The sequence below is a fragment of the Hyperolius riggenbachi genome, chromosome 1 (genome assembly GCF_040937935.1).
Source record: "Hyperolius riggenbachi isolate aHypRig1 chromosome 1, aHypRig1.pri, whole genome shotgun sequence".
Classification (NCBI taxonomy): Eukaryota; Metazoa; Chordata; class Amphibia; order Anura; family Hyperoliidae; genus Hyperolius; species Hyperolius riggenbachi.
In genome coordinates, this window is record NC_090646.1 from 75,806,596 (window position 1) to 75,927,171 (window position 120,576).

Genomic DNA, 120,576 nt, shown 5'->3' on the forward strand with positions numbered 1-120,576 from the left:
CAACCGCTTTAATATATAGTGTATACATAGTGTATACGGTATACGTAAAGAAATACATGGCTCCAAACTGTCCCTTTTTTGTAGGGACCGTGCCTCTTTGGGAACCAAAATCTCCCTGATCCTCTTCTTCATTTGTCCCTCTTTCAGGACTGATGATGTACAGATCTACGTAAATATATGCATTTTTCTACTGAAACGTATTTTATTGACTCAAAACTTTATTCCATTCATTTAAATTGCTATACTGTATGTCTTATTTTAAAATGTTAAAATGAAAGAAAACTAATGGTGATAGAGAGGACCAATGCGGTATGATGTGTAAAACTGCATCTTTTGCTTATGAATTGTTTGTCGAATATGTGACTAAGGGTGTGGTGGAGGTGTGGCTAGTGGTGCTTCAGGGGCATGTCTTTAAGTGTTCCTCTTTCTTAACACAAACAGTTGGTAGGTATGGTAACACATACATTAAAAGAGGAACTCCAGCCTAAACAAACATACTGTCATTAAAGAGACTCTGTAACAATTTTTTCAGCCTTTGTTCTTCTATCCTATAAGTTCCTATGCCTGTTCTAATCTGCTCTGGCTTACTGCAGTCTTTCCTAACTGCACTGTCTCTGTAATAAATCAATGTATCTTTCCTCTGCCCTGTTTGTGGGGCTAAAGCTTGATTGTGTGGAATGTGCAGGGCTGCTTGTGATTGGTAGAAGCGATACACACCCTCTGCAGGCCCCCTGCATACTCTGAATGACTCATACACTATGCTTAGCTGAGCCTATTAGAAGCTGGTTAGTTTGTTTGTAAACACTGCCTAAAACTGTTAATTACAAGCCAGGATTGCAGCAGAGAGTGGCAGAAACAGCACAGAGGGGCACAGGAGAAAATAATGAATAGAATGGTATGCTTTTTATTGTAAGAATATTAGAGTACAGATTATCTTTAAGTTACATTAGTTATGTTAATTAAAATAGATAGGTAATATAATCTCTTACCCACACTGTTTTAAAAGAACAGGCAAAAGTTTGATTTCATGGGGGCAGCCATCTTTTTGGTTGAAAGGAGGTGTCAGGGAGCATGAGACACAGTTCCAACTGTCCTGTGTCCTAATCAACTCTCCCAGTTACTAGGCAACATGAATAACAACATAGGAAATCCCATCATGCTCTGCACAGCATCAGGGAAAAAAGCCCGGGCTTTTTTTCTTTGATAGGTGGAGCTTAGCTAAAAATGCAGCTAAAAATGATGCTTTGGTAAGAAAAACAAAGTTCTGATGCTGTGAAACTGTTAAAGAAAGACCAAGCCTTTTCAGTTCTGCTGAGTAGATTTTTAGTCCGGAGGTTCACTTTAAAAGCAGAGGTTTAACAATGTAAATTGGCCACAGGTAGCAGCAGAACTGTGCTACAACAGCCCCGGCTATCACCTACGCCTTCATCTCACCCCGCTGCGCCTGTATCCAGCTCTTTCACACCATAAATCTTCAACGGTTTACGAGAGCTATATTTATGCTTGTGTGACCAATGTACTGTAAAGTAGATGTTAATATTAAACCAAAGTTTAAAGAATGTGAAGTCGCTGTAACTCTGATCATAAAGATAAGAGCAGAGACTTATATATAAGCAGAAGGGGCTGCAGAATTTCACATTCTCCCTAACACTCTCTTAGCAGGAACAGAAGATCACCCTCTCTTTACAATGTCCCTCTCCGGAACCTACGAGCTTCAGTCCCAGGAGAACTTCGAGGCGTTCATGTCAGCCTTGGGTAAGGATACATCTCCAGCTTTTATTAGCGATACAGGAGACTATACTTCTCATCAGGTGTATTTGTGGTTGCAATTGTTATGGGTGTGAAGATCGTGATGGCCATACTTGTTTTATGACACTTCCAAGATGGCCCCCCAGGCTGTGAAGGGCACAAAGCGGAGGCAAGGTAAGGGGTGTGAACATTGGGGGCCCATCAAAGTTATGCTGGGGGGCCACATGAGTTGTAGTTACACCACTGGTCAAAGCAAAAGTTTATTTTTAAAATGTACCTGTATGGGGAAAACAAAAGTGGCCAAAGGGCCAAAAGTGGCCATCTCATTAACCTCACAACGACCGCGTCACGCCAATCGGCGTGACTGCAGCGGCAGCCCCAAGAACGCCTAAAGCCAATCGGCGTCAAGTCCTGGGGCTGGCTTTTGCAGGAGATCGTGCGCGCGGATGTATGCGCATCTCCGCTTGGAAGGCTCCGCCTTCAGTCTCCCAGCGACAATCGTCGCTCAGAGACTGTTAGACGGTGAAAGATTGTACAGCTCTGCGATCTACAGCAGCGCTGTACTGGGGACAGCCGTGTGACACGGCTGTCCCTCTGGGGCACCAGAGAGCGATCGGCTCTCATAAGCTGAAGCCTATGACAGCCGATCACCATCATTGGCTGGCTAGGGGGAGGGAGGGAAAAAAAATAAAAATATATATATATATTTATAAAAAAAAAAAAAAATAACAAAAATATTTTTTAAACAATAAAATAAACACTGGGGGAGCAATCAGACCCCACCAACAGAGAGCTCTGTTGATAGGGAGAAAAGGGGGGGGGGGGGAAATCACTTGTGTGCTGAGTTGTGCGACCCTGCAGCGAGGCCTTAAAGAGACTCTGTAACAAAATGTTCAGCCTTATTTCTTCTATCCTATAAGTTCCCATACCTGTTCTAATGTGGTCTGTCTTACTGCAGCCTTTCCTAGTTGCACAGTGGCTGTATTATCTCTGTTATATGATCTAATCTTCTTTCCTGTAGCGGCTTTGTCGGGCTGAGGCACTCAGGCAGAAATGTGCTGCTCTGCTTGTGATAGGATAGAAGTTATACACACCCTCTCCAAGCCCCCTCCAGGCTCTGTATGAGTCACAGACTGAGCATCTCTCAGCCTGGTTAGCAGCCATGTTTTTTGTTTGTAAACACTGCATAAAAATGACAATTGCAAGCCAGGATTGCAGCAGAGAGTGGCAGAAACAGCACAGAGGGGCCCAGGAGAACATAATGAATAGAATGGTATGCTTTTTATTGTAAGAATTTTACAGTACAGATTCTCTTTAAAGCTGCAGTGGCCAATTACCAGAAAAATGGCCTGGTCTTTAGGGGGGTTTAAACCTGCGGTCCTCAAGTGGTTAAAGGGCACAGTAGCATGGACCCAATCGGGCTATAGTGGAAAAAGCTGAGCCCGATAGGATCCGTGCTACTGAGCATGCACAGTGTGGCCGCGCTCCCACAAAGGAGGACTGAGGAGCCTCTGGAGGATCCCTCTCCCGAGGTAAGTTTCCGATTTTTTTTTTATTTTTCATTCTCACAGGTTTACTTTAATAATATTTACTGGTAATCATATAATGGGATGCGTCTCATTCAAATTCTGTATGTCATTTCATTCTTTTTGTAACTTTGAAAGAAATTGCCCTTACTAGTCATCAGTATGATTGTGTGCTGGAGTTTATGGTTGCTTCCATCATGAGAGATATCAACAGGCACAACTAGAAATTCTGGTTCCCACCAATCACAGAGCAGCTGTATTGTCTCCATTGCAGGATTCCCTGACAGTGTGATCCAGATGATCAAAGATGTGAAGAGCGTGACGGAGATTGTGCAGGACGGCAACCACTTTGTGGTCACTGTGACCACAGGCCAAAAGGTCCAACGCAACGAATTCAACATTGGAGAGGAGACCGAGATGGATTCCTTCACTGGGGACAAAATTAAAGTAGGATGACATTTTCATATATAATGGCGCATATACACTAAAAAGTTTGTTTCATCCCTCACCCTCCCTAAGATGACTTTTCCAAGGCAACGCAGCTTAAAGTGTTACCTAAAGTAAATGGGAACTGATGGTTAAAAAAAAGCCAGATACTTATGGAGACGGAAGGCTCTGGGTCCTATAGAGCCTCCTGCTCCTCGCCCGGTGCCCTTGGTGCAGCGCTGTCCCTGGGGGCAGTATTCTACCAATTAGGTCAAATGCTCCTCGCTCAGCTGCCGAAGGAGGCTTCAGAAATTCGAGTGCTCCCAAAGACGGGCTGCTGCATACCACACATGCACCACGAGCGTTCTCTCTCATGCACAAGTGCGTAGTATGGAGCCGTCTCCATACAAATCTTTATTCATACAGGGATGTATCCCATAAAATCAGTAAAAACAACACACGAATGGCTAATGAGTCTGGACTTAGTGTTGGGCGAACAGTGTTCGCCACTGTTCGGGTTCTGCAGAACATCACCCTGTTCGGGTGATGTTCGCGTTCGGCCGAACACCTGATGGTGTTCGGCCTTTTAAGTTCGGGTTCGCCCCGAACTTCTAATGGCCGCCGAACAGGGCCGAACAGGGCCCCTGTTCGGCCGAACAGGGCCCTGTTCGGACGAATACTGCCCCCCTATGGGGTCGCAGGCATAAGGGGGGAGCATGCCCCGATCGCGGGGGGGGTCGGAAATTCCCCCCACCCCCTCCGCTAGCGCTCCCCCCTCTGCCCGCTTCCCCATTCAAAAGTTTAAGCAAAGTACCTGTAGTGGATGGCCTGGCAGTGGGCGGCACTGTGGAGTGAGGAGGAGGAGTCCGGAGAGTGACGAGTTGAGGGAGGCCGGGCAGCGGGCGTGAGGTCAGAGAAAGGGCGGAAGTACCACAAGGGTACTTCCGCTGAACCGCCCGCTGCCCGGCCTCCCTCAACTCGTCACTCTCCGGACTCCTCCTCCTCACTCCACAGTGCCGCCCACTGCCAGGCCATCCACTACAGGTACTTTGCTTAAACTTTTGAATGGGGAAGCGGGCAGAGGGGGGAGCGCTAGCGGAGGGGGTGGGGGGAATTTCCGACCCCCCCCGCGATCGGGGCATGCTCCCCCCTTATGCCTGCGACCCCATATGGCCCCCAAAAGCTGGATGTTCGGAAAGTTCGGGGTTCGGCTCGAACATGCCGAACATCTCGGCCATGTTCGGCGAACTTTCCCGAACCCGAACATCCAGGTGTTCGCCCATCACTAGTCTGGACTAAATGCAAACCAATGTATAAGTCCCTAAGATTAGATCAGCTAACCATGTTAATATTTTGAAACTAGGCGTGGCACATAGCGTGAAGTAATAAGGGTGATTGTCATTGCAATACATGTCCTGCTTTGGATACCAGGGTTGGCACCATGAGTAACACAAAATGCTTGACAATGCACCCCTATGACTTCTCATGCATTTACAAGCAGTGATGGGCAGTGAGAGGCAAATAACCGTGGATTGCATGCCAATTTAATGCAACTTATATGCACTTCAGAATTGGACCAGTCAAGTTTACTTTCTGCAGCATTTGACTGACCCAAAGAAGAATCAGCATACAATTGCATTAAATTTGCAAGCAAGCTGGAATTATTTGCATCTCATCGACTTTTTATCTGCCGCAGACCTCTGCTTATAAGGGATTTAAAATGACACAAAAAAAGGATTGAAATACATGTGAGCCTAAGAGCACACTGGGCAGTGCGGAAAACCATGCATTTTGTGCACTGGACTCAAAGCTGAACAAAGTAAAACGATTTATACATTACCTGGGGCTTCCTCCAGCCCCATCTGCTGGGATCGCTCCAACACCGCCCTCCTCCGCTGCCCGCAGCTTCGGGAACCGGGTCCTGCCACTTACGTCAGTCGGCTCCAGTCTATGCAGGAGAAGTGTGTGCTCGATGTATCACTCCAGTGGCTGCTGGAGAGATACGCAAACGGCGCACTTCTCCTGCGTAGACTGGAGCCGACTGACGTAAGTGATGGGACCCGGTACCGGCGCAGGAGAATTCTAAGTGGGAGCGATCCCAGCAGATGGGGCTGGAGGAAGCCCCAGATATGTATAAATCGTTCTGCTTTGTTCAGCTCTGGTACACTTCAATTTTTCAGTGTTTTTTTTGTATGTGTTTGCCTTTGTATTTTATCATGCATTTTTGGTACATTGGTGTTTTTTCAATATTTTCCGTTTATCAGTAGAGTGACAGTATAATATATTAAAAAAATGCATGTAAAAATTAAGTCATCTGCATCTCCATTGCATACACTGTACATTAGGTGCGTTTCTACATGAGATTTTGTTTTATGCAGCAAGTTGTGCGCTTTGAAAAACACACATTGTAAAATGTTACAAATATGCGTTTTTACATGTGGCCCATAGACTTTCATTATGTTTTCTGAACCACTAGCCTCAAAATGCTATCAGTGTGCTGGTTTATTTTATAAATTGCATGTTTTTTTTCCAGGCTACAGTAAATCTGGAGGGTGGCAAGCTAGTTGTGAATATTAAAGATGTCCATTCTGTCACAGAGCTATCTGGAGATCTTCTTATCAATGTAAGATTTCTGCAATGCGAAATGTTGCTTACAAAAGGCATTTCAAATCTGATAGGTCTGCCAGGTTTTGGACTAGTCCATCTCCACATGGGGATACTCAGGATCTCCTTATTTTTTTTGCAAAAGCTCCCTCTGGTAAGGATCTATACTACTACTACTACTACTACTACTACTGCTACTGCTACTGCTACTAGCCTACTCATTTGCACACCGTTCTGGCAGTTTTACTGCGCAACTGCCATTCAGTAAGTGCTTCTGAAAATAAAGAAACCCAGAGAATACCCCCATGAGGAGATTGACTAGTCCAAATCCTGGCAGATTTGTACTGCTTACTTTAAGCAGCAGCAACATAATAGTAGAAGAAGTAATTTATAGTGCATTTTAATCTGGGAGCAATGTACTTCTTGTACAAATGTATTTTAGATAATACATTTTTTGCAATAATGTTCCTTTAATATACATGTAAAGGGAGGGAGGCACTAGGGGAGGGAAGCGAGATGCCTTTTCACCATCAGGCGCCTGTAGGCACATACCTACAGTGCCTGATGGTAAGTCCGGCGCAAGTGTGCTAGATCCGGTTTCTCTGACGTGCCTGTGCTCACCATGCTGGTGTAGTGATGACACCACCACCACCTCCCAGGGCATAGACATCTAGATGGACATTCATCTCACTATACTCTTTCAACAGTAAACAGCCCACTCGGAGAGTATAGGGAACTGGATGGGCGGGCGTGGTGAGCGCGGGCACGTATGGAAGAGGTGATGGACAAAATGGTGTGAAGGTCATGCAGTGTGGTTTGGCAGGAGTAGGTCGAACCTTGTATTGAACATTTGTAGACACACGGGCTCAGGAATCCTCAAACACCAATGCAAACATAGGTTTGCAAAGCCGCCTCTAAGCACAGTGGCGCTTCTAGGCTCTGGCCTAGTTTGCCTGCCATGAGCTAAGTCCAACCGTGCCCCTTTCCATCTACATGCAAACACACACACGCCAATACAAGCCTCAAGAATAGTGGCCTCATGACCAATCCTTACTCTAGACAGTAATTTACATACTAAAAACTCAGTGCCATACTTGCCACACAAAAAAAACAGGTGTTCTTGAGCTTCCTAAGATTACTACTGTACTGATTCTTCAGATGATCAGCAACATTACAGTCCAACATATCATCCAAGAAAAACCTGTCTCCCAGGTCTTTATTGCCAATATACTTATCCTGCTCACCTTTATCCTACAGTAATTTCATTAATGTAATATTCACAGTTCTAGCAGAGACAGAACTGTATGATAGGAGAAGCATAACATTTTTATGATGTGATCTCAGTAACATAACAGCCATGATAAAGGAGGATGCCTGGGATGAAAGAACACAGCCAATGCCCACAGGAAAAGGCAATTGGAGCACCAGACCCTGTAAAACTCTGCATGCATGCCTCTCTGCTAAACTTTGCATAAATGCCTCTCTGCCAAACTCTGCCTACACGCCTCCCTGCCAAACTTTACATACCTCTCTGCCAAATTCTATACACACCCCTCTCTGCCAAACTGCATACAAACCTCTCAGCCAAAATCTGCATACAAAGCTCTCTTCCAAACTCTGCATACACACCTCTCTGCCAAACTCTGCATACATACCTCTCTGCCAAACTGCATACAAACCTCTCAGCCAAAATCTGCATACAAAGCTCTCTTCCAAACTCTGCATACATGCCTCTCTGCCAAACTTTTCATACGCACCTCTCAGCCAAACTCTGCATACACACCTCTCTGCAAAACTCTGCATACATGCCTCCCTGACAAACTCTGCATACATGCCTCCCTGACAAACTTTGCATACATGCCTCTCTGCCAAACTTTTCATACACGCCTCTCTGCTAAACTCTGCCTACACGCCTCTCTGCCAAACTCTGCCTACACGCCTCTCTGCCAAACTCTGCATACACACTTCTCTGCCAAACTCGGCATATATGCTTCTCTGCCAAATTCTCCATACACACCTCTTTGCCAAATTCTATACACTCCCCTCTCACCCAAACTGCATACAAACCTCTCAGCCAAACTCTGCATACAAAGCTCTCTGCCAAACTCTGCATATACACCTCTGCCAAACTCTGCATACATGCCTCCCTGACAAACTTTCCATACATACCTCTCTGCCAAACTTTGCATACATGCCTCTCTGCCAAACTTTGCATACACGCCTCTCTGATAAACTCTGCCTACACGTCTTTCTGCCAAACTCTGCATACAAAGCTCTCTGCCAAACTCTGCATACACACCTCCCTGCCAAACTTTGCATACAAATCTCTCTGCCAAACTTTGCATACAAAGCTCTCTGCCAAACTTTGCATACAAAGCTCTCTGCCAAACTCTGCCTACACGCCTCTCTGCCAAACTCTGCATACACACTTCTCTGCCAAATTCTGCATACATGCCTCTCTGCCAAACTCTGCCTACACGCCTCTCTGCCAAACTCTGCATACACACTTCTCTTCCAAACTCTGCATACACACTTCTCTTCCAAACTCTGCATATATATGCCTCTCTGCCAAATTCTGCATGCACGTCTCTCAGCCAAACTCTGCATACACATCTCTCTGCCAAACTCTGCAAAGGGGCAGAGAGGTCCTTCGAAATCACGGGGGGGGGGGGGGTCAAGAAAGCCTTCAGGGGACTATTTTGATTTGCCATCTTGGATTATAAATTATGTTATTAACTTTTGGATTGCAATAATGAATGTATGAAGCATCTCATTGGCTATAAAGAGGCAACACTGCAATGCTGTACAAAAAGATACTTTTCCAAGGGTTTCATTATCACAGTCTCATAAAAATAATGCTAGTACATGGCGTTGTTAACAAATAATATGGTAACAATATGTTTTTCTTCTTTTTTCAGACTATGACTTTCAAAGGCATTGTCTACAAGAAGATCAGCAAGAAGGTTGCATAGTTACTATTTACTGCCTATAATAAACATTCAAAAATCCTCTGGCTTTGATTCTTGGAATTTAAATGGTACTTGAAATAATGAGATAATGCGTGCCTGTGCAGCCCCAAACCTGCATAGGACTAGGCTGTGTTCCTTTTTTCTCTGTCTGTAAGACTTAGGCCTCTAAATGACTGTTTCTGTGTAGTTGGCATGACTGAGACTGCGCCATAACTCTCACTGATAACTAATTACAAACCATAAAACTTTTCTTCTGAGTACAGGGACTAGATAAAATAGGTCAATAGTTCAAGATGGAAGCTGTAAAACATTAATTACACGACTGTCCTTCAGCTAAGAAAATAAAACATTAAACTTATATTTAGAGATGTCGCGGAGAGAGAATTTTCCGACCACGAACAGCGAACTTGACCTTCCGCAGATATTCACAAACATGCAAACCCAGCGAACCGCCATAGATTTCAATGGGCAGGTGAATTTTAAAACCTACAAAGACTGTTTCTGGCCACAAAAGTAATGGAAAAGTTGTTTCAAGGGGTCTAACACCTGGACAGGGGCATGCCAGAGGGGGATCCCTGCCAAAAGTCTCACCAAAAATCATGGAGTTGACGTAAAGTCGGGTTTCCCTAAACGGCAGTAATCACATTATGCACAGCTATGGTTGTCAGTGGGCTGTGGAGTGTCTCACACAGAGAGATACAATAGTACTATCGAAATACAGTGAAATAATAATGCACTGGAGTGGTTCTGTGCCTGCAACTTAATGTAGCAACAGCAGTAGTGTGCTCACAGCTCTGGGTGTCAGTGGGCTGTGGGGTGTCACACACACACAAAAAACGCAGGAGTCCGATGTGCTAGCCCTCAGAAGGGCTGTTTCTGGTGCTTTCACAGCAAGTGAGGAACAAGAACACAGGCCTAGCTAATGCTTTCCCTACCTATCTGCAGCAAGTCTGACCCTGCTCTCACTAACAGTCAGCAGCCAGAAGAGAATGAATTCAATATGGCCACCGCAACTGCTTTTTAATAGGGGGTGGGGGGTCCAGAGGGTGGTGCTAGCTGATTGGCTGCCATATGTTCGCAGCTTGTGGAGAACGCAAGCAACGGAAATTCGCCGGGAACTGTCCTCCGGCGAACTGTTCGGGTCATCTCTACTTATATTTTTTAGCTGTTAAGCACAAAAAAAGACTGAGGGATTCTAGGAGAGTCCTGTTTAGGAGTAGGAGTATAGATACAAGTGTTTATCTCGTCAGTTTATTTTCACTGCAAGTTTAGCCGGTGTTACACTGTTCTCACCGCATCACACCACAGAAACCAGCCTTCTTATGAATAGCACCATCCCTTGCTCAGTGACATACTCCCTGCTGGGCAGGAAGTACATTAATGGGATGCCCGTCGGTCCGCGCCTACGTGCCGCATCACACCGTGCTCCCGTCGTACACTTACTGTGTCGCCCATTGACTTGCATTGCTGCATAATCAGTTGAGAAGGCACGGATCATGCATCAATGTGATGCTCACTTTGGGAATTTGGTGGTTAGGATACTTCCAGCACACCGCTTTGCACCGTGTTAAGTGGGCAAGCCTCCAAAGACTTTCATTGCTCTTGCGGCGGGCAATCCTAACGCGGGGTGACACAGGCCACAGGTGTAAAACGGGCCTTAATCTGATAGTCAGTTCAATGTTTGTTGCAGAAAACAAAATGCTGCGTACACTCGCTGGTCTGAACTCGACTCTGGCGAATGATAAAGAACTGGTAGTCACACAATCTGCTAAAGGATCTTTAGCGACCCTGACACCTGAGCACCATATGACCGCATTGTTCTTCCCGCTCCCCTGCACGCTACTCCACCCACCCCACATAGCAACAGACGCTACCTTGGAGGCTAATGACACGTCTGTACAACATCGGCTCTACTATGCAGTCTGCTGTTGGTGGAGACCTGTTCTCAGAATCATGGGTTCCTGGTTGTCATGCCAAGCCTTACTGAGTCTCTGACCCTAAGCAAATGTGTACGTCAAGCATTTGGACTTTCCAGCCTGTCATGCTTGTACTAGATCTGGCCAAGTACTAAAGCCAAAGGCCCAAATGCATTTAACTTTTTCTCCTGAGTTCCCTCTTAGGCCGGATCCACACTATAATCGCTTTTCTGAGCGCTTTGTCATTGATTAGTGCTTTCCGAGTGCTTTTTAAAAATGTCTCCCATTCACTTTCATTAAAATCATGGTAAAAATCACATAAAAATCATTGCGATCGCGTACGTGAAAAATCGCCACTATTTTTACCGCAATTTTAATAAAAGTGAATGGGAGAAACTTTTAAAAAGCGCTCAGAAAGCGCTAATCAATCACAAAGCACTCAGAAAAGCGCTTATAAGGCTTGATTCACAAAAGCGTGATAACTGATAGCACGGCCGTGCTATGCAGTTACCATGCGATGTGACGAGCGCAAAGGTTTGCGCGTGGCTTACGCCTGCGTGCTACAGAAGGTTTGCGCGAGTTTGCGCATGAACGCGCGCATGATCGCGCGCAAACCGTTGTTTAACATTGAATCAAGCCACTAGTGTGGATCCAGCCTTAGGAGAGAATTTTCGGCATATCACGTGAGGCCCTGTGGCCATGGAGACCCGACGCTGGAAGCGGAGATTAGGTGAGTGTCTCTTATCGCCAGCTCGCAACTCTGCAGGGAGGGAGGAGGATTCAAAAAGAAAGTAATGCGGTTTGTGGTCCGCAACCAACAGCCCGGGCCAAGTAAACATTGCCCAGCGCTGCTTTAGATTGTAAATTCGCAAGGGCAGGTACCTCCTCCTAGTGTTTCTTATTCCGCTGTGGTTTATCATATGAACATGTACCAGTATTGGCAGTGGTGTAGAAATAGGGGGTGCAGAGGTTGCGACTGCACGGGGGCCCTTGGGCCAGAGTAGCTCTGAGGATCCCATCATCAACCGAAGTATTAGCTCTCTATTGGTCCTATGCTCATAATAATGACTTCTATAGATACTTTGAATAGTGGTATCATTATCAAACTGTTCCCCATCCCCTTCTTGCACCTCTGACACTGTAGTTGCCATTGTCAGGTTTTGTTCCGCCATATGAATTGTTATGTAGAGTGCTAGGGGGTCCCAATGTAAAACTTGTACTGGGGCCATAGCTCCTTAGCTACGCCACTAAGTATTGGTGATGTCTCAAACCACACATCAACTATGTAGGACCTGTACAGAGTTTTGATTTTCACACGTATCTATGCTCCCCACTGCTTGTATTGCTTTGTACTGTGGCCACAGAAGATGTTGGCACTATATACATAAACAGGGCCGGGTCTCTCATGAAGCAAGGTGAAACATTTGCATCAGGCACAGAGATTTCAGGGGCAGCATTTTTGTACTGTGTGTACCTTCCTGAGGAGGAATGGAGTGGCTGAGGGTGAGCAGTTTGTGTATCACAGACTCACAGCCAGCCAGTGTACTATTGTGTTGAGCTGCAGCATGTCAGTGAGAATGAGAACATTATGGTAAATGAAGCAGAGTAAACTGTCGGGTGCTGTGCAATCATTACAATGTGGAACTGTGTTTCATGGTACAAAAGTGTCCGACAGAAGAACTCTTGGAGGATGTATCTTCTTCCATTAATACAAAACACAACAGGTTCTCAGACATCGAACTCAGAATAACTAACAACTTCAAAGAAATAGTGTACCTATAGCTGTACCTAGTTGGATGTACACGGTTTAAAAGCTCTTTTGTTTTCTAGCCTTGGACATTCATATAAAATACAACACAAACATTCCATAAATGTCATCATCATCCCTCATAAAACACAAAACCTTCACTTTTGTAAAGATCAAAACCTTCACAAAAGATCACAGGCTGAAGACTTTTTTTGTGGTTGACTCGTCTTGTTTGAGCATAAACCTCGCTACATCCACTAATGATAAACACAAACAGCCATAACATTAGAACCACTGACAGGTGAAACGAATTACACCATTGTATCAGATTATAATGCCTTACTTTCAAGAGAAACCGTAACCAAGAATTGAACTTCAACCCAATCAGTAGCTGATACCCCCTTTCCCATGAGAAATCTATTCCTTTTCTCAAACGGATCATCAGGGGGCTCTGTATGGCTGATATTGTGTTGGAACCCCTCCAACAAATGATGTCAGCGCCTCACAGCACTGAGGTACTGACATCACACTGTGGGAGCCTTGGTGCATTGTGGGAAATAACAGCTGTTTACAACTGCCAAAAAAGCAAGCAGCATCTCCTTCCAGTGACATCACTTGCCAGCAGTAAAAATGTCACCATGTGATAAATGTCAGAATGTAAATCAGGGAGAGGAAAGCTTTTACAATGGGCAAACACTGACCGAATCATTTATACGTAATTATTGTAAAAATTAAGCACTTTTTTATTACATTATTTTCACTGGAATTCCTCTTTAAAGAGAAACTGAAAATAAAACGTCAAAATAACCATACACGGGTCATACTTAGCTCCTGTGTAGTCTACTCCTCAATCTCTTTCTCCTCTCCTGCGTCCCATTTTTCCACTGTGTTCAGTGGAATTCTCCGTCCTCCATTTTAAAAATGGCCATTACCCCATAACAGCTTCCTGGTCAGCACACTGTTAAACTGTAATATCACCCACTTGAGCCATGGGGAAACATGGACATTACCTTGCACATTCAGTTGTAACTAACAGCTGCTGAAATATAACTGACAGCAACTAGTATAGTTCAGTTCTGGCAAAATCTTGCCAGAACTCGAAGGGATCGCTGTAAGAAGAAAACGGTGAGCCTCTGAGAGGAACTGATGGTGAGGTAAGTATGTAATATTCATTTGCAGCTACGTCATGTGTTTATTTTAAATACTTTTACTCGCTTCTGGTTCCCTTTAAGGGGTGGGAAAGATTGGATTGCAGGTGAATAGTCAGTTTTGAATACTTGTACAAGGAGACAAAAAGGGAAACTGAGAGCCCGCAATAGTGTAGTACGTTACTTGTGGCAAATGAAGGTATGTGGTAAGTAGTAATACTCACAAACAAAAAGAGTTACCACTCAGGCAGCCACTGTGTAGGCAAGTGGGGAGATTAGACCTGAACCCATTCAGGTATAAGAAGTTGCTCTCTGTAGACAGGAAGAAAATGGGGATAACACAGCTCCACCAAGAGTGGACTAGAATAAACACTGGTATAAAGTACAGAGGCGCCAAGACAAAAACAAAATGAGCTAAAAAAACATTTAAAAAGAGAGGTAGTGGTGGACTTACCTCCCCAATAAGTGGACACGAACCTGTTGATTTTGGTCAACAATTCTCTTTATTTATATACTCCACAATGCAATGCGTTTTGCAGACGATATCCTTCTTCATCAGGCAAAGTAACTAAAATATGCCAAGCGCCTCTGTTTTATTTTATTCTTGTACTAGTAAAAAGGCCCGCCCGTTAAAAAAACGGGCGCTAGACCAAGGCTGCTAAACCCCGGCAACGCGCATAGCGACTCGTCCCGCTCACCTGTCCCCCACCACTGTCCGAAGTATATGCACACAGGGAGATGTTGCTTGCTTGGCAGTTGGAAAAAGCTTTTATTTCCCAGAATGCAATGAGGTTCTCAGACAGCAAACTGTCAAGTTTGGAAGCAGGGACACACACACACACACACACACACACACAGAGACACACACACAGAGACACACACACACACACACACACACACACACACGCACACACACACAGAGACACACACACAGAGACACACACACAGAGACACACACACACACACACACACACACACAGAGACACACACACAGAGACACACACACACACACACACACACACGCACACACACACAGAGACACACACACACAGAGACACACACACAGAGACACACACAGAGACACACACACACACACACGCACACACACACAGAGACACACACACAGAGACACACACACACACACAGAGACACACACACACACACACCACACACACACACACACACACACACACAGAGACACACACACAGAGACACACACACAGAGACACACACACACACACACGCACACACACACAGAGACACACACACAGAGACACACACACACACGCACACACACACAGAGACACACACACAGAGACACACACACACACACACAGAGACACACACACAGAGACACAGGGGTTTTATAATATAGGATTGGTGCCTCTGTACATTATACCAGTAGTTAGTTTTGAATGTTTTGTAATTAGAAAATATGGTTAAATATGTAAGCAACCTTGACAAGGGCCATGTGTTAATGCTTGTTGTAATGCTTCTCCATGAGTTATCCTAAATATTGCTATCCCTACTGACTGGGTGTGCAGGAAAATGCATAAAAAGAACCTGAACTGGGACTTTGATAAATTCAGGGCAACAATGGAGATGAAGTTACCAGGAAGAGCGAGGAGGAAGGGAGGAGCAACCAAGTATGTCGGCAGTGAGGAGATGGCAACCAGTGACCCAATGCAACAAAAGCCAAAGGCAAAATTAAAAGATAGTGTTTATGTCTATAAATAAACTTTGCATCTAAACTCCATATTTATTTCAGGTTTACTCCATTAAAATGTTTTTGGGACATGGAAAATCCATGGCAACGACACAATGTTTGTAATAAATAAATGACACATGTAATAGAGCTTGTAACGGGTTTATTAGCATTTTTTCAATGGCCTCACAGCTCTTAGAAAACTCTGCAGAACCTGATTAGCTGCCTGAGTGGAGATGGTATTTTTAGATGACTTGCAGAAATGCAGACGCTCTTATCAGTTTAACCACCTGTGATAGCTGTCATATGAGTAAAATAAAAGTCGTGCATGAAATAGAGGAAGAAGGAAAAGTGGGTGCCGGGTGAAGCCGATATGAGTCCAAATGATAAATACCATTGTGAATCAGGTGCCAAGTGAAACCGAAAAAATCTTTCCTGTGGTAATGACTATAGTAAAACATTGGTAAATGTTATTGATATTTTACTACAGCTAAACCTAACACTACTTTCACACAGAACCCCAATGCCTAACCTTAAACCCCCCTTCATAACGCCTAACCCTAATCCCCCCTCTTGACGCCTAACCTTAAAACCCCCATTCCAAACGCCTAACCCTAAAACATCCTTTCCTGGCACCTAACACTAAAACCCCCCTTCCTGACACCTAACCCTAAAACACCCTTTCCTGATGCCTAACCCTGAAACCCCCCCTTCTTGTCACCTAACCTTAAAACACCCTTTCCTGATGCCTAACCCTGAAACCACCCTTCCTGACACCTAACCCTAAAACACCCTTTCCTGATGCCTAACCCTGAAACCCCCCTTCCTGACACCTAACCCTAAAACACCATTTCCTGATGCCTAACCCTGAAACCCCCCTTCCTGACACCTAACCCTAAAACACCCTTTCCTGATGCCTAACCCTGAAACCCCCCTTCTTGTCACCTAACCCTAAAACACCCCTTCCTGACACCTAACCGTAAAATCCCCCTTCCTGACACCTAACCCTAAAACCTCCTTCCTGACACCTTACTCTAAAACCCCCCTTCCTGACGCCTAACCCCCCCCCCCCCTTCCTGACACCTTACTCCTAAACCCCCCTTTCTGACGCCTAATCCTATAACCCCCCCTTTCTGACACCTAACCCTAAAACACCCCTTCCTGATCCCTAACCCTAACCTCCCCCCATCCTGAAACCTAAAACATCCCTTCCTAACCTCATTATTTTAAAAATGATACATTTAAAAATTATAATTTTTAAATAATTTTCAAAACTTTACCTTTCAAAACAATCATTTTAAAAAAAGAAAAATTTGAAAATACAAAAGACAAAAAATTTCAAAAACTATAACTTTCTAATTTTCAAAAACGAAAAATTTCATTAGACAGGCCCGGCACTCACAAACGTCTGCCTTGGGCTCCCAAAATCAGATGTTTGCATTAGCGCCTATGCGGCAGCCGAATCATCCATTAGCTGCAGGCATCCAAATTTCCTGCATTCAATAAGCGTACCTACTGACACTAAATAATCATCACCTAATTCGTAGTGTAATCTGAGACCTGCATTTGTCATATTCACCTACCACATTGCCTGATGAAGCAGGGTCATACCTGCGAAACGAGTTGCAAAGAACCTTGGAGTGTATTAATACCTTTTCTATATTTTAAACATTAATATGTTTTTGTGTCCCCATGTTTTAAATCTGTTATCTATTTTTACTCTTTTGGCGCCTCTGTTAACCTTGTACTATATTTGGAATCCGTTATAAAGCTGATTGCCAACCCCCTCCCCAATGTCCCCAAGTCTCATCCCTTTTTTGCTGTAATTATACCTCCCATGTTCAGCTGCTCACCTGAGTTAACACACTAGATCCAGTTTTGTTTTACAGTTAACCAGATTATAATGTCTTTAAACCCTTACAACTTCTGCAGGCTGAAAGTTAGTAGGGCAGAGGTGCAAGACAGTGCAGCAGCCGCTCCTATTATCACTGGTCTGTGAGTCCTCAGATAAAAGCAAAGTCTTTCACACTGATTTCAAATGGATTCTTAATGCAGCAGGGACAACCATACTATCAAAAGAAAAAAAAACACATATATAAGTAGATAATTACCAGTACTTGTTCATATCAGATGTATAGTACTGTCCACGTTTTTGATTTCATTGAATTTTATTTAGTAAATAAAGAGGATTCTGTTTCTGGCATTTTCCATCTTACTTCTCTCTGACTGAAGCCAATCCTGATGTCATTTCCTTCCTTGCTTTTTTTCCTCCTAGAAACTGCACTATCACAGCTAGCTTGCTTGGTAAACACATGTGAGCACAGCATAGATCAGATTTCAGCAGCGCACTGAACTGCCCTCAGCCAATCAGTGAGGAGCAGGAAGGAAGGGAGGGGTGATAACAAGCTTCCTTCTCATTGGTAATGGCAAAAAAATATAGCCAGGCTGACTGAGATAAGATTTATTACAGCAGAAACATTTCTGAATAAATTTGAATGCTTGCAATGTAGGTTAAGGCTGCAGGCTTCATAATAAATACAGAGCAGTAGGTAAATGGAATTTTATTTTGTGGTTGGCAAGACCTCTTTAATAGAAATAAGCTTCTGGGACATGCAAAATCAGTTTTTCTACAATAGTATAATTTGAATGAAAGTGAAAAAAAATGTTCAATAATGATAATGAAATTAATAATAACAGTAACACATTACTCACAGGAGGGGCGTAACTACAGGGGAACAGCCCAGAGCTGTGTGTGTGTGGGGGGGGGGGGAACTACTACTTCACTCCCTCTGTTAAAAGGGTCCATCCATCCTTCAGATCAGGTGTTCTTGTGGCTACACCGGTTATGGGTGTAAAGATTATGATGGCCACACTTGTTTTATGAGCCTGGCCCTCATGCTGTGAGGCCCCCCCCCCCCCAGCAATGCCTAACCTTAAAAGACCCCCACCGATGCCTAACCTTAACCTGTATCCCCATGCCACAATCCCGCCAATATACGGTAATTGCCGCCCACAGATGAAAAATATTAGCTTCTGCAGTTGTCTGCGAGCTGCCATCTGGCACACAAATTTCCCCCTATAGCCACAATTTGGGTGCCTATGGTGGTGTCCAAACTTCCGCTGCACCTCTGCCACTCACATTACCAACTTCTGTTACCGGGCCATGCCTGATTGCCCCACCCATCATCTGAATACAGAGAGGAGATTCCAAAAAATAATGTTTACAGCAGTGGCAGGTATACAGCATTTGTATACTTAGATTGTGGGGTTGAAAGTTACTGTATTTTTTTGGGCTATAAGACTCACTTTTTATCCCCCAAAAGGGGGGGAAAGTCACTGCGTCTTATAGTCCAAATGCAGGGAGTTCCTGACTTGTGAACACCTGCCAATAAGAACCTCCAACCCGCTGCAATATCTGGGACTCCCTGTGCTGTGCCCATGCAGAGGAGAACATGGGGAGTGAATGAAGTAGTCGACCAGAAGTAAAGATTTTCAATTCACAAAGACAATGGGCTCGATTCACAAAGCGGTGCTAACCCAGTTAGCATGCCTAAAAGACTTTAGGCATGATAACCATTGCACCATGCTGGTGAAAAGCCAGTTTAGGCATGATAAGTTTAGGTGTGATAAGTTTAGGTGTGATAAGTTTAGGCATGATAAGTTTAGATAAGTTTAGCTCGCTTGCAAAGTCCCGCACGCAAAGCAGCGCCATTAAACTTTATACGAAGTGCACCAGACTTTGCTAGCGTAAAACTTTTGATCAGCTGTGCACTGCGGTGCTAACGTAGTTGGCGCTTAAACTTATCATGCCTAAACTTATCACACCTAAACTTATCATGCCTAAACTTATCACACCTAAACTTATCACACCTAAACGTATCACGCCTAAACTGAGTTTAGGCATGATAAAGGGCTTTTCACCAGCGTGCTAACTGTTAGCACCGCTTTGTGAATCAGGCCCCATGAATATACAGCCATCACCCGGTGTAGGTATCAGGTGTAAGTATAGCTCTCAGGTATAAGTAGCTCTCAGATGCTCACAGCGATGTAGGACACACTTGGAAGTGAGTATATTTACATTGCAGCTGGGCGGTAAAGCACAACGGACAGTCAGCGTTTCGAGCGGTCTCCCGCTCTTTGTCAAGTGCAGTGGAAAAGCACACACAGGAAAAAAATCAGAGCACAAAACTACACCAGTATTGCTGAATTCAATCTATATATATAAAATCGGATGTATGTGTGTGTGTGTGTTTGTATGTGTGTGTGTGTGTGTGTATGTGCCGCGATCACGCGAAAACGGCTTGACCGATTTGAACGAAACTTGGTACACAGATCCCTTACTACCTGGGATGATATGTTCTGGGGGTCTCGCGGCCCCCCTGCACACCTGGGCGGAGCTACAAACAGCAAATCAGATTCCACCCATTCAAGTCAATGGAAAAAATGTAAAAGCCTGCCATTCTCACAGTAATCAAGCCAGAGCCCCCACACTTGGCACAGTTGGTCACTTGGTGACCGAGGTTACAAATCCAGGAAAAGTGGGCGGAGCATAAAACAGCCAATCAAATTTCAGCCGTTCATTTTAAATGGGAAAATGTAAACTGCAGCCATTCTTACACTGTTAATCGCAGGGTTCTCAAACTTGCCACACTTGGTCACTGGGTGAATGTGATTAAGATTCAAGAAAATGGGTGGAGCCTAGAACAGCCAATCAAAATTCACCTATTGATTTTCAAGGGGAATATTTAAACTGCTGCTATTCTCACTCTGTTAATGGCAGAGGCTTCAAACTTGCTACAGTGGGTCATTGGGTGATTGGGGTCAAAATTCACTAAACGGACGTGGCCACATACAGCCAATCAGATTTCCTTGGTGGATAAACTGCTTCCATTCACACATTTTTGATTCCAGGAACCTGAAAGCTCACAAACTTGGTCATTGAGTGACTGTGTGTCAAGGTTACAAAAAGTGGGTGGAGCCAAAAAAACTTTTACTGGGAAAATATAAACTGCAGCCATTCTTACACCGTTAATGGCAGGGTTCTCAAACTTTGCACAGTTGGTCATTGGGTGACAGATTAAGATTTTGGAAGGTGGGTGGAGCCTACAACAGCCAATAAAAATTCACCTTTTGATTTTCAAAGGGAATATCTCATCTGCTACCATTCTCTTATACTGGTAAAAGCAGATGCCTCAAACCTGGTAGAGTTGGTCACTGGGTGACTAGGGTCAAAATTCAGGAAGGGGGCGGAGCCACAAACAGCCAGATTAGTTTATTTTTCAATGGGAATATACAAAGTATTGATACCAAGGATTCCAAAACTGATAAACTTGATAATTGAGTGACTGTATGTCAAGGTTAGAAAAAGTGGGCGGTGCCAACAACTTCATTTTTTTACATTGCAGGGTTCCCAAACTTTACACAATTGGCCACTGGGTGACTAGGATGAATATTCAGAAATGTGGGTGGAGCCTACAACAGCCAATCAAAATGTACCTATTGATTTTCAAAGGGGAATATTCACATTGCTACCATTCTTACACTGTTAGTGGCAGAGGCCTCAAACCTGATACAGTCAGTCATTGGGTGACTGGGGTCCAAATTCACTAAAGGGGTGGAGCCACAAACAGACAATCAGATTTGTTAGATTGATTTCAGCCATTCTGTTATTGGCAGGGTTCTCAAACGTGACACAGTTGGCCACTGGGTGACTGGGACTAATATTCAGAAAAGTGGGTGGAGCCTACAGCAGCCAATCAAAATTCACCTTTTGATTTTCAAGGGGAATATTTACATTGCTGCCATTCATGCACTCTTAATGGCAGAGGCCTAACATCTGCTACAGTCAGTCACTGGGAGACTGGAGTTTAAATTCTGAAGGGAGCGGGCCAAAAACAGCCAATCAGATTTGTTTAATTTCAAAGGTAAAATGCAACTTATTGATGCCAAAGACCCCAAAGCTCATAAACTTGGTCATTAAGTGACTGTATGACAAGATTAGAAATAGTGGGCGGAGCCAAAAACAACTAACTTTGTACATGGGGAAATGTAAACTGCAGCTTTTCTTACACTGTTAATGGCAGGGTTCTCAAACTTCACACAGTTGCTCACTGGGAGACTAGGATTAATATTCGGAAAAGTAGGTGGAGCCTACAAGAGCCAATCAAAATTCACTTATCGATTTTCAAGGGGAATATTGAAACTGCAGCCATTCTTACACTGTTAATAGCAGAGGCCTCAAACCTGCTACAGTCGGTCGTTAAGTGTTTGGGGTTCAAATTCAGTAAAGAGGCGGAGCCAAAAACAGCCAGATTTCTTTGCTGGATAAACTGCTTCCATTAGCACAATTTTGATGCCGGGAACCCAAAAGCTCACAAACTTGGTCATTGAGTAGTGACTGTGTGTCAAGGTTACAAAAAGTGGGTGGAGTTAAAAACAGATTTTTCGGGGAAATTGTAAACTGCAGCCCTTCTTCACTGTTAATGGCAGGGTTCTCAATCTTAGCATAGCTGGTTACAGGGTGACTGGGATTAATATTCAGAAAAGTGGGTGGAGCCTAAAAATGCCAATCAAAAATCACGTCACTTTTCAAGGAGAATATTACAATTGCTGCCATTCTTGCACTGTTAATGGCACAAGCCTCAAACCTGGTACAGTTGGTCATTGGGTCACTGAGGTTCAAATTCAGAAAAGGGGACAGAGCCACAAACAGTGAATCAGATTTGTTTCATTTCGTGGGAAAATACAAATTATTGATGCCAAGGACCCAAAAACTCACAAACTTGGGCATTGAGTAGTGACTTTGTGTCCAGGTTACAAAAAGTGGGTGGAGCCAAAAACAAATTCACTGGGAAAGTGTAAACTGCAGCCCTTCTTACACTGTTTATTTCAGGGTTCCCAATCTTTGCCCAGATGGTCACTGAGTGACTGAGATTAATATTTAGGGAAGTGGGTGGAGCCTATAATAGCCAATCAAAATTCACCTGTTGATTTTCAAGTGGAATATTTAAATTGCTGCCATTTTTACACTGTTAATAGCAGATGCCTCAAACCTGCTACAGTTGGTCATTGGGAGACTGGGGTTCAAATGCTATAGAGGGGTGAAGCCACAAACAACCTATCTGATTTGTTTAATTTCTATGGGAATATACAAATGATTGATGCCAAGGACCCCAAAGCTCACAAACTTGGTCATTGAGTGTTTGTGTGTTAGGGTTAGAAAGTGGGCGGAGCCAACACCAGTCAAATACATACCCAGGCAACGCCGGGTCATCAGTGGGTGGAGACAAATACAAATTTCACTGGGAAAATGTAAACTGCAGCCATTCTGTTAATGGCAGGGTCTTTAAACTTTGCACAGTTGGTCACTGGGTGACTGGGATTAATATTCAGAAAAGTGGGTGGAGCCTACAAAAGTGAATCAAACTTCACCTGTTGCTTTTCAAGGGGAATATTTAATTGGTACCATTCTTGAACTGTTAATGGCACAGGCCTCAAACCTGGTACAGTTGGTTATTGGGTGACTGGGGTTCAAATTCAGAAAAGGGGGTGGAGCCACTCACACCCAATCAGATTTGTTTCATTTCAATGCAGATTATTGATACCAAAGACTGCAAAGCTCACAAACTTGGTCAGTGAGTAATTGTGTGTTAGGGTTAGAAAAATTAGGCGGAGCCAACACCAGCCAAATACATACCCGGGCAACGCCGGGCAATCAGCTAGTATGTAATATATTTATTACATGTTACCAACTGCTCATGGCCACAATTGTGGGAATACGTATTGCATGCACATAATGCAGTTCAGACTGCTGGACCATTCACTGGAACACTCAATAAAGACAACAATAGCAGCAATAACAAGCAAACTAGATTTGTATTGTAGCTGAAATTAAAAAACTTCAGTGACATATGACTCTACAATTGGCCTGAGTAAATATGAGGCACAAAAGCATATATTGGCCTCAATTCACTAAACTTTATCAAACACTTTATCAAACGTTTGGTAATTTACCTCATGGGTAAAATCTAATTTTTGAATTCACTAAGGTGTTATAGATTTATTGAATGTTTTATCGATAAAACATTCAATAAACCTATAACACCTTAGTGAATTCAAAATTAGATTTTACCCATGAGGTAAATTACCAAATGTTTGATAAAGTGTTTGATAACGCTTAGTGAATTGAGGCCATTGTCTCCTGGAACAGAATAAGGATAGTGAAATAATAAAGATCTGTAAGGCCCTCCGTGCATAAAGAACAATGGGAGTCTTTTTAAGCAATCCACTTAGACTTCACTTTGTAGATAAAGATTGGCCATACACATGCCTGACTTAAATCAGATGAGGCAGCCAATAACGATAATAACGACCGCGTCGGCCGACAATCAGGCGTGAGTATGGAAGACCACAATCCACGAGTGATGCTCCAGGCAGATCTACTCAGGCGGCAAAAAGTCTAGGGCCGGCCCTGCCCCCGGCACAGCTACACAGCGCATTGACAGCTACTAAGCTGATACAAGTTTGTGCAGCCCGGCCCATCGATGTCACTGAAGGAGACCAGGTCCTGATGACCGACGGGTGACATCCGTCAAAGGTCAACGTTGTGCGCACACCTTGTGCCGTTCTCTCCACTGGTTACCCATTACCCAGAGGATCCAGTTCAAGCTACTGACTCTAACATACAAAGCCCTCCACGAGTTGTCTCCTCCATACATCTCCTCACTAATCTCTAGATATTGTCCCTCCCGCAACCTTCGCTCCTCCCAAGAAATTCTCCTGGCCTCTAAGCTGATCACCTCCTCTCATGCTCGCATCCAGGACTTTACACGAGCATCACCCCTTATCTGGAACTCTCTTCCACAGCCTGTACGTCATGCTCCAAACCTGGACATCTTCAAACGCACTCTTAAAACACACTTTTTCAGACAAGCGTATAACATTCTATAGCCCTTATTTACTTATCTGTCACAATGTACATGGGACAAAGGGTCACTGCCTCATCCATCCTCCACCCCCTTACCTAGTGTGTCCCCCACTACCCATTAGATTGTAAGCTCGCAAGGGCAGGGTCATCCTCCTAATGTTTACTGTTTTTGTAACAATATTTGTGCTGCTTGGAACTCTGTGCTGTACATTTGTTAGTTGTATCTATGTTCCCCTTGTAGTCTTATTGTGCTTTGTAAATCGCTACGGAATATGTTGGCGCAATATAAATAAAATAATAATAATAATTTATGAATATAGCTTGTATAAATAGAGTCTGTGATCTTGTGCAACTCCCTCCAATATGTGTGTTTACTGATCAGGGGCACCTCTAGCCATTTTGCCACTCCAGGCAAGAAAACCACGGGGGTCCTGTTCAGGGGAGGACTGGGACCTTTTGGCCTGGGGGGAAAACACAAACTAGAGGCCCATTTTCACGGCAGCCCTAGCCCAAATGAAATCACACACGTGCCCCACGTGCTATATGCCGGTAGTCACGTGGGAAATACAGCAAGGACACTCGAGGGACAGCGTGACAGGTAAAGTATAAATGTACTGGCAGCGGGGGTCACATAATACATTTTGAGTTACAACAGTTGGGGTTTCTATCTCTTCCACAAATCCTGCAAGCAGCCCTTCTGGAGTCTAGGGACTGTCTGTAAGCAGCCCTTGCGGAGGCTAGGGACTGTCGAAAACTTTTCAACCTAGACAATATCTTATGTAGCTGTGCACATGCAGTTAACAATGGCGAGAGACCAGACAGATTTTTTTCCCACGGACCCTGCAGGCAAGCCTCTGCTCTGTATCATTCTGTGTATATTTACTAGCTTGCCCACCCTGCAATTGCTCTGTAATTGGGCGTTTATTTCCCTCATTCAGCCTAGTGTTTCACATTGCCTTATACAAAAACCTGAATTCACCAGGCACAGTGCCAGCTCTAAATCATTAAATGAGGCAGCCTGGGAGGAAATCTCCCCCCTTCCCCCCTGGCCAGTCCTCCCCTGGTCCTGTTTGGCAGGGGTACACAGTGAAAGAAAAAAGCAGCAAGAGAGGAGGGAGGGGGGTGGAGCACATGGGAAGCAGAGACTAAAGGCCCGTACACACGCCATACTAAAGGCAACGACGGGTCCGTCGTCACCTCCCGCTGGGCGGGCGTTCCAGCGACAGTCCGGCGTGTGTACAGTCTGTCTGTAGACTGATAAGGTTGTTTCTGAGCGATCCGCCCTGCAGACTGTACACACGCCGGACTGTCTGCTGAAAACCTGCCCAGCGGGAGGTGACGACGGACCCGTCGTTGCCTGCAGTCAGGCGTGTGTACGAGCCTTAAAACACAGCAATCAGGAGGAGGGCAGCCAGAGACACAGGAACTTTCTGCAAGTCAGCTTATGTACATAGTGCTGTAGAGTGCTGCCCTACCTCTGCTCCTGTTACTGCATGTCCCATCATTATCCTATCCTGGACAGTATGACAACTGGCTGTTCTGCACTACTGATTAATCAGCATATACTGTAAGTGACAATATATATGCTGATAATCAGAAGGATTAATCATTAATGCTGGGCAGCCAGGGTTTGTATTGTCAAGGATGCAGATAATGATGATTGCAGTAACAGGAGCAGAGGTCCCACCATCCAGATGAACTCACTTTCTCCCTGGTAATTAGCAGCAGACTGCAGACACTTCAGGTCACGGTTCATCTCTCCCTCCTACTGGCACGTGCTGCAACTGTGTCTCTACTCTGTCTCTGTCCCTCATGGCTGCTGTGCTATGTGTGTGAAGGCTTCCTGCTACCTCACACATGCCGGTCCGGTCCCTCCATCCACTTCAGTGCAGTGTGACTAGCATCTCGAGTCTTTGGGGGACACAGGGACATGGCAAAGGTCAGCCAGTGTGAGTGGCCAGCATGTCGCCCTAACTCTGCTGGCAAGTGGGCGGAATTAGAGGCGGGGCCACAGCTCACTAAACACAGTGGCCACTTATGTGAAGAGGGGATGGCCTTAGAGGTGAAGGCATGGAGCAGAGCTCTGTTTCTCCCTCTATTGGCCGGGGGAGGAGTGTATGGAGGTGGAGCGGTGATCTCCCTCATCGCTCGAGACTCTTTCCTCTTCTCTGCAAGTAAATGTGTTTACATAGCAGTGGCAGCCTGCGGGTGACCGCAGCTGCGCCTGGTGACATGCCCAGCGCCCCCCAGCGTCCGCTTGTAGTGCCTGCTGGTGACTGATAGCCTGTATAGGACAATGTAATTGGTCAAATAACTTTGCCAAGCGATGATTAGTTTAGAGCCTGATCATGGACCCTTCAGGAGTAATAATGTAAGGAAACGCGGAAAGGCCGCCGTCTCTCGAGGTGAGGCGGCTGTTTCCGCGTCCAGCATGGCGTCACAACGCGGAAAAAATGCCGCATGCCGCATAGGCAGTGCGGCGGAATCCGCATTGGTAACGGCGGAATCCGCATCAGAGGCGGCCCCCGCATTAGATACATTACACAACAGTACTGGTGTGGCTGGGACTGATAGTCCACCAAGATTCAGACTTACACGCGCGCGAGCACAGAGGCAGAGTTTAAATAGCTGTTAGAAGGGAGTCGGCTGACCAGCTGGGTCAGCTGACAAATTCCACTGCTCTCATTGGACCAGCAATTAGGGAGGTCCTGGAAAGGTCCTAGAGTATATATACTGCTGGTTGTTCACTTGCTCTTTGTCTGGCGTTGCGATCACTTATGTGGAAGCACCCAGATCCGTAGTCAGATCCGCAAGTGTGCCGGGACCAGCTGGAGCTGTAATCCTACACTTAGCTAGATTCTGTTGATAGCTAAAGTACTAGTTTGATTGTGATTATCTGTTATGACGTTTGCCTGCCTTGACTATCCTCCTGAACTCTGATCTTGTACCTCGATATTTCTGATACTCTGTTGCCGAACCCCGGCTCGTTCCTTGACTCTGCTTCTGCCTCCTGATTTTGTACCCCGATATTTCTGATACCCCGTTGCTGAACCCTGCCTGTACTTTGACTCCGCCTTTGCCTCCTGATCTTGTACTTTATCTGTCCGTGTGTGTACGACCTGGCTTGTCTGACCTCGAGAACCGACCTTACTGTTAGAGGCGGTTCCTCGCTCTGTTAAGTGACCCTTCCGCCAGAGGGTTACTTTCAGTATATCCTTCCCGCTGGCAGCCTGACTCCTCCCGCCTTGGAGAGCTCAGGTTTGCGGAAGGAATCTGTACAGTACGCCTTACTGTACTGAGGCCCTGTCCTCTAAGTGTTACTGTTACACCAAAACACTACACTCTACTCAGGTGAACAGAGGTTAGCTAGTATATCGGATTATCAGTGATACTGCAGATCACGTATAATCTGGTATACATCTGTATTCCCATTGATTCTGCAGATCACTGGTAATCAGATCCTCTCTGTGCTTCACCGATCGTTACAGAACGCCAGACCAAATACAAAATGGACGCAAACACTGATTGTCTGGGTGTACTTGCCGCTTCGGTGGACAACATCAATCAAGTACTGGGCACCCACATAACTCTTATTGATGCCCTATCAGGGTCTGTACAAACCCTCCAGACATCAGTGGATCATGTGCGATCCTCTCCTAGCTCTGACATACGTATGCCTGTCCCTGAAAGCTTTTCCGGCCACAGATCTGACTTCCGGAATTTTAGGAGCAGAGTATTGTCCTATTTTGAGTTGAGACCCCAATCTTCGGGTACTGAGACCCAGAGGGTCACGTTTATTTAAACTTTGTTGTCCGGCGACTCCCAGTCATGGGCATATAGCCTGCCCACCGGAGACAAAGCGCTTACCTCTGTAGAGGAATTCTTTAAGGCTATGGCAGTAATTTACGACGATCCAGACCTTGCCTCGACTTCTGAGCGGAAGCTCAAGTTATTGCGTCAAGGCGAAGGTCCGGTCGAAGATTACACGGCCGAGTTTAGGAGGTGGTCAGTTACGGCCAGGTGGGACACTCATGCCCTGTTAGATTGTTTCTTGTCAGGGCTGTCCGATGAGGTCTCTGACATGATGTTAAGTCAGCCCGAACCCAGAACAGTCGATGAGGCCATCTCAGCGGCCACCCGGATCGACCGCAGGCTGGGATACCAAAGGCAGACCAGGGGTAGTTCCCGTGTCAGAAGGGGGTCTTACACCACAGCCCCAGTGATTCCACCTCCTACTGTTTCGTCTTCTCCGGTCTTGCTTCCATCCGAGCCGATACAGATTGGTCGGTCAAAATTGACCCAGGTGGAGCGAAGACGGAGAATGACCGAACAGCTGTGTCTGTATTGCGCTGAAGGGGGGCATATAGTACGAAACTGCCCTAATAAGCCAGGAAACCGCTACCGCCTGGGAGTGGTAGGGGGTAACACCCTGGGCGTCCGACTTTTACCCTTAGAAGAAAAACGGTTGCTTCTTCCCTGCACCATTACGTGGGAAGATAAAACCGAGGTCACGGAAGCCTTTATCGATTCAGGCTCCGCGGCAAATTTTATGGATTTTGAGTTTGCTAAGAAATTGGGTATTCCACTCACACCTGTACAACCACCCATCCAGGTTACAGCAGTGGATGACTCTCCTCTGCAAGGGAGTCACCCACTGTCTCAGACACCAGAGGTGGGAGTCACCATAGGGGTTCTGCACTGGGAAAAATTACAATTCTTTGTGTTGCATATGTCTACTTCCACCATTATACTCGGCATGCCGTGGTTGCACCTTCATTTTCCTCACATCGATTGGGCCACCGGCCAACTAGTTTCTTGGTCAGCACGCTGCTTTCAGCAATGTTTAGGGAAGGTGACACTGGGCCAAACCAGGGTTCATGTACAAGGGGTACCTGAGCAATATTTAGAATATTCTGATGTGTTCTGTCCCAAGGCAGCAGACAAATTACCCCCACATCGCTCTTTTGATTGCCCCATTGATATCCGTTCTGGTTGTATGCCTCCTCGGGGTCATCTGTACAATTTATCTGGGCCAGAAAAGTTGGCCATGCAAGAATATATCCGTGAGAATTTGGCAAAGGGTTTCATTCGTCCGTCCCAATCGCCTGCTGGAGCAGGTTTCTTTTTCGTTAAAAAAAAAGACGGGGGCCTGCGGCCCTGTATCGATTACCGGGGACTGAATAAAATCACGGTAAAGAACCGATATCCGTTACCCCTGATAGACGATTTATTTACGCAGGTCACAGACGCCAAGATTTTCTCAAAACTGGATTTAAGGGGGGCGTACAACCTGGTACGCATAAGAAAGGGTGATGAGTGGAAAACGGCCTTTAACACGCCAGACGGGCATTACGAGTACCTAGTGATGCCCTTTGGGTTATGTAATGCCCCGGCCGTTTTCCAGGAACTCATCAACGAGGTCTTCAGACAGGTGTTGGGGAGATTCGTGCTGGTCTATCTAGATGATATACTTATTTTCTCCAACAACCTCTCTGAGCACAGAACGCATGTGAAATTTGTACTCAGCAAACTAAGACAAAACTCGTTATACGCTAAACTTGAGAAATGTATTTTCGAAGTAACGTCTGTCGCCTTTCTGGGTTACATTATTTCCACCACGGGCCTGTGTATGGATCCCGCCAAAGTCTCTGCTGTGTTAGAGTGGCCCCAACCCGTGGGGTTAAAATCTTTACAGCGGTTCTTAGGCTTTGCGAACTATTACAGAAGGTTCATAAAGGGGTATTCCACGGTCATTTCACCCCTCACCAGTCTTACAAAAAAAGGGGCAGATACTAACCACTGGACTCCAGAAGCTCTACGAGCATTCTCCACTCTGAAAGACTTGTTTTGCTCAGCACCCATTCTGAGGCACGTTGACACTTCTTACCCCTTTATTGTTGAGGTGGACACCTCAGAGGTCGGGGTAGGGGCTGTGCTGTCTCAGCGATCAGGGTTGCAGGGAAGATTACATCCCTGTGCCTATTTCTCTCGTAGGTTCTCTCCGGCAGAGAGAAACTACGATATAGGCAACAGAGAGCTCCTTGCCATTAAACTTGCCTTTGAGGAGTGGCGTCATTGGCTGGAAGGAGCAGAGCATATGATTACGGTATACACCGATCACAAAAACCTGGAATACATCGAGGGGGCTAAGAGGTGAAGTCCCCGTCAGGCTCGATGGTCGTTATTTTTTTCGAGGTTCAGGTTCCTGATTACATACACCCCGGGCAGCAAGAACGTTAAGGCAGATGCTCTGTCCAGATGCTTTGAGCCAGAGACAGCCCAGCCTCCTGCCCCAGAGTCCATTATCCCACAGAGGCTAGTGTTAGCGGCAGCTGAGACTTGGGAGGACTGGACAGAGACCCTGAGGCCTTTTCAGCAGGATGTCCCCGAAGGGAAACCTGAAGGGGTGATGTTTGTACCCCTACCCTTTCGTCTCCGCACTTTGCAGATGTTTCATTCTCACAAGAATGCGGGACACCCTGAGGCATCTAGAACTCAGGATCTAGTATCCAGGTGTGCTTGGTGGCCTTCTTTAGCAGCAGACTGCAAGGAGTTCATTAGGGAGTGTGCAGTTTGCGCTAAGAGTAAACCCTGCCGGCTGGCACCTGTGGGTACCTTGCAGCCTTTACCCACCCCGAGTGAGCCATGGACTCATTTGTCCATGGATTTTGTGGGTGAACTTCCCAAGTCAGAAGGTATGTCGGTCATTTGGGTGGTAGTCGACCGCTTCAGTAAAATGGCCCATTTCGTGCCCTTGAAAAGACTCCCCTCGGCCCAGGAATTGGCCGACTTGTTTATTACACATGTCTTCCGGCTGCACGGCATTCCAGAGAACATAGTGTCGGATCGGGGAGTCCAGTTCGTCTCTAGATTCTGGAGGGCATTCTGCCAACAAATGGGCATGAAGCTGTCATTTTCATCGGGCTACCACCCACAGACCAATGGGCAAACGGAGAGAATCAACCAGTCATTGGAGCAATTTTTGAGGTGCTACGTTGCGGAGACGCAGAGCGACTGGGTTAAATTTCTGCCCTTCGCGGAGTTCGCACGAAATAATTTGAAAAGCTCTTCCACCGGATTCTCTCCGTTCCAGGTTGTGTCTGGAAAATTGCCCAAGTTCTCACCATTTCCAGTGGCCTCCACCCCGTTTCCAGCTCTGGAGGCCTGGCAGAGGTCTTTTAAAGACATTTGGCGCAAGGTGAGAGATAGTTTACAAAAGGCGTTTTTGAGTCAGAAGGGTCAAGCTGACAAAAAACGCTCAGTGGAGTGGAGGTTCTGACCAGGGGACTTGGTCTGGGTATCCACACGTCACTTGACCATGAGACAACCTTCTGACAAACTTGGTCCCAGGTTCGTGGGTCCATTCCCGGTTGCTAGGAAGATCAACGAGGTCACATATACCGTTGATCTTCCCACCAGCATGCGGGGAGTGAGGTCCTTTCACGTATCACTTCTTAAACCCGCAGTCCAGGTGGGTCCCACTCCTCCTCCTCCTGTGTTAGTAGATGCTCAACCTGAATATGAAGTGGAAAAGATTTTAGATTCCCGCACGGTACAAAACTCGGTTCAGTACCTCGTACATTGGAAAGGGTACGGCATTGAGGAGAGACAATGGGTACCGGGTTCACGTATGCATGCAGACGAGTTAAGAAGGGAGTTTCATACCTTACATCCCGAAAAACCTGGTAGGAGTTGTCCGGAGTCCACTCCTCGGAGGGGGGGTACTGTAAGGAAACGCGGAAAGGCCGCCGTCTCTCGAGGTGAGGCGGCTGTTTCTGCGTCCAGCATGGCGTCACAACGCGGAAAAAATGCCGCATGCCGCATAGGCAGTGCGGCGGAATCCGCATTAGTAAAGGCGGAATCCGCATCAGAGGCGGCCCCCGCATTAGATACATTACACGACAGTACTGGTGTGGCTGGGACTGATAGTCCACCAAGATTCAGACTTACACGCGCGCGAGCACAGAGGCAGAGTTTAAATAGCTGTTAGAAGGGAGTCGGCTGACCAGCTGGGTCAGCTGACAAATTCCACTGCTCTCATTGGACCAGCAATTAGGGAGGTCCTGGAAAGGTCCTAGAGTATATATACTGCTGGTTGTTCACTTGCTCTTTGTCTGGCATTGCGATCACTTATGTGGAAGCACCCAGATCCGTAGTCAGATCCGCAAGTGTGCCGGGACCAGCTGGAGCTGTAATCCTACACTTAGCTAGATTCTGTTGATAGCTAAAGTACTAGTTTGATTGTGATTATCTGTTATGACGTTTGCCTGCCTTGACTATCCTCCTGAACTCTGATCTTGTACCTTGATATTTCTGATACTCTGTTGCCGAACCCCGGCTCGTTCCTTGACTCTGCTTCTGCCTCCTGATTTTGTACCCCGATATTTCTGATACCCCGTTGCTGAACCCTGCCTGTACTTTGACTCCGCCTTTGACCGCTGATCTTGTACTTTATCTGTCCGTGTGTGTACGACCTGGCTTGTCCGACCTCGAGAACCGACCTTACTGTTAGAGGCGGTTCCTCGCTCTGTTAAGTGACCCTTCCGCCAGAGGGTTACTTTCAGTATATCCTTCCCGCTGGCAGCCTGACTCCTCCCGCCTTGGAGAGCTCAGGTTTGCGGAAGGAATCTGTACAGTACGCCTTACTGTACTGAGGCCCTGTCCTCTAAGTGTTACTGTTTGTAAGGCTTGGTGGTGTATTCTCCACAGTCAGCATGCAACGCATGAGCTGGCGTGGAGGAGGTACACACACTAGCACCAGGAAACAGGCTATCCCTAGTATAGTGGAGGGGAGGACTGACTCCAATAGGAGATTGTGGCGCACAGAGCCGGTGCAGATCTGACAGCCACAAACAATGCTTTCGTTATAACGTCTCAGCGCAAAGTAGCGCTGAGCGCATAAACCAGAACTGAGGAGATCAGGACAGGTAGACAGAATGAACGCTTGCTAGCTAGCGGCTACTTAGCGACAGCAAGCGTCCAAAACCAGACAGACTGGAATGAGGCAGCCAATGCGATGCGGCGATGGCGTGCCTCACAAAGACAGGACAGGATAGTCAGAAAATAGCAGGATTAAGATAGATGAACGTAACACAGATAAATATACAATAAGTATGTTTTCCTAGCGCATTACAATTACAGCTATCAATGAAACTATTTGTAACGTCTGACTAACATATGTATATATCGGCAATGAACCGATATATGACATAAGCTGGAACACTGACTTAGACTGGAGCAATACAGGGAACAGGACTCAGAAGGATTCGCTATCTCTTCGCAGAGATGAACGCAATCCACAAACGGTAACAGAACAGGATTCAGAAGGATTCGTTATCTCTTCGCAGAGATGAACGCAATCCACAACCAGGACCAGGAACAGGATAACTAGCTCAGCACGGGTGTTCACGGTACGCGCAAACTACCAAAACGTGCTGGAAAACTGACTGACTGAACACAGGATATAAACAGTTCGTGTACGTATACATCAGCGACACTGATGTATCACGTAACACAAATACAAGGAAAATAATAAACGTGCTGGTATGCATATATATTGGCAATGAACCAATATATGATGCAAAACCAGCAAAGTATCTTTAACAAGAAACACGATCGGGGGCTAAAGCGACAGCAAGGCAGGCTTAAGCTGAAGCTATGAAAACCCAAGGAAACCCTGCAGGAAGCAGATCTTTATACTGAGGTCATCCAATGGGAGCAGACATGCAGATTCCCACACAGGTGAATGATAATCAGTCACAAGCTGACAGCAGGGAAAGACAGACAAAGCTATGCAACTTGCATGGAAATAGATCAGAACTGCCTGAGCTGCAGCACTACTACTTCCAGTAATAGCTGCTGCAGCAGCGATCATTACACTGTTACACCAAAACACTACACTCTACTCAGGTGAACAGAGGTTAGCTAGTATATCGGATTATCAGTGATACTGCAGATCACGTATAATCTGGTATACATCTGTATTCCCATTGATTCTGCAGATCACTGGTAATCAGATCCTCTCTGTGCTTCACCGATCGTTACAAATAACTTGTATAAGACGCCATGGGCCATATGCAATTTGAGGTGTTAGGAAGCTCAAAAGTTGCAAGCTTCCTATCACCTCACATCGCTCAGGATCTACTGGCAAATTCAATTGCCGGCTTCACCTGAGTGATGTCCAAGTGTGACTCCCCCAGGAGAAGCTCGTGCACTTGTTGCTTACACCCGATGCTGGCCAAAAGAGCCTTCAGGCTCCCAGCACTTATCTGATGACCGGCACTGCTGGTACGTGGACCCCGGCTGTTCGCTGCCTGCGGGACCCACCATTACCCCCTCCCCTGCCATGCTCTTCACTGTCTTCCTTGCAGCCGAGGCAAAAGCAACTCTGGAAGCCGGAGTTAGAGCTCCTAATTCTTCCACTAGGTAGACCAATGAGAATTAGAGTGGACAAATGAGGAGCCCCAGCGGAAGTTTCAAGAATGCTTTTGCTGGGGTTGCAAGGAAGACAGAAAAAAGACAGCAGCGGCGATCATGGCAGGTCCCATGTACAGCGAGCGGATAGGAGCGATGTGCCCGTAATTCAATTCACTTTTTTGTGGCTTCCCTTTCTTGTGCAGCAGTGCCCCTCCCATTCCATGTGCAGCAGTGCCCCTCCCATTCCATGTGCAGCAGTGCCCCTCCCATTCCATGTGCAGTCTCCTCTTCTATGTATATCATCCATGTACTGCAGCCCCTCTCTTCCATGGACAGCTCCTTTGAGCATCAGTTTCCCTTTTTCATGTGTTGCTCCCCATTTGCAGCCTACTCTTTCATATGTAACAAACTCTTTTTCATGTCCAGATGCCCCCTTGGGCTGAAGCCACCCAATACCTGGGCCATGGTGGCCTTTCCAGAAATCCATCCCCGTCTAAGGCCGGTTTTACATCGGGCCTCTGCATTTGTGGTCTGCCCCTGATGCATCGCACTGCAACGTACAAAATGTCAATCAAATGACCCTGCAGCAGAGGACATCAAGAAAATCATATGCATAGCACACCCCCTGCCGCATGCCCCTCACCTACTGATGTACTCCCTGTTAGACAGAAGGTACGTCAATGGGTTTACAGGGTTTTTCCCATCGTATTCTCGTCATTCCACGCATAAGCGCTGCACCGCCGCCGCACATGTTTAAAATTTCCTGCGTCGCCCATTGACTTACATTACTTTCACCTCCGCTGCATCGCAACACCATAAGTGAGGAAGGCCCCTTTGCCTTGCATTGTCGTTGTGTTACCTTGCGAGAAAACAGGGTAACGCAATGCAGGTTTGCAAGGCAAATGTAAAAGGAGCCTAAACTGGTTTATGTGTATGCAATACATAATCCCACAGTTTGGTGCCATGTAATAACTTAATACATCTTTTATTGCTCATTGAGTGCAGCAATACTGGCATAGTTTTGTGCCCTATTTTTTTCTGCAAAGTATATTTGTTCCATGGGAAACGCTTCCTTTCCACCATTTTACTTCTATACTCTATTCACCTGTTCCCCTGATAGCTATTAGAATTTGCTTTGTGTGAATCTCGGGTTTAGTTGGGCCGTAAATCTTTTTTTGTGTAACTCTGCCGGCTATGATGATTACTTCACCGCAGCCACTGATTTTTTTTTTTTTTTTTTATTACACACTTTCAAGTCTTGGCAATACCGATTCATAAAATCTTATCAGGCCCCAGCTAGTGATGTGGAGTGTAAAGGTTATGTGTATATGATTTACAATGTATAACTTATCAATGAAGTGATAGAAGCATTCGGACAGGGGATAAAACAAGCTGCAATCACACCATGTTCCCATGGTTTTTTTGAAGAACCAGTTCAGGCACAGTTGAGTCCGTGGTGGTGCCCCTTAGGCAGGTGTGTAACTAGAGGGGAGCAGCCGCTGTGATTGCAGGGAGGCCTAGAGGTGTGGGAGGCTCCCAACTACTAACCTTCCCTTTCTCTGATACTCCAGATCAGGTGATTTTGTGGCTACACGTTATGGGTGTGCAGATCCTGATGGCCACACTTGTATTATGTCCAGAGAAGGAGCCTCTCGTACTGATTGTGGAAGTGAGTTCCATAGAGAAGGGGCTGCATAGGAAAAGGCCCGAGCACCAAATGTTAAGTGTATCCTGGGAATAAACAGCTTCATCTTACTGGCAGAGCGGAGGGTGCATGGAGGGGCATAAAGTTCCAATAGATCCGCTATGTATTTGGGTTCCATGTGGTCTAGAGCCTTGAATGTCAGCAACCAGATCTTAAAATGGATTCTCCATTTTACTGGCAAGCAGTGAAGAGTTTACACTACTGAGGTGATGTGTGAGCTGTGGGGGGCATTGGCTAGGAGTCTGGCTGCAGCATTCTGTACTAGCTGTAAGGGGCGCATAACCTTATCTGTAGATCCGACGAACAGGGTGTTGCAGTAGTCCAGGCGGGAGGACACAAATGCATGAACCAGGGCAGGTAGGTCTTCAGCTGGGATAAGGTGCTGGATTTTTGCTATATTTCTCAGATGGAAGAATGAAGAATTGACGACAGCCGATATCTGCTGTCTGAGTGTTAGCTTTCCATCCAGGATAACCCCCAGGTTTCGCACAGAGTCTTTATACTGTACAGTATCTCCTCCAATTGCTACTTAAGTGGGGAGAGTTTTGGACTTTATCCATCATGTGTGGCCCACCTACCACCAACACCTCTGTTTTGTCATCAGCCTCAACCAGCTGTTGTTCATCCATTTTTGTAATTCCACTAGACAGGCATTGATGGATACTGATGGGTCTTGGGTGCCAGCCACTGCCAGGCTTGAAGGACAGATACAGTTGTGTGTCGCCTGCATAACAGTGGTATCCTATGACAGTTTCAAACTCTTGCTGCCTTTCACCTAGGCATCTGCTGGGTGCTTGCAAGCAGTGCTGATTCTAGCCTAAGTGGGGCACTGTTCAAAAATTACATGGGCCCCCCAACCCGTACTTCCCCCCCATCCCCTGGAATAAATAAAGTGCTACTTGCAAAGACCACCCCATCAAAAGCAGCATTAGTTGGTCCATGTGTTCCTTCCACCCTCAGAGCCAGCTGACAGACCCCCCCCCCCCCCCCCGGTTTCCCCTATTCCATCTTCCTCTTCTGACCCAGCAGCATGTAGGCACCTATGTAACATGCCACCGGGTCACAGAGAAAGGATACAGTAAATGTGGGCGCCCGCTATCAGCGGAAGTTTGAGGGATACAATAGGCGCCCATTGAAATAGTAGCATTGAGGCGAAATTTGGGCGACTGATAAATAGTGTGGGCACCCAAATCATCGCTCAATGTTGCGATTTCAATGGGTGCCCCCAAAATTAATTTTTGTTTTATTTTTGCAGTGGGGGCAGAGTTGTTAACTTGGAGGGGAGGGTTAAGGCTAGGAGTGGGGGGGGGGATTTAGGTTGGTTAGGCGTCCGGTAGGGTGTCTATGTGTGGGGGGGGGTGATTGGAGTAGTCCTCAGGTAGTGTGTCTGAGCGGGGGGGGGGGTGATTAGGGTTAGGTAGGGTGTTTGTGCGGGGGGGAGCTGGATTGGGTTAAGCATCAGGTAGGGTGTTTGCACAAGGGGGGGGGGGGCGGTTAAGCGTCAGGAAGGGTGTCTGTGTGGGGGGCAGGCGTCAGGTAGGGTGTTTGTGCGGGGAGCGCGGATTAGGTCAGGGGTCAGGTAGGGGCGTACGTTAAAAAGGGGCGCTGGGAAAAAAGGGCGCCGGGTTTTAAACGATAAACATGGATAACGTTTAAAAATATAATGTACTATATTTCGTTTAAAAATAATGTTTTATAAAGTTATAAATCATTAAATAATGTGCATGAAATTGGCAATTGTGAAAACGTTAATCTTCCGTTTAAAAAGTGAAACGTATAATAACGTTTAAAAAAAAATAGTAAGTAACCCTCCCTGTACCTACCCCTAACCCCTAGACCCCTGTGTTGGTGCCTAAACCTAAGACCCCCCTGGTGGTGCCTAAACCTAAGACTCCCCTGATGGTGCCTAAACCTAAGACTCCCCTGGTGGTGCCTAAACCTAAGACTCCCCTGGTGGTGCCTAAACCTAAGACTCCCCTGGTGGTGCCTAAACCTAAGACCCCCCTGTTGATGCCTAAACCTAAGACCCCCCTGGTGGTGCCTAAACCTAAGACCCCCCTGTGATAAGCATTAATAACGTGTGAAAAAAATATTGTGCTGTTTTTCGTTTAAAAATAATGTTTTAAAAAAGATTGTACTGTTTTTCGTTTAAAAATAATGTTTAAAAAATTATAAATCATAAAATAATGTGTAATCATGAGAAGCAGTTATAAAACAGTAAAAGTCTCCGGGCGCCGCTTATAAAACGTTATTTTTCTCCGGCGCCCTTTTTTCCTGTCGGGCGCCCATTAAACGATATTTATTATGGGAGTGAATGGCGGCGCCCGATTTGTCCACTTGCCTCAGGCGCCCGAATTTACTGTTCCCCAGGTAGGGTGTCTGTGCGGAGGGGGGGAGGGGTTGGGCGTCAGGGGGTTTGTGCTGGGGGGGTGGATTGGGTTAAGCGTCAGGTTGGGTGTTTGTGCGGGGGGTGGGCAGTTAGGGTTAGGCGTCTGGGAGGGTTCTGTGTAAAGGTAGGGTTAGGTTTAATAATAGTAAATATATTTTATGATCCTCCTTTACACTTTAATAGTAGAATATCGGTAAATTTATCATTATTCTAATTTTGCCTTTCCTAAGCACCCAAATTTCCAGGTGCCCTTTTATCACACCTGCCTCAGAAGAGCCACGAGTAAGGATGAAGTAGGCAGGACACAGACTGAAGGAGGAGGGCGCTGGCTGGACAGGTAAGTTCGCTCTGCTGGGCAGTGTGGTGACGCCCATCACATGGATGCACACCTGAGCTTAGTTACAAACGCTGCCATCTAGCTGCATCAATTGCAAACAGAAAATGCTTGTTGCCAGGCAGATCAGAGGCTGAACTGCAAGATCATAAAGTTCAGGCATTTGTGTGAAACAGCTTTTATGGCAGCTAACTTGTAATAAATCCAAGCCAGTTTTGTTGGCTCATGTGTGTCTTGCTAGTCCAGAGATACCTCTGGGTCAATCAGATGTGGAATTAAATGTTCCTGGAACCTATTTTATAACGTTGTCAAATTCAATTACAGATGGAAATTAGTGAGATAAAGGTAGTGGAAAGACAGATAAGAATGTTTTTGCAGCATTTCTGCCATCTGCTGGTGATTTGTAGTATTGGAAAAGTTTTAGAAAACAGACTATTGCAGAATAAATGCTAATTTTTCTTGATTTCTTAAGAAATTTTACAGAAGTTAACTCAAAGCTAACCTGAAGCAAAACTCATGATATAATGAATTGTATGTGAAGAACGGAAAATGAATAGAACATTAGTAACAAAGTCTCATATTTTTATTTTCAGTTATATTTAGTTTTATTTTCAGTTCTCCCTACCGCCCAGGCCCGCTGTCTGGGTGTAACCTTGGACTCTGACCTCTCCTTCATCCCACACATCCAAAACATCACCAGAGCCTGCAATTTCCACCTCTGTAATATCTCTAAGATCCGCCCCTTCTTAACCTCGGACACAACCAAACTGCTCATCCATGCCCTCATCATCTCCCGCCTTGATTACTGTAACTCCCTCCTTTCTGGCCTCCCCCTGAAACGCACTGCCCCCCTTCAATCAGTGATGAACGCGGCTGCAAGACTCATCCATTCTTCGCACCGCTCTGCATCCACATCTCCCCTTTGTAAATCCCTGCACTGGCTCCCTATCCGTTTCAGGATAAGTTTCAAGATTCTATGCCTGGCGTATAAATCTGTGCACAAAACTTGCCCTACCTACATCTCGGAGCTTGTTCACAGGTATACACCAGGTCGCCCCCTCCGTTCCTCCAACGACCTTCGCCTCACCACCCCACACATTTCACACTCCCATGCCCACCTGCAGGATTTCTCAAGAGCTGCCCCTACCCTCTGGAATGCCCTTCCACCACCCATCAGACTTGCTCCCCCTTTCAACACATTCAAGCAAGCCTTCAAATCCCACCTCTTTATGATGGCCTACCCACCTCCTACCACACAGTAACTCTCTAAGGAATATCACCTAGTGTTTCCACCCACCCTTTAGATTGTAAGCCTCTGGAAGGGTCCTCCACTCCCTAGTGTAATCTACAGGATCATGTGCTCCTGTCCTATGACAGCCTGTACTTGTATTACTGGGCCTACCTAACCAGCCCATATTGCATGATCATGTATTTTGTACAATTTGCATGTATAACTTTGTTCTATGTTGTATAACCCTATGTCTGTCATCCTTGTATCATTGTATATATTTATTGTCCAGCGCTGCGTAATATGTTGGCGCTTTATAAATACAATAAATAATAATATATAGATTTCTTTATATAACATTGCATCACATCTACAGTTTAGAAACCGCACTACATATTTTCAGCTATAAAACAAAGCAGAAATAATGACCCTTGGAACTTTTCTGCAGTAAAACCTTATCCCAAGCTGTCTCTCACTGTTTCTTGGATCTTTAAAGGAGTTGTCAGGCAAAAAAAAAAAAAAAGTTTCACGTTAACACAAAATTTTTACGTATGTGTTAATGTTCCTGCACCTACGGGAATGCGTAAAAATGTACACAATGCGGCCTGCCGACCCTGAGGTCGGCAAAAACTAAACAAGCTGACGGAGGGGGACCAGAGCAGCAGTGAGTGACTAAGATGGCACAGGATGGCTGCATGGAGCTAGTAAAAGCCCCAGGTAAGTGATACTCTTTTTTTGTTTGCCTGATAACTCCTTTAAGTGCTTCAGAAAACTGGACTGTATTCGACCCAGTTGGTGGGACAGCTCAGAGAAGCTCTTTTGCATAGATAACAGCTGAAGTTTCTTAACTCTTCCTGTACATGGAAAACAACATGATACTTTTTTCTTGGCTACAAATGTTTTATTTTTTGGCTGTACTACACATACAATTCATTATCTCATAAGTTTATTACCACTTCAGGTTTGCTTGAAGATGACCATTAACGTTACAATTCTCCAGGCAATCGATCGAAAGACAGATTGAATCCATCATTGAGGGCCAGTGCACACCAAAAACCGCGAAAGCATCCGCAAATGCTATTAGGTTTTGAAGCTGTTTTTCAGAGCGATTCTAGGCATGATTAGAGAGGTTTTCTAAACATGCCTAGCGTTTTTTGGAGTGTTTTTGTGTAGCAGATTTGTTATAGTACAGCTGTAACTGAACAGCTTCTGTCACAAAAACACTTGGAAAATTGCTCTGATTTTCGATTTTCCACTCTCCTATACTTTACATTGAGGCAGAAACACCTCAGAAATCCACTGCAGGACCCCAGATTGCGTTTGGGGAAAAAACAAACAGCTCTGGTGTGCACCATCCCATTCACATTCATTAGCCAAGAGGCTTTCACCCCGCAACCATTTTAAAAACCACTCAGAACCGCTCTTGGTGTGCATAGAATTAAATTGCAGCTTTCCTTCCGCTAGCCGAACGATCATTTCCGATCGATATTACAATCAAATCGGACAATTTATTGTCTGGAGAACTGTATCGTTAATGGTCACCTTTACCCGTAATAATCACATAATTTAGGGTCCGGTCATATTATGCAACCCCATCACCTATTCCACTGTCTATAACAGAGGTCCCCAAACATTTTGGGTCGAGGGCCGGGTCAACATACAACAGACTGCTGGGGGGCCGGAGTATACATAGAATGATGTAGAAGTCTTTGCAGGCCAGACAATGAAGCATACCCAGGTGATAACCTGCTGTCCAATTGGACAGCAGTGTCACCTTATGCGGAATTTGATTGGAAACCAGCGAATGACTGCTTTCTGGCTTCCATGTGGATGGGTGGTGCCAGCACTGCTATTCTATAAGTGGACCACCAATATTTAAAGCTGTAGCTGACCGCATCTATAAGTAAGACGTTTTGTGTGTGTGTGTGGGGGGGGGGGGGCGGTAAAAAAGCCTCAGGGGGCCACATTCGGCCGCGGGCCTTAGTTTGAGGACCACTGGTCTATAATGTATGAATTCATCCCCTACACAGTAATGTCAGTGACATGGACGCCAGACACAATGAACAATTACAATTCATCAGCAGTCTTTATTGTCACTAGTAAAACGTGGCATCTCAATTTACATACATTGGCACCAATTAAATAAGGTATAGGGGCACGGAGCACTGAATGCTTATCGCTCAGCAATTGTACACAAAGGATGGATTATAAGGCAGGCTATACACCTCAGGAGAACAGTCATATATCAATCCCAATCGATATTTCCTGTCAAAATCATCCTGATCAGTGAACACCAATTAAATGCAGTAAGTGTGAAAGTAGATTTAATCAGAAGTAGAGTCTGGCACAAAATAGAATACAAATCTGTCTCCTTATTGCCATTATCCTACCTGCCTTTGTCCTTAACTAATGACATTAGTATAAAAACCAAATTCCCACTCACCTCCCTGCTATCTTGCATGCTTATGGTAGTGGTTGGATAGTGTACTGGTTAAAGGCACTGACTTTGACATGGGAGACCAGGGTTTGAATCCTGGCTAAGGTCAGTATTTATTCAGTAAGGAGTTCAAGGTAAGACTTCCTAACACTGCAGGGTTGAGTGCTTTGACTCCGACAGGGGAAAATCTCCATACAAATGTTCGAACTATTATTATTATTATGTCATACCCAGTTCAGAAAAAGCTTTGGAATTAAAGTTGTTCATGAACAATGCAGATGGTAAAAAGCAGCCGTAGTAAAAATAACGTACTAATTGAAAAAGTTCATTTTTTTCCTTTACAATATTAACTTATAAATTATGTAGTCAGTCTTTGCCCATTATAAAATCTTTCCAAGTCCTTTCCTCTCCCGGAATCACATTCTAAAATTAATCATAAGTGTTATGAAGTCAGTAGAAAAAATAATTGGTATCCCAGAGTGGGAGGAGAATTGTGCTCAGCTAAACAGCCTAGGCTGTGATCACTGGGAGGGAGGGGCTACATAACAATATACAGCAATATATAGATATAGGAAGTTTTTCTGAAGCTGAAACCATGGATAATTAATAAAAAATAGGGTTGTGAATAATTTAGTCCTACAGTGCCTGTTTAACTATGGTAAATAAGTTATCTCCTCTGTCTACAAAGCAAACAGTCTTATCTCCTGCTCTCCACTGCATCAAAGGACAAATTCCTTGCAGCAGTGTGAGCTGGGGGTAGTGCTGCTTCCTGTAGTGGAATCACTTGATAAGGCTCCAGGAAATAGTGAAAGTAAAGGTAGTCATACATCAGGCGACTTAACGGGCGATAAACCATCCGATTCGATTATTATGATCGATTTGGTGAAAATCGGGGGCCACCAAGTGCATGTCCGACCGACAATGCGACCTATTTCGGGCCGAAATTGTTCGCATTAATCGATCGCTCATGCTGCAAGATGTAGGGCCAACTTACTCGATTGGTTGCGCGGCAATAGCTGCGTGTGATATCGGGATGAGTGACGAACGCGACAAAACCCTAGGCACCGTCCCCTAATGTTAAATGTGTCATTTAACATTAGGGGGAAAGCATAGGGTCGGCGAGGCGGCGCCACAAGGCTGATCCTGATCGTTTTCAGCATGAAATTGATTGGGAATCGGCCTGCGGTGTATGGGCCGCTGACAAATCTCTCTCCGATCAGATTCAATCAGAAAGAGATTTGTTCCTTGGTTGAATTTGCCCATCATCGCTAGATGAATGGCTACTTTAAGATTTATCAACCATTTCAGGTACTTTTGTTAAACAGAATTATATTCTTGCTAGTTCTAACAGTGTAGGAAATCTATTGGAATAGAGGTGAAATGTTGACTGTAATTCTGGTTTGAGAGAAATAAGGGATCCCTGCATTGTGTACAGTGGCCAGGCTGCTTGTCCTATGTCCAGGTAGGTCAGATGAACAGGAAATCATCATGATCACCGTCTACTGTTTCTTATGGAAATTGGCAATCGGTTCCTCATTGCTGGGCTCTGCCATAACCTGCATGGGTTTGTTGGACAGAGCTGCTTCTCTCATCTTGTAATACACAAACTCATTCTGCTGGAACATCCGGAGCTCCATTTCAGTCTGGTTCCTCATAACCTGCAAAGGAATGTTAGAGAGGTTACAGGTGAAGAATGATTGCAGGCCTGCCTGGCCTGCTTATACTCTGTATAAAGTGCAATGAACCAATGAACAACATTTACAAGCGGCAACTTATTTCAGAGCCCTGTTTTATTGTAACAACTCAATATGAGACATAAGACTCCATCTGGTGGTCAGAAATATTACAGCATCCACACAAAAAAGTGAACCAAGCACCTTTTTTTTTTTTAACACTCAGTGCATCTAAATAGCACATTAAAATATGCATGCCAACAGTGTGGCTCATTGATAAAAAAAAACTTTAATTTTACCTCTTCTTTTTACATTTAAAAGTTTAGCAGAGGGTTTTATTACCCTACTTGCACAGCCTGTCCAACCGGCCTCAGAAGTTTAAGGCAGATAAGGACTGAAGTAACTATTTTATTGCACACAATAGCAGAGAGCAAACAAAAGCTTTCATCAGCAGGGGGGTGGGTAGATAGAATACTGTGCTTAAAAGGGTTTACAGAAGTCCAAATGCTGTCTTCACATCTGTCACAGAAGAGCCGTGAGACCAGAAAAGGCAATCGCAATCGGTTTCCTGAACCAACTGTCGTTGCGTTTCCATATCACTATTTTATGTCTAGGGGGGTCTTCTTTTGGAAATCTAGCTTTCATAGCTGCTAGAGGAAGTCTTTTCATGAAGCCCTTTTGTCTGTGACTGTCCCAAGGTTGTGTTGATGTCATATGAACTGGCGTATTCTGAGGAATATGAATCTGTGACTGTTATGTGTGTGCAGGAAGCGTAAGCCGAGATATGAAAGCTTTTATATTTGGTGGGCACTAGAACCCCCCCCCCCCCAGGAGGTTAACCGCACCCTGTCCAGCCCCTGGGCTAAACCTGAGCCTCCAACCAGAACTGTGGTTTATTCAAAAGTGTTTGCCAGGGCCTCCTCCTTCATTCCTCCAATTCCATCTTCATGGGAGCCTGCCGCTGCTTGGAGGAAGAGTATCGGCCATCTTGTCTAAACCTTGGCTCCTGAACTGAAACAAAGAACTGCACGTGTTTTCCCAGAAATTACATATTTCACCTGACCTTAAGTATACGGATTTTCTTCCATTTTTATTTTCATACTGCGCTACTAATGTCTCTGTAATTGTTGATTTTAATGATTTTCTGTATATATTAATTATTTATATTGCATTTATAATAAAGACTTTATAAAAAGTCATTTCATTTGTTCAGCTACGCCTGCTATTCAGCCGCACAAACTGAACTCTAGCTTCTGAAGAGTCACTACTATTGTTGATAGCTAGATAACATAGAGTGTGCTTAACCGTTTTGTTTGCAGGTATTAGTCTCAGTATAGTTAGGACTCCTACCCTTCTGTAGGAGTGGTGGCAGTTATACCCTGAAATAGTGTGTAAATTGTATTACTGTAACTCACATGCTCCCTTCTAGTCGGTCTGCTGCTAAAATCCCAGTGGTTTCTGCACACCGATTGCGACCACAAATTTCATGGTCTGTGTGCTGAAACCGATTGGAAGGCATTGTGTGGTCCAGCCACTAGGGGGCTTGTGAAAACATCTTCCCCTGGATAAATAATGGGCAGCTAGAATGGGAGGGGAAAACATGGTAGTTCCTATTGCTATTGCCAGGGGAAAAAAAGATGGCTCTTGGTTCCCTTTAATGTACGCAGATAAAGAAGAAGAAGATGCGTTGTAAATATCCCACCATTTATTGCATCCCCAACAGACAGATTCAACCACATAGGCATAGGCCTGACAGCTGTTTTGCAAGCAGCCGCTTGCTTCATTCCCTTTAATGTACACCTCAACTGAGAGGGATATAGGGCTACCATATTTGTTTCCTTTAAAAAAATATACAAGTTGCCTGGCTCTCCTGCTGATCATCCATGCATCAGCAGTGTCTAAATCACACACCTGAAACAAGCAAGTCAATCGTCAGTGCAACACATGATCTGCATGCTTGTTCAGGATCTATGACTAAGAGTTTTAGAGACAGAGGCTCAGCAAGACAGCCAGGAAATCTGTATTGTTTAAAGAGAACCTGTACTGAGTAAAAATACTTAAAATAAACACATGAGGTAACTTCAAATGAACATTACATAGTTACCTTGCCATCAGTCCCTCTCAGAAGCTCACCATTTTCTTCTGACAATTATCCCTTCCAGTTCTGACAATATTTTGTCAGATCTGAAATATATCAGTTGCTGTCACTAAAATATCAGTTGCTGCCAGTTATAGCTAAGAGGAAAACTGATGTACCAAGTAATGTCCATGTTTCCCTATGGCTCAAGTGGGCGATGTTACAGTTTAACAGTGTGCTGACCAGAAAGCTGTTATGGGGTAATGGCTATTTTCAAAATGGAGGACGGAAAATTCCCTTGATCACAGTGAACAAACCGGACGCGGGACAGGAGAAAGACACTGAGGAGTAGACTACATGGAAGGTAAGTATGACTTGTGTATGCTTATTTTGACTTTTAATTTTCAGTTCAGGTTTTCTTTAAAAGGAAATAAATACGTCAGCATTAATATCTCTCTCAGTTCAGGTAGGCTTTCAAGGTGTACCTATCTGAAAGCGCATACAAGTGGTTGCGTATTTGCAACCCCCCTCTGTGAGTTTAATCACCCACATGACACCTGTAGGTACAGTACACATGTCTTTGAGATCCCGGATCCTTTTACACTGAGGGTAACCTGTGGTATTTGAATATTTTCACCATGTCCTCCGTTTCTGTTGCCAAGAATTGTGCCATATTTGAATGAAGTGATGTAACAAGTAAGTGGTTTGCAGAGTGAATCCAGTACTACTGACCTCCAGATCTCTGGTAATAGGGTGTGTGGGTCCATGTGTAATCAGCAGGATGGCGTAGGCCTTGCAGATCATTCCGTGTCCCACTTCAATGATCCCAGCATGCCAGTGTGTGACTCCTGCTCTCATCACGGACATGCCAAGCTGGGCATTATTAGGGTGGTATATTTTCCTGTGTTCATTATGAAGAAAAAAAAACATATAGTATTTTAGCTTTTTAAAGCATATCTATAGTTCACTTGACTTGTAAATGTTTGTTTTATATACAGTAGAGTCTTGGTTATCGGGGATCGGCTGATGTCAGAAAAGTGTGCTTTCTGGTTGCTTGAGACTCAGTTTTAAAAAATAGGCGTAGCCAGGGCCAGTTCTAGACTTTTTGCATTGATAGAGGTGTGAAAAGATTTCCTGGTAGAAACTCAAGAGAAAAGTGAATGAAATATGGGGCCCATGTGTTACTGGTATACAGTAGCCTTTGCAATCACTTACAAGTATCCGTCCACCATCTTCTTGGCATTTTCCGCAGCCTCTTCAAACATCTGCATGTAAGACAGGACCTCGGAGGAGATGCTCAGGATCCTCAGCATGTAAATGTTTGTGTCTGCCAGGATTGGCTCCTGCTTCTTCAGGCACTGACGGCAAAGTTTCACCACCTAATCACCGGAAATGGGAGACAAGCACAATTTCACTGTAACCCATTGCCCTCTGGGATTTATTCCTTATTCGGTGTCAGTTCCAAGCTATTGAGACAATATGGTGGCACTGACCTATAAAGCCTACAGCTGACCTATACGGACTGCTCTGGGTGAGGAAATGTCATTAAAGGACCACTATCGTGAACAATCGTAAAATTTAAAATACACGTAAACATATACAAATAAGAAGTATGTTTCTTCCAGAGTAAAATGAGCCATAAATTACCTTTCTGCTATATTGCTGTCACTTGCAGTAGGTAGTAGAATTCTGACAGAATTGGCAGGTTTGCGACTAGCCCATTTCCGCATAGGGGACTCTCAGCATTTTGTTTATTTTCAAAAGCATTTAGTGAGAGGCAGTTGCTCTGTCCAACTGTCAAAAAAGTGTATGGTGAGCAGGGAGGCTGGCTAGCATCTTTGTATAAATCTTTTTCAGGGAACAACTTTACAAAAAATGAAAGCCATGCTGAGAATCCCCTATGGAGAGATGGGCTAGTCCAAAACCTGCCGGTTCTGTCAGATTTCTACTACTTAAGTGACAACAACATAGGAGAAAGGACGTTATGGCTCATTTTACTCTGGAAGAAAAATACTTCTTATTTGTTTATGTTTACACTCATTTTAACCACTTCCGGATTTCTGGATTTCAGCCTGATCTGTGCTGCGGGGGCTCTTCAGCCCGCAGCACAGATCAGATATCAGGCAGGGCGATCAGACTTCCCCCCTTTTTTCCCCACTAGGGGGATGTCCTGCTGGGGGGGTCTGATCGCCGCCACGCTGCTGTGACTAGCGGGGGGGGCTCCTCAAAGCCCCCCTCCGCAGCGCTATTCCTCTCTCTGCCTCCTTCCCTCCCTCCCCTCTTCACTATGGGCTGCGCAGGACGGAAATCCGTCCTGCGCCGCCTCAGATAGGCTTCCGCCTATTAGATGCCGGCGATCCCCGTCCAATCAGAGGCCGGGGATCGCAGATCTCCTCTACGGCGCTGCTGCGCAGCAGCGCCGTATGTGCGGCCGTTTCCATGGAAAGTGGTTTCCATGGAAACGAGCGGCTGTTTCCATGGAAACCGCTTCAGGATTCAGGGGCGTACTTATGCGTACGCAGAATCCTGAAGTGGTTGAATTTTACACTTTTTCGTGATAGTGGTCCTTTAAGTGTGGGACCCTTCTATTAACTCCCTAACTGAAGTGGGGGTAGCCGAAAAAGAACAAAACTCAAACTGTGAGAAAACGCGGAAAAGCCGCCACGTGTACTAGCAGCAAGGCGGCTGATTCCGCGTCCAACGCGGCGGTCTGCACGCGGAAGCGTGCATCTAGTGACATGGCAGAACGCGGAAAAGCTGCCGCATGTATTGATGGCGAGGCGGCTGGTTCCGCGTCCAGCGCGGTGGTTTGCACACAGCAGCGTGCAGCTGGGGTGGCTGAGCCTGTTAGTTCACATAGGTTTAGGAATACACGTGCGCGCGCTGAAAGGCAGAGCTTTTATGATGGCCAAGGGGGGATCAGCTGACCAGGCTGGTCAGCTGACCTCAGAGCTGGTAACCATTGGTTGATCACTTTAGGGCGGCGCCAGAGAGCACTGCTCTATATATGGTTACTGCTGGCCACTCTCAAATGGTCTGCCGTTGCGATCACTACGTAGGAGCACTCAGACCTTAGTCAGATCCTACAGTGTGTTTGAACCAGGAGGACCTGGGGATTCACACTGAGCCAGATTACTCGTGTTATTATTCTGTTATACTTCAGACTAGTTCCAGGGTGTAGAGACCACGGACCTCACACCCCAGACTAGGGAACTTGTGTTATTATTCTGTTATACTTCAGACTAGTTCCAGGGTGTAGAGACGACGGACCTCACACCCAAGACTAGGGAACTTGTGTTATTATTCTGTTATACTTCAGACTAGTTCCAGGGTGTAGAGACCACGGACCTCACACCCAAGACTAGGGAACCTGTGTTATCATTCTGTTATACATCAGACTAGTTCCAGGGTGTAGAGACCACGGACCTCACACCCAAGACTAGGCATTGCTTGATATTTGTTATGACCTGTTGCTTTCCTGACTATCCCTCTGCTTTCTGATTCGGTACCACACATATCTGATATACCATTGCCAAACCCTGCCTGCCCTGGATACCGAATCATCCTTCTGTCTTTTGTACTTTGTCTGTCCGTGTGTTGCCGACCTGGCTTGCCCGACCTCGAGAGCTATCTCTCTCCATTTAAGAGATAGTCTCCAGATCTGTCAGTGACATCCACCTCCAGATGTCACTCACTCTCTGGTTCTTCCTACCTTCAGACTGACTCCACCCCTTGGAGAGTCTCAGGCTGCTGGAAGGTTTCGGTACTCTCAATAGCAGTACTTCCTGTACTGCCTAGGGCCACCTGCTCATCAGGTGGGTTACTCAAAGTCATACTGTTACACCAAACACTCACTATATACTTATTTAGAGGTGTCCAGAGGTTAGCACTATATCTGTATTATTGGTGATTCTGCAGATTATCCATAATCAGGTATAGATCTGTATTCTTGGTGATACTGCAGATCACCAATAATCAGATCCTCTCTGTGAGCTGACACCGATCGTTACACAAACCTTTCCTGATTCTTTTTCCCCTTGTTAAGCAGCTATTAGCTGTATCTAAAGTGGGATTATACTTCCAAAACTACTATTTCAGTAACTACTCTTATGATGCCCATACATGGTACAGTTTTTTTCATCCAATTTTACCGTTTCTATGTAGTATAAGGGTAAATTAAGTGAATATACTGAAAGGATGATTTAGGCAGTTCCCTTATATTACATAGAAATGGTAAGATTGGATGAAAACATTGTACCATGTATGTGCACCATTAGGTACATAAAAGAACATTACAAATCCCCATTCCCAGTCAATCCCCATGTGTAAAATGGTTTATTTTCACTGCAGGGAGCAGTACAGGCTTGCTTCTCTCTGATTAATTGGCAAATGTAATCATTGCCAGCAAGATTCTCTCTGTGCCTGTGTCTTCACTCTGCTCCCCTCATTTTCTGCTGGAGTGACTCAGCTGTTGCCAGGGTGATGTGTCTATTCGGCAGAGGGAGGGATGGAGGAAGGAGAAGAATCAAGTCACAGGCAGAGAGTGTCACCTGGCCAGCAAACATTTGCAGAGTAGCCAGAGATAAGCAAGCTTCTACTGCTCTCTGCAGGGAATATAAATGTTTTTACATACAGAGAATATTTGGGGATTCTTTCAAATGTTTTTATATATATCTAAGATTAGTTACTGAAATTTTCATTTTGGGAGTATAATCCCACTTTTAACGATATAGAAAGTTTACAAGATTATTAGCACAATCACAGTTCTCCCCTGCCCGCTGTGTATGGAGTGCACATTTCTCAATGTTAATTTTGAACTTGTGGCCAGCTATTTTAAACTAGTTTACACAAATCAGAGGATCTAGTAGATGCCGAATACTAATTCCTTTCCTTCCAATATCTATTGTGTGGTATCACTCCCTCCCCTAGCTGCTGTGCCAGTACACCTGTGTGGGTGTTGCTAGCTGAATCAAGTCGTATAAAGCAAGTAAAGCTCAGCTTTATCCACGAGCTGGTTACATACAGACAATAAAATACATAATATGACACAATGCTATACATTTTGGCACTCCAGATCTCTTGGCATAGGAGCTGTCTAATATCTGATCTGATGGATGGGTCAGTGGTTACTACTGTGTATTGTGTCCTTGCCACACGGAAGTCATGAAAACAGACACTGTTTCATCTTGTGTGCTGTATTTTGTTACTTCCCAAAACACAAGAATATACTGTATTAGTTAATCTGTTGCCACCTACAATATTAAAGGATAAGTGTATGCTGCCTGCCAGAAGATTGGAAACGTCATACCAATTTACATTTCTAAAACATACTTAAAGCTTCATAAACACACCCAATCACTAGTGACCTTAAAGGGAATGTCCGAGCTTAAAAAAAATAAAAAAACAAGTCTACTTACCTGGGGCTTCCTCCAGCCCCTGGCAGCCGATATGTCCCTCACCGCAGCTCTGGGGTCCCCTACGTTGCAGTTGCTGACCTCACCAGTTCGGCATCTTTGGCGCCTGCGCGAGTGTGCCCAAGCTGCTCACAATCGCGCTCATGTGCCCTAGAGCGTTCTGCACAGACGCAGGCATACTGCATCTGCCCAGAACTCTTCAAGCCACGTGAGCGCGATTGCGAGTGGCGCAGGTGCATGCTCGCGCAGGCGCAGATTGCCAACCTGGTGAGGTCAGCATCTCCAATGGAGGGGAACCCAGGGCACCAGCTGACAGCGGAGCTGCAGTGAAGGACATATCGGCTGCCAGAAGCTGGAGGAAGCCCCGGGTAAGTAGAACTTAATATCCTCAGATCCTCTTTAATGTCCTCGGACCAGAGCTGACCTTTCCCTATTGGGCACTGTGATTACTGTGATTGGCTTTGAAGGAGTTCTTTAAAGGTGGCCAACTGGACATTTGCCATCCAGCTCTTCTCGGAGCAAGTGTATGGGATTGGGGTCAGGTGACTGTGCAGGCCATTCCATAACACATAGCTTTTCTCTACACAGCTTAGAAGTATGCCGGGATCGCTGTCTTGTTGGATGGAAAGGTTAGCAGCAATTAGAGGTAAGCTGGAAGGAATGGTGTGGTGTAGCTATATGGAATGGTTGCCATTCTCATTCAGCATGCCTTTCACACCATGCAAGTCACCAGCTTTGTCTGTTCCAAAATAGCCTCAGACCAGAAGATGTCCAACACCAAGTCTGACGCCAACTCTGAAACACACTGGTACCATCTGATGTCCTATTCTGCATTTTGCACAAGTTCCAAAAACTGTCATCCGTTGTTTCTCTATCCATATTACTTTACATGCCTATTTGTTCTACTATCGGTTGCACCGCTGCTGCCTGCAGAGACGCACAATGTAGCTTGGGATTGTTTTGTACAACTAGACAGCGCATCGCATCAAAACGCTAAACAATTTTTCTTTGAGGTCCCTTTTACACTAGGAGTCAAAATCTGCATTGTGTTACCATGTTTTACTGCAAGGGGCTGCAAAAGCAATGAAAGGCTACTGAGACTTTCACACCTACTGCGGTCCGTTGCAGTGCACCGGATGTATCCAATGCACTGCAAGGACTGTAGCGCTATAACGCAAGCACCACGCTTAATGTATGGTTCTTGGGCTAGTGGAAGTCTATGGGCATTGCAGTAAGTGTAAACAATGGAGCGCGGTACATCACGGTATGCATGCGCAGCTCGAGGGGAACCCCAGGGAATATCAGTGACTTACTTCCTGCAGCAGGAGCATTGCACTGCAACACAAAAAGAACTGTAAAACCGGACTTTAATACCAGGGTGTTTCCAAACTTATGAGAGACCCGGGCCCATATGCAATTAACGTTTTCACCTCAGTTATCTCCTAGGAGATCATTTTGATCTTATCTTTAAACAATATTTTTAGCATTTTGCAATTGAAAAAGTACCAAAAAGTTAAGGAAAAAGTACAATCACATTTATTTGGAGTATTTTCTTGCTTGCTGGCGGCTGAAAAGGCATTTGATGACAAGTTGAGAAAATATCACTTAGGAGGAAACTTGGGAGAAAAAGCGAATTGCATATGGGTCCCAATGTGCAATTCACTTTCTCCTGAGTTTTCTCCTAGGTGAGATTTTCACAACTTGTCAATAACGTGTTTTATAAGCCACCAGCAAGCAAGACAATATTCAAAACAAAATTGATAGTGCTTTTCCACCTACTTTTTAGTAATTTTTCAGTTGTAAAGTACTGAAAAGTTATGTAAAAAAGAAGTTGAACAATTATCTCCTAGGAGAAAAAGTTAATTGCATATGGGCCACAGTGCGCCTATAGGATATATACACTAAAAAAAACAATTTTATATTTCTTAACCTCTTTTGGACCTTGATGATCATCCCGGCTGTGTGGTCTCTTTCCTCTCGCTGTTCCCGTCGCTGCACCTGCTTGCTCTGCTGACATCAGAGCTTCTGCATAATGGTCAGGCTCCTGACCTTGTGATTGCTGTGAGCCAATCACAGTACTAAAAACGGCAGAAACAGCTCTGGACTTAAAGCGGCCAGAGCTGTCCAGTCCAGAAATGGTTAAATTAGGAATGATTTAATGATTGACTTTGAGGCAAGCAACCTACTGGAATTTTTTCTATACATGTTTATTAATATAATAACTATAATTCAAGCTTCCATTAAAAAATATTTTATTTTGTAGTGATGATCGTAAACAGCTAATTACGATTATGCAAAATTTTGCGTACATTTTTCACAATTATACTATATGTAATTATGATTTGTAAATTCAAGTGATTTCGTATTTGACGTACATTTTTGCATAATTTTCCCATAATTTTGTGCCGATTTTAGCAGTGAATAGTAAGGCCCCCATACATGCTATTGTCAACACCAAAATTGCTACATAAGAAGAATACTGGAAACAAATAAATAAAATAATTTTTCAAAAAGATCCTTGTACTTTCTGAGAAAATCGATTTTAAAAATGTAAGGAAAAATGGTTTGCTTTGCATTTTTAAAATCAATTTTCTCAAAAACGTCAATGTCTTTTTGACTTTTTCCCAGTATTTCCCTTAAAGGACTTACGAGGCCTGATTTGTAAAAAATAAATAAAAAAAAGTTAGATACCTGTGTGTGTTTGCAAGGCACGGAGGACGCCGTCCGCGCCCTCCGTGCCGTTCCGCCGGGTCCTCGCTGCTTAATATCCCCCCGAACGTCCCCCGACCGCACGGTCCGGGTTGGGCTCTCCAGCCTTCACAAAGATGGCCGCCTGAGCTGGTCGCGGCTGCGCAGTCCGCATAGCCCCGAGTGCGGCTGCGCAGCTCTAAGGCCAACTCCCCGATCCACGCTACTGTTAGCCTTAGAGCTGCGCAGCCGCGGCCAGCTCCGGCGGCCATCTTGGTACAGGCTGGGGAGCACGACCCTGGCCGGGTGGTCGGGGTCCGTTCGGGGGGCTGTTCAGCGGCGGGGACCAGGCGAAACGGCACGGAGGGCGCAGACGGCGTCCTCCGTGCCTTGCAAACACACACAGGTATCTAACTTTTTTTATTTATTTTTTACAAATCAGGCCTCGTAAGTCCTTTAACATACATAGCAATTTTGGTGTTGATAGCATGAATGGGGGCTTTGCTATTAACCGCTAAAGTCAGCAAGAAATTACACAAAATTATGGATGGATTACGTTTATATGCGAAATTTATTACAAATTTTCCCAAAATGTTGCACTAAAATTTTGCATCGTAAATTGAAAATCACAATACAAAATTACGACTATGAGAAATTTGTGCTCATCACTAGTATTTTCTATTTAAAATTGGACCATCGAAAATTAGACCCACCTCATGATAGAGTCCTTCAGAGCGGGCTTGATCTATTTTTTCCAAGGTATTCTTTGAGAACTGGATGACCTCTTTAACTTCACTTTCTGAGGGCTACAATGTAAAAGGAAAGATCAGTTACTCTGTAGTGACAGATTATAGCCAACATGTTACACAAGTCTACAAATACATGTGAAATGCTGTTCAACCAACGACAACTTGATTTTCACTAAGCCAGATTTGGTAATCAGAAATCTGATTGACTGGTATGGATGGTTACACAAAGGGGCGTAACTATAAATTATGGGGCCCCATAGCAAAACTTTGATTGGGACCCCCCAATATCCACACCCCTTCCTTGTCTACACCTGGTGACCCTCACAGCCTGGAGGCCCATCTTACAAGGCTCATAAAACAAGTGTGACCATCATAATCTTAAAACCCATAACAAATGTAGCCACATGAAAATTGGACCCCTTTATCCGAGGCAGTGAAGTAGTATCTGGGGTTCCCTTACAGTTCTGGGCCCCCCCCCCCCACTCCCCTGCAGTTACGCCTCTGGTTACACACTAGATCAGGGGTGCCCAAACGTTTTGGGTCGAGGGCCGGGTCAACATACTTCAGACTGCTGTCGGGCCAGAGTATACATTAAATGATGTGGAAGTCTTTGTGGGCCACACAGTGAAGCATACCCAGATGACAACCTGCAGTCCATTGGACAGCAGTGTCACCTGATGTGGAATTTGATTGGAAACCAGCAAATTACTGCTTTCTGGCTTCCATGTGGCTGGGTGGTGCCAGCACTGCTATTCTATATGCAGACCACCAATATTTAAAGATGTAGCTGACCGCATCTATAAGTAATACATTTTTGTATGGGGGGCCAGTAAAAAAGCCTCAGGGGACCGCATTTGGCCCGCAGGCCTTAGTTTGAGGACCACTGCACTAGATTCTCAGTGTATTTAAAGGAAATTGAAGTGGCAGGGATAAAGAGGCTGCCATATTTATTTTGTTTTAAACAATGCAGATTGTTACTTGTACATAGTCATAGAACCTGAACAAGCATGAAGATCAGGTGTTTGATATAAGGTTCACACACACTAGAATAAAGTTGCGGCAAACTAACAAGTAATGTGGCGCAAACAACATTATCACTGCCAAAAAGAAATGATGTCTTTCAAATGACTTTGTCCACATAGCGATATTCCAAATGACTATGTAAATTTAAATACTGTGTGCGAAAGTGACATTTCACATGACATGCACGCATGCTGTAGGACAATGTCGTTTGAACTACATTGTACACATCTGGCGGACTGCACGATATCTGCCCAACAGTCATTTGAGTTGATCAGCCAATTGGATCAGGAAAAAATCCTGATATCAGTCACTTGTCATCAGTCACTTGTCCATTCACAAGTGTTGTGTGTATGTAAATAAATGTGATCAGCCATGTTCCTCGTAAAGACCCAGTCTCCTTTTAGAGTTTGTTGATTTTCCTTCACCAAGGGAAAAATCGACACATTATAAATAAAACGGCTTGTAACACAACATAGCAGAACTTGTTTTCCAACATCCTTGGACACCGTCACTAACACAAGCAGGAATCTGGCTAACATCAACCCGTTTTACTCTACCTTGTTTTCTCCATCGTTGACAGCCAGCAGCAGGTCGTCTTTGGTCTTCTTGCTGCAGTGCTCACATGTGCAGTCAAAGTAGTACTGCTTCTTCAGCTGTTTCTGTCTGTCCTCGCTGAGATTGAGGAAGTCTACATAGGACACAGTGAGTTCGTCTCCTTTATTGATCTTTCCAAGAGAGCGAATCTCAATCCTGTTAGAAAAGAAGCATGAAGTACAATTATGCCGCGTAGAGGAGGGGGATATGAGGACAATGCCAAAGTGAGTCTTTGGCACTCCAAATGGACTCACTACAAAGTGCTAAAGGTTCACTATTTCTGAGCCAATAGTCCTTATTATGCAATTCACTTTTTCTGCTAAGTTTTCTGCATAGAGATAATTTTTCATCTTCTGCTCTAAATAACTTTTTAGCACTCTGCAATTGAAAAAGTACCAAAAAGTAGGAGAAAAAGTGTTGTCAAAATTATTCTGAGTATTTTCTTGCTTATGCTTAAAAGGCATTTTATTAATAAGGTGTGAGAATAAGATCTAGGGGGAAACTTAGGAGAAAAAGTCAATTGAATAAGTGGCAATAATGCGTTTTGGGGTTATATAAATAATAGGACCTGTCCCTTTATCATATCTTTTGCCATAGGCAGTTTAATGCAAGCTATGACATGTTTCTCACCTAAATTAAGATCCCACAAATTACCACCTTCCATACAATCAGCTGGCCTGACTTTCTGGCGGCATCCAGTGGTGTCAAAAGTGAATGTCTTCAACTCAAGCTTCAAGTTTGGAAAATATCCATCTCTTTATTTCTGTCTTAAAGCAAGGGTTACACAATGTTTTAGGCTATATCTGCCCTTTATCAAGGAGTACTCGATAAAGGGCAGATGAAGTACGAAACATTGCACACTCTTTTACTATGATACTTCACAAATAAAGTAAGGAATTACGTTCCAAGCATCAAGGTTGAATACTGGACATTAACATTAACTTATGTTGCGCTTTTGACACTTACATCCATGCTGGATCAAGGTAGGTCCAGTAGACTCCATAGAATTTCATACCATCTGGACTGGTTTACGTCTTTATTACCTCAGGACTATGGTGGCTATTTACAACATCCCATCATTTATTTTACTACAACATTTCTCTCCTTCACCAGAATAGTGAATAAATGTGCTGATGGGTACAATTTGAAAGTGATCAGTAGGCTTAGCATAGCATTGTAACAGAGTGGAAGTTAGCTGAAACTGGTTCTGCTATTGGGGTAAGGGAAGACCAGAGGGACATATATGTAAAACTAGAGTATTTACAAGACTATGCATGTCATAAAGTGACTGACTGAGGACATATTTTCTATTCACATTTTAGAAAGACTTTATGCATAGAAGAACATCTGGAAAGTGTTCGCTTGGCACATAATGTGAATGAGAAAATGTCATAATTTGCATTAAACACATTTCTGATGGGACAGATCCTTTTTAATAGATTTGTCCAAACAAAACAAAAAAGTTCAGTTTTGGGTAGATACCAGCACAGTACTATCACTTTCATGGAATAAATGTATTGTTTCTTGTGTACTGTGTAACAACTTAACCTTGACCTAACACTAAGGCCTTCATGCATGGAACCTTCCATTACTTTCCTTCCCTCCTTCGCTATAAAACCTTCTATGCACCTATCAATGTAGAATACTGTTTGGCCAAGTGGATTGTGATTGTAACGTTTTGAAAAGTGACCTTACAGGAGAAAAAATAAAGCAAAAATACTGATAAAGAAAGTTTTGTGCATCAGAGCCAAGGTAAGAAAATGCCTGAAAGAAGTCTGCCTATGCTAAAAACAGGGGGAAGACTGTTGTTAGCTGTTGTCACATTTGTGAGTACAATTATACTTTAAAGGGAAGGTTCAAGCAAAAAAAAAAATGAGTTTCACTTACCTGGGGCTTCTACCAGCCCCATGCAGCTATCCTGTGCCCTCGTAGTCACTCACTGCTGCTCCAGTCCCCTGCTGGCAGCTTTCTGACCTTCGGAGGTCAGGGCCGAATTGCGTACATTTTTACACATTCCCGCTAGTGCAGGAACATTAACGCATACATTTTTACGCGTTAGTGGTGCAACGCGTACATTTTTGTTCCTGCACTAGCTGGAATGCGTAAAAATGTATGCAATGTGGCCCTGACCTCCGAGGTCAGAAAGCTGCCAGCGGGGGACTGGAGCAGCAGTGAGTGACTACAAGGGCACAGGATGGCTACATGGGGCTGGTAGAAGCCCCAGGTAAGTAAAACTCATTTTTTTTTTTTTGCTTGGACCTTCCCTTTAATGAGACTCTTTTACAAATAGGGATTGTAAATCCCTAGTCTTAAACTCTCTACTTATGGTAACTTTTTTTTACGAAAGGGACCAATGTTGGTCGGAAGTGCCAAAGTCCGATTCCGCGGAAATTCTGCTTTCCGCAAATGCCGGTTTCCGCTACTACTTTATTCCATTGGTATTCTGCGGTATATCGACTGTATTCCAATTTCCGTGGATTTCCGCTTTTCACCAATTTCTACGGAAATTTCTGCCTACTGCTTACCGCACTACAAATCCTGATTCTCTGATTGGCTTATTCATTCCAGTAATTTTAAGCCAATCAGAAGTCGAATATCGGTACAGCTACAAATCCTGATTCTCTGATTGGCTTATTCATTTCAAGTCTTCTGATTGGCTTAAAATGACTAAGTATCAATATAGCAGAATTTCTGTGGCAATTTCCGCCATTTCCACTTACTGCACTATGATTTCCCCATTCCGATGCGGAAATGCGATTTCCGATGAGAAATGTGGAAATTTCAATTCATGGGAATGAGCATTCCTAGAAGGGACACAGCTGCTTGTTGACATAGGCCCATATGAAGTACACTTTTTCTCCTGACTTTTCTCCTATGTGATATTTTCATACCTTGTGACAAAAACGCATTTTGAACTGCCAGCAAGCAAAAAATACTCTACATAATTTTGATAGCACTTTATCAATAACTTTTGGGTACTTTTTCAATTCTAACATGCTGTGAAGTTATTTCAAAGAGAAGATAAAAATTATCTCCCTAGGAGATTATTAAGGACAAAAACGTAACTTCATATGGGCCATTTTCTTTTTCTTTGAAGCCCTGTCATGTCAAGGGGTGTTTTAATCAGCTGCCTGAGGTAATTACTTTTTCAACTAACGATTATGACTGCTAAAAATTCTATCTTGCATACCAACATAATGAAAATGTATATGCAGATTAGAGCCAGAAAATACATCTGACTGGCCCAACAATTCCAATCTGCATAAAATTTGCATGCAATCTAGAATTTTTGTTGCTTTTCTTAGGCCATCTCTAGATATGACTAAGTAAGAAAAAAAAATTCCTATGAGATACATTTTTGTTTACTGACAATCAATAATATTTAGTATTTTTATAGTGTCCACATCTTCTGTGCTTTACAGTGTATATAGTCTTGTCACTTGCTGAAGCTACATACTCACCTGGTGATGCACGAAGATGGATCCAGCGAAGTCTCCTTGATGACAAGCGCTCCTCGATCCATCATCCGGCCGGCGGGTATGCGCGACGTTACCCAATGGGCGTGAACGAGACTTCAATCGATCACAGTACTTTGCACGGGAGTTGTTGGGGATCTTAAAGATCTGATCTTTATGCTGCGCACCGCTAAATGAAGTTCGCGTGATCATGCACCTGTACCCACGTCCCAAGACAGCGAAGATGACTGCTCGTCGCTCAAAAAAATCACCAGAAAAATCGTGAGGTGGGTACATGCCTTAAAGAGAACCCGAGGTGGGTTTGAAGAATATTATCTGCATACAGAGGCTGGATCTGCCTATACAACCCAGCCTCTGTTGCTATCCCAAACCCCCCTAAGGTCCCCCTGCACTCTGCAATCCCTCATAAATCACAGCCACGCTGCTGACAAACCGCTTGTCAGAGCTGGCTGTGTTTATCTCTATAGTGTCAGTCTGCTGCTCTCCCCGCCTCCTGCAGAACTCCAGTCCCTGCCTGCATCTCTTCCATCCCTGCTGATTGGAGGGAAGGGACGGGGGCAGGGACCGGAGCTATGCAGGATGCGGGGGAGCAGCTGAGACTCACACTACAGATGTAAACACAGCCTCACAGCATGGCTGTGATTTATGAGGGATTGCAGAGTGCAGGGGGACCTTAGTGGGGTTTGGGATAGCAACAGAGGCTGGGCTGTATAGGCAGATCCAGCCTCTGTATGCAGATAACATTCTTTAAACACACCTCGGGTTCTCTTTAACTCTCAGAGGGGCTCACAATCTAATCCCTTCCATAGTCCTATGTCCATCGTAGTCTAGGGCCAATTTAGGTGGAAGCCAATTAACTTATCTGTATGTTTTTGGGAAACCAAGGCATACTTGTGGCTTCTTTTCTGTATTGCAAATTCAATATAGTGGAGGAACCTCCATTAATTAAATGACATTAGCTATGTGAATATAGACCATATATAGTGCCTGATGAAGGAGTCCGGAGGCAAGCAGGCCCATGTGATTATGAGGTGAGCTACCCATAACTGAACGATCAGTTCTGAATGGAGAGATCATCGAGCATTAGTCGTGCACTCTACAAGCATGCATTACCAATGTGACATAGCCACACCCATTCCCTCTACCATCCCAATCCATCATACAAACTCCCCTACTTGTGTACAGGAATAGAATCCATACGATACACATGCTTTTGTTTACGTTATGCACTTTCAGAATTTCATTTCGATAAAAGGCATCGCATGACTCCAGATTCGGGCAGGCTGACTATGGCTACTTGTGCAAATCTCAGCTACTTTCAACGTGTTATTTCATAACAGGTCTACAAGAAAATGATTAGTCAAATTGTTTCATGAAAATATTAGTAGATAACATGTTCTGTTAAACTATTACAAGGGTTACCAAAGTCATTTCATGTTTAATTCCATTAAGTGTTAATAAACTAATGAGCTAGTATCACAAGACACAGTGGCGTCACTAGGGGGGTGCAGACCGCCCCAGGTGTCACCAGCAGAGATGGTGACACCAAACTAAAGGTTAAGGGAGAACGGTGTAAGGCTATGTGAATATAGACCATATATAGTGCCTGATGTTCTTCTCCCTCCTGCTCTTCTCCCTTCTGGCTGCTCCGTGATAAGCTGATATAGGAGTCCGGAGGCCAGCAGGACCATGTGATTATTCACCCAGTAGCAAAGGTGTCCCATCCAACCCCCAAAACCCAATAGCAAGTGTGTCCAGCTTGATATTCCTGCCTTATCACCACAGCAAACATGGCCAGACTTCCTTCCCCCAGTGTGTGGCCAGCATAAAAACCATTAATTCCACCTCCCAGCCCCTATAGCAAGTGTTTCCCTTATAAAGCCATCCAACCAACTATAACAAATGTGTCCAGTGTGGTAGTGCTCCCCCTCCCCCCTCCCCATAGCAAGCATGGCCCCACACAGGGGAAACACAGTCATATACACACACACACACTATAGGAAAGCATGGCCAATATAACAAATGCTCTCTAACATAAAAATCCTCCTCTCTCCCCCTGTAGCAAATGGGTCCAGTGTAACCCCTTCCCAACCCCATAGTCAACAAATGACAGTAACAGGTAAAGTTATTGCAAAAAAAATTATTGTTGGTTTTCAGCCTGTCGAGGTTGGAGGTTCATGAGGTAAGAAAGGGGTGACACCATGAGTTTCTGCCCCGGGTGACACCAGCCCTAGTGATGCCTCTGATGAGACAATAATTATTCAACACATGAAAATGTATTACGACTTCTTATCATAATGCGTTAGTCTACTCAAGTGTGCTTATAATGTCATAATAAGTCTGTGAACAGTAATGCAGTAGTACCTCTGCATTTCCAATTTTAGCGTTGTTGGAAAAATGACATTTAGCTGAGGTACACTCAGGGGAACCTAAATTGACATTACGGTCCCACATTTAAGTTACGTGGGGCTTCTTCCAGCCCCTGTAGTCATTCTGGTCCTTGCTGTCTTCCCACTCTTTTTCCTTTCATCAGCTGAGCCCATCCGAAAGGTGCAGCAATGCGACCCCCAAGCCGCACATGCCTTGATCATGCTTGCACAATTTAAAAAATGCAACTGCGCATGCAACAACGGCTCTTGGTAAAGGGAGGCGCATTGCTGGGGCCGTGCATGCCGTAGTAGCCCACAACCGGCTGAGATAGCCGGATTTCAGAGGGGCGCAGCCACTGAAGGGAGGAGAGCAGAAAGACAGCAAAAGACCAGGACGGTGTACAGGACTTGGTCTTCCCTCTATTCTCCTTAACATACATAGGTCTCAATTCACTAAGCTTATCTCCTGTCTAATAACGTTTCTAGAGTGGTCACCATGGTGACGAGGCATGTCGTATTCAGGAAACATTTTACCTCAGGCAAACCTAAAGTTAACTCTTCTGTCTTTAAGTTAACTCTTCAATCCTTAAAATAACTCCAGAGTTAAAGACTGCGTGTGAAAATAACTACAGAGGAGGTAACTTAAGGAGTGGAGAGATAAGATAACTCTCTCTTATGTGGAGGTAAGTTTTCTCTTGCCTTATTATCTCCAGCATGATCTTAGTGAATTGAGGCCATTGTCATTTTGGTGAAATCGCATATATGGGGGGTTTGCTATTAACCACAACGTTGACGTGAAATTACATGAAGTTGAAAATGGATTGCGCAAAATTAATTGAATTACAAAATTGTTACAAACATCACTTTGAGTATATTAATTATTTTATACTTTTCAGGTGTTTCCTACCTCTATCTGCCCCATCAAGTCTTAATGAAAGTACTCCTCGGAAACATCTGTACATCTCCTGAAAGGACCACTCCAGCAAGAAAAAAGTAAGCAGTTAACATCTCACAGAACTGAAAGGTTCAGGACTAGTCCATCTCCTCATGGGAGAGTCTCAAGGTTTTCTTTGTTTTTAACAGCATTTCCTCAACTGTAGTTTAACTGCCAAAAGAGTAAGATACCAGCCAGCCTCTCTACTCACTTGCACACTATGCTGTCAGTTAGACTTAGAAACCGCCATTGAGGAAATGCTATTGAAAACAAAGAAAACCCTGAGAACCCCCCATGAGCAGATGGACCAGTCCAAAACCTATTGTTTTTGTCAGATTGTAACTGTATACTTTTTTTCACTGGAGTGGTCCTTTAAGTAATTTACTCTCACTACAGACTCACACTGATGAATCACAAAATGGCTGCCATCAGCCATCAATGCTTCAGTTCTCAGCAGTCTCCACATGTACGGACAGAGGCTAAAAATGTCATTGCTGGTTAAATTGTTCTGTAATAAGGTTATTCACGTTTAGTGGTTTAGTTAGTTTTAAAAATGAATCATTAATAGATGAGCAGCATATCACTTAAACAGTAAGGCTACATTTGATTTCAGAAACTTTATTGACAATAAATCATGCTCTCAGATGACATGACATGATATCAGTGCACCAGGGAGTCACTGAGGTGGGAGGTTGCAGTGCACGGAACAGAGGGTGGAATTAGAATGGGATGGTCAGGCTTCAGAAGAACGGTATTAATGGTGGTCCCATACAATGTGCATTATCACATGGATACAAATATGGAGGAAGTGATGGGGGTCAGGGAGCGAGGACATGGAGTGGGTTACTTGATCCATGTGATGAGGGGTGAGGGGTTGACGTTAATGTTTTGGACACTGACCCACCTCATCTGTGTATGAAACATTGATTTTACAGCCTCATGACTGAAAAACAAAACAAGAATCTACAATGCATATTGGTACAAGAGCTTCAAACAAATAGGGTGGGATCATGGGATCATAAAATGGAAACTCAAGTTCAGATCTATACATTGCAAGGATTAATGGCAAACACTGAATACCTTCTAGGTACATACAAAGCACAGCTATTCCATTGTTTTACTAACATAGACAGTTAGGTGGGAGTCTGGGAGAAAGCCTGTTTCACTAGATAAATCTAGGTATTGAAAATGAGAAACAAGGTTGCCTGCTTTGTCTAGCTCATACGTGTCAAACTCTGATCTGCGGGCCAAATCTGGCCCACAGAGCCATCAAATTTGGCCCGCAAGTGGTTTCCCCACTTTGCATTATACTGTATATAGCCCACGCTAGACCACCAGGGAAGCTATATTGGAGGGGAATCCCAAAATCACAAGGGAAGCCATAAGGGAGAGCAAAAGCACTAGACACCAGGAAGCTGTATAGGGGAGAGTGAGGGCACTAGACACCAGGGAACCGTATAGGGGACAGAGGGAGGACCACAAGACACCAGGGAACTGTATCGGTGAGTGATGAGACATTAGACACCTGGGAACTGTATAGGGAAGGTAGAGGGCATTAGACACCAGGAAACTGTATGGAGAGGGAAGGGGGCCATTAGACACCTGGGAACTGTATAGGGAAGGGAGGAGACATTAGACACCAGGAAACTGTATGGAGGGGGAAGGGGGCCATTACACACCAGGGAACGGTATAGGGAAGGGGGGAGACATTAGACACCAGGGAACTGTATAGGGAAGGTAGAGGGCATTAGACACCAGGAAACTGTATGGAGAGGGAAGGGGGCCATTAGACACCTGGGAACTGTATAGGGAAGGAAGGAGACATTAGACACCAGGAAACTGTATGGAGGGGGAAGGGGGCCATTACACACCAGGGAACGGTATAGGGAAGGGAGGAGACATTAGACACCAAGGAACTGTATAGGGAAGGTAGAGGGCATTAGACACCAGGAAACTGTATGGAGAGGGAAGGGGGCCATTAGACACCTGGGAACTGTATAGGGAAGGGAGGAGACATTAGACACCTGGGAACTGTATGGAGGGGGAAGGGGGCCATTACACACCAGGGAACTGCATAGGGAAGGGAGGAGACATTAGACACCTGGGAACTGTATAGGGAAGGTAGAGGGCATTAGACACCAGGAAACTGTATGGGGAGGGAGGGGGCCATTAGACACCAGGAAACTGTATAGGGAAGGGAGGAGACATTAGACACTGGGAAACTGTATGGGGAGGGAGGGTACCATAAGACATCAGGGAACTTTGTAGTGGAGGGAGGTGGCCAGGAGACATTGAGGTTGGCCCGCGACTTGGTCCCAGTGTTCAATTTCGGCCCAATTTGTATTTGAGTTGGACACCCCTGGTTTAGCTATTACTAGTGCCAAGTCCTCATTTCAGAGTAGGGATGGTCATAGAAATACTTATAATAATACAATTAATACTGTGCTTATGCAAATGTTAAGGTAGTTTTATGCAAATGTAGGCATCTTGAAAATTTCAGTGGATTTTGGCTGGTGTGTTTTCAACGCCATCAATTTGCATAGTTACCATAACATTTGCATAAACTCGGAACTATTGAGTGCAGATTCAATGTTAGCAAAGATTGTAGTCATATTTGAAAAATTCATAGGCTGCGAATTGAAATGGAAACATCAATTTTAAATGGATCCAAACTCAGAACTATTTGTGGAATAAAGACTTTTGATTGTGTGCTGTGCAGGACATGTGCAGCACTGATATGTTTATAGAAATTTTCATCCAATAGGAAAGTATATATTTATTATAAATTCAAACTGGGCATAATTCCACCTCTTTTATCTACACCTTTGAAAATAAAATCTTTATTAGTGATATTAAAGTGTAGTTGAGAGGGGCATTGTGGGTGTATTTATACTTGTGGCTGAATAGTGTACTGGTTAAGGGCTCTGCCTTTGACATGGGAGACCAGGGTTCGAATCCAGGCTAGGTCAAGTACCTATTCAGTAAGGAGTTCAAGGCAAGACTCCCTAACACTGCAGGGTGGCCTCTTGAGCGCGTCCCAGTGGCTGCAGCTCTTGAGCGCTTTGAGTCCAACAGGAGAAAAGCGCTATACAAATGTTCGGATTATGTTCGGATTATTACTTACCTGGGGCTTCCTCCAGCCCCATTAGGTGCGTGGGGTTCCTCGCCATCCTCTCCAGCCACTCTGAGCCGTGCTCTTCTGCGCATGCACTGCTCGGCTGCACATGCACCCCCATTACGCTCTTGCCGGGAGCATTCTACACATGCGCAGTAGTACTGCGGGGGTCTTTACTGTTAGGAGTGTGGGGGAGGGCCCTTAGGGGTTAAGGTTAAGCACCACAGGGGTTAAGGTTGGGCATCGGGGGGGGGGGGAGGGGAGTTTAAGGTTAGGCACCACCAGGGGGTTAAGGTTAGGCACCACCAGGGGGGTCTTAATGTTAGGCATCAGTAGAGGGCTGGTTCTGTGAGAAAGTAGGGTTAGGTTAGGTCATAGTAAAATATCGGTAAAGATTACTGATATTTTGCTATTGGAATTAGGTAGTAAAGTATCGGTAATTTTCCCAAAATTCTCCTAGACGCTATTATCGGGCGCCTTTCTTACATGTACACCTTTGGTAAAGGTATATTGAATATTTACTTCCACAGTACATTTCTGACTCTTATACCCTTGTTGATTTCTCTTTATTTTTGGGTACGGGTGAACGCTCTGCATCAGGGGCACTGGCGAACTGAGGGGGCTATTCCGGGTGTCTGGAACCTCCCCCCTGCACTGAGCTGTGTATTCAGCCAGGGAAGCCCGCATAATATAAACAGCCTCATTCTCCCTCCCTTCTTACTTCTGGTGCTTCCCTCCAGCTAATAGAATGAGAGAGGCAGCCCAGCTTCCCTCACAAGAAGATGCAGCCTGCAGTGTGAGAATGTTGATTATGGAGTCCTGGACTCTCCACAGCACAGAAGTGTCTGACATGATGAAATTGGAGTGCAGGCAAGCTGGTAAATATGCACAGCATGATGCAGAGCTTGCCTGGACTCAGGGTCCGTGGGCAAACATCTGTCTGGTCTCTCCCCATTGTTATAATGACTGCATGTGTGGGTAAGGTGTTTAACAAGCTGAAAAGTTTTTGACAGTCCCTAGACTCCAGGAGGGCTTCTTTCTGACTTGTGTGAGAGACTGACAGGGACAGGAGTCCGATTACAGGCAAGTAGCCTGTCTGATGTGGGACTGCAATACAGATAAGTTCTCTGCTCCATCTCAGGCTATTCTCAATTTCTCCACTCCTCTCTCTGGGCTAGTGCACGCCAAAATGACAATAGCAATCGCTGGCAATTTGTGAGTGTGATTTTGTGAAGTGATTTTCAGAGCGATTTTTGAATGAATTGCTCAAAAACATGCTACATGCAGTATACCTGCGATTTTGAAAAAAATCACAACCCTGCTGTGGGAACACCCACATAGGCCTCGATTCATAAACAGCAGTGCGATAACAAAAATCTTGTCGGGAAAATACCGCACTCGGTATTTTCCCGGTCTGTGTGCTAATTCATAAACATTTCCCCAGCTGCCCTTGGAGGTCGGTAAATTACCGCAGCCCATTGAGCGGTAGAGTAGAGCAGTGTCCCGATTCCCTCTTTGCCCTGCAGAGTTGAATCACACAGACGGCTCTCTCTGGCTCTCCCACTGATGACTCAGACAGATGAGTCACACAGTCTTTCCCTGCCTGCAGAAATTACTCACACAGCCGACTCTTTCCACTGATGACTCAGACAGATGAGTCACACAGTCTTTCCCTGCCTGCTGAAATGATTCACACAGACGTCTCTCCGGCTCTCTCCACAGATGAATCAAACAGACTTTCGGATCTCTGCACTTTGCATTAATCAGAGCTGTCAGAGGTGTCGGTAACTTGTTAAGACCTCACCAGAGGTGTCGGTAACTACCGCCAGGCTTACCGCATGTTCAAGGCTTTATGAATTGACATTTGCTGACAATTTACTGACATGTGTTGTCGGTAACTGCAGCCAAGTCGGTAATTTAGCTCCCTCGTCGGTAATGTCAGCTTTTCATGCGGTAACAGCCTTTATGAATTGACATTTTGCTAAGTGGTCGGTAAAGTCTGCTGTTTTCAGCATTACCGCATGAGGTAATGCTTTATGAATCGAGGCCATAGGGTAACATTAGTCAAGCGCTTTTCAAATCACTGTTGATTTGAAAAACGCTCAGAAGCACTCTTGGTGTGCACCAGCCTCCTTCATTCACCTTTGTTTCCCTCTTCCCCTAGTGCTGGCTGTGTCTTCTTGTCATACAAGAAAGCTAAATAAAAGTGCAATCCTGGTGAGGCAAAATATTATTATTTAGTATTTATATAGCGCCGCCATCTTCCGCAGATGCATATATCCCTGCATCATATGGGTATCGCTTGCGCTATGTGACACTATGTAGCATATTCCACTGAATTGTCCAAACTAAGTCTATCTCCCGTTCCTCTCTTGGGGAGTTGTTCCAGCGCTGTACCCCGTTCACATTTGCTGCTACCAGAAGCCCTCAGAAACACTCGTGTCCTTGAGTACTTCCAAAGATAGGCAGCTCCGTAATACGCCAGCGCACTTTTGTGCATGGGCAGTATGGAGCCACCTGTATTCGGAAGCACTTGGGGACATACGTGCTTCTGGACCTTTCAGGAACCCCCCCCCCCCCCTTAAAAATCCTGCATTTGCCCCTGAGGTGGGGTCTGCATCCCCTGGTATGCTGAGCACAGACAGCTGAAAAGGCAGCACACAAACACACCTGTGTCACATGCCATCTGCCATGGGATGTGTGTGGGAAGTGTCCATGTGTCACTCCCAGCACCTGTCAGCTTCTGTCAGCCAGTAAAAGGGGATCAGCTGTCCCTGAAGCTGAGGGAAGCTGTTACTTCAATGAATGAAATGTCATATAAATGTCAGAGGATATAAGAGCACAGAGGGCACCGCTTGTAAAGAGGCTTTATCACACCATGCTAAGCTAACCTGCTAATAGGACAGATATTCATCTATCACACCGCCTGCTGACCAACTGACCCAAGAGAACCAGCTTCACAACCTAATGTCTGTTATTACACAACAGAGCTGAGTTTAAAGTGCACAGAACCTAATATATATAACGAATCGTATGTTTAGTAGGGGTAATGAATAGAACATTAGTAGCAAAGAAAGCAGTCTCATATTTTTATTTTCAGTTATATAGCTTTTTTTTTTTATATAACATTGCATCATGTCACAGTTGCAGTTTTATAATCACACTCTGTCTTTTAAGCTATAAAACAAACAAGTAGAAATAATGACCCTTTGAACTTCCCTGCGGTAAAACCTTATTTCAAGCTGTCTCTTACTGATTCTTGGCTGTTACCTGCTTCAGAAAACAGGTCTGTATTCCACCCAAATGGGTCAAATAGCTCAGATAAGCTCTTCTGCATAGATAACAACTGAAGTTTTTTAACTCTTCTTGTACTGGAAAACATTTTGAGACTCTTTTCCTTTCTACTAATGTTATCTGTAATACACATACAATTCATTATCTCATCAGTTTATTTTCACTTCAGGTTTGCTTTAAAGGAAATGGACACTGCTGCAAAGTTAAAGGAAACCTGAATAATCTAAAAAAACAAAACAGTTTCACTTACCTGGGGCTTCTGCCAGCCCCCTGCAGCTGCCCTGTGCCCACAACGTTACTAACTGATCCTCCGATCCTCCGCTGCGGCTTACTTTCACCTTCTTCAGTCTCCGTCCACTGCGCCTGCGCGGCCCTTGCCTTGCGAGTCCTTGTTGCATGAGGACATGCGCGGCAAGCGCAGTGGATGGCGAGTGGCGAAAGTGAAAGGGGCCGGAGGATGGTTTGGTAACGTTGCGAGCACAGGGACATTTTTTTATTTTATTTTTTTAGATTTTTCCGGTTCGCTTTAAACCTGCTAAAATTTCTTAAAGCGGTATTGTCACCATAAAAATCAAATTTCAACAGCAACTTGTCTGAGTGTATTAAGTGATAAAGATGCTAATCCTGCATTCAAAACTTTTTTCTGCTGTTATGGTTTGGAGTTATTACATACTATAGGAGCACTGGCCCTAGTGCCAAACAGTGCCAAAAAGTTGAATGCTGGGAGTTCTTTTGAATGCTGGGAGTTCTTTTTATCTATAATATATTCCTCCTCTTCCATTTATTTCCCTGCCTAGCTGATCACTTGTGTTTACAAGCAAGGCTGAGGTGACTCAGTGATTGGATGTGTAAATAAAAAAAAAAAGACTCTGGGAGGAGGGCAGCAAATGAATACACAATGAGCAAGAGAAGGGAGGAGGGAAAACAAGAGTCAGGGAGGATATGATGTCAGCATTAGCTTGGCAAAATGGCCACTGCCTAGAATAGGATTTTTTGCTTTTCCTTTGTAAAATTCACAGGAATCATTACGTGGATAGCACAATACATCTGTTATGTAAGTAGAGGTAGTATTTATCTACTTGTATATGTGGTTTTTATTTCTAGGTTAGCATGGGTGTCGCTTGTTCTTTAAGGCAGGGCGCTCAGTGGTTTAAATCACGGGCGTTTTGCCGCATATGGTAAGATGTTCACTGCTGTACATGCAATCAGTGGGCCACTCAAGAGTCGATTTGTTTTTGTATTTGTCCATATTCCGTTTTCAGAGTTTTTCTCTACGGTAAAAAAAAAATCAGACAGCTTTCTGCTTTTTTCCATATATTTTGCATGTTTATAAAACAGAATTTTTTCTGCAAAACAAAAATCAGGTAATGAAAACAAAAAATTGTGGAAAATGCAAACGATAACTTGATTGCATGTCAAATGAAAAACCTGCCAGCGATATCACAGGGGTAAGTGTGTGCCCTGTCTAACCTAAAGGTGGCCATACACTAGTCGATGGTCACCAGATCGATCATCTGAGATCAGATCTGAGCAGAGAGGGATCTATTACCCGCCCACACACTGCACACCACCATTTCCAATAGAAATCTACCTAGCACTGCCACCTCTGCCTCTTGCAACCACCAAGTAATGTGTGTGTGTGTCCCGTAGTGAGTATGGAAGCAGCTCACCTGTCCACCGTGCCCCTCCTCTTTTCTGTCTTTTTGTCTTTTCTGCATTGCCAGGAGCACCTGTACCCCATGACCCTGTCTCATGTACGTGATGTGAGTACTTGAAGACGGGTCACAGGGTGGCAGCAGTGATGCCAGCCATGGCCAGATGGATTGGGGATCTCTGCTGAGGAACGATCGTTCCCAGATGAAAGTGGCCGAATCTGGAAATAGCCGAGCCTGATGGGATCTGCTCTATGGTGCAGGCGCAGACACCCCGTGCCAGCGCAGTAGAGCAGATCTGATCGGGCTCGCCTATTTCTGCCTCTGCAAGGCTCATCACAGGATTGTTATGGTCCTATATGACTCCTATGCTTGCATGCACCGGTGACAACCTTGTTGGCACTTTTGGGGGGCTGCCAGAGCTTGAACAGGGGTACAGAGAACGACGGGGAAATCTCATAAGGATCCAGAGGTTTCCTCCTCCCGAGGTAAGAACCCTCAGGGGCACTTTTTTTGTTGCAGGTGTTCTTTAAAAAATAATAATAAACTCACTATCCAGAAGTACTAGAAGTAGAAACTCACTGGGACTCACCAGTGCGTACGTTAAAAAGGGGCGCTGGGAAAAAAGGGCGCGGGGTTTTAAACGATAAGCATGGATAACGTTTAAAAATGTATTGTACTGTATTTCGTTTAAAATTAATGTTTTATAAAGTTATAAATCATTAAATAATGTGCATTAAATCGGCAATTGTAAAAACGTTAATCTTTCGTTTAAATAGTGAAATGTATAATAACGTTTAAAAAAAAAATTACTAAGTAACCCTCCCTGTACCTACCCCTAACCCCTAGACCCCCCTAGACCCCCCTGTTAGTGCCTAAACCTAAGACCCCCCTGTTAGTGCCTAAACCTAAGACCCCCCTGTTAGTGCCTAAACCTAAGACCCCCCCCTGTTGGTGCCTAAACCTAAGACCCCCTGTTGGTGCCTAAACCTAAGACCCCCTTGTTGGTGCCTAAACCTAAGACCCCCCTGTTGGTGCCTAAACCTAAGACCCCCCTGTTGGTGCCTAAACCTAAGACCCCCCTGTTGGTGCCTAAACCTAAGACCCCCCTGTTGGTGCCTAAACCTAAGACCCCCCTGTGATAAGCATTAATAACGTTTCAAAAACATATTGTGCGGTTTTTTCGTTTAAAAATAATGTAAAAAAAATAAAATTGTACTGTTTTTCGTTTAAAAATAATGTTTGAAAAAAATATTGTACTGTTTTTCGTTTAAAAATAATATTAAAAAATGTATAAATCATTAAATAATGTGTAATCATGAGAAGCAGTAATAAAACATTAAGTCTCCGGGCGCCGCTTTTAAAACGTTATTTTTCTCCGGCGCCCTTTTTTCCTATCGGGCGCCCATTAAACGATATTTATTATGGGAGTGAATGGCGGCGCCCAATTTGTCCACTAGCCTCCTGCGCCCTTTTTTACTGTTACCCTCACCAGTGCCCTCCTAAAGAGCTGCTGTAGTGACTTATAGTAGAATGCAGTATATAGGAAAGATTTTACAATGGACAAACACTGATTAATTTATAAATTAATATTGTAAAATAATAACTGGTATTTTTACTACAGTTCCTCTTTAAAGTGACCCTGAGCTAGGGATAAGCCATAAAATATACATACCTGGGGCTTCCTCCAGCTCCCTCCAGCCTGATCGCTCCCACGACGTCCTCTTCTGACTTGACATTCTTCCGCAACTGGCCCCAGGTAGTCCTCCAGTGCGGGGGCCAACTGCGCATGCACAGGTGCAGAACACTCCCGGTGAGACAGGGGAGAGCGCCTGGCTGGACTGCGCATGCGCCGACTGACCCCGATTGACGGATTTTCCAGGGCCAGTAGCGGGCAAACGGAGAGGAAGAAGAGGACGGCGTGGGGGGCGATCAGGCCAGAGGGGGCTGGAGGAAGCCCCAGGCATGTATATTTTATGGCTAAACCCCATCTCTGGTACACTTTAAGTGACAGATATGTATGGAATACTGTATATTGTGCAGTTCTATCCTTAGTTTACATTTTTATCTATTTAGTTTTTAGCAGGTTATACTGTAGGTGTTTTAAGTGGAGCTCCTCTTTAAATGCAATTATACCTTGTCAGCTGCCTGGACTCTATTTTAGTACATTTTGCATACTGTATATGTAACATGACATTAGGATTTCCCCAACACAACAAGGACACATAAGGTCACGGGCTGAGTGTTCACAAACAAGATCCAGGGGCCAGGGCATCACTATTACATGTTCTGTGACCTATCTGGGCTTTGCTATAATTAAACCCTACAAGACTTCAGATGTACAATATTTTTCAGAACAGCTCTTACAATCTAGTAGTAGTAGAGGATTGTACCGTGTTAGCCATCAGTAAAAGCAAGAAGTTTTGAATCAGGATGATACCATTTATTGGCTAATTTAAAAGAAAAAGAGTAAGCTTTTGGCTGCTAAGCCTTCTTCAGACTCTGTTCCTGTATGCTGACAAGCTGTTAGAAAACACAGAGAAAAAAAGAGGGACACCAAGAGCCCAATATAGTATAGTATGTATAATGAAATGGTATATGATAGTAAGTAAACAATATACTGACAAACCAGGGTCACCATATAGGCAACCACTGTACAGGCAGGTGAGGAGATTAGACCTGTCCTCATTTAGGATTAAGATGTCGCTCTCTGTAGATCAGAAGAATGAGGGTATAGACCCCTCCACCAGGGGTGGACACAAGTATTTCAGAAGGAGAACAGAGGCGCCAACAGGATAAAAAAAAATGCTTAAAATTGTAAAATTTCAAGGGAGGAAGGGTTGGACTTACCTCCCGGAAGCAGACATGAAACTGTCGATTTTCAAACAGAAAGAGGTAAGTCCACCACTTCCTCCCTTGAAATGTTAACATTTTTAGCATTTTTTCTCCTGTTGGCGCCTCTGTTCTCCTTCTGAAATGCTAGAAAACACAGCTTATATCAATCCCACACCAAAAGGAGATACATACAGTAGATTGGTTTGCACACATAAAAAATGACATTTAGATGCCTTAACCAGTTTTTACAGATTGGCTCACAGTGATCACAGGGTTAGGAGGCACTGAAATTAGCTCCTGACCAAGATAGGGAGGTCAGCATGACAGCAGAGCGAGCAGGTTACAGTGTCACAGTATAGGCGCGGATGACGGGATTGGCGTGTACGCACTAATGTGGAAGTTGAAATCTACGCCCTGGCGGAGATAAACGGACATAAAGAAGACGTTGATTTCAACTTGTCCAATCCGGAATCGGTTAATTGCAACAGAACAAAGAAAAGGGATTCATGAAGAGATGTTTTTAAAGGGGCACTACAGCGAAAAACTGTAACATTTAAAATATGTGCAAACATATACAAACAAGAAATACATTTTTCCAGAGTAAAATGAGCCATAAATTACTTTTCTCCTATGTTGCTGTCACTTACAGTAGGCAGTAGAAATCTGACAGAAGTGACACGTTTTGGACTAGTCCATCTCTTCATAGGGGATTCTCAGCAAGGCTTTAATTCTTTATAAAGATATTCCCGAAAAATGTTTTTTAACAATAATTCCAGCCAGCGTCCCTACTCGCTACAGTTTTTGGGCAGTTGGACAGAGCAACTGCCATTCTCTAAGTGCTTCTGAAAATAAATATATCCCTGAGAATCCCCTATAAAGAGATGGACTAGTCCAAAATCTGTCATTTCTGTCAGATTTCTACTACCTACTGTAAGTAACAGCAACATGGGAGAAAATTAATTTATGGCTCATTTTACTCTGGAAAAAAATGTACTTCTTATTTGTATATCTTTGCACATATTTTAAATTTTACAGTTTATCGCTGTAGTGCCCCTTTAATGTATGACAGATAGATAAGACCCTTTGTTTACTCAACCACAAATCTCCCTGTGCCAGTTTTTTTTTTTTTAATTCATTTTTGTTTTCTTTTTTTTTTCTTTTTTCAAACTCAGCTTACCATGTACAAGGCCCAAATTTAACTTGGCTTCATCACCAAGCTCTTTTGTTGGGTGTCATTTGCATCATTGTTTGTTCATTTATCTTTATTCATCTTATGTATTCCTCTATCTTAGACATAGGGAGACTCTATAAATATACAGTATAGGAGTAGGAAGGAAACATCCCCATCTCCTTAAAAATATACAGAGAAGAACAGAAAAGAGAGAAGAGATCATCCCTTCACCCTGCTCTTCTCCATACACAACCTTGCCTCCCTGAATCTTCTTCTACTAACCTTAAATGTCATCTGTGAAAATAAACTGATGAAAAAAACAATTGTATCAATCCTCCTTCTCCTAAAAATGACCCTTTTTTTTTAGATATTCTACAGTTTTATTTTATATTTGAATCTAGTTTTTAACGTTTTACTGTTTCATTGTCTCTGCTCAATGACACTTTCACTGAAGCATGCTAGAGCTCAAATCTATGAATTATTGACCCTTTTTATCTCTTTCCTGCTCTCAGAAGCCATTTACTGACAGGAAAGTAATTTATGGCTGTAATTACTTATCAGAGGATTATGCTATAGTCTGTCCCAGTCCTGACCCAGGCAGAAACTGTCACTTTCATACCTGATGTTTTACTCTTTCAGGCAGAGAAAGAAAAAAAGCAACACAGACTAGTTATTTGTGAGCTTGGCACTGTACACTCACCTAAAGGATTATTAGGAGCACCATACTAATACGGTGTTTGACGACCTTTCGCCTTCAGAACTGCATTAATTCTATGTGGCATTGATTCAACAAGGTGCTGAAAACATTCTTTAGAAATGTTGGCCCATATTGATAGGATAGCATCTTGCAGTTAATGGAGATTTGTGGGATGCACATCCAGGGCACGAAGCTCCCGTTCCATCACATCCCAAAGATGCTCTATTGGGTTGAGATCTGGTGACTGGGGGGCCATTTTAGTACAGTGAACTCATTGTCATGTTCAAGAAACCAATTTGAAATGATTCAAGCTTATTGTGACATGGTGCATTATCCTGCTGGAAGTAGCCATCAGAGGATGGGTACATGGTGGTCATGAAGGGATGGACATGGTCGGAAACAATGCTCAGGTAGCCCGTGGCATTCAAACGATGGCCATTTGGCACTAAGGGGCCTAAAGTGTGTCAATAAAACATCCCCCACACAATTACACCACCACCATTACATCACCAACAAGGCATGATGGATCCATGTTTTCATTCTGTTTATGCCAAATTCTGATTCTATCAAGACTCATCAGACCAGGCAACACTTTCCAGTCTTCAACTGTCCAATTTTGGTGGGCTTGTGCAAATTGTAGCCTCTTTTTCCCATTTGTAGTGGAGATGAGTGGTATCAGGTTGGGTCTTCTGCTGTTGTATCCCATCCACCTCAAGGTTGTGCATGTTGTGGCTTCACAAATGCTTTGCTGCATACCTTGGTTGTAACGAGTGGTTATTTCAATCACCATTGCTCTTCTATCAGCTTGAATCAATCGGCAAATTCTCCTCTGACCTCTAGCATCAACAAGGCATTTTCGCCCACAGGACTGCCGCATACTGAATGTTTTTCCCTTTTCACACCAATCTTTGTAAACCCTAGAAATTGCTGTGCGTGAAAATCCCAGTAACTGAGCAGAATGTGAAATAATCAGACTGGCCCGTCTGGCACCAACAACCATGCCACGCTCAAAATTGCTTAAATCACCTTTCTTTCCCATTCTGACATCCAGTTTGGAGTTCAGGAGATTGTCGTGACCAGGACCACACCCTTAAATGCATTGAAGCAACTGCCATGTGATTGGTTGATTAGATAATTGCATTAATGAGAAATTGAACTGGTGTTCCTAATAATCCTTTAGGTGAGTGTACATACACATGTCTATCTCATCATTTCACATGTCACCTCGGTTGTCCTTTGAAAGATTAATGCTCAGTAGAAGAAAACAAAGAATTATAGATGAGAAAACTAAAGGCCTGTACCCACCACGCGACCCTCCGGACAATTCGGACAATTCATCCGACGGCCAGTGACCCCTTGGACGAACGGCTGTCTCCTCATGCCAGTCTTATTTGTGGTTGAGTTAACAAAGGGTCTCATCTACGTGTCATAAATTAGCAGACATCCCTTCACGACTCCCTTTTGGTTGTTCTGTTGTAATTAAAGCATCTGAAAGTCATTATTTACTCTCTATGTATGCAAAACAATCTAAGTATCTCCTTTTTGATGTGAGATGTATATAAGCTGTGTTTTCTAACATCTTGTCTTGATAGAAGGCTTATCGGCTGAAATCTTAAAGAGAACACAAGGTGGTTCTTGGGGAGGGACACAGAGCCCTGTTCTCTGGTTTATGACATGCCTCTGTGTCCCCACACCACCGCTCTCTGCCCCCCGAGATTAGCGATTGATCATTATCTCAGAGGTAAACATGGGAGAGGGATTCCCTGTTCAAAATGCCTGCCAGGGGCATTGCTACAGGGTCTCCCGAGCTGCCATTGGGAAGCTTTCTCTCCCTGGCCACGCCCCCTGCCGCTCCCCCACCTCCTGCATGCTGGTGAGAGAATTAATCTCTGGGTCAAGAAAGTGAAAGTGAGCCATTGCAGTCAACAGGAGCGTCGGGGAGCGGTGGTTTTTAAGGCTACTTGATCCGCTCAGCCCCCCGGATCAAGCAGCCTAGTTTTTTTTTAATTTTATGAGCCCACCTTGGGCTCTCTTTTAGGTAGCCATACATCAGCGATTTTGGCGGCCGATCGACCAAGAGATTTCTCTCTCATCGAATCTGATCAGAGAGTGATCTTCTTGCAGCCATAAACCGCAGGCCGATTCCCGATTGATTTCAGCATGAAATCTTGTGGGAATCGGCCTTTTGATGCTGCTACTCAACACCCTCCGCCCACTGTCCCCCTAATGTATCGAAGGCAGTGCATCCGAATGATCCCTTGGATTCGATTTTTTTTCCATTCCAGATCGAGATCCATATGACCGGTTTCACCAAAAATCCATCAAATTTAAATCATGGGCAGCCATATTGTGGTACCGATTCTCTTTTGATTTGATAAAATGATTGAATGTCAGACGGGTCACAGTATCGAGTAATGTATGGGCACCCTTATTTAGTCTTTCCTTGTGCCTCCTCAAAGCACCTGCAACAGCTATAATGATAAGATACCCAATATGCATTCCATGCATCTTACTGATTTGTAAAATTGCACTTAGTGCCCTCACCTACAGCAACTATGCAGAGCAGTAATAGTATCAACATTACAATGAAAGCTGACCCTCTATAGAACTCTGTAATACGGTAGTTATTGTGATGCCCACAAGCATTTTCTATAGGCAGCACAAGGCAATAGGCCCATAATCAGGTGTCTTACTTATGTAATACTGCTGAGTAAGGAAGCAGCTTGGGGTGACCCAAAACCACAAGAAAGGTATAGCCAGAGACCGAAAAGCCCTCCTACTAAAAAGCAATGCTTAGTGTGGTTTGCCTTTTTAACACAGAAGGAATTTGCGATAATTCAGTTTAAAGTGAACATCTGTGGTTACCCATAATGCACCGCTACTGAATATACAAATGATCTCTTTATGCCACAGAACCGCTGGTGTCTAGCAAGCCTATAGCTTTAAATTTTAAACAGCCATACCAACCCCATGTAACACTGAGCTCACTTACTTGCCATTGTTGAATATAACAGTGCAGTTAGGCCAACAGTCGTGATTGACAAGGCAAAGATTTGGGAAAATTCCAACGCCGACGGCCTGAAGACCCCTTTGGTCACTTAAAGTGAATCCATTGCAGTTTATCTTTCCATAAAATCAAAAACATACAGGAGGGGAGAGAGAACAAATCCATCAATAGAAGTAAACACAATTAAAGCTACTAATAGCTAATTTGACCAGCATGGTCCAAAGGGGACAGAAAAAGGCAGGATGTTACTACTAATCACTGGGCCCCACAGAAAAAAACTTTGACGGGGCCCCTCCAATGCTCTCACCCTTTCCTTGCCTAACCTTGGTGACCCTCACAGCCTGGTGGTGCACCATCCGAAGGTCATAAAACAAGTCTGGACATCGTAATCTTCACACCCATAACAAGTGCAGCCACAAAATCACCTGATTTGGAGGAGGGACCCTTTCATCAGAGGGAGTGGAGTAGTAGTTAAGGCCCCCTTACAGCTCTGGGCCCCACTGAAGTCGTGGGGACTGGTTCCCTGTAGTTACACCACTAGAAGACGGCAACTGGCTAACTTTCAGTGATGCAAATGCAAGTAAACCAATTTCTATGCAATTATTATTTTTTATATAGCATTATATTATTTTTATATAGCACTATACAGAGTGTATATTCTGGCGTATATAAGACTTCTTTTTAACCCTTGAAAACTTCTGTAAAGTCAGGGGATGTCTTATACGCCGGGTGTCATTGATGCCGGGTGATACATGATGTTGATATGCTATGCGAGTACGCGACACGCTGATTTCTACGCATTGGCGATACGTGATACACATACGCGATTTGCTGATGTTTTAATAACCAGGTGCTGGAGATTCCGTGGTCACTGCACATGCTGGAGGAAGCTCACCGCTTACACTGCAAGGTCTGGGACGCCCAGGGTATGAAAGAAAGAGATCACGCTGTGCACATAAAACACGCCTCTTCCACCAGTCTGGCCCGCCCCAGCCTGTTACCGCCTCTCAGATCTCGCTGCTGAGGACTGTAGTGAAGCGGCGCAGGCACATGTGTGAGATCTGAGAGGCAGAGAAGGAGGTAAATAGGATACAAGGGCAGGCCAGGCGGGGGAAAGAGGCGTGTTTTATGGGCACAGCGCAATCTATTCTTCCATACCGCTCTGATAAACAGGGAGACAGGGAGAGCTGAACAATCCGCTTGGAGACAGGTAGAATTAACCGATCCAACCAGTCAATCACCTGTGTACTGTTATATACTGGGTACCAAATACAGTACAGCACCAGTATCTGTTCATACATAGCACCAGTATATGATTTTTTTAAAATTTTCTATTTGGTGTGCATCTAGTCTTGTACAGCGAGTACATCCCAAACTTTATATTTTAATTGGAAAAGTTGGGCGGTCGTCTTGTATGCTTAGTCACCGGAAATACGGTATACTGTCTTGTCACTTGACTGTTCCTCAGAGGAGCTCACAATTGAATCCCTAGCATAGTCAAATGTCTATGTATGTATCGTGTAGTGCATGTATCATAGTCTACGGCCAATTTAGAGGCAACCAATTAACTTATATGTATGATTTGGGGATGTGGGAGGAAACTGGATTGCTTGGAGGAAACCCGTGGGGAGAACATACAAACTCCTTGCAGATAGTTCCCAGGTTGGGATTCGGACCGAGGACCCAGCGCTGCAAGGCGAGAGTGCTAACCACTGAGTCACTGTCATTCTTTAATTATGCAAAGTTGAAGAATTTAAAGTAGCAACTTTGAACAAAATCTGGTATTTCCAATTTGTAACACAATGGGCCTGATTCACAAAGCGGTGCTAACAGTTAGCACGCTGGCGAAAAGCCCTTTATCATGCCTAAACTCAGTTTAGGCGTGATAAGTTTAGGTGTGATAAGATTAGGTGTGATAAGTTTAGGCATGATAAGTTTAAGCACCAACTGGGTTAGCACCGCAGTGCACAGCTGATCAAAAGTTTTGCGCTAGCAAAGTCTGGTGCACTTCGCATAGAATTTAATGGCGCTGCTTTGCGTGCGGGACTTTGTAAGCGATCTAAACTTATCTAAACTTATCATGCCTAAACTTATCACACCTAAACTTATCACACCTAAACTTATCACGTCTAAACTGGCTTTTCACCAGCGTGGTGCAATAGTTATTACGCCTAAAGTCTCTAACTGGGTTAGCACCGCTTTGTGAATCGAGACCATTGTTACAAACAGGGGCATAACTACAGGGGAGCAGTCCCTGCGATTGCAGGGGGGTGGGGCAGAACTTTAAGGGGGCCCCAACTAGTACATCTCTCCCTCTGATAGAGGGGTCCATCCTTCAGACCAGGTGTTTTTGTGTTTTTTGTGGCTACACTTGTTATGGGTGTGAACATTATGATGTCCATACTTGTTTTATGACCAGGGCTGGTTCTAGACTTTTTGCTGCCTGAGGCAAACTTGTGAGGAATTGGAATGACCACACAGCACCCGACAATTTGCACTACACATTATTGATGCGGGGAGCCCTCAAAAAAAGCACTCTCAGTATAGGCAGGTAGCCAGGTATAGGTGCCCCCAGTATTGGTAGCTAGGTACAGTTCATCCAGAATAGGTTAGCCAGGTACAGTTGCCCCAAGTATAGGTTGGCCAGGCACTCTCTTCACTTCCTGTTTCTGCCTGGTGCTGCTCCCAGACTTCTGCCACCTGAGGAAGTCTCATTACTTGGCATCATGGGCGGTCCGGACCAGTTTATTACCCTTGGAGGGCGGGCCCTTGGCTGTGAGGGTCACCAAGGCTAGGCAAGGAAAAGAAAGAGAACATTGAGAGGGCCCCATCAGTTAAAAGCATTATGTAAAAGGAGTGTTAGGAAGGTTGCAATATCAGTCATGAGGAACCCAGTAGAACCCAGTTATAAGGAACCCAGCAAATTTGTTTTCTAAGAATGAATCTTACCACTCCAAAGATATGGGAGATGTACTGCATTGCGAACTGTTGGTTTTGAGTTGGCCAATAATCAAGAAAGCTTTGAACGTCTTCCATGAGTCCATTCTTCTCCTCCTCATCAAAGTGATCTAGATGGCTTTCAAGGTCATCGATGGCAACTAAACATCCTTCTGTGAGACCCCCTCCTTCTCGCTCTATCCTCCACAGAATTCTAGCTGCAAGCCTGGTTTCAGAATAAATAAAGACAAGCATTCATTGGCTGGAGTAACATGATAGTATTCAATATAGGGTGTGGTGGGGGGGGGGGGTGTATAGGACCGGGGTGACAGTCTTGAAAGGGGCTCAAGCTAAGCACTTAGAGAGTTCATTCTACTTATTTAAATTTAGATAGTGACATAACTTAGATCTGAAAGGGGAATTGCAAATGTTTGGACAAAAATACAAGAGAATGGACAAATGTTCTGGACAATAGACAAGCCATCATCAGACCTCCAGAAATGCCTTCACCACAGTTCCAGTTATAGCTCCATCACACCTTCAGTCACACCTTCACTAATCTTCTAAGCTCAGTCAGCCCCCCTCATCACAACTTTAATGAGGCCTCTGTCACACCTTTACACCCTCTTCACACCTCCAGTAACTCCCCTATCACACATCCAGTAACATCTTCATCACATCTTTAGTCACACCTCCATTCATCTATGAGGCACACCCTACTCACGCCTCCAATCATACCTCCAGGCTCCATCACACTTCCAATGACACTATCCCATGATCACCCAAAATGTTTTTGCATAAAAAAAAAATACAAATTAAAAAAAACACGTAAATAGTTACACACGGTAGCATCTATAATGGCTGAAAACTGAGAAATGATGAATAATTTTTTGTTCTTATTTTTCCAGCTACAATGAAGTTAGAGTAAAATTCTTAGGAACACCCCCCCCCCCCCCCCCCCCCCCCACAAGAAGGCCTAATTGGTAGCTGAAAAAAACAAGATATAGATTGTTTCATCGTGACAAGTAGTAAGAAAGTTCAGCACTGACAGATGAAACTTGATCTGGTTTTTAAGGGGAAAAATCCTTGGAGGTGAAGTGGTTAAGTGACAGGACTTTAAATCAGCCTCAAGAAACAACTTTTTTTAGTTGGATGATACATTTATCTGCACAGATCTTTACTTAAAAAATGGGACATTAGGAAAGTGCGGACATAAAAGAAAAACAAGATAGAAAGATTTGCTTCACAAAAGACGGACTTTCCCTCCAAAAATGGATGGTTGTAGCCTGGTACACAACATGCAATTTGCCATCAGATAGGTGGTCAAATTGATTATTTCCGACAGGTCTGATCAGATTTCCGATTGTTTTTCTGATCGACTTTGTGATCACTTCTATAAAAAATCGATCAGAAAACCTGTTGAAAATAATCGACTCGACCCGTCTATGTGACAGGAAATTGTATGGTATGTATCAGGCATAAGATATGCAGTGAGCAGCGGTGTTGCTAGGCCGTTTGATCCGGGGCACTGCCCACGAACCTGTAGCCGTGGTACCTTGGATCGATTATGGCCCCCGTGCCCCGCAATCCGCCCTCTCCTGCTCAGACCTCAGCGACTCTGCCCGCCCTTCACTCCCTTATCTGATCATGTCATTAGCAGAAACAGCCGGAGGAAGAGAGAGGTCTGCGGCTTTGGTCTCTCCACTCCATGCTGGAATCCAGGCAGAGGTAAGCTGCTGCTGTTTGTAGATGAGCAGATGGGAGGATCAGCAGGGGACCGGGGGGGGGGGGGGGGCAGCACAGCCCAGCACCTCTACCTATACTGAAAGCCCCATACCTACCTACCTATACTGAAAGCCCCATACCTATATCTACCTACCTATACTGAAAGCCCCATACCTACCTACCTATACTGAAAGCCCCATACCTACCTACCTATACTGAAAGCCCCTATACCTACTTACCTCTACTGAAAGCCCCATTACCTACCTACCTACCTATACTGAGGACCTCATACTTACTTACCTAAACTGAAAGCCCCATACCTACCTACCTATACTGAGGACCCCATACCTACCTACCTATTCTGAAGGCCCCTATACCTACCTACCTACCTATACTGAAGTCCCCTATACCTACCTACCTATACTGAAGACCCCTATACCTAGCTATCTATACTGAAGGCATCTATACCTAGGTACCTATCCTGAAGGCATCTATACATAGCTACCTATGCTGAAACAAAGCCCCCGGGCCTAGCAAAGCAAAGCCCCCAGCAAAAGTAAAGCCCCTGGGTCCCAGACAAGCAAAGCAAAGCCCCCAGCCCAGCCTAGCAAAGCCCCAGAAACGCAAAGCCCCCGATCCCAGCAAAGCAAAGCCCCTGGGCCTCAGCCAAGCAAAGCAAAGCCCCAGCCCAGAAAAGCAAAGCCCCAGGGCCCTAGCCCAGCAAAGCAAAGCCCCCAGCCCAGAAAACAAAGCCCCGGGGCCCAGCCCAGCAAAGCAAAGCCCTCAGACCAGCAAAGCAAAGCCCCAGGGCCCTAGCCCAGCAAAGCAAAGCCCCCAGCCCAGAAAAGCAAAGCCCCAGGGCCCTAGCCCAGCAAAGCAAAGCCCTCAGACAAGCAAAGCAAAGCCCCAGGGCCCTAGCCCAGCAAAGCAAAGCCCTCAGACAAGCAAAGCAAAGCCCCAGGGCCGTAGCCCAGCAAAGCAAAGACCTCAGACCAGCAAAGCCCCAGGGCCCTAGCCCAGCAAAGCAAAGCCCCCAGACCAGCAAAGCCCCGGGGCCCCAGCCCAGCAAAGCAAATCCCCCAGCCCAGAAAAGCAAAGCCCCAGGGCCCTAGCCCAGCAAAGCAAAGCCGTCAGACCAGCAAAGCAAAGTCCCAGGGCCCTAGCCCAGCAAAGCAAAGCCCCCAGCCCAGAAAAGCAAAGCCCCAGGGCCCTAGCTTAGCAAAGCAAAGCCCCAGACCAGCAAAGCAAAGCCCCGGGCCCAGCCCAGCAAAGCAAAGCCCCCAGCAAGGAAAAGCCTCCGGCCCCAGCCCAGCAAAGCAAAGCCCCCAGCAAAGCCTCCGGGCCCCAGCCCAGCAAAGCGTACAGCCAAGCAAAGCTCCCAGCTCAGCAAAGCCTAGTAAAGCCCACAGCCCAGCAAAGCGTCCAAAAATGCCCTCACCCCAGTGAAGCTCACAGCAAATTGCCCAGCAGCACCCAGCAATGCCCCAGGCCCAGCACCCAGCAAAACCAGGCCGGCACAGCATCACCACCAGCCAGGCAGCCCAGCATCACCACCAGCCGAGTACAGCACACAGGCCAGCTAGCCGTAAACAAGACAGACAGAAGCCAGGCGAGGTGCTTTATTTATGTGAAATACTGCCTATCAAATATATTTAAGTTACACCACTGCTATGTTCATGTACATTTGGCCCCACCATGACCATGCCTATTTTTTGCCGCATCGGGGCCCTTGGGGCAGAGGGGCCCTGAAGGTCCCTCCCTCAACGACAGTATTAGCTCTCTATTGGTCCTGTGCTCATAATAATCACTTCTATAGATACTTTGAATAGTGGTAATCATTAACAAACTGCTCCCCATTCCCTTAGTGCAGGGCTTTTCAACCTGTGGTACGCGTACCACCAGTGGTACTTTGGCGTTGGCCAGGTGGTACATTCCAAGTTTGCCTGCTCTGCTACTTAATTGCCCATCTGCCATTTGTTCTGGTCCCGTCCTGCCTCCACAATCGACGGCTACCCCTCGCTGTGCTGCCCTGTCGTCAGTGTGGACCGCTCGTCTTGCTGTCTCTTTACTGCGGCCGGGTTACCACTGATCTAAGGTCTGAACTATTACGCGGGACAGCACAGAGAGGAGCAAGTAAGGGGGAACCCAACTTTGTAGCAAGTCACTGCCCAGCTCTACGTGGTGGGTGAGGCTACCTATATTGAAGTGGTACCTATAGTAGCAATCTACCTACAGACTGCTAATAATGGCAGTCTGTAAGCTAGCAATCTAATTTTCATCTTTTTTCCCCCCAGCAATTAATCCTGCTATTCCGCTCCCATATGCCCCCCCCCCCCCCTTTTCTTAAAGTGTACCTGTAAGAAAAAAGTTCCCCATAGGAGAAACCCTCTGGATCCTAAAGAAGGCTCCCCCATTCCTCCTCAGTAGAGGGGATCCAGCACTGGAACCCCGGGAAGATCTCCTTGTTGGTATGAATGCATGTGCATTTGCGGCTCTCCATTGGAAACAGCCGAGCTTGATCGGGTCAGATCTATTGCGCTGGAACACTGGTGGTACTTGAAATGTTTCAGGTGAAAAAAGTGGTACAATGAGTGAAAAGGATGAAAAGTCCTGCCTTAGTGTACCTCTGACACTGTGGTTGCCATTGGCAGGTTTTGGTGCGCCGTATCAATTGTTATACATAGAGTGCTTGGGGGTCCCCAATGTAAAACTTGCATCGGGGCCCACAGCTCCTTAGCTACGCCACTGGTTGTGAGCTATGGCAGTGAGAGATCAGAATATTACATTCAATAAGGCAGGAGACAGGCTCTAATGCAACTGCCAGGGATTCCAAAGATAAGGCCTGACAAAGCAGCCATGTCAGAGTGCATGAGCAGGATAACAGCAACACAAGGCAGCCTTAAATGGCCATTACCAGTCAGCAGTGCGTGTCACAGTAGTCCTGACAGCAGCGTGTTGTTAGTACTGAAGGCTGAAGCAAGTCAGGATTCCAGTACAGCGCTGTACTGCTGCTCATGCCAACAGCCAATTCATATTCCCTCTATATAAAAAAAACATTTGTCTAATAATTCAGGTGGAAGAGAGCCCAGTAACTGCTCTGCGGTCCAAGCTAGCTGTCAGCGTGCCAGTTCAGTGGCTGACGTGCTTCATAAAACATGGCATAGGGAGCGGGAGCATGCAGAGGACTGAGTGTTAAAGTGATCTTAGAGTAAATCTGAGAAATATTAACAAAGCTTAAGATTATAGTCAGGGCCGGTTCAAATAACAATTGGGCCCTAGGGCAAAATTAGCCTGGGGCCACCCAACAGACACCCCCCGACCAAAAAGCGTCATTAGAGGCCCTTTGTTGCAGCCAATTTACCCCCCCCCCCCCCCCGGGCCCTTGAGCTGGCTGCTGACCCTTCCCAATCACCCCTTAACAGACTCTGCAGAGTCCCTGGGGAGCAACAGTTAAGATGGGGGAGGGACAACTTGGGGGCCCCTACAGGGGCCCTGGGGCAATTGCCCATTTTTTCCTATGGTAGCTCCGGCCCTGATTATAGTCACTGTACATAATTAAAGATTAGTTTAACGAAAATTGTAAGATAAAACTATTTTTTTTTTAAATTCCAGAGTGTTGATGGACAAGCATGTGTGCTGGCGGACAGTCCGTGGTGAAGGGCAGAAGCCCTCTGCCACCACCTCATCACTCCTGGGGCATCAGAGAGCCTCCAACCTGCGCAGGAACGGCAGCAATTACAGACTTCTGCTTCTGGGTCAAGGCTGCCAGCCCTTGGATGAAAACAGAGCAAAAGGAGGGGGAGGTTTATGCATCTAAATAGGCAATTACATTTTTTAAAGGCAGCTGCCTCAGATATCCTTTTACTCAAACTTTACGCAAAGTGTGCATTCGCTCTGTTCTTTAACATGGAGCCATTTATGACCCTTCATCCCTAAATGTTAACTGAAGCTAGAAGGATATGAAAGCTGCCATATTTATTTCGTTTTAAGCAATTCCAGTTGCCTGGCTATTCTGCGGATCCTCAAATATGCAGCAGATCAGGTGTTTCTGAAATTGTTGTCAGATCTGACGTTAGCTGCATGCTTGTTTCGGTGTGATTCAGATACTACTGTGGCCTAATAGACCAGCAGGACTGCCAAGCAACTGGTATTGTTTAAAAGGAAACAAATATGGCAGCTTCTGTGTACTTCTCGCTTCAGGTTCCCTTTAAAGAGTACCTGTGCCGAAGCTCGGGTACATAACATCAGATACTTACCTAAAGAGAGGGAACCCTCAGGATCCTATTGAGGCTTCCCTCCCTGCTGTATTGTCCCCTATGTCGCTGAGCGCGGCCCCCCAGAAGATTAACGCCAATGCATTGTCATTAATTCTAATGTGGCCACGCAGCTCTTCTTCTTGATTCGGGGGAGCGCAATACCCGACCAGCCAGCGCGTGCATGCGCAGTAAGCCAGAGCCGCAGGCCATCAGGAAGAAGAGCTGCGTGACCCCGCATCAGGAAGAAGAGCTGCGTGGCCCCACATCAGGAAGAAGAGCTGCGTGACCCCACATCAGGAAGAAGAGCTGCGTGACCCCACATCAGGAAGAAGAGCTGCGTGACCCCGCATCAGGAAGAAGAGCTGCGTGACCCCGCATCAGGAAGAAGAGCTGCGTGACCCCACATCAGGAAGAAGAGCTGCGTGACCCCACATCAGGAAGAAGAGCTGCGTGACCCCGCATCAGGAAGAAGAGCTGCGTGACCCCGCATCAGGAAGAAGAGCTGCGTGGCCCCACATCAGGAAGAAGAGCTGCGTGGCCCCACATCAGGAAGAAGAGCTGCGTGACCCCGCATCAGGAAGAAGAGCTGCGTGACCCCGCATCAGGAAGAAGAGCTGCGTGACCCCGCATCAGGAAGAAGAGCTGCGTGACCCCGCATCAGGAAGAAGAGCTGCGTGACCCCGCATCAGGAAGAAGAGCTGCGTGACCCCACATCAGGAAGAAGAGCTGCGTGACCCCGCATCAGGAAGAAGAGCCGCGTGACCCCGCATCAGGAAGAAGAGCTGCGTGGCCCCACATCAGAAAGAAGAGCTGCGTGACCCCGCATCAAGAAGAAGAGCTGCGTGGCCCCACATCAGGAAGAAGAGCTGCGTGACCCCGCATCAGGAAGAAGAGCTGCGTAGCCCCACATCAGGAAGAAGAGCTGCGTGACCCCACATCAGGAAGAAGAGCTGCGTGGCCCCACATCAGGAAGAAGAGCTGCGTGACCCCGCATCAGGAAGAAGAGCCGCGTGACCCCACATCAGGAAGAAGAGCCGCGTGACCCCGCATCAGGAAGAAGAGCTGCGTGGCCCCACATCAGGAAGAAGAGCTGCGTGACCCCGCATCAGGAAGAAGAGCTGCGTGGCCCCACATCAGGAAGAAGAGCTGCGTGACCCCACATCAGGAAGAAGAGCCGCGTGACCCCGCATCAGGAAGAAGAGCTGCGTGACCCCGCATCAGGAAGAAGAGCTGCGTGGCCCCACATCAGGAAGAAGAGCTGCGTGACCCCACATCAGGAAGAAGAGCTGCGTGACCCCGCATCAGGAAGAAGAGCTGCTTGACCCCGCATCAGGAAGAAGAGCTGCGTGACCCCGCATCAGGAAGAAGAGCTGCGTGGCCCCGCATCAGGAAGAAGAGCTGCGTGACCCTGCATCAGGAAGAAGAGCTGCGTGACCCCTCATCAGGAAGAAGAGCTGCGTGACCCCGCATCAGGAAGAAGAGCTGCGTGACCCCACATCAGGAAGAAGAGCTGCGTGACCCCGCATCAGGAAGAAGAGCCGCGTGACCCCGCATCAGGAAGAAGAGCTGCGTGGCCCCACATCAGGAAGAAGAGCTGCGTGACCCCGCATCAGGAAGAAGAGCTGTGTGACCCCACATCAGGAAGAAGAGCTGCATGACCCCGCATCAGGAAGAAGAGCTGCGTGACCCCGCATCAGGAAGAAGAGCTGCGTGGCCCCACATCAGGAAGAAGAGCTGCGTGACCCCGCATCAGGAAGAAGAGCTGCGTGACCCCGCATCAGGAAGAAGAGCTGCGTGGCCCCACATCAGGAAGAAGAGCTGCGTGACCCCGCATCAGGAAGAAGAGCCGCGTGACCCCGCATCAGGAAGAAGAGCTGCGTGACCCCACATCAGGAAGAAGAGCTGCGTGACCCCGCATCAGGAAGAAGAGCTGCGTGACCCCGCATCAGGAAGAAGAGCTGCGTGGCCCCACATCAGGAAGAAGAGCTGCGTGGCCCCACATCAGGAAGAAGAGTTGCGTGACCCCGCATCAGGAAGAAGAGCCGCGTGACCCCGCATCAGGAAGAAGAGCTGCTTGACCCCGCATCAGGAAGAAGAGCTGCGTGACCCCGCATCAGGAAGAAGAGCTGCGTGGCCCCGCATCAGGAAGAAGAGCTGCGTGACCCCGCATCAGGAAGAAGAGCTGCGTGGCCCCACATCAGGAAGAAGAGCTGCGTGACCCCGCATCAGGAAGAAGAGCTGCGTGACCCCGCATCAGGAAGAAGAGCTGCGTGGCCCCACATCAGGAAGAAGAGCTGCGTGGCCCCACATCAGGAAGAAGAGTTGCGTGACCCCGCATCAGGAAGAAGAGCCGCGTGACCCCGCATCAGGAAGAAGAGCTGCTTGACCCCGCATCAGGAAGAAGAGCTGCGTGACCCCGCATCAGGAAGAAGAGCTGCGTGGCCCCGCATCAGGAAGAAGAGCTGCGTGACCCCGCATCAGGAAGAAGAGCTGCGTGGCCCCACATCAGGAAGAAGAGCTGCGTGACCCCGCATCAGGAAGAAGAGCTGCGTGGCCCCACATCAGGAAGAAGAGCTGCGTGACCCCACATCAGGAAGAAGAGCTGCGTGGCCCCACATCAGGAAGAAGAGCTGCGTGGCCCCACATCAGGAAGAAGAGCTGCGTGACCCCACATCAGGAAGAAGAGTTGCGTGACCTCGCATCAGGAAGAAGAGCTGCGTGGCCCCACATCAGGAAGAAGAGCTGCGTGACCCCGCATCAGGAAGAAGAGCTGCTTGGCCCTGCATCAGGAAGAAGAGCTGCGTGGCCCCACATCAGGAAGAAGAGCTGCGTGACCCCACATCAGGAAGAAGAGTTGCGTGACCCCGCATCAGGAAGAAGAGCTGCGTGGCCCCACATCAGGAAGAAGAGCTGCGTGACCCCACATCAGGAAGAAGAGCCGCGTGACCCCGCATCAGGAAGAAGAGCTGCGTGACCCCACATCAGGAAGAAGAGCTGCGTGGCCCCACATCAGGAAGAAGAGCTGCGTGACCCCACATCAGGAAGAAGAGTTGCGTGACCCCGCATCAGGAAGAAGAGCTGCGTGACCCCACATCAGGAAGAAGAGTTGCGTGACCCCGCATCAGGAAGAAGAGCTGCGTGGCCCCGCATCAGGAAGAAGAGCTGCGTGGCCCCGATGTGGAGGGGTGCCGTGCTCAACAACGGGGGTCTGTAGATCGGCGAGATAAGCCTCAGTAGGATTCTGAGGCTTCCCTCTATTAAGGGATGTATGCTGTTTTGATCCCAAGCTTCGGCTCGGGATCACTTTAAGTATGGAGCCCTCTATTTACCACCTAACTGAAGTGGGGGTAACTGAATAAGAACAAAACTCAATCTTTTCAGGCCCATTCACACTAGAAGCACTTTTCTCAGTGTTTTGCGATTGAATAGCTTTTTTAAAATCGCTCCCATTAACTTTCATTAAAATCACGGTAAAAAAGCCGAAAAATTGCTACGATTTTTGCGAATGCAATTGCAAAATCGCAGCGATATTTACCGCAATTTTAACCATTTCAGCCCGTGGGTATTTTTCACCTTATGCATCCGAGTAATGTTCACCTCCCATTCATTCGCCAATAACTTTATCACAAATTATCACAATTAATTGATATATATCTTTTTTTTTCTGCCACCAATTAGGCTTTCTTTGGGTGGTACATTTTGCTAAGAATAATTTTTTTTCTAAATGCAATTTAACAGGAATATTAAGAAAAAAATTGAAAAAATTCATTATTTCTCAGTTTTTTGGCCATTATAGCTTTAAAATAATGTAAAATGTATTTTATTTGCCCCGGTTATTACACCATTTAAATTATGTCCCTATCACAATGTATGGTGCCAATATTTTATTTGGAAATAAAGCTGCATTTTTTCATTTTTGCGTCCATCACTATTTACAACCTTATAATTTAAAAAATGTTCGTAATACACCCTCTTCACATGCATATTAAAAAAGTTCAGACCCTTAGGTAACTATTTATGTTTTTTTTTTATTATTTTAATTTTTTTTTTCATAAAAAAATTTATTTGGGTAATTTTTGGTGTGGGAGGTAAACAGTTAATTGTAAATGTAATCATGTGTGTTTATTTCATAAAAAATTTATGTAGATGTAGTTTTACTATTTGGCCACAAGATGGCCACAGTCAAAAAATAATAATTTTACCCTCGCTTCCAGGAAGCATAAGGAGGATGGGAATCATTTTTTTTTTAATCAGAAAGACGGCGGCTTATGATAAGAAGTCGTCGGTCTTTCTACCGGGGATTTAGATCAATGACTATGTTCCCATTCATTGGTCTCCGGGATAACAGGGGGCAACACGGGAGCGCGCAGGTGCGTGCACGATGGCGCGCGGGAGTGCCCAGCAGTGCAACAGCAGCCGCCTGGACGTGACAATCACATTTAGGCGGCATAAATGGTTAATAAAAATGAATGGGAGCAATTTAAAAAAAAAAAAAAATTTCCCCCTTGTTAAGCAGCTATTAGCTGTTGCTAAAGTGGGCTTATACTTCCATAACTAAAACTAAACTCTTCTCTCTTCTGTTGTCCTTTAAGTCAGATGGGACAAGACAGCTAATAAAGCATTTTTACCACATGCACCTTATTTTTAATACTTTTTTGCACTGTGGGTGCTTAAAAGTTTTTCTATAGATAAGTTGAGAAACAGATAAGGTGAGGTAATTCATGAGAACATTGTTGTGAAGCAGCCCAGCTGTGTCACATGACTCACACACACTGTTATCACATGTACTTGAACGCAATAAATACATTTCTACAAGTGGTAGCAGCACTTACCGAATGTTCTCATTTGGAGCTTTCCCGAGTTTCTTGATGGCGCCACATTCATGCTTGTGATTGGCCCAGGAATCCTTCTGACAAGTGCGGTCACAGTAATGGGCGTATTTGCACTGACCGCACCGCTGGAGCTTCTCCTGCCTCTTGAAGCACGTGTGGCACACGCAGTGTGTGAGGCTGGAAGGACATTTATACACACACATCAAATATACTGCATAGATGGGAACTGCATTTTACATTGTTTATTCACAAAAAGTATTAAAAATGAGCTTCTAATCAATAATACATTGAAACATAATACATTGTTGAGCTTCCATTGTTGAGCTCCCTGGTCTGTGAGCATGGAGTAAACAAGGATCCTTATCTCAGCTAACAACTTCTCACCACATTTAGATGTTCTGTTTCACTTGATGCATCTTAATGACATGTATTTATGCTTGAAAAAAAATCTGTTTACCCTTTTGATGTTGCATGTATATAGCTGTCTGTACCAGCAGCCTGCAAACTAACAGGATGTAAGCCCGACGAAGGCTGCAAGGCCGAAAGCTTGCTTATTTTTATTCATTTTTAGTTAGCCAGCAAATGGTATCATCCTGATTTAAAACTTCTTGCTTCTAGAAAGAGATGAAAGAAACTAGCAGAGCCACATTGTTTTCATGCAGCTGTAGCACAATGACTTCTCTGCATTTCTTGTCTACATCCCCAGCCAATAGATTCTTGGCAGAGGTGGTCCCAGCCAGTCGCCTTGCATGTATACTGGCCTTTACTGATAAGATGGCCAGCAAAGCTGTTTCTTGGGCAGTGCGGGCAGGGCAACCGCCTTGGGCGCAGACTGGCAAGTAAAAGAACGGGGGCACAGGCAGAAGGACATAACCGCTAGGGAGCTGGTGACACGCTGGGCATCCAAATGGAAGAAGAAACATTACCAGCTTGATCACCTTCCTGGACTCCTCCTGGGCTGCCTGCATCCGAAGTCAAGTCATCAACCTCACGTCACCACTGCGTGATGACGCCTAATGTCCTGTAGCGGTACTGCAGGCTGTCAGTGTGCGGCGCCCATGGAGCAGTTGGCTTTCCGGGCTCTTTTCGCCTGTGTGTTTTCCTGGTCCCTGCTTCCTCCTGGATGAGTGGCTGGTCACTAGTAAGTAGGAAGATCTACTTGTGACCTGTGGCTGTGTGACTGTCCCTAAAGAGTAAGGGTTCGCGAGTCCACGGAAGGGGGCGCAATTTTTACACCCTCGCCCCCTGGGTGCAATTTAGCTTAAAAACTACCCTGATGGCCCGTACTGGCCGCCTTGGTCATAGCCTGCTGTCTCAAAGGGTAATGCAAATTTGGGAAACAATGAAGATAAAAAAAAAGTATCAGGTGTTGAACTAGTTACATTTATGCTGGTAGAGCCATAAAACAGGACCCAGGAAGTGGCGCGGAGTGTGAGAGCGGTGGGGAGACGCCGAGACGGACGGACGGCTGAGTGCACGGCGGCCGAACCTGAGCAATGTTGACGTCATTGGAGAGTCCACCGGAGGCCACCGATACGGGGCAGAGCCCGTAAAAACTCATGCTGGATGTTTTATCAAGGAATTTGTAAGTGCAATAAATTTTAGATGTATCTTTTTTAAAACGGTATTGCGCTATGAGCAGTTTTTTATTTGGAGGTATATTAACCCATATCAAAACAAGGAGACAAGGACGGCAGTGAGGTGACATAAAAGGTGGCAGAGGTCGGGGGTGACCCGGGAATAACCCCAAGGCGTCATTAAGGCTGCATTTCCACTTGTGCGGTGGGAATCGTCGCGGGAAAAATTTGCATGAGGATTCAAATTTCGCATGCGGGTCTATGCGAATTTTCATGCGAATTTGCATGGATGACGATGTATGCGAATTTAACCATGGCAGTGCTGGTGTGATTTTCCATTGTTTCTATGCGAATTCGCATACCCAAACCGCATGCGAATTTCCTATTAAATACATTGTATGCGATTCGCATAGCGGTATGCGGTATGCGAATTCTGATGGCTCTGCCATGCAAACTCCTATACAGTTCCTTGGTGTCTAGTGGTTATCCCTTCCCTATATAGTTCCCTGTCTAGTGGCTCCCACCCTCCCCTATACAGTTCCCTAGTGTTTAGTGCTTTCCCCCTTCCTCCCCATATGGCTTCCCTGGTGTTCTAGGGCTTCACCTCCAATATATCTTCTCTGGTGGTCTTGAGTGGGCCAAACATAACACAAAGTGGGGAAACATCTTGAGGGAGAAATCGAATGGCTCTGAGGGCCAGATTTGTCCTGCGGGGGCGGAGTTTGACATGCATGATATAGATGATCTGGTGAGAATTTTGTTTGTTTGTGAAAGTGCAGTTAAACTTTGATGTATACATTATAAGGTGCGCAGGCCAACACTCTGCAGCCACTCTTACACCTTTACAAAGAATGTTTTAGGCCAACACCAATACTCGATCTCTAGTGCGACATTGCAGGGCTGACAGTGTATAGGCGCATTGTTAGCCTGCTATGGGGGGGGGGGCACAGCAGAGCCGCACTGTTTTGACCTCACATGGCTGGTAGGGTGAGTGGGGAGAACAAAGCTTTTACCAGGAAATTGTCTGAATCAAAGTGCCTGGCTGATCATTGCGAGGCATCAGGGCCACTGTATACAGCTAGAGTCTCATGAGAAGCTGTCATTATCTGTCACCTCGGCTTTAGAGACTCCTGTACACATTTTTTCTGTCTCTGGAAAACTTCTTTCTATATCCTGCCCCAAAGACACCTGTCTGCCTTGATGGGATTGGTGAAGGGAAATCTCAACAGCTGTGATAATAAAACAATATAAACCAAACACAAGTTCTAAGCTGCCTACTCTCTATCCAAAGCTAAGAAGTAAAAAAAAAATATACACATTTAGAGTTGTACATTAATGATGGTTTTCTCTGTGTCTGTCGCTCCTGCACAGACTCTCTGCACACTTTCTGGCACTGGTAAGTGGAGTGTGTGGTTTACGTCACCTCAGTGACAGATCGCAGCATTCGTTGAATGTCATGTCTATTTTCTGCTCTGTGAGGAGACCACGGACGGTTGGCCATTTTTAGCTCCCTGTTACACCATCACCACCAGTGAGTGACTTCAGATCTGCATGCAATAAAGTAGAAGTGCTTGTACACAAAGCTGCAATAAACTTAATTAACAAGCTTAATAAACCAATAGCAGTGCAGATGATGATGATGTTTAAAGAGGAGGTAGCTACAGAGACACATCAGAGGGATTCTCATTCGCTGTTTGCACATCACTGAGTCAGGACCGGTTTAAGCCGCATGGGGTCCCCAAGGCAAAGGTAACCTTGGCCCCCCCCCCTCACCACCAAAGTCAGCTCCTGGGACCACCGTTCTGGACCACCACACGTCCACACCCATTAATTTGCAGTAGGCGATGCAAGGGATTGTGGGGGCTGCAGGGCAGACACATGTAGCCTATGCACCCCCTATGAAGCACTTCAATGCTGTGCAGCCAGCCACACATCTCGGGGCCCCGGGAGCAGTGGAGGCAGACCACCTGGACTTCTGGCGGTGCAAGGGGGCCCAGCAGCTGTCGGTAGTAGTAATGTATGGTTGTGAGAGTTGGGCCACAAGGTAGGTTGAGCATCGTAGAATCAACGCCTTTGAGTTGTGCATCAGGAGAAGTCTTCTGAGAGTCCCCGACTGCAAGAAGATCCAATCAGTCAATCCTTAAAGAGAACCTGTAACAAAAAAAAGTTCCCCTGGGGGGTACTCACCTCGGGAGGGGGAAGCCTCAGGGTCCCAATGAGGCTTCCCCCTCCCCTGTAGCTGCAGGCAGTCCAGCTCTGGTTCCCCCCGAAGTGTTCCAGAATCCTCCCTCGACAAGCCTGATAAGCGCTGATTTATTTACCTTTCCCGGCTCCAGCGGGGGCGCTGTTGCGGCTCTCCGCATGGAGATAGGTGAAAATAGCTGATCTCCATTGGGTCCGCCCTACTGCGGAGGTGCAGGAGGCTTGCGTCTGTGCAGTAGAGCGGCCCGTTAGTGTTAGGCTATTTCCGCCTATCTCCGAGTAGAGTTGGGCCGAACGGTTCGCCTGCGAACGGTTCCATGCGAACTTTCGTGGTTCGCGTTCGCGTCCCGCAGGCGAACCTTTGCGGAAGTTCGGTTCGCCCCATAATGCACATGGAGGGTCAACTTTGACCCTCTACATCACAGTCAGCAGGCCCAGTGTAGCCAATTAGGCTACACTAGCCCCTGGAGCCCCACCCCCCTTATATAAGGCAGGCAGCGGCGGCCATTACGGTCACTCGTGTGCCTGCATTAGTGAGAGTAGGGCGAGCTGCTGCAGACTGTCTCTCATAGGGAAAGATTAGTTAGGCTTAGCTTGTTCCTGGCTGCATACCTGTTCTGTGAACCCACCACTGCATACCTGTACTGTGAACCCACCACTGCATACCTGTTCAGTGAACCCACCACTGCATACCTGTTCTGTGAACCCACCACTGCATACCTGTACTGTGAACCCACCACTGCATACCTGTTCAGTGAACCCACCACTGCATACCTGTTCAGTGAACCTGCCACTGCATACCTGTTCTGTGAACCCACCACTGCATACCTGTTCTGTGAACCCACCACTGCATACCTGTTCAGTGAACCCACCACTGCATACCTGTTGTGTTCAGTGAACCTGCCACTGCATACCTGTTCTGTTCAGTGGACCCGCCACTGTATACCTGTTCAGTGAACCCGCCACTGCATACCTGTTGTGTTCAGTGAACCTGCCACTGCATACCTGTTCTGTGAACCCGCTACTGCATACCTGTTCTTGTTCATTGTGGTCAGACCAAATTTGATCAGCTGGACAGTCACTGTTCTGTCATTCAGCTACATCAGCCAGGCGACCATATGGGCTGTAAAGCCACCAAAACCTGCACTCTCGCCATGGTGCGCACCAGTCCAGCACGGCCGTCACTACACAAACAGCTGTTTGCGGTGCGTTACACGGTGAGTTTGGTGCGTCAGTGTGAAGCAGTACCTTAATTACACTCCCTGATTGATGTATACACATGCAAGATGTTTTAAAGCACTTTAGGCCTGTCATTTAGCATTCAATGTGATTTCTGCCCTTAAAACGCTGCTTTGCGTCAAATCCAGATTTTTCCCGGGGACTTTTGGCGTGTATCCCACTCTGCCATGCCCCCCTCCAGGTGTTAGACCCCTTGAAACATCTTTTCCATCACTTTTGTGGCCAGCATAATTTTTTTTTTTCAAAGTTCGCATCCCCATTGAAGTCTATTGCGGTTCGCGAACTTTAACGCGAACCGAACGTTACGCGAAAGTTCGCGAACCCGGTTCGCGAACCTTAAATCGGAGGTTCGGCCCAACTCTATCTCCAAGGTGGAGAACCGATACTGCGCCTGCGCTGGAGCCGGGAAGGTAAATATTTACATCCCCGCTGCTTTATCTCTGCCGCCGTGGGACCGAGGAGGATAAGGGGAAGCCTCAATAGGATCCGGAGGCTTCCCCCACCCGAGGTGAGTACCCCCAGGGGAGGTTTTTTTTTTCGTTGCAGGTTTTCTATAAAGAAAACAACCCTGACTGTTCATTGGAAGCAGCAATACTGAAGCTGAAATACTTTGGACACTGAGGCCCTTATTCAATATGCAGCAAGAAAATACTCAAAATTATTTTGCTGTTACTGTGAATTGAATAGGGGCCAAAATGAGATGGGCAGGATTCACTGGAGAGGACCGATTGAGGGAAAATGGAGGAGGGGACTACAGAGAATGAGATGGATAAATAGTACAATTGAAGCAAGAAACATGAGCAACAAGAGAGGCAGGAGAGGGCCCGGTGTGCGCTGGTCCATGGGGTCAGAAGGAGTTGACTGAATAGCGGCTGAACAACAACAGTAATCCTCCATTACTGAACTCTTATGGGTTGTTGTCGGCTGCTTCTGTCTACCCAATATCCATTCCCTGCTTTATTAGCGTTCATTACACTGAATGTAGTTGATTTTTTTAAGCAAACCTGAAATGAGAAGGATATGGCTGCCATATTTATTTCCATTTAAACAATTAACCTTTCATTGCTGTCCTCTGGTTTAGCCATAGACTCTGTAGATGCCTACAGATCAGGTGCTCTTACAGAAGTCTAACTAGATTAGCCACATCCTTGTTTAAAGAGGATCTGTAATAATAAAAAAAGAGCCCATGGGGGTACTTACCTGGGGAGGGGGTAGCCTCTGGATCAGGGGTGTAGCAACAGGAGGTGCAGAGGTAGCGACCGCATCGGGCCCTTGGGCTAGAGGGGCCCCGAGGGGCCCTCCCTCAACTGCAGTATTAGCTTTCTATTGGACCTCAGCTCATAATAATCACTATAGATACTTTGATTACTGGTAATCATTAACAAACTGCCCCCCATTCCCTTCTTGCACCTCTGACACTGTAGTTGCCATTGGAAGGTTTTGGTGCATCATAACAATTGTTATGTATAGAGTGCTTTGGGGAGGGGGGGGGGAGGCAATATAAAACTTGCATCGGGGCCCACAACTCCTTAGCTACACCACTGCTCTGGATCCTAATGAGGTTTCCCCATCCTCTTCAGTCTCAGCACTGTCAGCACTGTTTACCGACTGTGTTGCAGTAGCACCAGCAATTTTTACCTTCTGCACTCGTGCCCAGGCGCAGTAGCGGCTTTCCGGCAGACACAGCCAAGCCTGAACGGGTCAGCTTTACTGCATGGGTGACTCGCACTTGTGTAGTAGAGCGGGCCGATCAGGCTTTATTTCCACCAGAGCCCATTGGAAAGCTGCTAATGCCCCTGTGCAGGAGCGTAGAAGGTACATATTTACATGTGTCATGTTCAGGGGCTGGCAGCGCTGGATCCCAGAGGGTGAAGAGGATGGTGGAAGCCTCATTAGAAACCAGAGGCTTCCCCCTCCCGAGGTGAGTACACCCCCAGGGGAACCTTTTTTTCATTACAGATCCTCTTTAAGGTGTGTGATCCAGACACAGCTGAAGCCAGAAAGATCAGCAGGACTGCCAGGCAACTGGTATTATTTAAAAAGAAATAAACATGGCAGCCACCCTATCCCTCTCATTTCAGGTGTGCTTTAATATGAATCCTCTGTTAAACCCTGTAATAGAAGTGTTTAAAGTATACCTGAACTGACATGATGAGATAAACTTTGGTACATATAGTACTAGTTCTACTAAGATTTTGTGTGAAGTCCCTTTCTGTTTTCCTGCACTGCAAGTGTTAAAAACCTAGAGCTGTTATCTATGCAAATTATGCACTCAAACAGAAAGTCCATTTAGCCAGATGTCCCAAAAAGTAAATAGAGGGCAAAATACTTTTATCTGACTGAGAAAACAATACTGATAAGATTTTATTGCTGAAAAGTTCAAGGGGTCGTTACTTGTGTTGGTTTTACAACTGAATTAAGCAGATTTTAAATTAGACAGTTATGGTTGCTGTTTAGAATTCAGTCGTAAATATAATTGTCTCTGTGCTGGACTGTAATTGTTCACTGTCTTTATAAAATAAATAAAAATGATTTGTTAAAAAAAAGGAATTCAGTCTTAAAAATTCAGATGTTAAACTGAAAATAAAAATATGAAACTCAATACTATGTCACTAATGTTCTAAAACCTACGAGTTTTGTCTACCATAAGGGTAAGTCCCTGAGGGATCATCTTGTGAGGGCTGGTATAGGTTGCACCAAGACAGGTGTGCAGAGATTGTTGTTCTGTGTGGAATATGGATGTGTATTGGGATGTGACAAGCCCTTTCCAATCTATGAGCTCCATACAGTAACAGGATGACAGACATCAGAAGCCATCGAATTGCTTGCTGTGCTTGGGAAGCCAATAAACATGTGTAATAGTGTCCTGACTCAGATTTAAACATGGGACCCAGTGCTGCAAAACAAGAGTGCTATCCACTAAGCTACGGGAACATGGGGATAACATACAAACTCCAAGCAGCTAGTGCCCTGGCATAGATTTAAACCTGGGACCCTGAGCTGCCAAACAAGAGTGATATCTACTACTCTGCCCAGTATGGAAACATGGAGAAAACATACAAACTCCATGCAGATAGTCCCCACTCCTGGCCCAGATTCCTGGCATTGCAAGGCAAGAGAGCTATCCACTATGCCAGCATGCTGCCCACTATGGAAAATAAACTTAGCAGCCAGTGTAGTGACGTTTCCACACACTGGAGAAGTGCCTTGCAGAATCGTAATAAGAGACAGCAGCTTATCACTTGGCCCCATGACGTATCTTTCATGAGGTTCCAGGCATAGACAGATGCACTTGAGTGATGATGTGCACCCCGCACCTACCCCGATTATGAGTGGATATGATGACGTGCAGCCACACTCCATGCATACGGCTCATGGCAACAGTGACAGGTGACCAGCTAGTGTTACCAACAGCTCTTTCCTGCAGGAGTTGCATTTAAAGAGGAACTCCAGTGAAAATACCCTAATCAAAAAAGTGCTTAAAGGGACTCCGAGCTCAAAAAAAAAAAAATGAAAATGGTACTCACCTTGGGCTTTCTGCAGCCCAGTGTAGGTCGGGAGGTCCCACGACGGTGTCCTGGCTCTTCTCCCAGGTCTTCTCCCAGAGATGGCTGCCCGGCGGCTTCCGGGCAGCTCCAGGCGACACTGGCCCGAGTGTCGGGCTCTCTCTTCTGCATACGTCCTGGCTGACTTCATCACGCCGGCCGCCTCGCGTCATCACGGTGGCCTACGTGACAGTAAAGCGCATGCGCGGTTTAATCGCGCATGTGCCGTACTGTCACGCCAGACGCCGTGATGACGCGAGGCGGCCAGGGTGAAGAAGTCAGAGAAGAGAGAGCCCAACACTCGGGCCAGTGTCGTCTGGAGCCGCCCGGAAGCCGCCGGGCAGCCATCTCTTGGAGAAGACCTGGGAGAAGAGCCAGGATGCCGTCGTGGGACCTCCCGACCTACACTGGGCTGCAGAAAGCCCAAGGTGAGTACCATTTTCATTTTTTTTTTTTTTGAGCTCGGAGTCCCTTTAAGCACTTTTTTTGATTAGGGTATTTTCACTGGAGTTCCTCTTTAAATTTTTTCAATAATTTTGTGTAAATGATTTAGTCATTATTAGGGCCCTTCTCCACTAGCAATCGCTAGCGTTCACGCTGAACGCTAGCGATTGCTGAATCGCAATTACCGGCGATTCCCCGACGTTCGCGGCCGCGATTTTGCTATGCTATTCGATCTAACGGAATAATCGAACTAAATTATATAATTGGGAAAAAAATGAAAAATTGTACCATGTATAGGCACCTTTAGGCCATTGTAAAATCTTTTCTCTCCCTGATTTACATTCTGACATTTATCACATGGCGACATCTTTACTGCTGGTAGGTGATGTCAGTGAAAAGAGATGATGCTTTTTCGGCAGTTGGAAACAGCTGTTATTTCCCCCAATGCAACAAGGCTCCCACAGTGTGATGTCAGCACCCTGGTGCTGACATCACACTGGGGGAGGGGTTTCACCACAATATCAGCCATACACAGCCCCTGATGATCCGTTCGAGAAAAGATAAAGATTTCTCATGGGAAAGGGGGTATCAGCTACTGAATGGGTTGAAGTTCAATGCTTGGTTATGGTTTCTCTTTAAGCATACCGGCTGATATATCAACCATTCATCTGCACCCCTTACTAGCAGCAATCTGACTCCCCCTCCTCTTAGACCCAAAGTAGCCCTTAAGGGACGCTGTAAAGCCTGAGGTACAAGCCACATATGATTCCTAGCCCCGTGTGGGTTACAGAGCATATTTTCTATCTGTGTATAAGCTCCTTGATTGGCTGATAAATCACTTCTGAATTATCTGGTCATGTGTCCCTTAGGCCAGCTGCTTCATACATCCTGTATGTCCAGAGCTTAAAGGACCACTCCAGCAAAAAATGTAAGCCGTTAAAATCTGACAACACCAACAGGTTTTGGACTAGTCCATATCCTCCGCAGAATGGAGCTGCTGATTTTAGGAAAAAAGTCGCCCTGTGTAATACAATGTAAGTATGGAAAGATGGATATCATTTTAAAGGGGAACTGAAGAGAGAGGTATATGGAGGCTGTCATGTTTATTTCCTTTTAAGCAATACCAGTTACCTGGCAGCCCTGCTGATCCTCTGCCTCTAATACTATTAACCATAGCCCCTGAACAAGCATTCAGCAGATCAGGTGTTTCAGTGGTTCAGACTTTAAAGTCTGATCTGACAAGACTAGCTGCATGCTTGTTTCTGGTTTTATTCAGATACTACTGCAGAGAAATAGACCAGCAGGGCTGCCAGGCAACTGGTATTGATTAAAAGGAAATAAACATAACAGCCTCCATATGGCTCTCTCTTCAGTTCCCCTTTAAAGGATACCACAACTGACATGTGGCATAATGAGATAGACATGGGTATGTACAGTGCCTAGCACACAAATAACTATGCTGTGTTCCTTTTTTTCTTTCTCTGCCTGAAAGAGGTAAATATCAGGTATGTAAGTGGCTGACTCAGTCCTGACTCAGACAGGAAGTGACTACAGTGTGACCCTCACCGATAAGAATTTCCCCCTTTTTTATCTCTTTCTTGCTCTCAGAAGCCATTTTCTTCTAGGAAAGTGTTTTATAGTTGGAATTTCTTATCAGTGAAGGTCACACTGTAGTCACTTCCTGTCTGAGTCAGGACTGAGTCAGCCACTTACATGCCTGATATTTACCTCTTTCAGGCAGAGAAAGAAAAAAAGGAACACAGCATAGTTATTTGTGTGCTAGGCACTGTACATACCCATGTCTATCTCATTATGCCACATGTCAGTTGTGGTATCCTTTAAAGCTCTCTTTCTCCTCTTTCTGACGACACCTAAACCACCACCCTACACCTTTTAGTTTTCTCTATTTTCGGGATCGAAATCGCGGACGCGACAATTTCGATCGCGAAAATAGTGAAAACTAAAAGGCTTAGGGTGGCGGTTTATATATAATTGGAAAGAGGAGAAAGAGAGCTTTAAAATGGTATGCATCTTTCCATAGTTTCTGCATTGCTCAGAGTCCCTTTAAATTTGTAAGGTCGGCACAACCATCAGAGGATTGGCTTGATGGGATAGCACTAGTGGCAATGCTTCCACATTTCTCCAACTTTAAGTTTTTCTTTAAAATAAAAAACCTGATAAACTACTGGAATTTACAGAACAGTGGTTCTTAACCTAGTTGCAAGTGCGCAACTCCACAAGTTTCATACATGTCTTTACCGGACCCTTCCTAGTACGAACCCTTCGTAGTTGTAAAAAGATATACTGATTCTTTCTTTCAAATTCAAAACATAGATAAATTATATATATATAATATATATATATAGATAGATAGATAGATAGATAGATAGATAGATAGATAGATAGATAGATAGATAGATAGATTATTAGTGCACAAAACAAACCATGCATCAGTTGCACATAAAATCACTGGCCCTTATTTAACTCATTTTTTTCCTCTTCAGTTTATCTCCTAGGTGATATATTCGCACCTTATCAATAAAATGCATTTTCAGCCTCCAGCAAGCAAGAAAATACAGGTAGTCCCCGACTTACGAACGTCCTGCCGATACGAACGGCATGGAATCTGTGTTTCCATAACAAGTTAAAAAAAAAAAATTTCAAATTGGACTTGTAGTTTTTGAGAAAATCGATTTAAAAAAAATTCAAAGAAAAAATGGCTTTTAAACTTATATAAGCAGGTACAGGAGGCAGAGGTGACACAGAGGGGGACAATGGAGGCACAGGGGAGCACAGAGGAGGTACAGGGCACAGTGTTCAGACTTAAGAACAAATTCAGGTTAAGAACGAACCTACAGTCCCTATCTCGTTCGTTAACCGGGGACTACCTGTACTCAAAATAATTTTGACAGCGCTTTTTCACCTCATTTTTTGGTACTTTTTTTAAATTGCAGAGTGCTGAAAAGTTATTTTAAAACAGATGTTGAAAAATTATCTCTCAGGAGAAAACTCAGGAGAAAAAGTGAATTGAATTAGGGCCATTGTGACAAAAAACAAAACCAATAAAACATGAATGTCATACAGAAACAAAAGTCAATGAATATTTAGTGCACGGAACCGGGACACACACACCTCCGCCGAACCCCGGAGACTGGCTCACCAATCTCCTGAGGTTTGATTGAGCACAGGTTATGAACCACTGTTATAGTATATATTATACGGCGTCTATATGGAATTGCTGGAACGTTTATATCTCAGATTCTCCGACTTGGAGTAGATGGTGGCACAGTGACATTGACCAGAAAGCTATTCCGACAAATGTATCCAACACCGACATAAAACCTGCATAAACTTACTTGTCAAAGACGACGGCAGCATAGGCGGTTTCGGCAAAGATCACGTCCCCAGCCCAGAAGTCCTTGGCGGATTTCAGCCCTCGCCCCTTGCCTTCGGAGTTGAAAACCTCCAAGTTCTCCATTCCTTGCGACTGTCGTGCTCAAGAGTCGGAGGAAACTGAAGGGGGGCCTGACTGATTGTCACAACTTCAGCTCTCAGTCACGTCTGCTATTTCAGCACCTTCGCATAGCAGAAGAGCAGTCCTATAAAAAGGAACGTTGGTCCCCCTCCCTTCTCCCCCCACCACTTGGAGGTGACTGCTGCTGTCTCCCACTAACACTACCAGGCTGCTGCAGGGTCTCCTGCTTGCTTTCCGCAGTGTCCACAGTTGTGTCTGCGCTGCCAAACTGCACAATGCACACCCACAGTGATGGAGTACAACCTTCCATTTACTCTCTGCGAGACAACTTGTCTCTATTTTTAGGAAACAGTTGCTCTCTCCAATCACATCACAACAGCTGAGAGGTGCAGGGAAGCCGCTAATCTGCCACTTGTTCCTCTGCACAATGTTCCCAACTTTTCACAGCGTTCTTCCAAAGTCCTAAAAGTGAAACTCATCTGGAAAATGTAACAAAAAAATCCACAGTTCATTTTCATGTGTCCTGTTTAGTCTGTCTGGATTAGCACATTACAGGAAATAATTCTTTTTTTTTTTTAAAGCATAAATTTAGAAAAATTAAAAAATACATTTCTATTGAAAATAATGGGAACTACTAAAGCTGTGTTCCATAAATGTAATTGTGATTCTGATGACACCCCATAGAAGCCCTGTTCAGACTGTCAGCATTTGTAGAACGCGTATAAATTCAAAGAAATGCAAGTTGAAAAACGCATGCGTTTTTGTTGCGTTCAAATGCGTTTTCTATTGCGTTTTGCACACACACATGACCCGGGGGAAAAAATATGATGGGAACCTCAGAGGGAAACGTACGCTAAAACGCAATAGTACGCATTTTTGATACGCGTCCATAGACTTTCATCGCGTCTGTTTCTGTGCGTGACGCGCAGAACTGTGTGCAGCAATGCGGATGAGAAACGTATGCGTCTCATACGCATACATGTGAACGAGGCCATTAGAAAACATTAGTAGCCGTTTCTGTGCGTAAAACCTTTCTGTATGCGTTCTGTAAAAACGGCTAGGAACGCACATAGTCTGAACAGGGCGGGCCCGTTCACACTGGGGTTATTTGCAGGCGTTTTCCATTGATTCCCGCTGGCGCTTTGAAAAGCGCCAGTGTAATTAAAAATATATCTCATTGCATCGATCACCAGCAATTCGCCATTTGCGGAAAACGAAAAAGTGGTGCATGCATATTTTTTTTTGCAATTTTAGAGCAATCGCGAAATGTAAAAAAAAATTGCGAATTGTGATAACTCAAAAATTGCGAAATTTGCAAAAAAAAAAAATTTCTCCTGCAAAACACTAGCAATTTTTCTAGCATTTTGTGAACCCTACTGTGAACAGATTCATACTAGAGTAGAAAATGCTTCGATTCAGCAGAACGCAAGTGGATGAGTAAACAGATATCTTAAGCATGGGATTTATTCACACTTACCACTTAAAACTGAGTGGAATGGAGGAGGAGTGGGAACGCACATTGCCGACCGGCATGATATTTCCAGAGACTGTGGACGCTGCAGATGCTCATGAAGTCCATGCAAGCTGCCTATGACAGTGTCTGATCTCACTAGGCTGACCGCCCCCCCCCCCCCCCCCCTTCCGCAACTACTCAAAAGTCTTTTGCAACCGTTGGGGTCCTCTACTGCTGCTGGCACCGCTGTTGGGCTCGGGGACAAGTGTAGTATACAGCTCGGAGCCCTGACAGAAGCATGCTCCCATTGCATTAAAAAAACCAAAAGGATTCTTCCCTAGCAGTGGGGAATTAGACCCCCCCCCAGAAAAAAGCACATCGCTGCAAATTTTGGGGTATTTTGGGGAAAAGGAGTCATAAAAATGTGGACGGCGCTAACTGTTATGAAACTCTGTACTCTATACAGTGCTGCAGAAGAGGTCAGTGCTATATGAGTACACAATAAAAATATGGTAGGACATTAGACTATGACTATGGTACGATTAGATTGTGAGCTCTTCTGAGGACAGTCAAAAAAGGGGGACATATGAAAGTGGGGGGATGCATAGGAGGAGGGGGGAATAAAGAGGTAGAGGCACAAGACAGAGAGCCTGGTGGGAGAGAAGAAATGGCAGGAAGGACTCTCATCAGTACTGCAGACATCACCAGTGCTGTTTGGTAGGGACATGCTGTTAAAAGAAGCTACGAAAATCTGAAAAGAGAAGAAAAGGGTCATGGGGGAAGACAACATGGTGGGAGGGGGAGCTGGGAAAAGAGATAATATTACCTGCACTGCTAATCTTAATTGCCTGGAGCTTGTTTTTCTGCTTACTACAGAAGCCGTCTGTCAGCACCGGTATCAATGGCCTCTGCAACAGCAGACTGCCCTGCATTGTTGATTTATTACTCTGATCAGGATAAATAATCAATAGTTTAAACTCTAGGGCACTCTGGTAATTACAGCTGCCAGTGCACATGGCTACTAATGACAGGCAACCTCTGAAGCACTAAAGACATCCTGCCACCTCTCCCTGTACCAGCAGCAGCACAGCAATCATCCTCTTTACTCACCCTGCTGCTCTGCACATTCACTCACTGGAGGCTGTGTGAAGAGAGCGACGAGACACATTGCACATTGAAAAGAAGGGGGTACAGTTGCAGGAAGTAGTACAGTCACCTACACTGCCTGCTGGTAGTTTCCCGAATGTTGCCCAATCTATGAAAAAAGGTCCTAGGTGGAAGAACACAGAGACTGAGCACTACAGTGGCACCCCTAGCCATGGCTAAACCCGGTGCTGTGAGCAACTGCAGTCTTATGGTAGGTATGCCACTGTTCCCTAGCACCAGGAAGGTTCCTAGTTCATGGTGGACCAATGACAATCCTCAAAAAAATCGGGGGGGGGGGGGGGGGGGGGGGGGGGTTTGGAGAGGAGGATGCTCCAGTGGAAAAAGAGGGCAGCACTTCATGGGTGGAGAGTGGAGCGCTTAGGTGGAATCACATCAGCAGCCTACATATTTTTTTGTAAAATTACCCGACTGCACTTCTCTGATTTTCCGTGACCGGAACTGCCGCAACACACGGGTTGGGAATCACTGCTATAGGAAATGCAGAGGTAGCGATCACACCAGGGCCCCTGGCCCCTTCAACCGCGTTATTAGTGCTAAGCTGGTAATGATCACCTCTATATGTGCTGTGATTAGCTGTAACCATTAATAGATTCTCTGACACTGCAGCTGTCCTTGGCAGGTTTTGATGCTCCATATGAATTGTTATGCAGGGATGCTCACCGGATGCTCTCACGAGTAATTACTCGTGATTCAAATGAGGTTTAATTGGCCAGATGTGCGGCGGGGATACAAGGGGTTATTTACCCATAATTCCGCCGTCCGCCCTGCATTCCAAAGAGCTTGCACGCGTCCTATTGGTCGCATTCCAAACCTCACACCGGCGCACTTCATCCTTCAAGCCAGAAGGAACGTATATACTTTTAATATTATTTTATTATTATATCACTGCATTGGTTATGGCTATTTCATCAGCGATCCTGCGGGGATATCGGGTATCACAGCCAGCTGAAGTAACCATCACAGAGACACTCGGAAGATCTGGAAAGGCCCAGAAGGTCCCTATTCTGTAATCATGCTTAAAATAGCTGGCAGTGTAAGGGGATAGACTTCACAACGCACCAGGAAGTGGCCGGGCACTTCAGGAAGCTTCTGAAGCTTTCCACAGCAGCAATCTTGTTAGCTGGACCAGAGGATCCTGGAAAGTGCCAGTGTGGACAGTCAGCCAGCTGTCCTGTGACTCTGCAGCATCTAGAAGCAGTGACACTGATTTACAATAACAGAACTTTACCCTGAAAATAATTGGGTGAGGGACTGCAAAAAAAAAAAAAAAAAAGAATATATATATATATATCCTACTAATATAATAAATGGGAAAGTTCGGATGTTTGGATGTTTAGATGTTTGGATGTTTGTTACTCGATCACGCAAAAACGGCTGAACGAATTTGAATGAAATTTGGCAAACACATAGTACATTACCTGGTATAAAGTATAGGATACTTTTTATTCCCATAACCAAAAAGGGGGCGGAGACAAATACAAATTTCACTGGAAAATGTAAACTGCAGCCATTCTTACACTGTTAATGGTAGGGTTCTCAAACTTTGCACAGTTGGTCGCTGGGTGACTAGGATTAATATTCAAAAAGGTGGGAGGAGCCTACAAAAGCCAATCATAATTCACCTATTGATTTTCAAGGGGAGTATTTACATTGCTGCCATTCTTGCACTGTTAATGGCACAAGCCTCAATCCTGGTACAGTTGATCATTGGGTGACTAGGGTTCAATTTAAAAAAGGGGGTGGAGCCACAAACGGCCAATTAGATTTGTTTCATTCCAATGCAAATTATTGATGACAAACACCGCAAAGCTCACAAACTTGGTAATTGAGTAATTGATTATTTGTGTGTTAGGGTTAAAAAAGTGGGCACAGCCAACACCAGCCAAATACATAAGCGGGCAACACGGGGTCATAAGTGGGTGGAGACAAATACAAATTTTACTGGGAAAATGTAAACTGCAGCCATCCTTACACTATTAATTGTAGGGTTCTCAAACTTTACACAGTTAATTACAGGGTGACTGGGATTAATATTCAGAAAAGTGGGTGGAGCCTACAAAAGCCAATCAAAAATTAGCTATTGATTTTTCAGGGGAATATTTTATTGCTGCCATTCTTGCACTGTTAATGGCACAAGCCTCAAACCTGGTACAGTTGATCATTGGGTGACTGGGGTTTAAATTGATAAAAGGGGGTGGAGCCACCAACAGCCAATCTTATTTGTTTCATTTTAATGCAGATTATGGATGCCAAAAAACGCAAAGCTCACAAACTTGGTAATTGAGTAATTGAGTAATTGTGTTAGGGTTAGGAAAAGTGGGCGCAGCTAACACCAGCCAAATACATAATCGGGCAATACCGGGTCATCAGTGGGCAGAGACAAATACACATTTTACTGTGAAAATGTAAACTGCAGCCATTCTTACACTGTTAATGGTAGGGTTCTCAAACTTTGCACAATTGGTCACTGGGTGACTGGGATTAATATTCAGAAAAGTGGGTGGAGCCTAAAAAGACAATCAAAATTCACCTATTGATTTTCAAGGGGAATATGTAATTGCTGCCATTCTTGCACTGTTAATAGCACAAGCCTTAAACCTGGTACAGTTGGTCATTGGGTGACTGGGGTTCAAATTTAGACAAAGTGGTGGAGCCAAAAACAGCCAATCAGATTTGTTTAATCTCAATGCAAATTATTGATGCCAAAGACCACAAAGCGCACAAACTTGGTCATTGAGTAATTGTGTGTTAGGGTTAGGAAAAGTGGGCGCAGCCAACACCAGCCAAATACATAATCGGGAAATACCGGGTCATCAGTGGGCGGAGACAAATACACATTTCACTGAGAAAATGTAAACTGCAGCCATTCTTACACTGTTAATGGTAGGGTTCTCAAACTTTGCTCAGTTGGTCACTGGGTGACTGAGATTAATATTCAGAAAGGTGGGTGGTGCGTACAAAAGCCAATCAAAATCCACCTATTGGTTTTTAAGGGGAATATTTAATTGCCGCCATTCTTGCACTGTTAATGGCACAAGCCTCTTGCACTGTTAATCACCTGTACCTGGTACACTTGGCCATTGGGTGATTTGGGTTCAAATTCAGAAAAGGGGTGGAGCCACAGCCAATCAGATTTATTTTATTTCAATGCAAATTATTGATGCCAAAGACCGTAAAGCTCACAAACTTGATCATTAAGTAATAAAGTAATTGTGTGTTAGGGTTAGGAAAAGGGGGCGGGGCCAACACCAGCCACATATATACCTGGGCAACGCCGGGCGTCCAGCTAGCATATATATATATATATATATACAGGAAATGGAAAATTGGATGGTAAATGCATTCTATGCAAAGCGCACAGACCAGACAGCAAATGCTAAATCCCAACCTGCTGCATTTTGGAGAAGGGCTTAGGAGTACTCTTCGACAACAAGTTAAATAATCGCACTCAATGCCAAGCCGCTGCAGCTAAAGCTAACAAATTAAAAGGGAAATAAAAACTCGGGATGCTAGCATAATATTGCCCCTGTTTAACTCTCTAGTAAGGCCACATCTGGAATATGGAATTCAGTCCTGGGCACCACATTACAGGAAAGATATTGCAGTTTTAGAGCAGGTGCAGAGACGAGCAACAGGATTGATACGCGGGATGGAAAGTGTCACTTACCAAGAAAGGTTAGATAAACTGGGTTTATTTAGTCTAGAGAAAAGACGCCTTAGAGGGGATCTAATTAACATGTATAAATACATCAGAGGGCAATATAAAAGCTTGGCGGATGAGCTTTTTGTCCCTAGGCCTTCTCAAAGGACTAGAGGACATGATCTGCGCATGAAGGAAAAACTTTTTAGCCATTTATTTAGGAAAGGGTTCTTTACAGTAAGAGTGATTAAGATGTGGAATGCATTGCCACAGAAAGTAGTTATGGCAAACTCTACACCTGCATTTAAAAGGGGCTTAGATGGTATCTTTGCCTTGAAAGACAAACATGGCTACAATAACTAGTTAATGCCTAATGATGTTGATCCAGGGATTTTATCTGATTGCCATCTGGAGTCGGGAAGGAATTTTTTTCCCTTTTGGGGCTAATTGGACCATGCCTTGTAAGAGTTTTCGCCTTCCTCTGGATCAACAGGGATATGTGAGGGTGCAGGCTGGTGTTGTACTTTGTTCTCTGGTTGAACTCGATGGACGTATGTCTTTTTTCAACCCAAATAACTATGTAACTAAGTAATTTTTCCACAACCGTATCTCTAACACACCGCAAACGCAGCAAATTGGAGGCAATGGAAGCCTACACAAGTCTTCTCGCTACATGCAACACGCTCACCTGTCCCATGGACATTCAGTTCTGCTTCCGCCAATTGGTACACTACAGGGGACTGGAGAGCAGAAGAAGCATAGGGCACCTCACTGGTTTGCAAAAAAAAACAATGGGAATTCTCCTGCAACAGAGAAAATTCTCATTGGTTCATGGTGGACCAATAAGAATCCCCCTGTAGGATTTACTGTCCATAGTTTTTTTTACAATTCAACAAAGAAGCCCTATGCTTCTTCTGAGCTCCGGGTCAAGCGGAATGACGACAGACAATAGGAGAAGCAGCGGGCAGTTCGACAGAGAAGTGGTGATGCAAATGCAGCGGATGGAAACGGCAGGTAATGTGAATGACGCAAAGTGGACACCAACGCATCCTGAGAGGATGCACTTACTGCACCCTTTCCACATTTGCGTTACAGTGTGAACCAGCCCCCTCTCTGTCCACCCAGGTGACTCCGTTCTTCTTCAATCTTTGCCAGTAAATGGGTCTCAAGTTGCGCAAGTTGGGCTGCACTGTGCATGCGCTCCCATCACGTTCCTGTCGTCGGGAGCGCTGTGTGTCTATTCAGTACTACCTGCGCTGGCTCAGAAGAACACTCCCAGCAACCGGAGAGAGATCTGGGGCAACGATTGAAGATAAAGTCCATGACTCAGCTGCACTGTCCCAGTGGCGCGCCTCTTTCTGCGCATAGCAGGTTACTATCAGAGTAGCTTACTGAGGCTGCAGCTCTCCTTGCCCATGTGCTTCCACTCCTACGGGGCTCTTTGCAAATGTTAGCTTACATCAGTCCTTTCTGTGCAAGCTGTTGGCAGAGCTAATTTTCAAACCTAGCAATGCTGTTTCCGTAGACTGTATTGTGGTCGTCACAGCAACAACATTCCATCAACTTGATTTTGGCATTTATTACCTTAATTCATAGAAAACAAACTTCCTAATAGTTCATATGGTTTTTTTTGTCTTTGGCAGGGGGAAGGGGGGGGGGCAATAACAGGGGCCCTGACATGTGTCTGCACTGGGGCCCAGCTGATTTTCGCAGTCCCTGCAACTGAGAAAGGATTACTAACCCTTTCAATCTCCCTTTCCCCCCTCATTCCATAAATGCTGAACACTGCTGGATGCACTATAAGGAATGATATACATCCCTGCATCACATCACCAGGGTTGAATAAGCACTGAAGGAATAAGTGCGCTCAGAATAATTCTCACTGTATACATATGCTTTCTTTTAACGCTCGTACGCCGTCGCAAGCGGCTCAGAAGTCAATTGTGATTCAACGCAGAGGTCAAACAATCTGATTAAAAAGTATACACAAGAGGAGCTATTCTAGACGCCAGGAATCTAGGAATCCAATTAGGAATCAGAACGCGTTGTGTATAATATATATAATTTAGGGAGGTCCAGACACCTGTCTGTGGCAAATCCTCTTTTGCTAAGTGCAGGTCACTGGAAACTTGTCACAAAGAAAACAAATTACATCTGGCTGTTGGAAAGACGCCATTCTATTTGTATCTTATAGCAACCAATCAGGAAGTCTATTTACAGCACAGTGCAGCCTCGCATAGACAGTTCTATATAATGTGATGATAGCTACTGATTAGATATAAGGTGAAGCTCATGTGGGTGATAATGGGAAGTTTGGACAGCAACGAGAAACCTGCAACTTAAAACAAAAAGGAACTAAAGGTCCAGTCAGCCAGGTACTTTAAATGTATTAATGGAAATAGTACAGACAGGGGCGTAGCTAGAAATCACTGGGCCCCCCTGCAAAACTTTGCATGGGGCCCCCCCAGCTGTCATTGCTGGAGGGGGGGAGCGCTGATGGTAGTCCGAGGTGAGGGAGTCGGGCCCCACTGCTGTTTGTGCCTGTTGCTCTCCCTTCCAGCACTGCACCCCCTCCTTACACTCATAATAGCCCCGGAGGGCCCCAGAGCCAGGGCCCCCCTCAGGCTTCTCCCCCTAATGGCTCCCCTATGGCTGCATCCTTTGCAGGGGCTATTGTTATGCCCCTGAGTACAGATGTGCAATGCCCAAACTTAGCACATTGCCAGTTGCTGTAAATTTTCAATCATATGCATTAAATATGGAAGCCTTAAAAGTGACACTGAATCGAAAAAAAACTCATGATATAATAAATTGGTTGTGTAGTACAGATAATTAATAGAACATTAGTAGCAAAGAAAATAGTGTCATATTTTTATTTTCAGGTATATAGCTTTTTTTATAACATTGCATCATTCTCTAATAATTACAGTTTCCACAATACACTCAGCATTTTAAATTATTTCTCAGAGCAGGCTAGTGAACCTTTGAACTTTTCTCTGCAGAAAAAACATAACCAAAGAAAAACAATGAGAGACAGTTGAGATAAGTGCTTCAAAAGACAGTGCTGTCCACGACTTTATAAAGTCGCACACAAAGCTCACAGAAGCTCTTTTGTATAGATAACATATTGAAGTTTCTTAACTCTTCCTGTACTGGAAACAATATGAGACTCATATCTGTGCTACTAATGTTCTATCCCTAAAGGTACGTACACACGTCCAACTTTTTAGAACAACTTGTCGACTTGTCATTTGAACAAGTTGGACGTGTGTACGCGCTGTCGTATTGAGTGACTGATAACAGCCAGTTTGCCCGATCCGCTCAGCGGATCCGTTGGACCAACTGTCGTTCAAGTGACTGTTAGGTCCATACATGTGTACAAACGACTCTTATGCTAGGTACACACGTTGCAGTTTTGCGGTCGATAGATGCGTTCGATTGATAATTTCCGTCATGTCCGATATTACTTTCGATCATTTTACTGCTCGATTTCTCATAGAAGTGAATGGAAATTGATAAGAAAAGATTAGAGAATAGAGTGGGAAATCGAGCGGAAAAACGAATCGAAAATCGATAGAATGGGAAATTGACCGAAAAAACGTGTCGTGTGTACCTAGCATTAGTCTATTGTCAAACTAATAGAAGTTCAAACAAGAAGTCATTGTCCATAGTCCATTGTTCTATCCAGTCCATTGTCCATTATCAAGTTGGTTAAACAACAAGTAAATTAGGTAAATTAGCATATCAGCCGCTTTGTTGGTCAGTGTGTACATGACGTCTGAACGACTTGTTGTTTGCACTCCAAGTAGTTCAAACGACAAGTTGTCCGACAAGTTGTTTGAAAATGTTGGACATGTGTACGTACCTTTAGTAGTACTACACATACAAATCATTATATCATAAATTTATTTTCACTTCAGATTCCCTTTAACCACTTGAGAACCCGTAGGCTTACACCCCCCTAGTGACCAGGCTATTTCTTACAATTCAGGCCACTGCAGCTTTAAGGCCTGAATTGTAAGGGCCGTACAACTCAGCACACAAGTGATTCCCCCCCTTTTCTGCCCACCAAAAGAGCTTTCTGTCGGTGGGCTCTGATCGCTGCTGCGGTGTTTATTTTTTTTATTTATTTATTTTTAAATAAATTTGGGCATTTTTTAAAATTTTTATTTCCCACCCTTCCTCCCTCCCCCCGGCAGCCAATCCTAGCGATAGGCTCTCATACACATCAGTCTATGAGAGCCGATCGCTCTCTGTGCCTCCCAGGGGGACAGCCATGTCACACGGCTGTCCCCAGCAGTACATCGCTGCTGTAGATGGCAGCGCTGTACATTGTAAATAGATGGCGGTTTCGCCGTCTAACAGTATCCTAGCGGTAATCGCCGCTGAGAGACTGATGACAGAGCTAAGCTCCGTCATTCAAGCGGAACCCCGCCCCCAGGACTTCACGTCAATTGGCGTGGAGCGGTCGGCAAGCAGTTACACCATACCTGAACTGGAACAAAAAAGTATATTTAGCTAGCTAGGAGCTACGGGAAGATTAGAAGAAGGCGCTGGAGGCTTGGTAAGTATTTTTCCCTTCAAAACCCCCCAAACACAGTCCCCATTATCCCCTCAGGCATGCCAGTTAGATGAGACTTCCGGTTGCCTGAGTCTCCGATAACGAGGACTATGCTGTGATGCGAAACAGGATGGGATCTCAGCATTAGGACCATCACGAAACAGCAAATATTGGTTCTGGGCAGTACTTTAGCTCTAGCTTTCTGGAGACAACTGCCATGTCAGCAGCATGCAACCCGGGGCAGCTGTAAATTACAGTGATCTTTAGATGGCTTCCGTACAGACTATAAACACTATCCGCGTGCTGGAGAAATGTATCGGAGCTGTTGCATTCTTTCCGAAGTTTATGCAGAGGCAGCAATGTTTAGTGATGTAGACATTAAACAGACAAAGAAACCGAGTCACATGAAAATCTGGGCTCCTCTCAGATTCAGAAGATGCAGATAAGTTACTGAATGTGGCAGTGGGAAGAACAGTGATGATGAGCAGGGTGCAGCTAACATCAGCAGTTATTACTTTTGTCTGACTGGACACATATCTTGCATTACAGATCACATGATGCAGTCCTGGAGTTACGCTAACGTCACGTGATGATGGTCACATGATGTAAACCAGTGTTTTTAAAACATTATTACAGCATGTACTTCTTTATGAAAAATTGTGTTTTGTTTTGTTTTTCAAGCAACAAAAATACTTATTTTGATTTGTTTATGCAGGATTAATAATTCCCAAAACTGGAATTGGGAGCTAAACTTGGGTAAGTATTGGTGGTGATGGTTACTGGTAGGCACAAGTTCGATTATTAAGGAGTAGATGATAGTTAGGTTAGAATTTTTGGAGTTAGGGAAAGTAATCAGACTAGTTTAGTGTAATGCCTGGTACACCCCATGCCATTTCCTATCAGATAGATGGGTCGATAGATCATTTCCAACAGATCCGATCAAATTTCCTACTTCTACTGAATTTGATCAGAAAAACGATCGGAAATCAGATAGGACCTGTCAGAAATGATCTAATCGACCCATCTATCTGATGGGAAATTGAATGGTGTGTACCACACTTTAGACCAGCGGTGGCATGTCTACAATTCATGGGGCCCCCAAGTGCAACTCTGATGGGGCCCCCAATGTTCACTCCCCTTACCTCCCCTTGGTGCTCTTCACAGCCTGGGGGTCCATCTCACAAGGGTCATAAAACAAGTGTGGACATCATGATCTTCACACCCATAACAAGTGTAGCCACAAATACACCTGATCTGGAGGATGGACCCCTGTATTGGAGGAAGGGGAGGTTAGTAGTTGGGCCCCCCACAGCTCTGGGCCCCCTGCAATCGCAGGTGCTGCTCTCCTCTAGTTACTCTTCTGTAGACCAGTAAGCTGGTTATGGTTAAAGGGAACCTGAAGCAGGGGAAGCTGCCATCTTCATTCTCTAATAAACAATGCTAGTTGCCTGACTTGACAGGACCAGTTCTAGCTACAATGGGGACCTGGGACAAAATTGATCTGGGGCCCCCCTGACAACCCTCCGTAAGCAGCTTTCGGGTCCACTTTGTTTCTGGCAATCCCCCCCCCCCCCCCATCCCCACAGTATTCCTGGTGGCCTAGAGGTCTCCCTATCCAGCTACAATATTACCTGGCAACCTAATGGTCCTCCCATCTACCCACACTATCCTCTTGCAACCTAGTGATCCCCCCAACCCCTCCACAGAATTCCCTGGCAGGCTAGTGGTCCCCCTATAGTATTTACTGGCGGCCTAGTGGTCCTCTCATCCTTCACAGTATTCCCTGGGGGCCTAGTGGTCCCCCCATCCCTCGCAGTATTTCCTGGTGGCCTAGTGGTCCCCCATCCTTCACAGTATTCCCTGGGGGCCTAGTGGTCCCCCCATCCATCACAGTATTCCCTGGTGGCCTAGTGGTCCCCCACAGTATTTCCCAGTAACCTAGTGGTCCTCCCATCCCTCGCAGTATTCCCTGGCAGGTTAGTGGTCCCCCTATAGCATACCTTCCAACTTTTTGAGATGAGAAAAAGGGACACTTAAGCCATACCCCTGATCACACCCCCACCACGCCCCTATTCGCACATACCATAAAGATTTCATAAGAAAAATATGTTGTTTTATCATTCAAACCACACTGGTCCTTTCTGTCCTGGTTCATTTTCCTTCATAGTAACATTCTAAAATTAGTGATATATATTAATTTAAAGGATGTGAATAAAGTTTAGAGTCAATCAAACACATTTTTAGTATAGAAATATATATATTTATATAGAAAGAGGGACAAAGTCCTGAAAGAGGGACAAATGAGAGGGAAAAAGGGACAGAGGGACAGGGCTTCCAAAAAGGGACTGTCCCTCCGAAAAAGGGACAGTTGGGAGCTATGCTATAATATTTACTGGCGGCCTAGTGGTCCCCCCATCCCTCACAGTATATCCTGGCGGCCTAGTGGTCCCCCCATCCCTCACAGTATATCCTGGCGGCCTAGTGGTCCCAACATCCTCCCACAGTATACCCTGGTGGCCTAGTGGTCCCTCCACAGTATTTCCTAATGGCCTAGTGGTCCCAACATCCTCCCACAGTATACCCTAGTGGCCTAGTGGTCCCTCCACAGTATTTCCTAATGGCCTAGTGGTCCCAACATCCTCCCACAGTATTCCCTGGTGGCCTAGTGCCCCCCCCCCCCCCACACACACACACACACACACACACACACACTATTCCCATGCTTCCTGCTGGACAGGAAGTACGTCACTGAAATACCGCAACAATCGAAATAGATTGTTGCAGTGCTATTGACTCCAATGCAGTTGGGTGCCGAGCAGTACCGCTTGTTTCGCTCATCAATACACTGCAGGGTCTTCATCGCCTCTGCGTCATCAGAAGCACTTCCATTGCATTGCATTGCACCGCAGAAAGTGTAGCCAGTCTCATGGAGACTAATGGGCGCTGCGCCGGGGGAACAGCGGGGGTGCGTACTGCGACACAGCGCAACATGTGTAAAAGGGGCCTAAGTTTTATTTCAGTCAGAGACACCGACTTTGATTCACTTACTTTTTCCAAATGAGCTTAGCAAACGCTAAAACTTCCCAACAATGTTTCAGGAGTACACAGAACTGAGATGAATACACAGAATGTCACCACCTCATAACAGATAGGATTCTGGTAAGGAAGGGCTTTAGGATGGAAAATATAAATAGCATCAGCTCTAAGTGGGACTCACAGATGCAGAATTCCTGCTTTATCTGAAGCTCAGCGACAGTCAATTCCAGACTCTTCAACGCAGATGTAATGTCTAAAATTAGCTCACAATAGATATATAATCCAGCTTCCCAGGACAACAAACTTAGGTGACAGCAGCTGCTACAATTAGTCTGCATCAGCCAGTATCAGCTACCTTGATGAGACTGTCCATACTCAAAGAGGTATACAGTTCAGATCAGTGAATAATGGCGCCGCATTAAAAAGATACGCTTATCGCTATTTATCGTTAGTACTGCATAATAATGGCGCACAGGGATAAAAGAAGAAAAACG

At 45.2% G+C, this 120,576-nt stretch overlaps 2 protein-coding genes across 3 annotated transcripts; one reads left to right on the plus strand and one right to left on the minus strand.

Moving 5' to 3' along the window:
* The first annotated feature begins 1,627 nt into the window (after positions 1-1,627).
* Positions 1,628-9,313, plus strand: LOC137545572 (fatty acid-binding protein, liver-like). The gene is made up of 4 exons (XM_068266949.1): positions 1,628-1,755; positions 3,550-3,722; positions 6,235-6,324; positions 9,224-9,313. Exons 1-4 carry the CDS (start codon positions 1,689-1,691, stop codon positions 9,275-9,277), a joined length of 384 nt encoding a protein of 127 aa, XP_068123050.1. The 5' UTR covers positions 1,628-1,688; the 3' UTR covers positions 9,278-9,313.
* A 33,542-nt stretch (positions 9,314-42,855) lies between these two features.
* SMYD1 (SET and MYND domain containing 1) lies at positions 42,856-106,539 on the minus strand. Of its 2 annotated transcripts, XM_068275185.1 has the most exons (10): positions 106,107-106,539; positions 93,744-93,920; positions 82,943-83,156; positions 79,979-80,109; positions 65,127-65,165; positions 57,407-57,599; positions 55,791-55,883; positions 48,191-48,354; positions 47,708-47,876; positions 42,856-44,883 (listed from the first exon to the last, which is right to left on the minus strand). In XM_068275185.1, the coding sequence occupies exons 1-10, from the start codon at positions 106,226-106,228 to the stop codon at positions 44,725-44,727; spliced, it is 1,461 nt and encodes a 486-aa protein (XP_068131286.1). In that variant the 5' UTR covers positions 106,229-106,539; the 3' UTR covers positions 42,856-44,724. The 2 variants fall into 2 exon arrangements, with proteins under 2 accessions (XP_068131286.1, XP_068131295.1); XM_068275194.1 differs by lacking the exon at positions 65,127-65,165.
* Positions 106,540-120,576: the final 14,037 nt, after the last annotated feature.

Coding starts and splice junctions, on each gene's coding strand:
- SMYD1 (XM_068275185.1), bottom strand. CDS start 106,228: ATGGAGAACTTGGAGGTTTTCAACTCCGAAGGCAAGGGGCGAGGGCTG. Junction 55,884..57,406: donor TCAACGATGGAGAAAACAAG/GTAGAGTAAAAC, acceptor TTTACATTGTAG/CCCTCAGAAAGTGAAGTTAA. Junction 44,884..47,707: donor CTATTACCAGAGATCTGGAG/GTCAGTAGTACT, acceptor ATTCCTTTGCAG/GTTATGAGGAACCAGACTGA.
- LOC137545572 (XM_068266949.1), top strand. CDS start 1,689: ATGTCCCTCTCCGGAACCTACGAGCTTCAGTCCCAGGAGAACTTCGAG. Junction 1,756..3,549: donor GGCGTTCATGTCAGCCTTGG/GTAAGGATACAT, acceptor TCTCCATTGCAG/GATTCCCTGACAGTGTGATC. Junction 3,723..6,234: donor TCACTGGGGACAAAATTAAA/GTAGGATGACAT, acceptor TTTTTTTTCCAG/GCTACAGTAAATCTGGAGGG.